Source organism: Daphnia magna, linkage group LG2 (assembly GCF_020631705.1).
Source record: "Daphnia magna isolate NIES linkage group LG2, ASM2063170v1.1, whole genome shotgun sequence".
NCBI classification, from domain to species: Eukaryota; Metazoa; Arthropoda; class Branchiopoda; order Diplostraca; family Daphniidae; genus Daphnia; species Daphnia magna.
Window position 1 is genome coordinate 4149336 of NC_059183.1, and position 115974 is coordinate 4265309.

General features: G+C 38.7%; 4 protein-coding genes, 7 long non-coding RNA genes and 4 pseudogenes across 19 annotated transcripts; 7 read left to right on the plus strand and 8 right to left on the minus strand.

Annotated features, from left to right (window-relative positions):
• Window positions 1-491: 491 nt before the first annotated feature.
• Window positions 492-1049, minus strand: LOC116915797. Its single transcript, XR_006643236.1, has 2 exons — window positions 715-1049; window positions 492-639 (listed from the first exon to the last, which is right to left on the minus strand). It is a non-coding gene; the product is annotated as an uncharacterized LOC116915797 (long non-coding RNA).
• A 9222-nt stretch (window positions 1050-10271) lies between these two features.
• LOC116915796 (DNA-directed RNA polymerase III subunit RPC2-like) lies at window positions 10272-10979 on the plus strand. The gene is made up of 3 exons (XM_032920923.2): window positions 10272-10417; window positions 10479-10587; window positions 10642-10979. Exons 1-3 carry the CDS (start codon window positions 10290-10292, stop codon window positions 10960-10962), a joined length of 558 nt encoding a protein of 185 aa, XP_032776814.1. The 5' UTR covers window positions 10272-10289; the 3' UTR covers window positions 10963-10979.
• A 12001-nt stretch (window positions 10980-22980) lies between these two features.
• Window positions 22981-23998, plus strand: LOC116915793 (annotated as a pseudogene).
• LOC123469636 lies at window positions 23996-26931 on the minus strand. The gene is made up of 2 exons (XR_006642920.1): window positions 26696-26931; window positions 23996-24234 (listed from the first exon to the last, which is right to left on the minus strand). It is a non-coding gene; the product is annotated as an uncharacterized LOC123469636 (long non-coding RNA).
• A 4549-nt stretch (window positions 26932-31480) lies between these two features.
• On the plus strand, window positions 31481-32389 carry LOC116916041. 2 transcript variants are annotated; one of them, XR_006642947.1, is made up of 4 exons: window positions 31481-31850; window positions 31911-32045; window positions 32114-32189; window positions 32251-32389. It is a non-coding gene; the product is annotated as an uncharacterized LOC116916041 (long non-coding RNA). The 2 variants fall into 2 exon arrangements; XR_004390401.2 differs by having other exon boundaries at window positions 31481-32045.
• LOC116916042 lies at window positions 32098-32712 on the minus strand. Its single transcript, XR_004390403.2, has 2 exons — window positions 32561-32712; window positions 32098-32488 (listed from the first exon to the last, which is right to left on the minus strand). It is a non-coding gene; the product is annotated as an uncharacterized LOC116916042 (long non-coding RNA).
• Window positions 32713-34847: 2135 nt separating this feature from the next.
• On the minus strand, window positions 34848-42655 carry LOC116917440 (annotated as a pseudogene).
• On the plus strand, window positions 42251-44278 carry LOC123470217. 2 transcript variants are annotated; one of them, XR_006643859.1, is made up of 5 exons: window positions 42251-42445; window positions 42510-43567; window positions 43655-43816; window positions 43892-44090; window positions 44147-44278. It is a non-coding gene; the product is annotated as an uncharacterized LOC123470217 (long non-coding RNA). The 2 variants fall into 2 exon arrangements; XR_006643860.1 differs by having other exon boundaries at window positions 42510-43563.
• A 1978-nt stretch (window positions 44279-46256) lies between these two features.
• On the minus strand, window positions 46257-64048 carry LOC123470216 (hrp65 protein-like). 6 transcript variants are annotated; one of them, XR_006643858.1, is made up of 9 exons: window positions 62574-62734; window positions 62036-62371; window positions 61749-61970; window positions 61518-61688; window positions 61219-61458; window positions 60967-61153; window positions 60596-60900; window positions 56474-59935; window positions 54394-56403 (listed from the first exon to the last, which is right to left on the minus strand). XR_006643858.1 is itself a non-coding variant. In XM_045170211.1 (8 exons), exons 2-8 carry the CDS (start codon window positions 62366-62368, stop codon window positions 47567-47569), a joined length of 1563 nt encoding a protein of 520 aa, XP_045026146.1. In that variant the 5' UTR covers window positions 62369-62371; window positions 62574-62734; the 3' UTR covers window positions 46257-47566. The 6 variants fall into 6 exon arrangements, 5 of the variants coding, with proteins under 5 accessions (XP_045026146.1, XP_045026148.1, XP_045026147.1 ...); XM_045170211.1 differs by lacking the exons at window positions 54394-56403; window positions 56474-59935 and adding an exon at window positions 46257-47671; XM_045170213.1 differs by lacking the exons at window positions 54394-56403; window positions 56474-59935 and adding an exon at window positions 50472-52131.
• Window positions 64049-64192: 144 nt separating this feature from the next.
• LOC123470215 (tyrosine-protein phosphatase non-receptor type 11-like) lies at window positions 64193-67780 on the plus strand. Its single transcript, XM_045170208.1, is given in 15 exon segments — window positions 64193-64497; window positions 64644-64692; window positions 64694-64767; window positions 64827-65021; window positions 65114-65288; window positions 65351-65527; window positions 65590-65737; window positions 65800-65879; window positions 65974-66063; window positions 66127-66186; window positions 66259-66420; window positions 66480-66663; window positions 66733-66884; window positions 66952-67208; window positions 67272-67780. Coding segments are annotated over 15 exon segments (1995 nt in total). The 5' UTR covers window positions 64193-64483; the 3' UTR covers window positions 67450-67780.
• A 9191-nt stretch (window positions 67781-76971) lies between these two features.
• LOC123469805 lies at window positions 76972-77291 on the minus strand. The gene is made up of 2 exons (XR_006643171.1): window positions 77231-77291; window positions 76972-77173 (listed from the first exon to the last, which is right to left on the minus strand). It is a non-coding gene; the product is annotated as an uncharacterized LOC123469805 (long non-coding RNA).
• Window positions 77292-83027: 5736 nt separating this feature from the next.
• Window positions 83028-84020, minus strand: LOC123469648 (annotated as a pseudogene).
• A 716-nt stretch (window positions 84021-84736) lies between these two features.
• LOC123469657 lies at window positions 84737-85892 on the plus strand (annotated as a pseudogene).
• Window positions 85893-86133: 241 nt separating this feature from the next.
• Window positions 86134-87592, plus strand: LOC116917583. Of its 2 annotated transcripts, none has more exons than XM_045169127.1 (5): window positions 86134-86439; window positions 86510-86664; window positions 86733-86813; window positions 86885-87016; window positions 87077-87592. In XM_045169127.1, exons 1-5 carry the CDS (start codon window positions 86241-86243, stop codon window positions 87245-87247), a joined length of 738 nt encoding a protein of 245 aa, XP_045025062.1. In that variant the 5' UTR covers window positions 86134-86240; the 3' UTR covers window positions 87248-87592. The 2 variants fall into 2 exon arrangements, 1 of the variants encoding a protein (XP_045025062.1); XR_006643161.1 differs by having other exon boundaries at window positions 86138-86439; window positions 86904-87016.
• A 4692-nt stretch (window positions 87593-92284) lies between these two features.
• LOC123470084 lies at window positions 92285-92905 on the minus strand. Its single transcript, XR_006643579.1, has 3 exons — window positions 92844-92905; window positions 92506-92776; window positions 92285-92435 (listed from the first exon to the last, which is right to left on the minus strand). It is a non-coding gene; the product is annotated as an uncharacterized LOC123470084 (long non-coding RNA).
• Between the last annotated feature and the right edge of the window lie 23069 nt (window positions 92906-115974).

Here is a 115974-nt window from a genome sequence, read left to right on the forward strand (position 1 = left end):
AATTTGTCACACGTCACACGAGGAAAAAGCAGACGTTATTTAGCACAGTACGTTAGACAAAAACGCCGATATAATTGCCAGATTATTTTATAAATGAGGTGTCCATTGACAAAAATAAAAAAAGGTTAGGCAACGCAGGTATAGGCCTTGTAAACAATTAAACGTCGTCTGTCTATATTTTTAATACCTGAATAAGATTTTTGTGGGCGCTTGAAAGGATTATCCCAAAACCTATATCTTTGAATGAGCAGGAACAATTGGTGACTATGAAGTTGAAATGTAACTCAGGCAAAATCTCCTTGACTTTTCTGATAATTTATTTTTTGTCTTTGCTGATGATGGGAGTAAGTGGCACACTATGTGTACTTACTCCCATCATCTATGTGTACTTAACTTCCCATATAGTTACTGCCGTCCATTTTAAGAGAAACGTAGATTTTGTTTGCTCGAAACAGTGACAACTGAACGTCATCAGGTTTAAGTATGTATTGTTCTTGGACTTTAACGTAGTATTTTTTTCCCCCTCATGTATCGCTCATTAAACGCATAGAAAATAAAGCACTGCACTGAATCGATGAAGTCTTCGGTGGAAAGATAGCCCCTCCGAATAAATACCGAAGAAGTGAAGCTTCTGCAGGCCTAATTCAAGGAAAAAATTAAATTAGCACATTTACTAATGTTCCTAATAACAAATTTAAGAAAACATATTCGTACCTATAGATCATGATGTATTATTGGGACGATGATGCACCCTTTCTCGTATGGCATAACCCAACACTTCGAAGAAAGCTGCAATTTGCTGGTTTCCCATATGTTTGAAGAACGCGCAAGTCCGGTTGATTTGTAAATATTGATGGAATTTGATGGCATAGGCTTCTTGTAAAAACACCTGAGATCCAGGAAAATTCTACCAGTGATGTGCGTTTCGGTAATTCTCATCAATTTTGTTACCAAACCGTTGTTGCATAAATAAAAAGAATCAGATCTTGTATTTGATCTCACCCCTTTCAGACGCAATGTTGAATAGTCTTCAGTGTTGAAGACCGACGCTGAAACGTCTTTCATGGGTCTTTCATTCCCCTTTTCAATTTTCCTAATATTCCAGCAGACAGAGAAAAAGGATGAAAAGACTTGTCACCGACTTTTACTTTTGTGGTTTTCAGAATTGTTCTTTGATCGGTTGGGATGTCGTGGCCCAAATCTTTAACGAGTTTTGCAACGCCACCAAGAGCACTGAGTGACAGACCCTTCTTTGAATATAGCAGAGCCAGTCGTTGTAATATTCCCTCTTTAGTAAGTGCTGGGACATGACTGCTATCATTTACGTTTTCACCAGTTTCAAGAACTAGGTGTTCTTGATCTTCAACTCTCTCCCTACTCTCATTTACGGCATCTGTCGTTAGATCGTTCAATTCGTCGTTATTAACTACGTGTAGGCCTACCTCAGTGGAATGGACTATGAGACCGGTGGAAGATACATCTTTGAAACCGTATTTGGTGCTGATATTTGGAGAAGTGTCTTCAGTCGGCTCGACAGCAGAATTCTCGTCTACGGGTCTTAAGTAGTAGTGGGCCGAACATCTCGTAATGAAATTAAAATTACTATCGGTTTGCATGAAAAAGAAATTTGTCAAATACCTACTATTCAAAGAGCCAACATTGCTACGAACTGACAATTTTCTTTAACTTGACTTGACATTGGCCATGAAGTTCTTCACTGCTTCATTAATAGCATATCTCCTTGCCTGTCTGGACTGTTTGAACATTTTAAACAAGACTAAAAAACGCAACAGATAACAGACTTCAATGGTGCACCTGTCACAAGTAATCAACCAACACACCAAACTGTATTTTGATGAAATAACAATATTGGGGCGTGATACAGCTGTGAGCTGAGCCCGGATGCCAAGTTTAAGATTTTCATAAAAATATAAGAAAACCGGGTTTAAATCAATAATGGGACATGATACAGCTCAGCACGGATGCCAAGTTTGAGATTTTCATAAAAATATAAGAAAACCGGGTTAAATCCAACATTGGAACATGATACAGCTCAGTACGGTTTCCAAGATTAAGCTTTTCTTAAAAATATAAGAAAACCGGGTTGAAACAAATATTGGGACGCGATACAGCTCAGCATGGTTTCCCAGTTTGAGACTTTGTTTAAAATATAAGAAAACCGGGTTGAAACCAATATTGGGACGTGATACAACTCAGCCCGGTTCTAAGTTCGGTATTTTATGGGAAACCGGGTTGAATCCAATGTTGGGACAAGCTCCTTTAAACACACGGATTCCGATTTTTGAGAAGCGCGGAAAAACGGATTCATCCCAATATTTCAGCAACTACGTTTTAACCCCAAAATCCATAGTTGCTAAGACGATGTCAGAGCAATCACATACCAATATCTTTTAACCAAGACTTGAACCCCCGTGACTAAACCAAGATTGGCCCAATGAAAAAAATCGTACATCAAAATACCTTGAAGATTGATGAAGATTGATGAAGATGGAAATAGCCAACAACAAAACGGTAGTCGTTGTTTGTTTTAGGTTTTTCCTGTTCATTACGACTACTTTGCAATTTCCTTTCAGGGAATGTTCAGTGCTCTTCTCCTTATGGCGATCATAATGAGATGCAAAGTATCCCATCTTTGGAATAACTCTAAGATGTACCCCTCTTTATACTTCCCACACACCACACTGACGTCTTTTAAAGGATATTTATTCATCCTAACGGCACTACTAGGATTTCTTTATTCGGTCCTGAAATCCTACAACGATGACTTAAAGATGATTTTAGCAGGTGTTGATGACCGGAAAAAACTGCTCTAATACAAGGATTTTAATGTTCACCAAAGCTCTCATTTTAGCCTTCACTGGGACGACTATAAAAAACCACTAAAAAGATTATTCTGCCATCGGATTCGAACACCATCTACGAATCATTCATTAATATTATAGGTAGGGGAGCGCGGGGTCATACAGAACACGTGCCAAACAGGACAGTAGCAGTTACGTTTCTTGGTGATATTTTACTGGGGAGGGGGGAAGGGGGAAATACTGTGATGTTTTCAATGTCAATTTCTATATGTGGCAAAAAAATCATCGTGAAATTCTTAAAAATACACGAGTTATAGAGGATACAAAAAAGAGCACTTTTTTCATTTTTATTTGCAGCACATTTTTTGGTATTGCCCACGCTATGACTCGTCAAAAATAAATATAATAGTTAAAGAAGCTAGCTAATTCATTTACTTATACAGAGCCGGTATAAAAATTTTTTTACGAATTACGGTTTAAGAGTTGTTAATGAATTAAAAATAGATTCTTATTGGGGGTGATACTGGACACGGTTTTGGGGGTACAATCGGACGAAATCGATTTTTTCTTGGCGGAGCCTAAGTTGGTCCAATCATGGTCCAAAAGCGTTGTCTGCTTCGTAAAATTTGTTTCACTAACAATCGATCAAGAATCGGTCACGAAATATCTAAGATGCCCCTCCCACTTCTCCATATGGTATCAAAATGGTCCAGTCCTCTCCCCCCCCCCAACTTCGTTAATTTTCTTCATGTTAATTTATTTTTTTGAAATTTAATCTACGCTAAAATAGATGTTCTATTGATGAAGTATTTAGGGAATTTTTTTTAAAAATTTATAACTAGAAACTTTTAGTGCAATTACCCGTGTCCAGTATAGGACACCCTCTGTCTAGTTTTACCCCCACATTTTTCCTCAACTACAATTTTACCCCTATTTTTCAAAATTCAATGATTCTTAAACTATATAATGTATAACGATGAAAAAATTCACTAATGTTATTTAAACAACGCTCTTTACACTAATCTAATTTTTTTCAGCGTAACATTGTTACACACTGAATTACTGACAAAAAAAAGTTTTTGTCCTGTTTGACCCCGCTTTCCCCTATCTTTAGACTGGAAAATAAGACAGTGAAATAAGTTTTTAAATAAAATTTAGAATTAAATAAATCGACACTTTGCACTCTTTTAACAAAATACCAAAAGAGAAACATAATTGTTATGAGTTTCGATCATTAGACTCCCGCATCATAGACAGAGCTTCTTCTTCTTAACCAATCACTACGTATTAAAAAAAGCAATTGCAGATTGTTATTTGATGTGGCTTACGTAATTCTTACGAAGTTGAGATCCAACGCTTCACTGTTAATTGTGGAATGATGGCTTTTAAAGAAATTGATCAAAATAAGACGTCTTCTGAGGGACATGATTTATTTAAAAAAAACCGTGGCTTAAACCGTCCTTATAACGTCCTTTGGCGGTCCAGTACTGCACGTCCTAGTAAGACAGATATAGGATGAGTTGCTGCATTAAATTGTTATGTGGGTTCCGATCTATCGCCATCACCCGGACCATATGAGCAGTCGTACACAGCTTTCTTGAGGAAATGTTAATAATGCTACACATTTTGTGTATTTTAACAGATTCACTGGGTTAAAGGATGTATTCAGTCATAGACAGCTTACACGACACACACACACAGCATTACACAGTGACAGCACTAACAGCACTAATAACTAGTCTGAAACACTACATTGGACGGCCCCTCTGGCCGGCCATAGACGGACTTTTGAGTCCACTGACATCCGGCCAGAGTGGCAAAGTCCATTGACATTACACATTTGCATCTCTTAGCATCCGGTGCTAAGTGACAAAGTACATTGGCGCTACATCCCCCCCTCCAACTTACTGACATGGGTTCCCTAAACTGGATAACAAACCCCACAAGGCATAACAAAAAGAGTCCCCCATGTTTTCTACTTTAACATTTGGTAAAACTAATCCGGGTAAAACGAAGATATTCACGCGGCATTCGGGCCGGGCTGACCTTGATCCTCTTCTCCTGGCTCTCGCACCTCAACAAGACGAGCCAACAGTAGGGGGTCCACGTGACTACCCAGCCTCCGATACTCGAACCACAGGTATACCAACAGTGGAAACGGGAACAGGATTCCGGTCAACCATTCAAAAGGATAACGCTTTGCATTTTACTCTTCTTCTCATTGGCGTCGAAGGCGTTCGACCGCTTTCAGGTGTGAACTCGTCCCCGCTAGGTCTATACGCGTAGGCGTTCTTAGGGCGGCTGGTGCTTCTTCCATGATGGGGCTCTTTGTCACCGGTAGCGATTGCTCGACCACCGGTGCCAATAGACCGCTCAGCATTCCTGCAGCTTCCTCGTCGATGACGCTTGTTACATTCACTGGCATTATCTGTCGGAAGCTCGCTTGCAAAACCCATTCGTCCGAGGTTGCCAAACACAACCGTGGGATTTTTATGACCCCCGCTGCTGGCAGAACTTGCGGTAGGCCAATTTCGCCGATCGTTTTCCCAGGGTACTAGAGCACTATGGTTACGTTGTCTTTACCAGCGTAACCCCACTTCCTTCCTCCAATGTAGAACAGGTCAATGCCGGTCCACTTCTTACTGTCTAGGTGACAGTTCCTCTGGATTCCTTCCTGCTCCTGCAGAAAGACCGCCGCCGCGCAGCTCTTCATCTTTTCGGTCAATCGGCCTCAAGAATGGATTTACACTGCCTATGTATGGAGCTTATTTCCGGACTTCATCAACGTTGAACTCGACGAATAGCTGCTGATCAGGCGATACCCACCAGGTATGGAGCCAATCCCGCGTTCGAATGGGATACCGACTCCTCTTTACTGGTGGCTACCGGCATAGGAAACGCACTGTAGATCTGCAAGGCATGATTAAACTCAAATACCGGCAGATGAATGAACAAACGAACGTTGCCGTTCGCCAGCGCCGCCTCCACCCTGGCCTACTGGTACGCTCTCCAGCCATTTTCTCCTTGTAATGCTGGTGTCAGTCCCCAGTCTTGGAACAAGGCTTGTCGAACTGAATTCAGCGCTTTAGTCAGTAGATTTGGAGGACAAAGGAGTGGTGACCGTCTCCCTATAGCTGGATCTGCAAAGCCGGTTTGCCAGCCGTGCAAGACGTCGGCCGTCCAATCCAGTGCCCTATTTGCCTTTTTCACAGACATCGTTACCTTCTCTAGGAAGAGTAATTCTCTGGCAAGGTGGGTCCAGCTTTCATTGAAGACTTTCCTCAGCTGCGCCTGCTCTCGCCGCATCTGACCCGCCGCCGCCATGAGAGCACTGATTTCGGACTCATGCTCCGCCAGGTGCCCCATGGTCACATTTAACAGGGTCGCCTACTCCTGGAAAAGGTGTAACACCTCCAGACCTTTCTTGACAAATTACTCGAGCCTCGATTGCACTGATTCCAGGTCCTTTATCTTAGCGGTCTCAAAGAGCCAGTTAAGCAGCTGGCTACCTATGTCGAACAGCCCGCGCTTCCACCTGGTTTCGTCGCCTTTCAGAGCTCGTTCCAACTACCAAAATTCCTGCCCCCGGTGCTCCGCTCTTGCCTTGATTTCAACCAAGTCACGTGCCGGACCTTTCAAAAACGGGGGTGACTTTCATAGGGAAATTCCCGTGATTGCTTTGTCAAAGGAACGTGCCATATCGTTTACCCAAGCAGTGACAAGTTTAATTACTTGTTCTGCTCGCTTAGTGGGCACTTCATAGATGACTACCCATTCCAAATCACCCAGGGCCAAAGTACCTTGTGGATGAAACATCGCTTCTTCGGTCGCGACGTACTTCCCTCTCATTTCATTTGCTTAAACCATTTGGCCTACGACACAGACCAATGTGAAGAACAGCATATTCTTCATCCAACCGCCGGTGATTCCGTTGCAGCTGAGACCACGGAATCCTTTCCGTCTTGTAGGCCTTCGTCCATTTCGGCAATCGGCTCCAATGGCCGGCGCCTCATTCTCCCCTTTTCTCTCCTGGCTGGCGGCTCCACAGCTGCTGCAGCCGTGCTGGTGTCGGTTGTCACTCCAGTGTCGGCTTCAGGCGTCTCACCCGTGTCGGTTTCGACACACGCCATACCCTCTTCAGTTTCGGCGCGTGCTTCTTCCAAACCAGTGTCAGCACGCGCGACATTCGAGTCGGTGTCGGCACGCTCGACATCCAAGTCGCTGTCGGCATGCTCTAGCTTCTCATCTTCTTCGTCGCTATCGGACTCCTCGTCCGATTCAACATCAAACTTCTTCATTTGCGACACATGCACCACTAGAGTTTTTTTTCGCTTGGTTTCCGAAGTTTGTAGTTCAACACAGTGACCTGCCTGATCACTTTGTAGGGCCCCACGTATTGATGCAGTAATTTTTACGCGAGCACCTTCTTCCGCTGCGGGCGAAAGATTAATCTAGAATAATCTAGCTGCGTTTAAAGAGAAAAAAATCTGAGCACTTGAAATTGATCCCAGTGCCCCTGGTGGCGCATGCCTAAATCTTAATTTTCTCTGTAAAACATTTGAGTGTAACAACTTTGGGGTATAGGGAAGCACTTTTTTAGTTCAAATAATTCAAAAACATACACTATATTCTAATAGAATAAAGAAAAACGCGTCGTTCGGCATAACAAAATTAATTTAAGGATGTTTTGAAGTATTTTATTTATATTTTTGGAAACGCCGGTATTAACATGGCGTTTATGGGGAGAAAAGTGGTGTAACTAATCATGTGAACGATACTTTAGCGCCCTGGGTGTAACTCCTACAATTTTCCATGTTAAGATAACTTTTAGAGCACTTTCTCTTCTGATAGAGGAAAAAAGAAAAAAAAATTTATCCTTACCAGTAAAACGATATTTAAGTTTTCCTGAGACACGTAGCGCCATAAGAATGCACTCAAAAACAGGGGTGTACCTAATCGTTTGGTGGGTACTGTATGTATTTAAAAAAAACAATGATAAAGCAACCCACATAACAATTTAATGCAGTAATCCATCCCACATCTGTCTTACTAGGACGTGCAGTGCTGGACCGCTAAAGGACGGTATAAGAACGCGCTTAAGCCACGGTCATTTTTTTTAAAATAAATCCTCCTCAGAAGATGTATTATTTTGATCTCTTTCTTTAAAAGCCACGTTTCCACAATTAACATTCGAGCATTGGCGTTCAACTTTGTAAGAACTACGTACACCACATCAAATAATAATCTAGAATTATTTTTTTCAGTACTTAGTGGTTGGTTAAGAAGAAGAAGCTCTGTCTATGATGCGGGAGGCCAATGGTCGACACTCGTAACAATTATGATTCTTTTCTGGTATTTTGGTTAAAAAGCGTTTAGTGTCGATTTATTAAATTCAAAATTTTATTCAAAAATGAATTTCTTAGTGATGGAAGCCAAAATAATTTCACTGTATAATTTGTCAGTCTAAAGTTACCATCAACAGTATTCAATGTTGCGTATATGGTAGACTACTCAACAGTCATGCGGGAGACTTCTGTTCGAATCCAATGACAGAATAATATTTTTAGCGTTTTTTTTTTGGTAGAGCAAAAAGTCGTCCCAGTGAACGCCAAAATGAGAGCTTTGGTGACCATAAAAATCCGTGTATTAGAGCAGTTTTGGCCGGTCATCAACACCTGCTAAAATCATCTTTAAGTCATCGTTGTAGGATTTCAGGACCGAATAAAGAAATCCTAGTAGTGCCGTTAGGATGAATAAATATCCTTTAAAAGACGTCAGTGTGCTGTGTGGGAAGCAATTAACGACCCTGTATATCAATTTACGAAGACCATAAATTGTCTTTTCTTCCAGTCACAAACCTAGAGGAGTTTGAGATATTCGAAAGAGATATAAAAAGATTTTATGCAATTTATAATAAAGTGTTAAGTTTTTACAATGATCTCTTATTAGTAATCATTGAGCAATGTTCTCATTAATATAAGGATATATAAGGAGGTTATATCAGAAGGGCATAGAGTGTGCTTATTAAGTATTCAGTAGCAAAAGATTTGAATGGACTTGGGAGACCAATCAAAAGAATAAAAAATAGATTGGGAGAGCGAGGCATAAAAAAGCCCTGGATCACGAAGGCTGTTCGAAGTACATTTCTTTTTTGTGTTAAGAAAGCATAGTTTGTAAGTTTTTGTTTTCTTTTGTAGTAGGGATTGAAAGTCATAGGTTCTTTAAGTCTATGGAAAAAATTTCATTCGAAGAAGAGGCAAAAGCATTTCTAAAGAATACGAAAACTAATTACGATCGAAAAGCTAAAGTTCCTAACCAAATGCAGAGCAATATAGATGCCTCCGATTGATACCTGGATCTTCATCAACCTCGAATCAAGAGAAAAGACATCAGGAAAAACCTAGATCTCAACATCAAATAAAGAATACCTTAATTTTTACTCTCGTTTCTTGTGATACAAATATGTTTCTCAGAAGTTTTGCCATTATTGTCTGTTTGAATAAACATTTCTTTTCCAATCAACTATTATTGAAATTCCTATGTTCGCTATTACTGAACCCAATATTAATAAAAATAACTTTGCTGTGTCATCTTTTACATGTTTACCAAAGATGTCTTTTAGACAGCACATAGATATATCCCATACAAGACAACAGAATAATACAAAGAGATATATGAGATATATCTGCTCAGGTGTTTCTATTGCGGATAACTTAAAACTTCCATGCAAACTCTTTAAAAGTCAAACACTTAAAAAATGTTTTTTTTTAGTGCAAAGTAGTAATCACTGGAAATCGTACCAATGTGAAACGTTACTAATTCATTCTACAGTGCAGAGCTGTTGTTTTAGTAAGAAACTGAAGGCTCATGTTACAAAATGAATGTAGAAAGAGAAAAACCAAAGTCGTGGAAAAAATTGCGTGGGTACCATCAAGAATTCAAAAAGAAAACGGTCACGCAAATTAATTATATTGAATGTAAGTGTAAATTAAAAAACTTCGATTCATTTTTTATGGAAACATTTATTTTGCTCCGCCATTACTTTAGTAGAGATTACCACAAAAAAAGACCCTTTTTTATTTTTTTACTTTTTTAAATATTAACCTAGCCTTCCGCCAAAATGCTATAAAAGAGGTAAAAGATACTATCTTTTTAAAAAGATAGGAGACACAACACATAGACAAATTTTTAGGTTGTTCTCTTTCCATTATTATAATACGAACTGGTGTTGTGTACAACCTATAGTTCTTTCTCTCTTCAATTTCGGGCGATCGGGACTTCTGTTTAATCCAGTGGACTATGTGTAAAACAGTAAATTTTTCTAGCTAAAGTATCGATCACACACTCTGTTGTAATGTGAACGTAGCCTTGCTAGTCTTTACATTTCAATTCATCTTCGATTCATCTTCGATTCATACCAAGATGTATTGCTGTCTCAGGTAATCAGTCGCCGTAGTGTTTAAAGCAATGGGGATCGTGTCAGACCAAGAAATAGTACAAATGATCGGTACGGATGACCGTGTGATGACATCTTTTGCACCTTCCCTGGAAGAGTGCGTACGCGCCTCCATTTTCACTCAACAGCAGGCCTTACGGTACAGTTATGAGGAGTGATTCGGGCAATAAGTAAAATCTCAATTCGTTTTTTAAAATCAGACATTTGGGCAACAAATTGCGCCAAAAACGTTTCTTCGGAGGGCCAAAGAAGACAGCCACAGAAGAGGCTAGAGAAACACTTGCCACAACTATACTTGCCCATGTTCCGGTAAATTCGTGTTGTTCATTCAACTTGGGCCTTTCCTTTAATTCCATGTTCTAGGTGGAAAACTTCAATTTCAAAGCGAAAGCTATGTATCTAGCTTTGATGATTAGACGGGTCATACAAGCTGAAAATGATCCAAGCTCCGTTGATGATCGTGATTATTATGGTAACAAGCGTTTCGAATTAGCGGGATCGCTACTGTCGCTTCTGTTCGAGGATTTGTTCAAGTGGATGAATTTCGAGTTGAAACAAATTGCTGATAAGAATATTCCAAAGATTAAAGCGGCCCAGTTCGATGTTATCAAACATATTCGAACAGATCACATCACCATGGGGTTAGAAAATGCTATTTCTACGGTAAAAATCGTGGCTACATGAAGTTTTTTGGGGGGAAAGTAAAACATTCCAGTTTTCTTCAAGCCTTTGTGATTTCATTTTTAACAATAAGGATTCCCATTTGTTTTGTATTAATTATTTCTCTATGTTCGTGTTTAAAATCCGCCTTTGTGATGTTAAAATAAAATAACAACTTAAATGCGTGCTCCCATGGCTTTCTCCAAATCGAACATCACCTTTTCAACACAAAGGTTCACATCTGGGTAAAGACCATCGTAGATGGACTGGATGTTGTCGAGAACAACGTCGTACAGTGCACGGGTCTTTCTCGTCCTCAAGGCAAACGCGAAAGGGTATACCTACGTATGTGTAATATGTTTGGTAAAATTACAATTCGTTAAATCCATTTTTGTATTGCAATTTTACCTGGCCGAAGTGGCTGATATGTAGAGTAAATAGCTTCATTTTTTAAAGCGGCTCTTTAATTCAGCCCTTATAACAATTCTGCATGCGTTTTGAAGAAAGGCATACGCTACCAATCCCATTGGTTATTTGGATCCGTAATTTTAAGAATTAAAATCCCAACAATTTTTTACCATTTACGGCAAGGATTGCTTCCAATTCCGCATTCCGATATGCTGAGAAGGTTGATCAGTGCTATTCCAGGAACGTTTGACCTGAACAAATTTTCAATAGAGTAAATCGGGAAAGAATTTCATGAAAAATTATGGTGTTTTAGAAGGGGATGAAATTAACGATTAAAAGAGCAATTAAGTTCAGCAGACAGGAGATGAATTTTGACGGATTTTCTGACTTCGGTGAGAATGTGTAAGTTTCTCAGATAACAGCTGAAAGCTTGCTGAACACCTCCTTGTGCTTATGTTCAGAACGTATCGGGCCAAATGGGTACAACCCTTGGTGCTTATGCGACTAGGGGAGCTGTTTTTCTACACTCCAAAAATGTTTGATTAGAGCTATTGCGGCCCTTGAAACAGTAGATGCCAACGTCTATGTTCATCTAACAAATACATGGATGTACATGCTCTTTTTGGAATAAGCGTCAAGATAAACGATGTTAATTCGTGGGTCGAACATCTTATGGAGGCAAATGAAAGAAATTCATTGTATGTTTGATATTCGACACATTTGTAATTGTATCAGGAATTACAGAAGGTCACACTAAGATTTCCAAGTAACAGCAACGTTTTTTACGAGCTTAAAGTAATTATATATTTTCATTATTATTGTTCGCTGGAGAAAATATTTCTTTCGAAATGTTTAAGCTTTTGAGAAAGCGGAGGAAGAGATCCCCACAAAAGTTTTCCCTAAACTAGCTTTCTCCCGCATGGATCCTAACAACTTTGACAACTAAACGAAAGTAATAAAATACATTTTTGCTTTTAAAAAAATATTTACCTCATGGTTTATATAGCACCTGTTTCATTTATTGGATAAAATTGACCAAACCTACAAATACGTGGAAGAAGAAAATAAAGCATCTCAAAAACCACAATGAAAGCCCTAAGATTGACAATACATAGCGTATTACATTTAGCTAGGTATCTACTAAACAACGATTTCCATTTTTGGTTGACCGGGAAGTTTAATCAAAACTGTCTTAAGGAGCGTACAGTCCTCACCCACATAAGAATTTAATGCAGTAACTCACCCTAAATCTGTCTTACAAGGACGTGCAGCACTGGACTGCCAAAGGACGGTATAAGGACGTGCTTAAGCCACGGTCTTTTTTTTAAATAAATCACGTCCCTCAGAAGACGTCTTATTTTGATCCATTTCTTTAAAAGCCACGTTGCCACTATTAACAGTGTAGCGTTGGGGTTCAACTTTGTAAGAACTACGTACACCACATCAAATAATAATCTAGAATTGTTTTTTTTCCATACGTAGTGATTGGTTAAGAAGAAGAAGCTCTGTCTATGATGCGGGAGTCCAATGATCGAAACTCATAACAATTACAAGTATTGATTTATTAAATGCTAAATTTTATTCAAAAATTCATTTCTTAATAATGGAAGCCAAAATTATTTCACTTTCTCAGTCTAAAAATGCCTACAAAAGTATTGAAGGTTGGGTATATGGTTGACTAGTCGACTGTCCTGCGAGAGACCCGTGTTCGAATCCGATTACAGAATAATGTTATTAGCGTTTTTTTGTGTGTATTGGATCACTAAACTTGAAGAAATATTAGGCAGTGTCTTGATTCGAGCTCGGGTATACCACACCACAATTGAATCTTATTCCACTGTTCCAATCTACACATATGTTTAATATCATTTTCGAGCAATCAAATCAAAATGTTGTAAAACACTTTAGTTTTTTTATAAAAACGCTAAGTTTTAATAATGAACTTAGCGATCGGCGATCTTTGCCACCCACAGGGTAGTGTGTTTTTTTTAATGACAGTTAGAAGTGTTGGACTGTAATATTCCTTGTCGAAGTAAATGAGCTAGCTGCCTGTTCACAGTTATTTCGTTACCAATGGCATATGTATAGAGCATCTGGTTGCAACACCGGAAGTCAGTGTTCGGTTCACGATAAGGGAATTGAAAATCTATGGTGTATATATAATATTCTGTGTTCGAATCTAATTGAAATGTCTTTATAATGGAGAGAATTATTATTATTAAAATTATTTAATGATCAAAAAAAGAAAAATTGATTGACGAAAATTTGTTTTATATATGACAGAGAACTTCTTATAAAGTTACCATAATAATTCACCACCCTTTCTGGAATCGAACACCAATCTCCAGCATCACAGTCATAAACGCTACATCTGGTGTAGGTGTAGGTATTACATGCGCCTCTGGAGGGACGAAACTGAAATGCAAGCACATGCACCATGTTTTATTTTCAATTGATAAAGATTTATATTATTAGGGATGATCGTGGAGAAATTTCTTCTAAAAATTCCCAAAAACAGGTTGGCCTTCCTGTTTGATCTTGTTCTAACTTACACTGCCGCCCATATAGTACAAGTCAGTTCCACGGACATCCATAGTATATTGAATTCGGAAAGGATGACATCTTACGGACATCTGTGAAACTGCCGAACCTCCGGGTAGGACTGGATATTGTAACAGTATGTTGTATTGACGGTTCACAAGACTAAGACTGCCGCCTGATACACGACCACGGGGGACTATATATGGGGGAAACACTGACGTCACACGTCCGGTAGCATTGCATACCGGATCACATAACGTGGTCATTGACCACGTGACATCCCCCCCTCTAGCTGCATTCGTCCCCGAATGCATTACTAAAAAAACAAACATTACAAAAAAGATATACCGAAAGAAAACCGGGAACATTGGTACATGATATAGGCCACATGACAACCCCCCCCCCAAAAAAAAAACATCATCCTTTTTTTTTCGGCGGTACTCCACCGCCGCGCACGTCGCTTCTTAGCTTCTTCTTCTACGAACTCCTCCACTATCCGTAGGCGTTCCCGAAGGTCGGCCCTATTAACGTCTCCTTTTCTCCCGCGGCACCACTGGATGCTGAACACAGCCACACTGGCCATAAACAACGCTGCTCCCACACCCCATAGCTCGAATGGGTATGTATGATGTTCCGCCGCTTGTTTTTCCCTCTCCGAGTCGTCTACTGAGTCGTCTACCGACCGCAGTTAAGTAGGTGGGAAAAGTTCCCCCATCCGCGGTCCTAGTAGTCCTAGCAGAAGGAGAAGAGCCCCCACTGCAACCTGTGGCATTTGTCCGTATCGTACCGGTGGCATCCGGACTCGTGTCGATCGACGCACCTGATCGTCCACCCTTTCATTTCGAGCTTCTTGCACCTCCTCGTCCAGGGGTATAGTCTCTCTAGTTTCAGCCTCTCGGTCACGGATGTACTTTCCCCTGGCCTCTATTGTCTGCCCTGCTGCCGTACACAGTCCTAGTTGGTCTCCTGGCCACGAAAAATAGTCGCCATATTCCACTAACACTTCTCGGATCTTTTCTCTGTCTGTCGGCATTAATCCTTCTCCAATCCTGCTGTCAAATTTGTGCTCTCGACGCGCTTTCTTCTCTACCCCTGCTGTCGCGACGGCTACTAGCGTATCTCCCTCTTTGATTTCGGTCACTGGCTCGATTATTCCTAACACCGTCCCCTCTTCGATCCATTGTTTGTGGTCCGATAAGTGGGTTATCGCCATCTGTCCGATTGTTCCCACGCCGCTAACTAGGACCTTACCCGTCGACACCCTTTTCGTCCTCTGCAATGCTTGGGATGGTTCCACCAGTGCACCTTCGCCAAATCCATTCAAATCTAGTGGTTGAGTTACGACCACTTTCCTCGATCGGGGTGAGACCCAGCATCCATTCTGGACTACTAGTTTTGGTGCTTCCTCCGTCATCTCTTCCACCGGTGCTCCCATGGCAGTGTCTCCAATGAAGATCTCCGGTAGTGTCCCAATCTTCATCTGCGTTCCAAGTTGTTCCAACATGTCCTTCCCCAGAAGTAAGTTGATGTCGCCGTCCAGAACCAAAGCCTCCCCTCGACGGTCATCCTCCCATCTGATACTGACAGCATTGCGGCTCCTCCCGGTTGAATCTCCTTGCCGTCAACTGATACTAGACGATTTGCGCGCCATGGTGTCACTGTTATCCCTAGTTCTCTTACTAATTTGGGCGAACACACGGACACTCCCGCCCCTGTATCTATCACGGCAGCCACCCGTTTTCCCCTGCACCACACATCCAGTACTACCATCCTCTGGATGTCGATTTTCAGAATTGGCCATGCTAGCACCTCCAGGTCTACATGCTGTGTCCCTACTAGACCAATTACTTGCCTACCCTCTCCAGCGAATCGCACCTGCCGTTGCTGTTATGGTGCCCCTCCTTCTCGCTGGGAGCTCGGGCAGTCGCGACGTATGTGTCCTATCCCTTCACACCCGTAGCATACGACCTGTCCGTCCGGCGTCCGAGCCCTCAGGCCTCCCTGACCGTTTGTTCTTGTTGGACACTCTCTCCCGATGTGTCCCTCCGTCTTACATCTGCTGCAGATAGGTTCCCCATCCGAAGTCCATTTCGGTATCGATCGGTTATCCGACCGATACTGTTGACTCTCCGCTCTTTCTCCTTGCTGTGCGGCTGCCCCTGATGCGTTCCTTAATGCAACGGCTCCCATCAGTCCCTCTAGCAATTTTTCTATTCAATCCATTCTCTCACTTCCCGCCGTTGGTGTTTGTTTTCCGACCACGCCCATCGCCCATTCCTCGTGTCTTGCTCGGGAAGTCATTTCCTGATACCGCTTAATTTCTTGAAGGAATTCGTCACATTAGTTGGGTTTCAAACTCCAGATATATATATGGGGGGGAAACACTGACGTCACACGTCCGGTAGCATTGCATACCGGATCACATAACGTGGTCATTGACCACGTGACAATATTACAAGACCTCCTGGGAAAATGCCATCGGACATTCTAAGGGCATCCGAATGGGCTTCTTCTGGCAGTGAACGGCCGAATCAAGTTTGATTCCAATAAAAATTTGATTCGAATCAGTGATTCAAATCAATTTTGCTTGATTTCCCGATTTTTTATTCTAACCTAGTTTTGGTTTGATTTTTTATTCTGATTTTGTCATTTTTCAATGAAAATGATTCAAATCAATGATTCTTTAAAAAAGAATCAAATTTTTTAGAAAATGCATTATTTTTATCCTTATTTATTTTATACGTCACAACGTCGGCCTTTATTAGCAAGCATTACATTAGCAAACTTACTGTACGTCAAGTCTCAAGTGTCAGACTACAAGCATGCTTCAAGTGAATTTCAGCTTATATCAAGTATAAATATAGATGTTGGAAGGTAAGAAATGTTACATATTTGAAATAATACTTAGATAACTAATGACTCACTGAATATCTGAAATACTATCATCTTTCTCGCAGTAATAAGCTTAACCGAAGCAAATAAGCATTCATATTTTTTCTCGCTCACTAATGAAGAAAAAAATTGACACGGATATTGCTGAAAATGTTACATTAGAAGATGAAAGTGATGAAATTGTGAGGGGAATGAGCGAAGATTCTGATTTTCATATAGATTCAGAAGACGAACCAAATGATCATGATTTGCTACTTGAAGAAGGAGAAAGACATAGGACCAAATCTTCTCAAAGCAGCTTGTCGACCAGCAAATCAAACGAGCAGAAACTGGGGTATGAGCAACTAGTTTTGCAATACTTTGAATTTCCCGAAAGTCTCAAGAAAAAGAAAAGGGATGAAATAAAAGAAAATGAAAACATCAGTGGGAAATGTTTAGTGTAGGAAAAAGTATTCTTGTCGTCCTTTTTCAGCCAGCAACTGGCAAAGGCATCTTAAGGTTAGTTGCACTTTACTGCTAGACTGGCAATATGCGTTTACAACATTTTCATAAATTTTTTTCTATATTCTGTAGACACATTCTACTGTATACCAGGAGTACACCAAGAAGAAAGAGGCTAGAGAAGTTAGGAAGTCTAAATCTAGGTCCACATTCAGCAATTAAAATATCAAGGCAAACGACTAAAAGTTAGACAAGCAAAACTTAATTTCTTCGCAGTCCAACATTAATTTCTTCCCCTATCCGTCTATGACAGATAGGGAGCAAAAAGTTATTAATAGGCTTATCGTGAACTACATTATTGACGAGGCAAGACCACTCCAAGATGTAGAATCAATCCCATTCCAAGCAATGGTAAATGGTTTGAACCCCCATGCAAACATTATGCGTGTCAAAAAGCTAAAGAAACTCATCGAGACGGAGAGAAAATCCTACCATACGGAACTGCTTCAAAAATTCGAGTCAGGGAAATACGTTTGTTTAGCAGTTGACATGCGTGGTTCCCTTAATCGTAGCTTTATGGGAATCACTAGTCATTGGATCGATGAAGCATCCCTCGAAAGAAGATCTTCTGCTCTGGCTTGTAAAAGATTCCAAAGTGGGAAGTTCAAAATTACGACAATCTTTTTCTTTTTCAATCAGTATTTAAAATGAATAAATCCATTTATCTTTTATATTGCTGCTTTCAGGGCGACACACTTCTGATTCTTTTGCCAAAATGATTCAAGAGGTGATGAAACACTTCAAGCTTGGTAATAAAGTAAAATCCATCGTTACTGACAACGGATCAAATATATGCAAGGCGGTTAAGAGTTTCCAAGAAGAAAAGAAGACAGTTGTGAAAAAGAAAAGGCTTGCTGCAGCAACTTTGGCAAAAGAAACCGAAGAAAAGGTTGGCTTTCGTAACGATGGAGATACAGACAGTGACTGGGGAGACGAAGATCTTGAATTTATCGACATTGAACTGGAAATAGTAGATTCGGAGAATGACGGGATCATATCCATTGGTGTTGTATTAGATGCTCTGATTGTCCAAGACAAGGACGAAAACGATAAAATTACCGTTTACAATACCGCTTATATCCCGGAACAAATACGTTGCGCCTCTCATCTCTTGGCCCTACTGGCGTCCGCTAATTTTACAAAGATTTTGCTTACTAATCGCATCTTTAACGAAAATTAAAACCGTTCTATGGGCAAGCTGCCAAAATTGTGGAATAGATACAACCGAAGTACCCTAGCATCAGATACAGTTCATTCCGTTTTCGGTAAGAACTATGCTTGAAATATTTGTGAATGGAATTTAAAAACACATTTATTTGTAAATTTGTTAAGGTTGTCAGCTCAAAACACCAGGTGAAACCCGATGGAATTCTAAATTTGATGCTGTAGAGGACATTCTATCCAAAGATCGAGCTAAATTAGATGAACTTATGTTAAGGCTGCAACTGGAGACTCTGGACGAAGAGGACAGGATTTTACTAAACGAATTTTTATTAGCCATGAAACCGATAGCTGTTTACCTCCCCATGTAGCAAGAAAACAGCCCAAGGATGTCCCTCGGCCATTCTGGTCGGATATTTGGGACATCTTTAGAATATCTCAGAAAGAAACCAGCAAATCCTTAATACGTCCTAAGGATGTCCTTCGGATTGTTCCTTGATTGATTGCTGCCTATTCATATCGTTCTCATGTACCATGGACGTCCAAAATGAAGTATTCCGGGCACTATACGGTCACTCAATTTTTGATAGATCCTCCTGGACTTTACAATATGTTGCTGAGTAATTAAGTTTGTGATTTAACGGAAAATCAAATGTATTCTAAGTTTTTTTACGTCACAGTTATTTTGTTTATCAACTGAACTGACCAATAAACAGAAAATAATCAAATCAAATGAAAAAGTAACGGATTTTTTTTTATTCGGATGATGAATAATTCTTATTCAGATGCGCTGTGCCGGCTTGTCTTCAGTGATCGGCTTCCTGTCCTTTGCGTGGCGCAAGTAGTCACGAATGTGCTTTTCCATTTTTTTTTGTCTGTTGCCCCTTTGGAATCTGGACTGTCTTTGGTAGCACCTGAAGTATTTAAATAATGGGAAATGAATCTATGGAATAGAAGACGTAAGAAAACACCGCAATACTTATAATGGTAGACCACACTTCAGTGTCTTTGAGCTTTCGATTTCCCCTCAATCCATCAACACTAAATTCTCGTTGGAGTGCTTTCGTCATTAGCCTGGAAATGATTCTCCTAATGAGATCTCCCGTATCATTCCCACCTATCATCTTAAGCTCATCTACCTGTAAAAAAATAAATTTTAGTTAAAAGTGATTTACGTGTACAATTTAGAATAAGTATTTAGAACAAAGAGTTCACACCACAAGCGCAAGTTATAGCAAAATAGAAAAATTATTTTGATGAATAGAGTTTCGACACTTACTGTTTGTTGTTTGAACTCTTTGTCCTTCTTTCGACGGTTAAGGGCCATAAACTCGGTGTATGACGTCAGTGTCCATTTGTCGAATTCCTCTGGCTGATGTGATGCTGTATTCTTTTTGCTGAGGGCGTCGATAGATTTTTGCATGGTCCTAAGCCTAATCATCAGCTCGTAGTCAGCCTCCTCTCTATCTCAAGAATCGAAAGCTAGACCAATGAGATTTTTCTTGAGGTCCTGTTCGGAAACTGAAGAAAATCTATTATACTTGCTTACGTAAGAAGCAGGGAAAAATCTGTAAGTCACCTGGCTTACGATTACTCCCGATGTTTCTGTCTTTACCGCAGGCGGATTGAAATGTCTGGGATGATGGACGAGAACACAGTTTTCTAGAAGGACTTCCGTTAGCTGTATTGAAGGTAGACAAAAAATTGAAATATTATCACGATTGTTTGAACCAATGTTTCGAATACCTGAAGAAGTCGGTTTAGGTAACAGGTAATCCTCCCCAAGAACAAAACATGAATTTTCCTGCTCCTCTTCGTAAGAAGATAAAAAGTTTTTGCCCGATTTAAGAGAAATAGCCATTTAACTATCTTGATTGTTTGAATAACGAATTCTGGTTACATTTCGTGCTTTTCTTCCCACAAAGCTAGTCCTTGCAACCTAAAATACAGTAATAAATAACAAATTAAGAAATTACTTCAAATTGCTACAATAGTTGGTTTGAAATGTGAAGGGAACCTGATGATTCAATTGTGGCGAGCTTTGTATAGATGAAATACGATAATTTCCCTCATTTGAGTCTTGTTCATGCTCACCTGTTTAAAATTTGATTGAATGAACAATTTTAGCTGCTCTTTAAAATCTACATTAATAAGAAAGCTACCTTTTTCTGCGTCAAAACCAAAGGATATCGAATCCTGTGTTTGCTCAAAGTCGTCGTTTTCACGATGAGCGTTCCTTTCCGTGGGCCTAATCACAGACCGCTTCCCTTTTGTCTCTAAACAGCTCGGACGACTCATGTTGAACTCGCCACGGGATTTCGAAGTATTTTCGTGTCCTAACAATAAAAAAGAAAATGATCTCTTCTAGATCAAAACATAGTGCAAACTATATATAATGGTTTACTACCTTTTGTATTGGGAACCGGTGGCGCCAATTTGACTTTCGCTGAATTTCTGATTTTCTGAATTTAAATCGTTGGAGGAATCACTACCATCAGAGGACCAGCTTTCACATCGATTCCTCCTTTTAGAGGATGTCGAACGTCTCAGCTGGCTTTTGCTACGTTAACCTGGAGAATAATCACAACAAAGAAGTCGTTTCGATGCGATTTTTGCCCGTTTGCCTCTGCCCAAGCCCTCTGGATCAGGGACAATTAAGTCCTTCTTCTTCATACATCGAATTCCGTCCTCAAGAAAACCTAAAAATGAACAAATTTACAGTATATTAACATGTGTATCTAATGAATTCAATAATGTTTTTTAATTGAAATATTACAGTACGATTTAAAAATTTTTATTTCGATCAGCTGCCACGTAACTACATTTGGCTCAACTCTTTTGTTCAGCAGTTTGTCGAATCTTTCCGATTTAATCCTCTCATCTGGCGGCCAAAAGCAGCGATGCCCGTCATCAACGACCCAATAGACCACGAAAGGATGCTGAGTTGCCAGGTCTGGAAAAGGTCGAAAATCTCGATTAGGGACAACATGCCTGAAATTATCACAGCCCTGTTATGGAGCTTCATTTTCTATTAAATAATACAAAGTGAAAGAACGGGTTATTTTAGTGTTTAATATTTTTAAAGGATTTGTCATCATTCTGGCCTTTTAAAAAGGTAGTATATACCCATTTTTCAATTTCTCATAATTGGTAATTAATATTAGTTGGCCCTTGTTTTCATTTGTAGCAGTCATGGCTGGCTTGGCTACGAACCAAACCATTGAGCTATACCGTCTGTCACCCTATGTCAAAGAATTAGTCCCTAAAGAGCAAAAGAAGTACATAGAAAAACTTGTTACTTTAGATTGTGACGATCCTTACTTATTCCCATCAGAGCTTTGAAAAAGTAACGAGCTTCCAAATATAAACGAGCATGACGTTTTCCAATACTGCGTAGCAAAACATAGCAAAAATTCTCGATTGCAATTATCTGCATATAAAGCAATTAGAGATGCAGAACAATATGTCAGTTATGGATGGGTCAAGGATGGTTTTAGTGCAAAATTACCCAATTCTGTGGTCATTGTTACTTGTAGAGTGCATCATTCACAATCAATTCGAAAGTCACTACTTAACCCCTGGGCTGCCATCGCAAGAGATTTGTCCATAATATGTTCGAGCTGTGACTGTGAAGCTGAGTATGTGTTTTTACTATTGATTTTATTGTTTTTAATACTAAGAATTTGTGCATATTTAGACTTGGTGAAACTTGTTCCCATGTAGGGGCAATGTTGTACAAGATCATTGCAGTTAATAGCATGCATGTACATCGAAGATGGGTTGATACATCTAATGTCAATGATTTGGTATTCTAAAGACTATCACTTAATATTCTGTGTTTTTTATTTGCCTTTGTTATTTACAGAAACTCTTCAAACGACTTAGTGGAATGAACGAAACAATTTACAAATCAAAAGGACGCATCACTAAAAGCCGGAACAAAGTTTACGACTCTGCTGAGATACCATTAATGTCCTAAGAAGAGCAAAATGAGTTTGAAAAGGTCCTGTTGAATAACAAGGCAGTTCAACTACAAGTGGTGAATAAAAACGAGGTCTTCAAACATTTCAAACCTCCTGATCTCCCAGTGGCCTTTGGCATCCTGTTAAAAGTTCGCTAGTAGGGAAGTCTTATGAAGAAGTAATAGAAGAATGTGAGCGGTTGCAAGCAAGTTCTATACTAAGTTTCACTGAATTGCAGTCTAATAATCTGAACAAATGCACCATTGGACAAAAGAAAACTCCCCTGTGGCAAATATATCGCAGTGGAAGAGTTACAGCATCAAATGCTTATGCAATTTACAATGCCAATCTAAATGTACCTGCACTTTGGTTACAAAAATATCTTGCTACCCAACAGAAAAACCCTTCGCAACAGAAGCAACTAGGTAACCATCAAAGAACGTCTTTCTTTAGAAGTAATGCTGATTTAATTTCTATTTAATGTTAGGTACGGAATTGACAATGAGAGTAGGTGTATTACTAAGGGATGCAAATTGATAGAAAAAAAGAACCTACATAAACAATTCAGTGTTACAAAATGTGGGCTGATAATCTCAACCGAGTTTCCTGAAATAGCTGCTTCTCCAGATTCGTTATTTACTTGCAAATACCATGGATTAGGTGTTATTGAAGCTAAATGTTCCTGGAAACATAGGTATTTTCAAAGTGTCCCTTGCTGCTTTCCAACATTATTTTACATATATAACTTAAGGAATGTTTTGCATAAAATTCTAGGTATGCTAGCAGTTTGAGGGAAGTCTGTGCTTCAAATAAAGACTTTTATTTAAGCTACAATGAACAAACTTAACAGTTCCATCTAAAAACTAATCATCCGTACTATTTTCAAGTGCAGCAACAACTACTTGTAACGAAGAGAACATTCGCATTCATGGTTTATATTGAAAAGGACGTGGCAGTTGTGTACGTTCCCGAAAACAAGGAGTTGTGCAACGAAATTAGAATAAGGTCCAAGTTCTACTTTAATCAAGTCTTACTACCTCAACTTGTCAGCGATCATTTCTATGCCAGTCACCATCTTAAAAGTGTGATAGAAGACAACATGTGTCATCTCCAGTTAGTCAACATCACTCTGTACATCATGTTCCTGTTATTGTGATGCCAAATGTGATCTCAGGTCCTGTAACTATCCCACAGAGTAACCTTTTAGAAGATAACAGATTAGTCAACAGAGAAAATGAGAGGTCTTCAAATTCATTTTATTGCATCTGTCAACAAAATCGACCTGGTGAGGATATTGTTGTTTGCAGAAACGTCAACTGTATTGTTAAAGTCTTTCACAAATCTTGTATCGTACCTAAGAGAGTTCGCTTTGGTCAAAAGTGGTTATGCAAACAATGTGTGTCTGATGAAAAGAAGGAAAAGAAAAGTATCGGAAAAGAAAACCAACAGCGTAGCACGGTGAATGCAAAAAGATTGCCAAACAGTAATACTAATCCTGTACCCAGTAAAACACGCAAACCATTACAATCTATAAATGTTCCATGATAAATTAACGCATTAATGTAATGTCACGAAAAATAAAAATCCAGATGTAGTTTTCATCACCATGACTTCATTTATTCGTTGGTATTTAAGTAGGAGGTACAACACTTGGCATTGCATTAAGTAAACAACAACAAACAGTAACTACTTTATCAACAAAGGTTTCGTCATGTGGGTCTGTGCACAAATCACGAATCTTTATTGGGCCGCGTAATATAGTATACTTCTTGCGCACGTTTCCAATAACGCGCCAAGGATTATTTTGCGACATCGTTTGAAGTACATCTGCCTGAAAATAGAAAGAGTTAGTTTGTTCCACTGAAATGCACGTAGTTATTTTTTAAATTATACATTTTTATTGTTCCATCTAAAATCCAGGTTAATGATAAATTAAATCTCTCTACGCAACATGAGGTTGCATCAGGAGAGGAAACACCGCATATGAATTTAAGTGTTTTGTTTGTAGCGGTAGTTTTACCCCTTTACATTTAATTCTATCTACTGGCTAGGCTTTCGAAGGACCAAATTTTTGTACTAAAAAAATATGAATAAACGATGAGGCGACAGGGTACGTAAAGAGATCTTTTTTACAAGTAAATTCTTGGCCAATTGCCAAAATAGACTGATTAAGCAATTGTACGATGTTTCTTATTAAGATAACTGTGAGGTCGTTAAGGAAACCACAGTTATTTGGCTTCAAACACGACAAAAACCATGGGCCGAACTTCATCTGATAAAATTGTTTGCAAGAATTCAAATTCATAGGCAAAGGTCCCCAGTACGTACATTAGTACAATTTCTCTTGAATCTAAATTTTTGAGTAAAATGCCCTTGTTCATACACGACTCTTGTTCTTTTATTCATTTTACAACCTGTTGCAATGGACGATTGGCGTACCTGAGATATTTTTTGATTGACTTCCAGGAGTGTTCAAACGGAAATGCACTGAAATTTTCTAAAAGGCCGTACTTTCTGACATCAGCTGGTAAATTAATAAGGTTGTGAACCGTGTATGAAATGTAGTGGCATCCTTAGAAATCTTTGAATTCTTTAACAAACAATTTAAAAAGCTGATCTGCATAAGAGTTGTGTTCTCTGAACCATTTGTCGGTGGCTAAATTCTAACAGCAACATGCCGTACTAAGAAATTGGCAGAATTCTTTTAGACACGCAACCTTTCAGGACAACGGGTCCCGTGTATAAAAGAAATTGGCGAAATTCAGTCGCTTTAAAACGCGGAATTTCCTTCGACGTTCTAGATTTTCTCGCAAATTCTTTGGGAATTGCTTCTTTGAGAGAAACAAGATGATCAGACAACGAGTTTCACTTGCAATTAGAAAGGCGGACTGATAGTGGACCCCCCTTCCAAAGGAGAAAAAGCTTTTTAACAACACCCTGATAGATTGTGTGCATAGGATCAACAGGAAAATCCTCCACCATATCAATATTAAGAACTTCCAGTGCGGATATACTGGTGTGATGATCTTCATCTAATTTCGATCGGAAAGAATGATCGGTTCTTAAATTTGCGTTTGTTTCCAGAAAACCCATTCTATGTTCAATATAATCACCATCTACGTCACATTTGGTACAAGCAGAAAAGCCCGAGTGTCCTTTTGTTTACTTTTAAACGCAAGGGCTGTCGCAAATAAAACCGTAAATAGAAAAGAAAATAGTATGACTCTTGAAAGTAACACCAAATTGATGTAAATTGTTAAGTTCATCAATCAGATCAGAAAGATATTCGTTCAAATTAGCCGGCTTTTGAGTTCCATGATAAATGGCGACAGGAAAGACTTTAATGTCGGGTAGGTTGGCAATTAAACCGGATACAACCCAAAATTGACTCGAGATACTTTTTGGCAATTGACATACCATCAACGTGAAAAAAACGTCAATTCGATGGGGAAGTGAAAATTCCGGTAGGAAAGAAAGAACATTAACAATCCCAGTGAAAACACCAACATAATAATGCTTCCCCTTATCAACGTCTTTTAACGCAACATTTCGAGGGGTTTTAAGCAAGGTTCGAGCGGTTTTTGGCAAATCTGTTCCCCATGTCTCTGATCGGCAAATGGCAAGCAAATCGTCGATATCTTTTAGCTGCAAACTTGATCTGGCTGCCCAGGAAGCCAATTTGCTCTTAAATGTGGGTCGCTCAGCAGGTTCGTCTACAGATACAGTATCAGACGATGATTGGTGTAAATCACAATCGCTAAATTCAAATGTATCTGCATCAGTATCTCCTTAAGATGACTCAGAATTATATCCAGGACCAACATTGATTTCCAATTCTTCCATGTTTCTGTTTGGAGCACCATTTCCAGAACTATCAAATGGTGCATCGTTATGCAAACCATTATCAGAAACAATAACCCTGTAATCTTCACCTCTTTCGTCATGTAAAACGTATTGGGCTTCTAACACTCTTTGAACTCTCAAACGTTTAGCTCGATCAGAAAGTGGCCTTGATCTAACCCTACCCCCTTTTGACAAAGACTCTGGAATTGAATTTGAGTCGGAACTTGAATGCGATGGGTTCCCTGACGCCATTGCCTGAATAAGAAGAAGTTTTAGTAACAATAGTGTTTAAAAAAAGGCCATGCATGAAAAACGTGGCATTTCTCTAACTAAGAAATGAATTGGGAAAAAGAGCAAGACAAAAAAAAGCCTTCGTAAATTACGAATAATAGGCCAAAGTGTGCAACATAAATGTAAGGGAATTTATATGAAACAAAATATACACTTACCATTACCAAGAACGATGAATAAGTAGAAAGTGAATCAAGTTCACAAAATGAGACGAGAAATCACAAAACGAGAATGGGGGATAAAGTGGTAAGCAGCGACTATCCACGTTCAACCCGAACACGCGATTGGCTAATGGGACAAGGGCGACTATGCGACGAGAGGAAAACAAGCGGGATTGCCAAAGTAGTATTATAAAAAGCTAAATCATAGCTGAATCATAACTTATAGAATATTTAAACATTTGCCTAATTTTTATGGTTAATATTTTAAAGATAAATTAAAAATTGTTCGATTAGTAATAGAACATTAAAAGTAAGCTAGTGATTGAAAATTACACTTAAAATTTTTTTTTTAAGAATATGATTCGGTTTTAAGAAGCATTTTTCTGCATCTGGGGATTGCTGAATTTGTCTATCATCACAACATTTTTGGTTTCTCAGTCTGATAAAAAAAAATGTGGAAAATTTCATATGATCAAAAATGTAAAATGCAAAGAATCAACGCCAGGTGGAAATGTTTACGCCACAAACCCGATTAGGATTTTAAATCGGAGTTGGTAATCGGGAATCCAACCATAGATCACAATCAATTGATTTACATAACAATATAATCGATCGAGTCGATACCGATAATTATGATAAAATTTGGTGAACTTGCCCCCATCACCCCGATAACTAACCCGACCCAACTTTGAAGTTTGAACTCTGATGACAACTACATTGATACTTGTAGGCCGATCACGCCCGTTTTTAATGTTTCATCTTACTCCACCATTTTTGCAAATGGTGTCGGGGCAATCGGGGTAAGTTCAAATTTTCCCCCTCGGCAACCTGACTGGCGAAATACTCTCTTGCAAAGCACGACATTTCGTTCACGGAAAGGCTACTAACCCTTTGGTTTTATAATGATTTTGTTTAACTCTTTGTAAACCAAAAAGCAGACATGAGATATTAGTCAGGTATTTTTATGTCTTTCAGGGACGTCCGATGGAATTCACTATTCCATATACTATAACTATGTCCACTTTCAAGTTAGAACCGGACTTCAAATGGATGTCCGGTAAATATCCATGATGGATGGAACAAGTTGGATTTAAAATGGACATCCCCAGGATATCCTGTGCCACATAGGTCGACAAATTGCAAGGAGAAAAAAACAATTTCGTCGGCTGCGTTTTACCTTGCGTATTGAAAATAAGGCACGACATTGGGACGATTGCTAGTAAAAAAATCCAACCCAATGGATTTGGGTATTTCATCAGAAGAGGAATTCTGAATCATATTGAAAAAGGTTTCCTATATACTAAACATATTAAAACATCCTGTGTACCTAATCATAATCAATTCTTATTGTCAATTGAATAGATTTGAGACTGGGTTCCAAGATGACGAATTGGTGATTGCCACTTGCGTTCATCCGAAGTTCAAGCTCGATTGGATTCAAGATGAAACTGATGTGAGATCTTACAGGTAGTTAATAGCTAGCAAGATGGCTGTTATTCAGGAAATGGAAAACAATGAAGTGTCTGCTACTTGTGACCGTGACCCCTTGGATTTCCCTTCCAAGAATACTGCCACTCTAGACGAGCTTGAGTTGTTTTTCATTGACAAGGATAAATGTCTAGCTATGCTTGACAAATATCCAAGAGTAAAAAGTTTATTCTTAGAATATAACACAATTTTACCATCAAGTGCGTCAGTCGAGAGGCTGTTCAGTGCTGGGGCACTTGCACTAACCGCACGACGAAACCGTGTTGCCGAAGACATTTTTGAGACTTTGTTGCTGCTCAAAGTTAACTCAAATAACAAAAATTTATATTCCTTGTCAACTTCTTAATATTAGATGTACTTTGAGACTGTCATTTAATCTAGTTTGAAACGTTGATCTCTGCACACTACAGAAGAATAAGCATCTGAAATTCTGAATAAACTAGACCACACTGAAAACTGTTGATTCTGATTTTTGATTTTTGATTCTTGATTCTAATTTTGATTGTGATTCTTGATTCGTGATTCTGAATAAAAAATCATTTAATTATTCTGATTTTTGATTATCTGATTCTTTGATTGTGGGATTCTATTGAGATTTGATTCGAATCACATTTCATTTTGATTCAGATGATAACTGTCTTCTGGCTATAAACAAGAAATCATTTGCGAAAACAATTAATCCTCTTTCAAACCAGGCGTCACATTCATGTTAATTGGAGAAATCTTTTGATACTACTTCTTAATATTGTAAAATACTTATGAAATATTTATCGGTTATTCTTCATGTAGGTTATTTCGTATTTCTCATTCTTATTAACTATAATTAAATGTTTGCTGCTGGAGATGCCCAGCAGCTGTCTTATAAAATTATCTGCTTATTATAATTTTTTACACTTATTGTTACAGATTCACTGGGTGTATTACTCGTAGGCAGGTTGCACGATACACAGCAGTACACGACAGCACTAAACAGTACTAACAACACTACAGCTACACAGAATCACTACACTGGACTGCCCCTCTGGCCAGCCATAGACGGGCTTTTAAGGCCTCTGACATCCGGCCAGAGCGGCAGAGTCCGTTGACCATTGCAGATTTAGGCCACTTAGCATCCGGGGCTGAGCGACAAAGTACATTTGCGCTACATCCCCCCTCCTACCTACTGACATGGGTTCTTAGGGAATGACATACAGAGTGCCCATGTTTAATTAATAAATTCTAAACGGCCAAAACATAAAGGACCCTGCTTACTACTTTAATATGGGATGACCTAACTGAAATTTAACTGAGACATTTACGCCGCTGCATTTGGGCCGGGCTGGCGTTGATCATTCTCCCCTGGCTCCCGCATCTCCCTCAGACGAACCAACAGTAGGGTGTCTACATGGCCACTCAGCCTCCGGTACTCGAACCAGAGGTAAACCAGTGGCGGCACCGGGAGCAGGCATCCGAGTTACCATTTGAACGGATACCTCTTGGCATTCTCTTCCTCCTCCCATTGGCGTTGTAGGCGTTCCACCGCCTTTAGATGGCCGTTCGTCCCCTCTAGGTCTATCCGGGACGGCTTACGAAGGGCAGTGGGTGTTTCTTCCACGATGGGGCTCTTTGCCAGCGATGATTGTTCCACCACCAGCGCAAGCAAGCCACTCAGCATTCAAGTGGCTTCTTCATCGATGACATTTGTCACATTCACGGGTAGCGTTTGCCTAAAGCTTGCTTGTTGGATTGGAATTTTTATTACTTTTGCCGCTGGCAACACTTGCGGTAAGCCAATTCCCCCAATTCTTTTCCCAGGACACTGGAGTACTATGATAACGTTGTCCTTGCCCTCGTAACCCCATCTTTTTCCACCGATGTAAAACAAGTCTATGCCAGTCCACTTTTACTGTCTAAGCGACAGTTCCTTTGGATTCCTTCCTGCTCCTGCAGAAAGACTGCCGCCGCACAGCTCTTCATTCTTTCTTTCCACATCTGGCAACTTTTGCAGCTTTGGACATAGCGGGTAACCGCTCTGTCCATTTGGGGCCAATAAAATATTTGTCGTGCTTTCTCCAGGGTCTTTCTTTGCCCCAGATGTCCTGCCGTGGGTTCATCATGAACGCATGACAATGCTTCCTTACGCCGCTCCGGTGGTACAAATAGGCGGTCAAATTCTTGACCGAACCTGATTGTCCTTAGATACAGTAAGCCCTCCTTCATCATGAAATTCCCGTACTGCGTGGTGCCGTTCTTGCTCATCACCTGCTTGATCCATCACCACTGCTTCACCTGGTCTTGACCCTCAGCCCAAGACCGCGTATCCAGGCCTATGGTAGTGACTGGGATGGCCACCGCTTGTGCCCCCTCACCCCCTTCTTGTATAGGGTAACGCGATAGGGCATCCGCGTCTTCGTGTAAACTTCCTTTCTTGTAGCAGATGGTAATGTCGTACTCTTGCAACGACAAACCCCACCTCTCCAATCGCCCACTTAGCTCTTACCTGGTCATCAGCCAATATAAGGCATAGTGATCGGTTTTCACCACGATTTTTGTACCCCAAATGTACGGCCGAAACTTCTTTACACCCCATACAATGCCAAGGCACACTTTTTCCGTTATGGTGTACTTTCACTCCGACTTGTTCAACACTCTACTGACGAAACAAATCGTCGGGGGGTTCCCGTTTCTTTCTTGCATCAGCACCGCCCCTATACCATAATCACAGGCGTCAGGATGCACTTCAAAATTCTTGGAATAGTCCAGATGAGCCAGGCCTCTGACAACCGGCCAGAGCGGCAAAGTCAATTGACCATTGCACATTTAGGCCTCCCAGCATCCGGGGCTGAGCGACAAAGTACATTTGCGCTACATTATATATTTTTTATTCTATTATCTTTTTTTCTGTTCTCGTTACATTAGAAATGTTTCACATAAGTTATCGAGTAGATCGGATGTTTCAAAAAAAAGCCAAATTAAATCTATAACTTAACTTATCATAATAAATAATAACTCTCAACTAATGTAACAATCTCTCAACTATAATATCTAATAACTCATAACTTCAAACTGCCGACTAATTTTCAAAAGCGAAGAACTTTTCTTAAACCCTTAATTCACAAGCTAGACCATGGTCTAGGAGGAGATGGTATGGCCACACTGTTGGATTTGGCCGTAAGGCCTTGTCATAGCTTTTTGAGGGGGGGTTTCAAAGTGAGATCACCCAGCGGGTGGGAGAGGGGGAGAGGGAAAGTGCGGACGTGCCAGAAAACGGTAACAGTGCAGCAACTGCCACCACGCGTAGCGTTGCTGAACTAGGCAAACGTTTGGGAGGTTTTTCCCAGCCCTTCGTTGTCTTAAAGTTTGGGTTTCCTTAGTCGTTGTGTTTGTTTACTCGTCCTTTTTTTGTGAATGTTTTATTTGAAAGCAAAATTAGGAAAGAAATTAACCTGTGCTATTTGTGGAAATGTATATGAAGACGGCAGCAGAAAAATTGGTGTTTTTTCAGTACCAAAGAATATGTTTTCTCGGTGGAAATCGATCATACCTGAACTGAAAGAAACAGCGAGACTGTGCGACATTCATTTTGAAGAATCAGATATAGTGAAGGGTTTCTAAAACGGGCAGAATTTTCATCCCCTACAAAACTGGAGATTACTTAAGTCAGCTATTCCAAAATTTGTCTTGGGTACATTACAAATGTACTACTCTCAATTTACGATGAAACAACTTAAAGTTTTTAAAACAGTTAAAACAAATGCAGAATCCCCATCTGCTCGTAAACCTTTAAAGCAGCTGTTAAATGTCACTGGCCATAACAACCGCTTGCCAACAAAAAGACAAAATAATTGTCATTCTACTGCACAAGCAAATGCCAGAAAACGTAACTACATATCAAGCAGTAATTCAAATTTGAAACCGCTTGTAATATTTTCCCCCTCCATTTCACAGGCTGCAGGAAAGAAGTAAACAATAAGCCCATTGCTGGAGAGAGTATGGTTCAGGAAATAATTTCGTCACAACAGAGGTAATCGAAATAATTGGATTTCATTTGTATTGCAATTCTTATTTTTTTTCCTTTACTTTAGTCCACAGAAAGTATTGATTGTTTCTTTCAATGAATGTGCAAGCCAGGGGCCGTAGTCTGAACTTGGATTGAGTATCAATCCAGATTGGCGTCCATTGACTTGACATGGCCATCCAGATTGGCTTGACGCTCAAGCCAAGTTCAGACTACGGCCCCAGGATGACCTGATTTCCAATCCATCACAAGATCAGGATAGCTATTGCGAGCATGGGCAACTTATGCCAAACCACTGCCTACAACTGTCAATACAAATGTTTAAAAAGAGACTCGCACATAACTTTTTTCCAAAATTTTAATTTGGCTAACGTTACCTATTTTATCGTGAATTTTCCAGTAAAAAGTACAGCAAAACAAAAATAAATATAAATAAACACAAGTGAAACCAGAGTCCAGAGTGACACTGCCAAAGAGAGTAACAGCTGACAGGTAGTGATAGCAAACCTCCCAAACGCTTGCCTAGTACAGCAACGCTACGCGTGGTGGCAGTTGCTTCACTGTTACCGTTTTCTGGCACGTCCGCACTTTCCCTCTCCCCCTCTCCCACCCACCGGGTGATCTCACTTTGAAACACCCCCTCAAAAAGCTATGACAAGGGCTTACGGCCAAATCCAACAGTGTGGCCATACCATCTCCTCCTAGACCATGGCTAGACCTTTCATGTGCCAAGCCAAAGACATTGTGGTGGAAAATTTAAACACGGTGAAGTCCCCCAACCCTTTTATTTTTGAAAAAATAATAATTTTAACAATCAGAAACCAAACCATTTAAAATCTTCTTTGCTGTTGGAAAGATGTCCGTAGAATGTAATATTTTGATCCATTGCACTTCAAATGTGACTAGCCGGCGGACGTCGCTGAACGACCCATAGAGGACATGGATGTCTAACGGACATTCGGCCATGAATCGGACATTCGATGGAAGAAATGTGCTATGTTGGCGTCTATACGGATCTCTAATTTTTCCTTTTCTAGCAGGTGGCTTCCAATCTTTTTTCTAACATTCCTTTGATGGGTCTTTGTGCGAGTCAAGATTCGTGAGATGGGTCCTCTATGCCTTCTTTTTCGCTTGGATTATGTGCCTTCTCCTGCGTGCCTCAACTTCCCGTCAATCTTTCCTCCTTTGGTCAGAGAAAGAGGCGTTTCTCTACTCTCTGAAAGCTCTCCTAGTATCGGTCACAATTACATTACATGTTATATCCCACCCGTCCGACGTTTATAATTTAATTTAATTTAATTTAATTCATGACGAGATAAGGGACCATATAGAATTCTGTCGATTGTTAAAGGCTTACCAGTAGATAGGTAAATTCTTGTGCCGAAGTCGATAGGTGTAAGTAGCGATACATCCGGCAATTCCATCGTCACTGTCAAAATCAAGATACCTCCTCTGTTCACGTTTACATGCGATTCCCACAAATCTCGATGAACATTGAAATCTCCACTGCTCACAAATGGACTAGCTCGTGTAAATAAACTAAAAATTTTCTTCTTTTGAGGCAATTGTCTCCTCTCGGTGCGTAAGCGGAAATAATTTCTAGGTTTGCAAAGGTAATTGACGATATAAATATGGCAGCTCCTTCAATAGAACCAAAAGTAGGGTGATGGAGGGAAACTGAATCGATTTGTAAACTAAAAAAGCGACACCACCTCCATTCCTGTCGTCTGGTCCTTCTTCCCGACGGTATAAGAGGTGAACTGATCATTGAAACTATCATTCCAATGAGTTTAACTTTATAACACCAACGTTGGGATAGAATAACTAAGGAAGTGCTTTGACTTAACCAGCCTCAATTTCGTAAGGCCACGTGAGGTTCATTGTAGTATTTTTATTTTTTTTTTTTATCGTTTATCATCTGTTCCGTCCATGGGCGGTCCGACGATTCTGTGAGAGTTGATGGTTACGGCTGACCTGTAGCTTTCGGATTGATTCAGCAGTTTGATTTCTCCGCAATGAACTTTTCATAGCTTGTAAAAAATATATAATTTTTTCCTAAAAAAGATTGCTTTATGTCAAAGCCAAATTAATCAAATCAATGCAAGTTAATGTATGTGAAGTTAAAAAAAACATAAAATAGACAATAAGATATCCAATTTGGGGACCCATACTTAATAGTTAAAAGATTTCCTATAATACTCTATAACGGATATAAAAAGAAACATGTGAAAAACCCAATTGCAAACCAAAACCAGCTGTTCAAGAATTGGTTTATGTTTTGAATATCCAATGCTGTTTCACAGCTCTTCTTCAGGTTAGTAGAGTATTCTAAAACCTTTTAATGTGTCTTCCATGTTATTGAAAAGGGAGGTGCCGTCCGCGTAATCTATTACATCACTATCTAATTGTAAACATTAGGACGTTCCATTCCCGACGATTATAATTTTTTATGACGGTGTTTATGGACCGGGGTTTTTCTACATTCAAAAACCACTGTATTTTTTATTTTGAGGAGAAAAAAATATTTAGGAATCATGCCGCGTGAAAAAGAGTGATAAACCCTAGTTTTTTTTACCTTATTTACCATCGGGTGGGAAAATTGGCAACAAATTCTAAGATGCCACAAAAACGAAAACTAGATAAATAGTTTTTTACTAATTTTATAAATTTCATGAAGATTCAACAACATTTAGACATCATACAATAAATATTTTTTATTCAAATTGTATTTTCTTCGTCACTTTGTACAAACATCCAAAGATTTTCAGGTTCGATTTATTAAATGATTTGAAATGTGCCCTGTAATCTTCGATCAGTTGGAATAGTTATTCCTGATCAAGTAACTTTACCGCGGTATCTATAAAGTCTGAAAATAATTTTAGCGTTCTCTCTGCACAATCATTGGCAACTTCAAATGAACGCACAAACTTCTCAATTTTCTTACAATCGAACATATTTTTTTCCAGTAATTCACAGGAGAATAAATCCAATCAAAGCATTCTTCACCTAACTTCTTCAAAGAGAATAACCAACTACGAGGCCCGAGTAAAGTTTTCAGCTTATTTGGTTTGATTTCCCATGGGCGGATGACATAAGACGAGGAATTAATTCCTCTGACAATTGTCAATAGTTTTTCTACTTAACTCTTTCCCAGTGAAAACTTTTGTTCGTTGTCAAAAACTGATAACATCACTTCTTTTTCGTTCAAGTAGCATGAATGATTATGTACAGACTTTATCGCAACAGTAACAGCTGCCAGATTTTGTGTGCGTGCATTAAAGAAAAGTATTTTAAATTGACCACTGGTAAATTTGTGGACAGCCTGGATTTAAAAAACACTTCGCTATGTAAAATTGCAATGAATATCGACATTTCCTTTACATCTTTTGATTCTTCGTTACTCATTTCAAATTGATGAGATGAAAAGTGCATTTTAAGAAAGTATATCAAAAATGCATAAATCGGGCATGGTGATGTCTTATCGATTCGGAACCAAATACAAAAATATAATTGATAGTGTCGATTTCCCTTTAAAGAAAGAATAATATATGCCGGTTTTCTGAATTGCAACAGCCGCATTGGATCCACCCTACTAACCGTATTTTTGAGTGACAGAAAGCTGTAACTGGCGAGTTAAGTTGAGCGGAACTCGTTCTTTTAAAGTTGAGCGCCGTTCAACTCATTAGGAAAACGAGTTGAGCGCCGCTCAAAATTTTGAGTTTGAGTTTAAGTTCGCTCAAAATTTGAGCGCGCTCACGGCAAGTCTGCTTTTGGGAGAATACAAATTTAAGTCATTAATATTCATTTAAAAAATTTTATTTTTTGGACAATTAAAGACAAATGGTTAAACAATACTCAATATTAATTTTAATTAAAATCATTCATCACTTTGAGGAAGATATAAATATAGTGTTCTGTTTTTTTAACAAAAATTAATCAAACTCTAAAATAAAAACTCCCAAAATATTCCGTTAAACTAACAAATATTTTTGCTTAGCATTTAAACTGTTGTTTTTACACTAAATTTATAACAATAATTTACTAACAAGTTTGTTAGAAAAATTCACTTGCTGGATTTCATTATTATTTTTACAATTTTTATTTTACAAAATAATCTATTTCTGTTCTCTTAGGTTTCATCAAATGTTTTCCGACAACGAGTTGCGATAACAATCTCCAATCCAATGTAAAATCTGTCCTAGATGGAAAGGATAAGGATATCACACGCTAAAGGTCTTTGTTAAAATGTAAATCCTAACGCTTACATAGTGTCATGCAGCAAATGAATTCATCTGAAATTTAGTTTTTTTATTGAAAATGTAACACAAAACCAAACCTCATTTTCAATGCATTTAACAACACAGAGGAAAGTTTTGATGACATATCATCATTTCTTTCTGAACATAGTCCATACAAAAATAACGGAATAATTTTTTCTTCTATAACTGGGAAGATAAAAAATAATAAACCAATGACGAATTGAAAAAATACATAAAATTCTCTCTGAGTCCAGAACAGTTGGACGAGTATTCAACGGTGAAATTCATTTGACAAGTATGTTTTATTTTCTTTTTATTACTTCCAATGGATATTCAGAAGTATCATATTGTCATGGGTGAAAAAGGGAGATTTTTTATATCTTAGCAGAGATGAGTCACCCCCTCCTTCGACAACGGCTGTGATCGTGGTGAAGAAATCATCAGAAGTCCGCTCTAAGGAAGATACGGAGATACGTAGTTTGGAAGGGGAGTAATTCGCGCGACGGTATAAAATGCTGCCACAGATCTTTTAGTTGGATGAGTCTCCATCGAGTGAGCTCCCGGAGCTGGGCTCTGTTAGAGGAGTTCCCTGAGTTATCTAGAGGTCTTCAGACGCTTCTTCGAGTCTGCGTAAATTGTTATTCCGCTTTTTGGTTTTAGTAAAACATTGTTTAGTTTAAGTCATCGCTTGTTGTATTACTTCTTGTTTGTGAGAAATACAACATTCCTGTGACAATATACTAATATCGTAATTATGTATTCCAGACGTTATAATCTGTCCAGTTTTATGCCGTGCTAAACCTCCCCCCAGTAGATATTAAGATTGATCCAAAAGAGGTAGGAATCAATTCAATATCTTCCGTGAATTAATAAGTATACATGCAATATAAGCATAAGGGATATAACAGTAGCGAATTTGCCCATTATTCACCTACAGTTTATGTGCAGATCATAAATGGATTCTTACCCCTTGAACCAAAACATAATAAAGCGTTAAGGTTGGTAGCAAGTAAACATGGATGTATGGAAAATGTCTCAATTCTTATACACTAAAAGATAAATAAATTGAAAGGAGATAGTAAATGCAATCATAAGTAATGAAAACAAATATAATAGGTTATTTCACGTAAAAAAATCGATTTTTGAAGTATTAAAAAGCGATAAAAATTATTTGCAGCGTTGCTTCAACATTAAAATGGAAAAAATCCACCTCTACGAAACGCGTCTCGTACTGCACCAATTTACGAGATATTTTGTCTTTCATCACAATTCTTCCTATTAAGCGAAAAAAAAATTGTGTATCTAAAGACAAATGCAATAAGCATCCCCATATAGCACATTTCTGCCGTCGGATGTCCGAATCATGGCCGAATATCCGTTAGATATCTATGTACTCAATGGGTAGTTCCAGGGATGTCCGTCGGCTAGTCACCTTGGAAGTGCAATGGATGTGCGAAAATTATATTCTACGGACCTCCTTCCAACAGCCAAAAAGATTTTCAATTGTTTCATTTAAGGATCGGCCTCGAGCCAATCGGGGCGCTTTTTTGCAAATCGGGTTTCTCATTTCGGGCCAAGGAGGCGTGGCTCAGGGTGGAAAATTCTTCTCCCCGAATTCAATTGGGGTTTGCAATCAATTGGATTGCAATCAATCGATTCATCAATGCAAAAAACATTATCGATTGACCCCATCTATCCGATAACAACCCCGATAATAGCTCGTTCTACCCGCTTGCCCCGATTTTTACTCTGAAACCGAAAGAACGGCATTTTTTTTATTGCTTCGGGGCAACGGGTTAACCTCAAATTTTTCCCCGCACCGCCCCGGTTGAAAAAGTGGCACCTCATTTCAACCCCGAATGCACTTTATCGGTGCGGGGCGGTTAACTCGATTAGAGCTAATTGGGGCCGATCACTAAGTTTCATTATTAATTGTCAAAATTTCTTGAGAGGGGGAAAACTTAACCGTGTTCAAATTTTTCCCTTGAACGTATTTTTATTTGAAGTCCAGCATTTAAAATGAAAAATTTAAAAAATAAAGGAGTAATGATCTATTTGCCGGATGGTTTATTTTAAAATTTATTACAAAAAATGAATAAAATATATGAAAGTCGTGAGTTTGTTTGCACAAGCTTTCCGTTTAGCTTACGGGAACCAAGCCATTGAAAATTAACTCACAGAAAATAAATATTATTCGGCATCTAATAATATTAAAAGCAAGTATACTTATGATAGGATTATAATTTCAAATAATAAAAAACTACTTTAAACTTAATAAATCATGCTAAAGTTTAAAATTCAAAAAATATTTAGCATAAATTGTTTAATTTCAATTTATATACCTCTGGTTTAACCTAAGTTCGACATCATCTTGACTTCTTAAAAATCCTGTATGTGATTTGTTATCGAAAAAGCTCAAGTGTTTTACAACAATTCGATTGTATTGTTCGAAAATGATACATAATATATCTGTAGATTGGCACAGTGGAATAAGATTCGACTGTGATGCGGGAGACCCGAGTTCGAATCCTGGTATAGCCTAATGTTTTTTCATGAATAGATGTCCAAAACATGTCATATTTATAGCCAAATGAAAGCCCGTTCGGATATCCTTAGAATGTCTGACGGCGCTGTTTAGGGCGGTCAAAACCAAAAAAAAATACATCCGTAGGACATCCAAATCGGATATCGGGCTGTCCGGAGGATATCAAAAAGATGTACTCAACATCCGACCCCGACATCTGTCGGACATCCGACGGACTGCCTTGTGTTATGTGGGTCAGAAGTTGTCACTATTACTCAAATTTCTTACCAGAAAGAGCACTGGGAGTAATTACGAAACAGGATCAGTGACGCTGACTAAACAATTTCCTTAGCGTTCATCCTAAAGAAAACGCAAATCTTATTTTGCTGCGAGAATAAGTAGAAAGTTTTTATTACAAAATAATATATTCTTCGCTGACATACTGTAAAAAATTCAGTCAGTTTTCAAGAATAGTAGTTAGCTGACAAGAGTCATGGCGTCATAAATCAGCTCCATTTTCTTCTATATCTTTGATTCAGTAATTATTTTGTTTATAATCACCTTTTGGTGTAAGCTCACAATGAAAATCCATCCCAATCCAGTTGTTCAGGCTCCACCAGGAATTTCTGCTTTCTTTGCACAAAATGAGCATCGTTTACACATTCATGTGTTTTATGCCCAATTCATCATCTGAAATTTAAAAAAATAAGAAAAGTTCACAATGGGAAGAAAGTGCTCTCTTTGGTAAAGAATTATTTAGGCTTTCCAGTTGCATTGTGGCTACATTATGTCTGATTTGTTAGAATACTTCCCAATCACTTTTGATTATCCAATGGGGTGAAGGTGTATAGACACTATTCTTTTACCCTCCCTCTTCTCATTTTCTATCATTATAGTGTTTTAGACAGATTTTTTTTCAAAAGTACATTACCTCCATAGATTGTGGGAAATGCAGAAGGATAAAATTGCTCAAAATATCATTCATCGTATCAGGAGAAATAAAAATACCAGACATTTCCAATCCTTTGAGTGGTAGTTGAATGTTTAAATTCCAAATAAATAAAACAAAAGTCAAATACTTTAAGAGAAACATTTAGTTTTTTAACATAAACTGTTGCCGTTTTGCCCTTACAATTTTATACGAAAATTAAGAAAGGCTACTTCTCCTGGCATAGCTTATAATTCTTATATTACGTTAGGCCTAAAATACTGCATATTTACTTAGGCAGATCAGTAAGACTGCAAATGGAGTGATTATCTGAATCCGGGCCAGTCTGTATGGACCTTGTTTTATTGTTTGTTTTTTTTTATTCAAGTTGATTACAGATTTGACAAATTACAATGAGGAAAATGAATGTCTTTTGAGTTAAGATGAAGGCAAAAAGCGAGTGCTGAAAAACGAAGTTGGAGTAGAAAAATACTAAATTATTCTAAGAAATTTAAATTTGACATCCCACATTATGTTTCAATCACGCTTTTCTAGATACGGTCAATGACAAATCGGTTAAGGGTAAGTACTAGGCTCCTTAAATATTTTCATAAGAAATTTTTCCAGCAACGTTTTCAATTCAATTTGTTTACAATGCTCATTTTCAGATAACCACGTCATATTTACTAGCATTCTACTCAACAACAATTATTGATAAAAACATACAAGTAAATATAAAAAAATATCTCGTTCTTTTCTTAACGATCGACGAAAGTTTTATGAGCATGAGTCAATATTTTCCATCCCGACTAACCGTCCTCGCAAGACACCCGTCGCTGTAAGAACCCATGTAAAAAGCTCTAAAACAATGGGTGTTCGGACATTAAGGGCGAGTAATGTATATGTATTGTTTAAGCATCGCCCCACTATTTTCCGGTATTAGGTCGGGTTTCGGGACTGACCCCTATCTGTCACTTATTTAATATATCATGATGTCGACTTGTTTCATTCTTGGAGGTGTGAACAGAACAGACAAAAAGGACTCTTGCTCACTCTTTCACCAAAAATAAATAGCTTAGGAGAATATAATCTTTCCTTTTTGCAACAAACGGCGTATTTTACGACCCCTATTTTTAGAGATGAAGTCCCCAATCCCAAAGCGTGGCTTTTAGGATAATATCGATTACTAGTCCGGTTGGAAACAAACAGTTCTAATTTGAAGGGACTGTAAATTTGACATCCTTTGGACGTAAATGTGGGACTGAATTTGAAATGGAAAGCTATGTCTAGGAAATTCGATAAAAGGATATAGTGTGGATATCCCACTAATCCATTTTTGGAACGAAAAATAAACTGACACTATAATGACTCTAACGGGATGTCCTAGGAATGAAGAATTCTTATGAGTTTGGGATAAGACTGTTTTCGTCTTCTATATATCTAAGTGGGACCAATCAAGGAGGTATTGCTCAGCTCGTCCCAGGGATCCCAACGATCCAACGGATGAAGACTGTTACGTCCATGGGACGTCCAATTCAGGACAAAGTGACGTTCAAGGGATATCCCCATATATTGTGAGGATCCGCCACCCAAATCAAATTCAAACGGTGTACGTGCTTCTTTTATTTCCCTTATCTCTCAGTCCAGACTTGCCGTGATTGAAATAAATTTATTATCACGGTCAAACTCAAACTAAAAAAATTAGCGATCGATTAACTCGTTTTGAGATGAGTTTGATCGCAATCAAACTTAAAAATTCTGATCGAACTCAACTTAAATTGGAACTCAACGCTTCTTGTTTCACGCCATCTACTGATAATATATAGAACTATATTCCCATAATTCTACTCCTAAATTCGGCTTAATAATTATACTGTCACAAGTTTTTCAAACTGTTCGTAGTACTTTCTGTGGTATTTTGTCTTTTTACATTTCAGTTTTACTCTTTGACAGGGAATTGAATTAGATTAACGATCACAATTTCCGAGCTATCTGTTCAGGACGATTTTTAAATTGAGAATAGTGATCCCAATTCCAACGTGTCACATGAAAATGCCAGGTAACAATTTGTAATATTACGATAAACTTGATTTTGTTCTTTCACATTTATATTTGTACTTCTATAGCATGAATGCAACCACTGTAAAGAAGCTAGTAATTTCTGAAATATTTTTTTTTATTTGTTGGGAATGTCACTGGCAAACATGCCAGTCTGTATCGGTGTCTGTTTTCTGGCTACGTTCAAAAGAAAAAAAAGGATGGCACTGACAAACTGCTTGTTGTTTCTCATTGTTCTTGACATAATGCGAAAAGGCATTTTTGGTAATATTTTTGGTTGCAATCATAATGCATGTAACATATGATAACTATTTCAGTGTTTCCCTTATTTTCAGAAACATGATCCAACTCAAGAACTTGGCCACGTGAAACTTTGGGATGATGCTTCAAGCATGTAACGTCTGAGAGTAATTACACAGTTACTCTCTCGACTTCTTTGTCAGCAAATAAAGGTATAATAATTATCCAAGAAAACCTTGACAGTTGGGTGGTGGTAAGTTACAACATTACTCGATGTATGTTTTTCTGATTCTGAATTGTTGTATGATTTTTTTCAGAATTACCTCATTGTAGACGTGTCGTCTATAAACACTGTTGAAAAGCCGGGTTTCAAGCAACTGGTGTCTAGTCTCGCACCAAATTTAGTTTTACGTGGACGCACATTCTTCACCAAAAAAATAGAGTTGGAATTCACTGAACGAAGACAACAGTTGATTGATGTGTTAAGCAACTGTACAGACGCAGCAACGACGATTGAGGCATTGACGCAGAAGATCATATATCGGTGAGACTATCCATTGGTTTGTAGACGAATCCTTAAAGCGAAGAAGTGCCTGTCTTCGCATCCGCCGGATAAAAGGTCAACATACTTATGATGTCCTGACAACTATAATAGAAAACCTCCATAAGGAGTACTCAGTTATAGACAAAATGCGTGGAGCCACAACCGATAACGGTTCGAACTTCGTAAAGGCGTTCCATGAGAGTAGTGAGGCATCAAATGTGCCAAAATATGAAGATGATGATTTCGAACAAAGTGATGAAGAAGAAGAATTGTTATATTTCGAAATTGGAGACCTAATCGACGGTCGAATCAGGAAAGACCATCTGTCAAGCAATGTAAATCCCACTCTGCCGCTACATCGCAGATGTGCCTGCCACATTTTAAGGTTAATTGCAAAGGCTGACATATTGAAGATTCCTGATCCAACCTTTCAAGAATTAAGTCAAGTTTTGTTAATTCTGACATTATATCATAATGCACCACATTAGACAACTGTTCATCTTAAAAAACGAGATAAGATGGAAATCTGAATACTCCGCCATACGGTGCATTGTCTGGCTCTTGAAGAAGAATAGATGCATGAAGAAATTTTTTCATGAGCTTAGTTTAACTTTGTTTATCCCTAACCAGGAACAATACTTAAAGGAGTATACCAAAGTAATGTGATATTTTACCGAAGCATTAGATGAATGGCAAGGGGAAAAGAATATTGGTTCGGGTTATCTCCTTCCCACAATTTCTCTTTAAAAAAAATAATCAGCTGCAAGACGATGCATCAATCACACACTGCCAGTCACTAATAACTGGAATTCTTGATGCGATCCATTGTAGGTAACTTAATTTTAATCTCTTGTTACTCCAGTTAGAGTACCACATAGTTCAATGGATAACTAATAATGATTTTGTAAATATGTACAGATTTGAACATATGTTTGCTGACAACGAGCTTCATTTGGCAACACTTACCGATCCTTTCTTTAAATTGTCCTGGTTGGATAATGAAGATGAAATTAGACGCGCCAAAAACTTACTAAAGGGAGAATACGTTCGCTTTCAATGAATATCCAATGAGACCAAATCGTATGCTATTATATCAGTTGCATATTTAAAATTTTGAAGAAAGTAAATTTCATAATATTTATTTGGAAAATTCAGATGAGTTCAGTGACGGAACATGTTCGTCAATTTCAGATCCTAGCCCGGAAAAGAAACCAAAATGTACTAAGGATTTCTTTGCATCAATTACAAAAAAAAATACTAAGACCAAAGTTATTGATGAAGTGGAGACTTTTTAGAAGTTATGTGGGAATTTCGACGATCTAAGGAATTATCCAACGATTATGAAGATGTATAAGTATGTGACAACACGTTACTGTGTGTAACAACATTGTAATCTCATTATTTTTTTAGGCCATATAACGTGACTTTGTCATCTTCGGCCGCAGTCGAGAGGCTGTTTAGTCAAGGGGGATTAATATTTACCCCAAACGACTATAGTTGACAGCAGTGTTTCGGATTTTTTTTTTTAAATCAAATCCAAATCCAATCAAATCCAAATTCTCCCGGATTTTTAAGGGATTTGGATTTGCCTTATTTTTCAATGGCTTGGATTTGGATCGGATTTGATCCCCACAAAAAAAAACCCGGATTTTTTCAAATCAAATCCAAATCCTTTATAAAGATCTGTTTCGGATTTTTTTCCAATTTAGAATTTTTTTCCTGTACCACCCAGCCACTGTTTAGTATTTACCTTTCTTGTCGTCTGCAGACTCTGCACTTGATCCTCTGTAAGACCAGACATTTACTCTTTACCGTTTTATTAGATTGAAAAATTTCGTGATTTCGTCAGCGAAATATGAAACTTATGAGTCCTGTGACTCCTGTCAAACACAAATGATGAATTGTGGCTAACTCTTTTTTTTTTTGCTCTTTTCACCATTGTCAGTCAGAATACTCAGAAATAAAAAGATTTAATCCAACTAGAGAAATCTAAAGGAACCTGTTATTATAGTTTTAAAAAAAATATGGATTTTGTAAGAAATCAAAAGTCGAACAGACTTTTTAGCAAAACTTCTATTAAAAAGTAAACTAATCCAATTAAGTCTTGGATTTTTATTTGATATTAAATTAGGGATTAAAGTAAAAAAAATTTAAAGGAAATTTTAAAAATTTTTACCTTGACACAGAAATATGTAGAAGAACTTGTATGTAACTATGTGTTACATGTTGCAATCATAAAATTAACAATTGATTGTGAATTGGATTGGATTTGGATTGGATTTGGATCGGATTTGGATCGGATTTTCTCTAATTTAAAATGATTTGGATTTGGAGTTGGATTTGGATTTGATTTGGATTTGACGGATTTCAAAACACACGCAATGATTTGGATTTGAGTCAAATCCGGCAAATTTAGAAAATCCGAAACACTGGTTGACAGACAAACATTTTGAAATGTTGTTTTTCTTAAAAATGAACAACAATATGTTAAATAAATGGTAAATAAAAAATTAAAGGTGATTCAAGAACCAAAGTTTTATGTCTCATTGTCTCTTCATTTATCAACGATTTTAAGGTCTAGAAATTTCGGCATGTTTATTTTATTACCCGCTAGATGACGTATTTTTAATAAACGTAAAAATTGATCGCAAATATGAGATTGAGCGAACTCAAAATTATTGTAAGTAGAGTTGATCGTGCGATCAACTCATCCCATGATGAGTTTGAGTTCACTAAAAAAAAATTGATCAAACCGCAAGTTTGTCTCAGTCATTACCCTGTTTTGACCCTAAGTTTCTTGCCCCGAATGACCCCTTTTCTAATTTTTTTACCTTAACGGTAAACCCAGCTGTCTTCCGCCCGACTTTTTATTTTGAAACCGTCTAACCTCATTGGACCTTAAATTCTGTTCTCTGTCTTGCCGTATAAAAAGTGGGACCACCTCCACTTGAAGGAGAGTCAGGAGTGAGGCATCACAGCAAGAAAGAGAAAGGAACAAAAAATCGTCGTGAATTTCGACCACCTCGGTGACTGCGACGACCAGCCCGGGTTGAAACATCTGGACCAAGTGCAGCCTTTACACTCGATCTTATACTAGGCCCTTCAAATGGAATGAGATCAACCTATCTTTGTACATAAAACTACCCGGGTAGAGGGAAACATTCAACTGTGAGTTCTCCCTAAATAAATAAATAACAAAAAATACGCGGCGCTAGGCGACGACCAACGCGCCTCACACGCTGTACACCAAGCCGAAAAAATCACAGAATCTAATCGGCCGCGGCCAAAATTACGAAACGAAGCAGTCTACGCTGCACAAAAGTGCCATTGCTCTTCGTGCAAAGGAGGCGAGTGCTTGTCTTCCCAGCCGCCTAACTATCCATCTCCAAGGCCGCACGGAAACTCGACAAAGCCGACATTGGAAGATCAATATTGCCAATGAAACCTATCCAATTTATTTCACAACTATCTAAGTCCCACCAGCTCTTACAGAATTTTTTTCACCTAAAGCTAGTTCCCTTAGATTTTGACATCCCTGATATTTATATAGACTGTGGCAAAAAGTCAACCAACCTCGCTTCTATCCTTCCCCTACCTCCATTTCAAACTAAACAGAACATCCTAATGATAAACAATTCAATTTTTTTTTACTTAGAACAGCCGACGTTTTATTGAAGCTATTACATCGTTTCTTCCTTTATTGATATTTCTGTTTGCGAAGCGGTGTTCTAGGTTTAAGCACACCTGGTACAGAGGCAATTCTATTTGTACCGAGCCCAGGGCTCGAGGTGGTACGAATTTCTTTCAACGGAACACGCCACACCGAGCTCCGCGATCATAGACGTCCGCGTGACTTCTCCTTTTTCGAATTATTTGTTTTGTTCCTGTAAATCTGTTTTGAAGAGACCGTCTAGGTTTAAACATTTTTCATTCAGATTTGTTTAATCAAGCTCCACGCTTGAAGGTGCACATATTTTCTTCGACGGTACAAGCCACACCGAGCTCCACGCTCTCAGACGTACGCGTCACTACTCGTTTGTAGATGAATTAGTTTTCTTCACCGTATTTCGTTCCAAGTAAAAAAATTATCATTTTATCTGAGTCGATTGTCCTGCGGCGGTCGCTTTATGAACTTGATCCATTGTAACGAAGACCAACGCAATAATGTTCATCAAATATTTCTGTTTAAGTTGTCATCTCCCTTCAACTGGATGATGTACTGTTTTGAGAAAAGAGATTGTGAGATACAATCTATTTGGACATTGGGGAGCCATGTCAGGATCAACCGACTAAATCAAATTTAAATGATCAAATTGAACATGCTTTTTTTATTTCCCTTATCTCTCAGCTATTACCCCGTTTTGACCCTAAGGTTGTTGCCCCGAATGACCCCCCTTCTAATTTTATTATCTCAACGGTAAACCTAGCTATCCTCCGCCTAACTTTTTATTTCGAACACGTCTGATCTCATTTGACCTTAAATTCTGCTCTCTGTCTTACCGTATAAAAAGACGGACAGCCTCCACTTGAAGGAAAGTCAGGAGTCAGGCGTCAGGCAGAGGTGTCGTGTCTAATTAAAGAGCAGGTTTTATGCGGGGACATTACAACCATGACAGTGGTGGGTATAGGATCAGCCATTTATGTTATATCACCAGACTTATTGAAACACACACTTACTTTCCGGAGCAATGGCATGGTCTTATAGTACTTGCCAACGGAACAACATTAGCAAACAATTTTTCAGATCGAATACACCCACTTAAATGTTAGTTACATCGGGTGAACTACCGCTTGAGGAATCACATGACCAATAATCCAACTCCTAAAATATCATAAGATTATAGCTATTACCATATGCATGATTCCAGCTTTGGCAGTGATTCCAGTTTCTACGACGCTTTGTGCTGAACCAACTGCCATGCCCTTGTTCATCCCCTGTAAAAAAATTATTGACTACAAAAACACTATCCGTAGGACATGCTATCCTTTTGGATAACATCCAGTCGATTCCAGTCACGAATTTCTCCTCTGTTCCAGTTTTGTTAGACGAAGGATCGACGCTAAGAACTATACATCCATGTAGAGACGGAGTGGTTCCGTGTAACTTCGATGAAACAACTACTGAAAACATCCCACAGAACGATAGCAAATTGGCAACACCCAGGGAAAAAAACTACTTGACTACTTTGCGGCAAATGACAAACCCATCGGATATTTTTCAACGGTGGAATATCAAACAAATATGAAGGAAGGAGAAGCACTAATTTGTCAAAGACCACATTCCAGCACATGAAAAGCTCGCAAGATTATCCAAAATCTATCGGAATACATGTTCGATACGGGCCTCATGGAACCTTATTATAGTCCTTAAATGCCACCAGCAGTTCTGATTAAGAAAAAGATGGTTTGTAGAAATTCTGTGTTTTCTACTGCGACCTCAACGAAGTGATCATCAGAGACGTGTACCGGTTATCACGACTTATTGGCATTCTAAGCAAATTGGAACGATCAGAATACTTTTCCATAACCGACTTACAATCTGGATATCACCAGATATTTTTACGTAAAAAGTATAAAGAAAAAACATCAATTAGCACGTCAGATAGATTGTATCAATTTAAAGTGCTACCGCATGGGTTAATCAATGGTCCCAGTTCATTCCAACGAGCAATGGACGGGATCTTAGGATGATTACAATGGACGTCATATCTCGTCTATTTAGACGTTGTTGTGGCTTGTGCACCAAATTTCGAAAGTCACGTGCAATGGTTCCACCTGGTGCTGTTTTGCTTGACCCAATCCGGTCTCAAACTAACGGTAATGAAATGCCAGCTCGCCAGCTCGCAATGACTGCATTAAAAGTGCTATACACGAGGCATCTAAACAAAGGATAGCTTTAAACCCAGAAAATCTGTATGCTGTGGCAGATTCCGAGGAATGCAAAACGGGCGTACACACAGTTTGGAGGAATACAGCTACTTTTTTCGCGGGAGGGGGGGATAGAAATGGGGGTGTTGCTACTGAATGAGACTTTGAAGATTTGTAAATCAAGACATTCAACATGCGCCCTAACCTTTTCAGGAGTGAGTCTTTTGAAAAGAAGTTTACTAAATTTGGGTGGCAATGCACGAAAATTTTTTTTTTGAGTCATTACCCAAGCAGATCTTCTGGAACTCAAAAATAAGATCAATGCTATTGAAATCCAGAATTAAGCGGTGGTTCATGTGTTGGACAAACACGCATCCATTGTACACGAAACTTTACAACTAACGCGATCGAATCTAGTTTTACTTCGGGAACTACAACGCTAATCCGTTACTTTAAAGGAGAAAGTGGACGTTCTCGAAATAGGATTGGTTTCACCGCTTTTAAAGCTTGATTGCGTTATTAGTTTTTAGAGCAAATTTAGCTAACGGATGCAATGAAATAAATATTTAATGATATATATTTTATTTAAAATTTATAATAAAATATTTATATGTTTTATGATTGTTTTATTATTAAACAATTACACTATTTTCAGGACCGAAATAATTTTGTAAACAGTTGTGTCATCCAACCTTAGAACGCGGATCTCCCGCGTCGCCGACGGAAACCTATCCCATAAACAACACACAACACAGTGGTTTAACTAACAATTTACTAGCAAATAGCTAGCATACCGATGGAAAGAATTTTGTGTTTCTATTTGCTACCCGATTAACCGACCCGATAATGATAATAACGAGTAGGGGAGAGTGGGGCTAGTTGGCAGGAGGGCAAGTTTGCAATTCTTAATTTAGACGAATTGTGTGAAAGAGGTTTTATTGAAATAATTCATAGTCAAAGATGTTTATCGTGCGCACATTTGTGCAAAGTTTTATGAATTTATCCCAAATAGTTAAGGAAATAGAAAATAACGAAATTTTTTGCGTCAAATCCACAATAGTTGCGTGCTTGGTATTCATCAATTTTATCTTTTCTTGGTATGCATATAATTTTTTAAAAATATTAGTTTTATAGAAAATTGTGTCCTCTATCGAACTGTAACAATGGATTTGTTTTAATCAATTACAAAGGAGTAATAAAAATTTTTATTTTAATAAACCCCGGGTTGGGGAAAGTTGATACATTGCAACATGGGGCATGTCGGCATAGGCATTATACATGCATATGTATAGTACATGGCCTGTCAAAATGTCAGGGAATTGTTAGTCGAATTTTTGCTAGATATGACTTATGGTGAACAGTGGTATGCATTAAGGGCCAAAATTTGGCAAATTTTAAGTGTTTCTCTTTATACGATGTTCACCTGTGAAATGTTTGCCTGAATTATGTATATTATTTTTTATTTTTTGCATTTAAGGCTATTAATCCTTATGTAAGTTATCACAACTTATTTCTGAGTTTCCCACTCTAAAATAACTATAGGATTTTTGTTTATTGTAATGTTATTCTAGTTTGTTTACAACATCAACATTTCACTGAAATCCGTATTTAAAATACATGGGGCCAACTTACCCCACTACCACTGCCAACTTACCCCGTTAGTGGGGCATGTAGGCAAATTTTTTTTAGCTTTTTGAACGTTGATTTCGATAAGAATTCTTCAACGTAGATCAAATTAAAAAATAGCACGAGAAAGCTGGTTATCTGAGCTTTCTTTTACAATTTTTTAGGTGTCAAAATATGAAAAATTAAAGAAACCAGAGAAGAAATTAAAAAAATTGTACCAACTAGCCCCACCCTCCCCTAATGGAAAGACTCTGTTTTGTATTGCAGAAATTTTTCTTGTTAGCCTAGGGGTAAAGGAGTCTAGTGATAATATAGTCTACACTTTTTTAAAGACATTTAATCCCTGGGGCAAAAAGAAAGGGTTTCTGGACTTATATTACCCATTACCCTTAATGATGATTTTGCGCCAAACCCGCCCGAACTCTCTTCAAAAAAGTAAACAATTAATATTTTCTACCCACAGATGGCTTTTTCAAAATAAATCAGTGTACTTCTTTTTCTGCCGGATACTATACAACTTAAAAATATTTTATAATTCATCGATCCTTCTATCATCATACACGCAATTGTTTTTAAGATTTTTTTGCAATTGTTCTGATATTCTGCAATTGAAGATGTTTCTAGAACCACCTGTGCAAGTAGAAAAGCTAACCAAAAAGCAACGAGCAACGGTACACATGGAGTATGTTAAATTAATCTACCGGACTATTTAGCTGTTTGACCAGATCTTGATACCTTTGTTATCGGACCGTGAAATGCTTAATTGCCGCCAATTTGACAAACAGCTTGGCAAATTTTATACAGGGTACTCCAAGAGGGAGAATAAGAAGTCGTGTGACATTGCCCTATTCACTAAGCAGCATGTCCTGAAAACTGGATATTCCCAGCGAGTCTGGAGGGAAGCACCACAGCTACCGCAGTATCGATCCAAATGTCAAATCTTTCAAAATTTCCACCAAATATCACGGAATAAAAAGTAGAAATGGTCATTTAACTCTCCGCACTAAAACTTATACATCTAAATCACATTAGCAATCTTTTACATCAACAAGAAAATATGAAAACGAAAAAATTATATTAAAATCTATAAAAATCTCATATTTAAAAACGATTGCTACAAAAAAAATTCTATATACAGAAGGTGCCAAAATTATCCGAACACCACGGGTTTCCGAACCATTTTAGCATGGGTTCTTATGGCGGCGAGTGGCTTGTGCAGTTTGGGAAAATATGTCCAAAAAATGTCTGTAAGGCTATGAAATTTCATTTTTTAGCTAGGAAATGAATAAGGTACCTGACACAATTTTTTTTTTCAAATTTTTCGGACTTACGGCCACTCGTAGTTATCAGTGCACAATTATCACTACACCAACTTTTCCCATGTGCTTTCTTATTTAAGAAATGTGATTTCTTGTTTAAGAAATGTGCTTTCTTATTCAAGAAAGCACAGGGGAAAGTGGTGCACAAATGTGCACAAATAGGATGGAACTTCCGTTGCTGTGCAGTTCATGTAAAAATTAACTTTTATTTCCTTATATTGTTTAGCTGGGATTCATTTTTGGCTCTTTTTTTGCTTGAAAATCTATATTTTATTAACAGTAGCGTTTGGAATAATGAATAATTGTCTTTTTCATGGGGAGACTAGAAATGGAAACGGAAGGTTACGAATTTTTTTGTTCCGCTGATCGTTTCAAAGCATTAATTTTCACTGATTTTCAAGGTTTTAACTGTCGTGAAAATTGACATTTAGAAGGTTTCTCTACTGGTGAATGTGTCAAACCATTCCTGAAGAATCTGTTTCAATCTAGTGATCTTCCAATGGGTTTGCACCATTTGCACGAAGACGCCAAAACGAAACATCAAAGGCGTTGTCCTTTTGGTCTGGTACCCTTATGATACTACTGAGAGACCGAAAAAATCACGTTGCATTATTACTCCGCATAATTTGTGTTATAAATAGTGGAAAAGAAAAATTGCGCTGGAGTCAGAAGATCAAGCGTAAGGCTTAGTTAACATATTTACCTTTTTGTTTACTTGCCAGCTATACAAACGAATTCAGTTAGATTCACAATAGCAATAAGATTATAGGGAACAATGCACATAGCACTTGCATGGCTTCTGAAAATCGGTGGTCTATAGGCGGAAAAGAGTAATCCTAAAATCAAAAGACCACATGGAAAATCGGTTTATTATTCTAGGTTGTTAACTAAGCTGCGGGGTTCTTCGATCTTAGACGTCGCATTCGCTTGTCAATTATATTTTGTATGATAAGAAATTAAATTAACTAAGGTCAACTACATAGTCATTTGGAGTTTAATAGGGATACATTGATTTTGAACTCGCGCAATTCTGGGGGCACCGGAAAACGCCCCGGTTACTTAGTAGCGCTTAGTAGTATGTTTGGAAGCGTGTATAGACCTGCCTTCTTATGGTGCGTTTTATCGTCAACTTTTTATTAGCTCAACCCGAACCTAAATTGAGCTCAATCAGTATTTTTTCGTTAACCAATTCGTCACAGTTGAGCTCGATTTCCGCTTTATGGTTAACAAAAAGTTCAACCAAAGTTGTGCTCGACCAAATTTTCGAGCTCAACCACCACAAAAGTTCAACCACAGTCCAGACTGTGGTTGAACTAAATTCAAGTTGGTTGACCCTCCCACTTTATAATAATTCTTATTTTATTTAATCTGGCAACCTTTTTTTTGTTCAAGCCATCACAGCAGACGGCTTTCTTTAGATAGGGACGTGGCACGTGGGTCGTGGTACACGTTTGTAATTTTTTTCCTATCACAATGAATACAAAGTGTGAAGGTGTTTTAAGGCCAAGAGGTAAAATATTAAATAAAATAATAAATATATATAAAATAAAAAATATAAAAAAATATTTTAAACTTGGTAATAATTCCTACATTATTACCATTCCAGAAATTTGAGATTAGAGATAAGTAAATAACTACTGAATAGACATTGAAGAAATTGAGTTATCTGCATTTTGTTGCTACAAATTTTTCATGTGGACGTTTTACGTCTGCTACTCCACACTAATCAATATATTAAAACATTTTAGCAAATTTCAATAAACTACGTAATACTATTATAAATATTTTTGAAAAATTTACAGACACCGTTATTTCCTAAAACAACTTTTTTTTTTATTTCTATCAAATTTACAATTAAGCATTTCTGAAAGGGATGGGAAAGGAGGAGGAGCTTTCCATATGTTGAGATCAATTTTCGTTTTATGGTTAACTGCGTAGTTTAACCTAAAAGTTCTACTCAAACAACGTAAAACCCGTTTTATGGTCAACCAAAAAGTTGAGCAGCTCAACTACAGGTTGACGATAAAACGCACCTATTGTGGCCACTTTTCCTGTAAATCTAACGTTACAGTTTTTGCATATGTGTAGCCGCTATTAACTCCGCTATTTTGACCAGCAAGATTTCAACAGAAATTTTTTAAAATTTGCTATTAGCACGTTTAATGGAAATTATAATTCTTCGACAGATTTAAAATGTCGAAATCGTGAGTTGAGTTGTATTCCGTCGATGGAGAAATTTAGCTAGTGATTATCACTATATCCTTTCAAGAAAACAAAAATAATCTTTTTGTCATCATGATCTGGCAGTAAATACAGGTTTAACGCGAGGGTTTGTCAATTCAAAAAAATATTCATACACCCCAATATTTTTAAGCAAAAAATACAAAAAATACAAAAAAATATGATAAAATATGATAAAATATTAAAATATATTAAAATATATTAAAAAATTGAAAAATCGGCAATAGTTATACTTAATATATCGAAATGCTCATACGGGCGCAGTTATGATCCTAACGGAAATAGGTAAAATAGAAGAAGCCTACCAAAAATAAGATTTACACTGAAAAATTTGTTTTTTTTACAAAATTTTGATATGGACCGAACATATGCCTTCCAACTGTAACAGGTAATAGATGGCGCAGGTCAACAATAACATTACATCAAAGTTTATCTGGTATTCAAAAATCAAATTTCGAAAAAATTGTCGGCTCGGGTGGGTCGGTTTGGGTTGTTGGATAAACCAGTGCGCCCCGCAATAATTTTTATTGACGAACCGTCAATGACGGTTTAGGAGGCCAAAATTTTAATTTTCGAAATTTTTATTCATTATTCTTTTTTTTTGTTCTTTTTGTTTTATTTTTTTATTTGTGAAACGACTAACATTTTCTGTTATCCCACTATTAAATTTTATCGAAATCGGTAACTATAGTACTAAGGCAATTAGGATATGGGGTAGAGATTCTACGGTACTGAAGTTCAAGTCCCGGTGCTGATTTGCTTTTCTTTTACAGTTAATTAAATTTTAGGCTTCATTTGCTGAAGAAAATGTTCATTTTTAATTATTTAATGGTAAATAGAGTTGTTTTTGTAAGAAAGCATGAAAAACATGTAAAAAAAAGATCTAAAAAAGTTTCACAAAATTTAGCAAATCTGGAAAATATGAAAAAATGTGAAAAAATATTAAAAAATATGAAAAAATATGAAAAAATACGAAAATATTTGAAAAAATGTAAAAAAAAATATCGAAAATACAAAAAATATGAAAAAAAAGGAAAAATATGAAAAAATACGTAAGCGTTCATTTTTTAATTCGTACACCCAAATGACGAGTCGACAACCCCCCGGTTGAACGTTCTAGTTTAAGAGCAGAAGCGTTTTACTTTATTGAATTAAAATTTTCGATTAATAGGCTACAAGATTTTATGCCCGTCATTGCCTCCAGTGATCGGGTTGCCGAATCATTTAAAATTTTGATTCGAATCAAATGCCGTCAAAATCACGTTGTCGACAGAATTAAAAATCAAAAATCTAATTCCATTTAACCCAATTCATTCTACAACCAAAATTCAAAAATCCGAATCAAAATGAAAATCAAACACAAATTCTAATTTCACTCCGCCCCAACCCGTTGAACGAAGAGGTTCCCCGATCGGCTTTTTCGGGGCGGGGCGGTTCGTTTACCCCGATTAGAGCCAATCTGAGCCCATTCTTACTAAACAATAATTTTCTTTTTTCAAAAATCAATTTTGTAAAAAAAAAATGAGAAATCAAGATCAAAAATCATTATTTTTCAAAAACTAATTCAAATTAAAAATCAAAAATAATGGAAAATTGATTCAAATCATGATTTAAATCAAAATATGCTATAAATCAAAATTGATTCGGCTGATCACTGCATAAAAGTATACTATCTAACTTCGCCATTCCGTAAGCGTTTATATTTCTATAGCATTATGGAAAAATTGATATAGTGTAATGTTTAGGGAAGTATTAAAATAATTGTTTCTGTCGTTCAGCGGACAGCTATAATAATAGGCTGTTTGAACTTCCGCCTCTGTTAAATTTTTTAAGTTTAACCAACAAAGACGACATCGACGACACAAAATTTAAAGACAAACTCCAGCCAACTTTCCGGCTAGTCACTGATTCATAGGTAGAAAATATATAAAAAAAAAAAAAGAGAAAAATAAAAAAAAATTAAAAAAAAATCGAATTCTAAGATCTTCAACATTTTCAAATAACTAATCTCGGATATATCACAACCAAATTTTAAAAATTCTTTGTGTGTTGTGAAAATTGTTTTCTTTAATAGGCTGATAATGCGAAAGTCTTGGCAAATGCAAAAAAACCAACACGTTTTTTAAGTTCCTTTGCTGATGATTAGATGACACAGCAAGATTACACTATTTGCATAATTCGACGTGTTGATAAAATCTGAAGGTAGTGCACACAATTCTGGAACAGGGCGTACAGAAAAGATTTTTGAAACGGCTTCCACTTATTTTGGCTTCCATCATGAAGACCAACATTAATTATAACACCAAAATTCACTAAATGACGCATCTCATACGCACCACAACTAAATTGTTGTGCTAGACTATACAAAAGAACTTTGCCTCGTGAGCAGGCTTCAAAATCTTTCCTGTCCAGGAGTTGGAAAAATGTGCACAGAGCACAATTACGTAGTACATTTCCACAAAATCTATTCTAGAACTGAGAAAGGCAATCGATGTCTCATATATTGATAGTGAAATGATGGTTCTGCTTAATCCAGGTTTTTCCAGTCAACAATCGGATAAAGTTTGCTGAGATGTCAGATTGTGCCCGCTCCTGTCACAGTGAGCCAATGGTCTAACAGAAAAACGTTCTCTAGTAATCAGACGGAAAATAATGTTAGTCAATATAATTTTTCTATACTTACCCGCGGATTGGCAATCGATTCCAACATCGTAGGGGAAAGTTAGGGCATTGAAACAATTAACAATATTGTGTTCTCCCGGAATTAAAATATGACCAAATTTGGCCAAAACGTACAGTTTGGTAGCTAGTGATTTTAGCTACTAAACTACACACGGTTTCTGTATTGTATAAAACTGATTCGAAGTACATTGTGAAAAGAAGAACTACGTTCCATGTTTCTTCCCATTATGATGAGGCCATTGTACTAAAAATTGAAAGCACGCTTTTCCCACAAAAACTTTATGCCTCGTGATCATCAGTAATATTGGAGATTTTTTTAATGAAATTAAAAATTCGTCGTCATGTAAAAATGGTAATTTGTCTTAACTATTATTTCAAATATCGAGCTCTTATTTTACGTGTCCAGAGGTTATGAGATTAAACGGGATTACACGTCAATCAGAATTTCTAGAAAATATTCCACGTCGACAACAGTTTGGCCTTCCTAACACCGTAACACGCCAGTGGCAATGACGCTATAATATTTCCCAGACGACAATATTTCATCTTTTTAAATCTTGTGAATATAAAAGGTCAATGTAATGGGATAACCTGACACTGTTACCAACCTTGCTAACACTACTTTTAAAAAATTATTTATGACGTGAAATTGGTAGCATATTATGGTTAGACCACCCGGTTTATAGGCTACGACTGTTGTGAGAAATTTTGCCTCAAATAAAGACCACTTGTTTTCCTAGTTCACCATTATCTAGTTTGGTGTCTACTGTCAGGATACAAATGAATGCTTTAAGCTACTTTTACGTATCTTTCAATTAATTTAACATCGAGTGAGGCAAACTGGCTATCAGTTAAGCGTACTATTACCATACTATAATTAGTTGAAGAATTTCGTATTTTATGAAGATTTATTATTACTATTATTATTTTATTAAATCTGAATGTTTACGTAGTACAAAGAAAATTACTCGTTTAACATAAAAACACCGTAATTTCTTTCCCACGGTTAAACATAAGCCGTTTTTCAAGTTTCCTAAAGGATTTCATAATCATTTTGAATTTTGGCTAGAATACTGACATTAAGCCAAAACTGTAGATCACGTACACTTAGGGCTCGAGTTGCCATTCCACCAATACTTACTATTCATTCCGACCGATTCCGACTTACATTTCGCTTTGTTACGTTAATTGCACGAACCACAGAAAATTAGCAGAATAAACTCTAAATTATTTTACTCTCTATCAATGTTCTTTAAATGCACGTACAGAATTATTCGTAGTCCTCTACCTTATCAAAACACGCCAACTTACACGATTCGTGCAGATTCCACGCAATAAGGTCGTCGTAGTGGTTACTGTTTCACAGGTTAATAGATTCCATGTCAGATATTGTCTGAAAATTCAATGTTTAAAAAGTTCCACAGACAAACAACAAGCTTTGAAACATTTCTGCTAAATCAAAACAGCGGCAAAAACTGCAGGAGGAATATGCATTTTTTAAATCCTGCTGCATGGACCTGATCCAAGCATTTTCCTCAAATCAGGGCAAATAGAAAATCCAGCAAGAAAAACATATTCCTTTTTTAATTGTTCGTTAAGCAAAATCGAGTTGCGTTCTGTACGTACAGGAAATTTTGTACTGGAGAACCCAGGTGCAGCTCTTTTTTTCTACATCATAGGTAAAACAAAGCAAAAAAAAAAACTCCAGCCTTCTGAAAGAAGCCAGTTTCGTTCCTGAGAATGAATGATAATGTTCACCATACAACGCCTTATTTGAGAAACAAATACTGTCTTATGGCTTGCAAGAAACTTTAGCGTTCAACATAAGTAATGGCAATCATCTGGGGTCGGCAACTGTTGCAAAAATCAGTCAGTTTTGAAAATGCCAATCTCTCAAGAATTCAGAATCTTAAATTAGACTTTTTTTTGTTGAAAAGATGACATTTTTACATGTCTCAAATGACCAGATTTCTATTTTTTTTTTTTATGGCGTTGAATAAGTAAAACATTTTTTCACTAGCACACATCAAGTGCTTTGATTAGCACTGAAGTGTCTTTCCATCCAATGCCAACAAATGGATATAGCTACCCCCAACACAAAATTCAGGGGTGTGAAGTAAACAGAAAAATGCCCAAAGACTGACAAGCGGGAGTGAAATAAAAGGGAAGAAAAAAAAAACGGAGACCGATAAACAGGTTAGAAGTAATTAAAAAACCTCAAATGACATTCCAATAGGATACAGTTCATCTGCAAGCTGATGTGCAACTGACGTCATTTGAGGAAGACATGAGCATTCAGTGCTTTTCTTCACTGTGAAGCTTTAAATCCTATGGTGTGATCAAGGTAACCTACGTATAAAATCAAGGAGTGGCGATATCTGGTCGAAGCCAAAGTACGAGCAGGACAAAAAGATTTTTAAAAGCAGCTTAGCCACTTGCAAACACATTTTTTTTAGAAGGGCTTCTGATATTTGCTAAAAAGAACAATTTCTGCGCATAGACATTAGTCATACACAAATGTCTAATACATGAAGCCATGGGGTTGGCAACCGTTACAAGATGTTGGAAATATCAATCATAAGAGGTTTAATCTCGTACGCTTGATGAAATCACCATAGGTGAGGAAAAATTTTAAGTGTCGTAATTTTCGTCTTTGAGTTGTCAATCCCCCGTATAACACCTTTATGCCATTGGCGTAAAAATTTGTTTGTAAAAAGATTTTTTTCTTTTTTTTTTATATTTTTGAAAGAAGAAGCACACAAGAAAGATGATCTTCGACAGGTCATCGATTTTGTGTGTAGTACACATTTTACCAACAAAACCAATCAAAGTCATGTTTTAAAAATTAGTTTGGATTGGTTGGGATGGCAGATATAAGTGAGGACAATTAAGAAATCAAAACACCAAGAGTCGAACGACTTACAAAAAAGGCAATAATCAAACAAAAAAAGAAAAAAACAGAAAAAAAGGAGGGAAAACGAGAAAGAGAGAGGGAGAGAAAAAAGAAAAGAAAAAGACAATAGCTTGTCTCAGATTTAACCTGAGAAACGGAACTAATTCAAGCAGAGATTTAATGTCGTAAAAAATAAAGAAAAAGGAACACAATGATTTTTAAAAATGTTTGTTTTCGTGGTTTTTTTTTCTTGTCTTTTTTTTTTTTTTTTTTAAGGTTTGCACGAGATTTGTTTTGATGCCTTTCAAGAATAGGCTGAAAGTAAGTCAGAGAGAGTATAGTATAACCAATCTCTCAGAAACGGCGACGTTTTACCAGAAAATCCTCACGATCGCGTTCGTTGGGTCGGCCCCACCTCGGAGCAGAAACTCCGTGAGGTGGCCCGCGGGGTGGCATGTTTCCCATGTTGTTGTTGGGACCATCCATACGACCCCCAATGGGCATGTTGTTAAACATCGGTGGCGGCTCCAAAGGCCGCTGTTCAAAGGAGTTGTGGAACGGCTTATTTTCCTTAATTAGATAACAACATAGGGACGTCCCGATAAGTCTTATGATAAAAAATTGTGAGCCACACAGCTGTGTTCTCCACCCCCTCCCAATAAGAATCAAAGATTATGAGTGGTAATAAAAAATATATATATATGACAACGATCAGTCATCGAAAAAACAAAAGGAAGACTTCTAAGGATACCAAGATGTTTCGTCAAAATAATGGCTGTTCTTTCACCGAATGTGATTCCCTACACTGACAACCATAATAAACCGATGCGCATAATACCCTTGACCCCATGGGATACTGGGTAGAATTTCAATTTCAAGACAAATCTTCAGAAGAAAATTCTCGAAGTTTCAATCATTCATGTTGGTCATTACCTTTCCTATTTCAAACAAGTAGTAGTGCTCTCTCTATCTAGGTAAACCCTACTGTCCTAAATTAGAACTTTGGTCTAGATTGCAATAGAGGCCTACAAAACAATGGAAGTCTTATCAAAAGGGTTTTCAATAAACCCTAACCTTCGTTGGTTCATTCCCTATTCCACAATTTCATCAAATGAACCTTGACCCACACAGAAAACAGAAACGATCTTTGAGGCTGATCGGAAGTATTACATTAAAACAGGATTGCAAGCGGCCTGTTGGCTTGGTAAAAATTGAAAAGTATTGACATACCATTTGCAGATCCATGAGATTATGAGGTCCATTACCACCCATCATTGGCCGATCAAATGTGGGAGGTTGGAGAGGTCGACGAAAATCTGGAGGAGTTCCATCTGTGTTTTGCTCTTGCATGAACATGTTGTTTTCTTGTTGACGCCGACGCATTTCGTCTTCCTGCTGGCGCAATCGATGCTGCATTTCATCCTGTTGTCGACGAAGAGTTTCCTCCTCTCGTAACCTGGATTCTTCGTGTTGGCGTTCTTTCAATTCCCAGTCACGTTTTTGTCTCTCGCGATCCTGCTCACGTAGTCTGAGTTCTACGAATAATTTGATAGCGTTGTGAGTTGTCATGTTATCGATAAAAGAAAGTAACCATTGTTTACGTTCACGAAGCAGTTCGGTTTCATGTTCATATCGAGCATATTCCATCTGGGACACCAACTTATCTTCTTCGATTTTCAATTCCCGCTCAACAGCATCCATTTTTTGCTTATACAGTTCCAACAATTGCTTCCAGCGTTGACCGTAAGTAAACTGGAAGCTATTAGGTTCAGCAAACCTTGGCCCCGTCTATAATTGTCAATAAATCTTTGTGTTAAAAACTAAAATTGAAAAGAATACATTATTTGAAGTACTTCGCGTTCTTTAGTAAACTCCGGAGTTTTTTTAGCAAATGCGCGTTCTGAAAATCCATCTTCATCGTCTAATTGTTCCATTGGTTCTACTACAACGGGACGTAATGACGAAGTTAGGAAAAAACAGCCATCGGTGCAACGCCGAATTGCAGCCTGGGCTCCTGGTTTGCGCACAAATTCAACAACACCTTCGTTCGTTGATTGTCCACGCTCATTAGCAACCACTATAGCTCTTTCAATCTGTAATTGAAAAATGTAAAAATTGATGACATACACTAAAATGGAAAGCACATAATTACATCTCCGAATATGGAAAAGGCTTTTTCCAATAATTCATTTGTTACGAAGGGAGACAAATTTTTCACACGAATAGCGGCGCTATGTGGAGCAGAGCGAACGCGCAACGTACGACCTTTCAAAACTTTCCCATCCAATTCTCGTTTTGCCTTTTCTGAATTGGAACGGTAATCCTGTGAATTTTTTAAATTATTTCAAACCACCGTGTAATGAACAAAAAAATATGCACTTGCCAGCCTGACAAAAGCAAATCCCTTTTCCTTATTGAGGAAGACTTCTGCAATTTCTCCATATGCAGAAAAGTGTTCCTTTAAATCCTGCTCCACTATATCATTTCCAAGGTTTCCAACATACAGACGGCTGCGGCCTGAAAATTTAGTTTCTGTAAAGGATCTGATTGGTAGATCAGCAGTAGAATTGGACAGTGATGCAAGTTTCTCTAGTAATTGGCGATCCTTTCAATTTTGAAAACAGTGTTCATGTGTTAACTTAAAGATTGGAACTTTTAAATTTAACTAACCTCTGACAGTTTTTGATGCCCATTACCATGTGAATTATCTTCCCATTTTTTCTCACCATGGCTTTGACCAACTTGATTTGTATTACGCTGAAACCGGCCAACGTTGTTACCATTTTTCCCATTTCCTTGATTGTTTCTCCCTGATTGTCCCCCTCTTCCTATGCCACCCCTACCACTTCCACGTTTTCCTCTTCCACTGTTATTTCCCACAGAGGCAGCAGTACCATTGACAGAATTTTGGGGTGTAGATATGGAAGGCGTAGAGACAGCATTTGAAACAGGAGAACTCTCCTTAGTTAGTTTTTCCGAACTCGCCGTTTCTAGTTTCTGCATGTTCTAAATACGCAAAAGAAAAAAGAAAAAGATGCTTCAGTTACAATGGTTCAGTCTACAAATTATTCTTGAATCTTAAGTAGGGAAACAGCAGATAGTGACACTTCTACCAAACCCTGCGACTTATTAGAGCTGTATTTGGGGAAACGTTTAGAACACGCAACATCCACTTGTGATTCTTAATCAATAAATTTATAAATCTCACATTTGACTTGAGAAACCCAGAATTTGTTGCTTTTAATATTCCTTCAAACACACGAACGACAAAACGCAGTCAACACATCAAGAAATGGCGACGAATGCTTGCAACGTTGTCTAATCCACAATAGCTGGAATTTAGCTATCGGATCGCCGGTCGGCGATAGGGATCGGCCCCAACCCTAATCGGGGCGCATTTTGCCAATCGGGTTTTCAAATTCGGTGGGTGGGGCGGGGCGTTCGGGGCTCGGGGTGAAAATTTTTGAACCCCTATCAGGGATCGGCCCTGATTGGCTGTAATTGGAAAAGCTTAAATCTATTGCCACGAAAGATGTCGTGGCAATAGACATTGATCGTCATGCAACGACATCTTTCGTGGCAATAGATTTAAGCATTTCCAAAAATTGCATTTAAATGCTAGAAATCAGACGGTACCAGAATCCTTACCAAAGAATTGTACCGTTGTGCGTATGCTCAGCCTCGTTTACCTGAGACCCAGCTTACTACCGGAATGTACTGGCGTTCAACTGAAAGAAAAAGCTAAAAAAAAAATAATTTTTACGTGTGTCGCGCCAGTTTCTTTAGTAAGCTAAGTTTCAGGTAATCGGGGCAGAGCCCTAGTTGTGCGAGGTAAGCCCATCAAAATCTGGCTTTCAAAATTGGACAGGGGTGTAGCTTTTTTACAGGGTTTTAACATGGAGTAGTTAGATCAGGTTATACCGTCCAACAATATCTATTACTTTGCCTCAAGTTTGTAAGAAAGGGAAGGGCAGAGTCATAGATTAGGTGGTTCAAGTATTCCATGTTAAACGCCTATAAATAAGCCACGCCCCACGTCACTTTTCGCAGCCCAGATTTTTCAATCTCGCTCCCTCCGATCTACCTGCACCACGCGGAGATCTCATGCACTAGAATGCAAAAAGGCTATCTCTTGTTAGTGCAATCCGACATCCGTGTGAAGCACAGTCGGAAGGAGCGAGATCGGAAAAATTTGGCTTGTGAAAAGTGACGTGAGGCAGGACTTACAGGAGTAGTTTGGCCGGAGTCATAGATTACATGGTTTGAGTACTCCATGGTAAACGCCTTTAAATAAGCCACGCCCCACGTCACTTTTCGCGGACCCGATTGTTAAGGCTTTTTCGGGTTCGCTCCCTCCGAAAGCAGAGTCATAGATTAGATCTATCTAATGGTGATATTAGATTCCAGATTAGATTCTAATCTTAGACCATGCCGAAAGTGCTGCATCATGCGGAGATCTCTTGCACTACAAATGCAACTCTCTAGACATCCGCTTGGTGCAAGTATTCGAAAACTCTATCTCTCTTGTTAGTGCAATCAGATCTCCGCTTGGTGCAGCACTTTCCGAGGGAGCAAGATCAGAAATCGGGTTCGCGAAAAAAGCCGCCGTAAACCAGGGGCGCGTCAAGTGGCAAATTAACAACAATACGCTAGAAACGCTATATACCTGATCTCAGCAGCCTCCTGGCGGTAATCAACTTGTACTACACTTTGTACAGAGCCTTATGGAAAATCAGGATTCGTCTGATTTTCCACTTGACGCGCCCCAGGAGTAGTCAGACCATGTAATCTATGACTCTGCTCTGGGGAGGGTTTGACAAGTAAGGGGACCAGTTTGGCAACATGGGCTAGACAGTATCCCTCTGGCTTCTTATTATCTAGAAGGCTATGCCGTAACATAGGTATCCCCAGGTATCCCTAAGGCTAAATATTTGTTTTGTTTAGTATTTTTGTGAAGCTTGCCGATTCTTCTATTCATACTGATTGTTTCGAAGCCAAAGAACCTTTGACTCATATCGCTAAAATTTAATAGAGCGTTGGACATCAAAGTGGTAATATTTCCCCGATCTCAGATAAGCTTCGACATTTTTCGCTGGTCTCCAATTTGCGTCTCCATCCATGGGCTCTAGAAGGTAAACAATTGTTTACTCAACAAAGTTTTTTTATTGCAACAATTTGAAATTTGTTGTTAATCAAATCTCCAAAACCTGGAATACTTATGTGTTATAGATATTAATTGGGTAGTTGCAAACAATTTAACTGAAAGTATACTTTCTAGGTGGTTTCATCCAAATGTATCAGGGATTGATGCAGAACTACTTCTCTTAAACACGACTAATAGATGGCAGTTTTTTAGCACGTCCCAGTAAGAGCAACCCAGGAGATTTCACCCTGTCTGTTAGGTAACATTAAAGTGTAATAATTTTTGTTAAGGCTTTTGATTTTGATTTTTATTTTAAAGGAGAAATGGTGAAGTTACTCACATAAAAATTCAAAATACTGGAGACTTCTACGATCTGTATGGGGGTGAAAAATTTGCAACTCTGTCTGAACTGGTGCAGTTCTATATGGAAAATCCTGGACAGTTGCGTGAGAAGAATGGTGAAGCCATAGAGCTAAAATTTCCTGTCCATTGTTCTGACCCAACTACTGAACGGTAATTAATTGTGTGAGAGAACAAAAGCGTTTACAATGCCATTTTCTGTATAACCGTCAGTTGCTGATTTCATTAATTTTTTTCTTTTCCAGTTTGTCTTTCAGGTGGTTTCATGGACATCTTTCAGGAAAAGAAGCAGAAAAAATTCTACTTGATAAAGGGAAGAATGGAAGTTTTTTAGTGAGAGAATCCCAGAGTAAGCCCGGAGATTACGTTTTATCTGTTAGAACTGAAGACAAAGTGACACATGTCATGATAAGATACCAGGTTATTTTACACTAATTTAATAATATTGGTAAAATTTTGACAAGGCTTTTCATGATTATTAGGAGCAAAAGTATGATGTGGGTGGTGGTGAAAAATTTGATTCACTGTCTGAACTAATTGAGCATTACAAAAAAAATCCAATGGTTGAAACCACAGGAACTGTGGTCCATCTTAAACAGCCTTACAATGCTACTAGAATTCATGCGAGTGGAATAGAAAGTCGCGTCAAAGAATTGCAGGTACTTAATGCGAAATATATTTGCTTACTTTTTCATATTATTTTTCATTATATCCTCTGCAGAAGGAGCATAGCGTGAGTACAGGGAAAGGAGGATTTTGGGAAGAATTTGAAAGTTTACAGCAACAAGAATGTAAACATCTATATAGCCGTAAAGAGGGACAAAAACCAGAAAATCGGAATAAAAATCGATATAAAAATATTTTACCATGTATACTCATTTTATTTGATCAAAATTAGAAAAAAGTTTACATACCTTAATTTTATCCCTAGTTGATCACACCCGTGTTCTACTTAAGGATGTGGATGCGAGTACAGCTGGTGCCGACTATATAAATGCCAACCACATACGGGTAAATAAACACGTTAGTAACTTTACCGTAGCTATGATTTTTTAGCATCTCACAAATATTTAAAATACATCGTTTTCTAACACGTATCTCGCAGCCAGAAGATGATGGAAATGGGGACCAGTTCCCACAATACATTGCTACCCAAGGCTGTCTGCCACACACAGTCAACGATTTCTGGCATATGGTGAGACAAAGACGCTAATGTAGTTATGTTTTCAGTTATGTCACTAATAAGTCGACATTTTAGGTCTGGCAGGAAAATAGTCGCGTAATTGTAATGACAACGAAAGAAATCGAGAGAGGAAAGGTAGAAACGCAAATGTCCTCTCGTTTGGTTATTTTTTTAGATTTATTCATTTTTCTCTATGTGATATACCAGTCGAAATGTGCACGCTACTGGCCAGAGGAAAATCAAACAAAAGAGTTTGGAAAAGTTGTTTTAAGGTGTGTTAGCGACTCGCTTCGTGCTGATTATACTCTTCGAGAGTTCTTAGCAACAAAGGACAACGAAGAGAGGCTGATACATCAGTATCATTTCCAGGTAAGCTTTATATTGGAATTTTCCCTTGAATTTCTTTAGACGTATTCTTCGCCTGAAAGGCATGGCCTGATCATGGAGTACCAGGAGATCCTGGATGTGTGTTAAACTTTCTTCATGATGTGAATACAAGGCAGAATTCAGTTGCGAATGCAGGTCCTGTCGTAGTGCATTGTAGTGCAGGAATCGGTCGCACTGGAACATTCATTGTAATTGATATGATCATCGGTCAAATAGAAAGACGAGGTATCTGTGAAATAAAAAAGTGCGAGAAGAGAACCAAAGTATTTAATTTAAAAAAAACTTCTTGTATAGGATTGGATTGCGAAATTGACATTCAGCGCATGATTCAAACTATTCGTGCCCAAAGATCTGGTATGGTGCAAACTGAAGCGCAGTACAAATTTGTTTATATGGCAGTTCAGTACTATATAGAAACTTTATCACAGCGCATGCAAGCCCAGCAGGTAAATGAGTGGACACGTTATGCTCAATAGATAATCGTTATGTGATAAAAAATTCTTGATTATTTAGAAAAGCCTACAAGCCGGCAGAGAATATACTAACATCCGTTATTCAACCGAAGGCGGTCTGACTCCTGCTGCTTGCAACCAATCCCAATCTTTGGAGTCGCCGACGGGCAAGAGTTTGTCAAAATCAACCCTTTCACTCGCCAGTGTGTCCACTCCTTTGTTAAATTCTTTTCATGTAACATTATCTAAGTCGGAGAAACCTCCAAAGGAAACAAAAGGGGTTGCCAATAGAACTGTAGCTGAACATCCAATACCGATGTAAGCTAGATTGCCATTTGTTAATAATGTTTAAAACACATTTGTATATATTATTATTTTAAGGCCTCCGAAAGATTTCCCAAAAATGCTTTACGAAAATGTCCCTCTGAACGAGCGAAAAGCAGCTGGAAACCAAGGACCGCCACTTTTCCCCCACCACCTACCCCACCAAGAAAAATGTAAACCACAAAAAGGAAAAGGTTTCTCATCAGAGTGCGGACGTGAATTGGTGTGGAATTGACCAAATTTGGGATGTCGGGAGAAAACAGTTATCCTGCAACCACATTAGCGACCTGCAGTCGAATAAGATCTTCGTCGATTTAACAGACAATTTTGCTTCTTTTTTCCGACATTCCTATTATGTTTGCATTCCTTCGATTTCTTGCTTAATTTTTGCCTTTTTCGCTCGTGGCTTTATTTCCAACATTGGCAAAATCTTCATGCCTTTCGATTCGCTTAAGTCACACCATACTTAATCGTTGATGTAAAATGACTGCTTTATTTATCGGTCTCACTACTACAATTCTCCTGCAAAACCTTTACAGTGTTCGCTATAAATCAGTTGAAACTCATCCGAATCGTCAGTTGACTACTGTTGCTCTAAATTCACAGTTCTAAAGTATGTTGCGCTGTATACGACCCGAAGGCTACCAAGAGCCGCAAATAGCATAGAAAAGATATGCGACCGAAAGTGCTACGCGAGCAGGTGGGTTTACAACTTTACAGGGATGCGGACGGTAGAACTCCACGTTGAATAGAACCCTACCGATAGTGGTCCTGTTTTAAGAAATTCAAAATAAATAACTACAGAAGAATAACGCTTACATTCAACTCCACAGACATCAGAACCCTAGTTTTAAAAATATAAATATACATGATATCAAATGCAACAATGTACGAGGCAGTGTTTCGGATTTTTTTTTCAAATCAAATCCAAATCCAATCAAATCCAAATCCTCCCGGATTTTGAAGGGATTTGGATTTGCCTTATTTTTCAATGGCTTGGATTTGGATCGGATTTGATCCCCCAACAAAAACCCGGATTTTTTCAAATCCAAATCCAAATCCTTTATAAAGAAGAAGGATTCAGTCATCTGGTCTTGTTGAGAACGATGTCTTGCAGTCCATTAGATCCGAACTGGAATACCGATACAAACATTTGCGTACGGACCATTTTTAACCGAAAAACGAATTCACAATATTGTCACGTGGTCAATGACCACGTTATGTGATCCGGTATGCAATGCTACCGGACGTGTGACGTCAGTGTTTTCCCCCATATATAGTCCCCCGTGGTCGTGTATCAGGAGGCAGTCTTAGTCTTGTGAACCGTCAATACAACATACTGTTACATGGTGGAGATGCAGAACCTCCGGTAAGTCTCTTTTGTGGTTGTGTTTCTCTTCGATTCTGTGCTGCGGAGGCGGTGGCTGTCAGGGACCCCTGAGAGTCGACGACCCAACTGGTTTTAGCACCTTAAATTGTTGGGGTACGGGGTCACGGCTCCGACCGTAGGGCAATCGGGGGAAGCATAACGAAGGAGAGACGCCGGGGGGAAAACGGTGAAAAGGGCTGACGGAACGGAAGGAAAGAATCGGAGAAGTGAACCGTGAGCCAAAGTTGTTGGCAAGAAGCGGAGAAGTGAACCGGGAGCCGAAGAGTTCGGCAAGAAACAGGCGGTGCGAGGATTGCGGGAAGTAGATGATAGGAGAGGAGGACGTAAGGAGCGGGGAGAGAATCCGAGACGCTCGGGGACGGTTCGTGGCACGGGGTAGTTGGGGGATACCCGAGATCGGGAGTGCATCCCAGGGGCGGGCGAGGACGCGCAGTCGACCGTTGAGGGAGAGCGGAACGGAAGAGCGAGGAGAAATAGAGGACGGGGCTAACGAACCCCAACAGGAGCAGCGACCGGCATCCGTTCGGCAGGAGTATCATCTCACATTCAGTGAGGAGGAAACTGAGCGGTGGGAGGACGCGGAAGAGGAAGAAGGATCGGGAGAACACGGAGAAGAGCAGCCAGAGTGGGATTTCACGGATTTGAGAAGAAGATCATCGAATATCAGTAGCTATATCCGGGGATTCAGAGCAGCTCAACAGTAAGTGGGCGCAAGGCACGCGATGGCCGCACAGATAAAATTCCAATCCCCACCCACCTTCGGGGGAAGGACGGGGAAGACGTCCTGCAGTGAATGCATCGATACGAAAGAATCGGGAGATATAATCGATGGGGAGATGAAGAACTTCACGACCACGTGGAGCTGTCGCTGTCCGGGGCAGCGCAGAAGTGGTACTCATAGAAAGAGGCCGCGGGACAACTAGCAGCCGAATGGGAGGATGTTGCAGGACCGCCAATTGTAACCGGAGTAAAAACACAGCTGTTGGAGGAATTCAAGCCAGTCAATCAGAATCGATTCAATGAAGCGAAACTGAGAGAACGCAAACAACGAATCGAGGAATCCACGATCGAGTATTTTTACGACATCCTGGATTTATGCCGCAGAGTAGACCCGAATATGTCCGAAGCTACGAGATTGGCGCACCTATGGAGAGGACTCAAGCCAAGTTTACCAGAGAAACTCTGGAGTTTGAAACCCAACTCATGTGACGAATTCCTTCAAGAAATTAAGCGGTATCAGGAAATGACTTCCTGAGCAAGACACGAGGAATGGGCGATGGGCGTGGTCGGAAAACAAACACCAACGGCGGGAAGTGAGAGAATGGATCGAATAGAAAAATTGCTAGAGGGACTGATGGGAGCCGTTGCATTAAGGAACGCATCAGGGGCAGCCGCACAGCAAGGAGAAAGAGCGGAGAGTCAACAGTATCGGTCGGATAACCGATCGATACTGAAATGGACTTCGGATGGGGAACCTATCTGCAGCAGATGTAAGACGGAGGGACACATCGGGAGAGAGTGTCCAACAAGAACAAACGGTCAGGGAGGCCTGAGGGGTCGGACACCGGACGGACAGGTCGTATGCTACGGGTGTGAAGGGATAGGACACATACGTCGTGACTGCCCGAGCTCCCAGCGAGAAGGAGGGGGCACCACAACAGCAACGGCAGGTGCGATTCGCTGGAGAGGGTAGGCAAGTAATTGGTCTAGTAGGGACACAGCATGTAGACCCGGAGGTGCTAGCATGGCCAATTCTGAAAATCGACATCCAGAGGATGGTAGTACTGGATGTGTGGTGCTGGGGAAAACGGGTGGCTGCCGTGATAGATACAGGGGCGGGAGTGTCCGTGTGTTCGCCCAAATTAGTAAGAGAACTAGGGATAACAGTGACACCATGGCGCGCAAATCGTCTAGTATCAGTTGACGGCAAGGAGATTCAACCGGGAGGAGCCGCAATGCTGTCAGTATCAGATGGGAGGATGACCGTCAAGGGGGAGGCTTTGGTTCTGGACGGCGACATCGACTTACTTCTGGGGAAAGACATGTTGGAAAAACTTGGAACGCGGATGAAGATTGGGGCGCTACCGGAGATCTTCATTGGAGACACTGCCATGGGAGCACCGGTGGAAGAGATGACGGAGAAAGCACCGAAACTAGTAGTCCAGAATGAATGCGAGGTCCCACCCCGATCGAGGAAAGTGGTCGCAACTCAACCACTAGATTTGAATGGGTTTGGCGAAGGTGCACTGATGGAACCATCCCAAGCATTGCAGACGACGAAAAGGGTGTCGACGGGTAAGGTCCTAGTTAGCGGCGTGGGAACAATCGGACAGATGGCGATAACCCACTTATCGGACCACAAACAATGGATCGAAGAGGGGACGGTGTTAGGAATAATCGAGCCAGTGACCGAAATCAAGGAGGGAGACACGCCAGTAGCCGTCGCGACAGCAGAGGCAGAGAAGAAAGCGCGTCGGGAGCACAAATTTGACAGCAGGATTGGAGAAGGATTAATGCCGACAGACAGAGAAAAGATCCGAGAAGTGTTAGTGGAATATGGTGACTATTTTTCGTGGCCCGGAGACCAACTAGGACTGAGTACGGCAGCAGGGCAGACAATAGAGGCCAGGGGAAAGGACATCCGTGACCGAGAGGCTGAAACTAGAGAGACTATACCCCTGGACGAGGAGGTGCAAGAAGCTCGAAATGAAAGTGTGGACGATCAGGTGCGTCGATCAACACGAGTCCGGATGCCACCGGTACGGTACGGACAAATGCCGCAGGTGGCAGTGGGATCTTCTCCTTCTGCTAGGACTACTAGGACCGCGGATGGGGGAACTTTTCCCACCTACTCAACTGCGGTCGGTAGACGACTCAGTAGACGACTCGGAGAGGGAAAAACGAGCGGCGGAACATCATACATACCCATTCGACCTATGGGGTGTGGGAGCAGCGTTGTTTATGGCCAGTGTGGCTGTGTTCAGCATCCAGTGGTGCCGCGGGAGAAAAGGAGACGTTAATAGGGCTGACCTTCGGGAACGCCTACGGATAGTGGAGGAGTTCGTAGAAGAAGAAGCTAAGAAGCGACGTGCGCGGCGGTGGAGTACCGCCGAAAAAAAAACGAAGTTTTTGTTTTTTTGGGTGGTGTCATGTGGTCTATATCATGTACCAATGTTCCCGTTTTTCTTTCGGTATATCTTTTTTTGTAATGTTTGTTTTTTTAGTAATGCATTCGGGGACGAATGCAGCTAGAGGGGGGGGGGGATGTCACGTGGTCAATGACCACGTTATGTGATCCGGTATGCAATGCTACCGGACGTGTGACGTCAGTGTTTTCCCCCCATATATAGTCCCCCGTGGTCGTGTATCAGGAGGCAGTCTTAGTCTTGTGAACCGTCAATACAACATACTGTTACAATATTAAACATTTGGTTTTTATAATTTAGGAGACTCCCAAGAAATTCAAGAGGGCACGGCAGGTAGGGCAATGAATTCACCTCCGTCTAAGCGCCAAACCTTGACTCGGGCTCTATTTTCAACGGTCATCCAGAAAAGGGCTCAATCTGCTAGCGCATCAAAGGTCCTTGATGAATTTGAACTCTACCTCTCAGAACCAGTGTACCAGTCAAGTGGTCCAGATTCTCCTGACAATGATTGTCCTTCTGACTTGCGCTTTAGTCCCTTGGGTTATTGGAAAGTAAACGCCCATCGATTCCCGTTGTTGGCTTTGATAGCAAGGGAGCTCTTCGGGGTGCCCGCTTCGGGAGGAGAGATCGAACGGGTCTTTAGCACCGCCACGGACATTGCAACGGCTAAAAGAAATCGCATTAAGCCTCCTCTCTTCGCGAAAATGCTTTTCATAAAGCGAAATATGAAACTTATGAGTCCTGTGACTCCTGTCAAACAAAAATGATGAATTGTGGCTAAATCTTTTTTTTTTGCTGTTTTCACCATTGTCAGTCAGAATACTCAGAAATAAAAAGATTTAATCCAACTTAAGAAATCTAAAGGAACCTGTTATTATAGTTTTTTTTAAATATGGATTTTGTAAGAAATCAAAAGTCGAACAGACTTTCCCTGGTGAAAATCGCTAGTAATTTATTACGAATTAATTACCAATATTCATGATTAATTATGTAATTATTGTCTATTGTTGTGATTAATCATGTAATAAAAGTTTATCATGAAATTTATTATATTTATTACTTGATAATATTGCCATATAGTATGTAATTAATTACACAATGAATAAATTTTGTAATTAATGCTACTCATAGTAATTAATTACTTAATGAAATTTGGAAATTGTGCCCAACAATAAATTTTGTTGTAATAATCCTAAGCAGCAAGTAAATTATTATAATAAAAAAAACGCGCGCGATAGCATTTAATCATTTATACAAGAAATTTTTATACGCGTATGTTTTGTTATAGCATTATTTCAATATTCGAGATTAAAAAACAGTTTTTTGCTTGAATAAAGACACATTTTGTATATTCTGGTGGAATTTAGTTTACAGAGCAAAGCAAACATAATAAACCATGCAGTTATATTAACACATTTTGTATCAATTAATCCAATTCAAATCTTATATTGTTAACGAGAAAGATTTCTTCATTGTTCATACAACGTACGATTAAACCTTTATAAGTTATTTCGTTTGGGGAAATAGCTATTGTTGAGCCATCTTCACTTCGCTGCACGACCTTGAGAAAAGCATTCAAATTCACACGGCTGTATCTTTCAATAGATGGAGCAATGGGGTTTAGACTTAAATTATCACAAAGAATTATGAATGTATGTGCTGCTGGAGAAGTTTTTAATACACAGCCAGTGCCCAAATTCAGCATGCATTTACAATTAACTTGTAACTGAACAACGTTTTTGATTTCCAACCCATTTCCTTCTACATCAGAAATAACACAGTTTTGGCGTTTAAATTGGGTGCTATAAGATTTTGTACTGTACATTTTTCCATTCAAACCGAAACGTTGATAGCTAAAGGCGTTTACGCAATTGAGAATTATTTCATACTTTGTTTCTATAGCTAAGACTTCTGAAACAGTCAATTTTATGAGTATTTTTTTCCCAAGTGGAGTGGGAGTAGAATTAGCAGAATACGAAGAATAATCACTTCCGACCTGTGAATCTAGTTTACCGTACAAATCACGGACACCCTCTTCCGCTAGAGGAATAAATGATCGCGCATACTCTCTCAACTGTTGCTTAGCTAAAAAGGAATTAAATATTTGCTCTCCAAGATAAGTGGTACCATGAAAAAATGATTTTAATATCCTACCCAAATCTTCATACAAAAATGACGATGACGCCCACGGAGCCCCCCAATTATTTACTGAGTCAGGAATATGTTGCAATACATGAACGTTGTATGTACATTGCTCTTCCCCATACAGATGTGGTATTTCCGAAATAAACTTATGTATCAGAATCTTTGCGCTTTGGATTTCTGATTGGGAAATTTCCTTTTTAATAGGATCCTAAATGCATTTACTAATAACAACCAATGTTGATAGTATTTGCAGGGAAGCAGAAAGTATAATACAACTGGGGAATAGAATAATAGCCAATTTCGTAACTCACTTGCCTTCCACAAAGATATTTGTTCTACCGATCTGGGTGTTCGTCGAATTTCGTTTGGTGGAAAAATGTTTAGTAAGATTTCGTCAATAAATGATGCTTTTTTTATATAATAAGCGAAAAAATATTGGGAAATGAAAAGATGAATAGGGTACCCACTGGGCCACTGCTAGGAAGAAAAGGGGGAAATCTAAATTATAGTTATAAAAACTTAATTTTTAACGTGAAGAAGATGGTTTCTCCATAAGACGCTGCAGCCGCAGCAGACCAACTTGGACACAAATGAGATTTTCGCATTTGTGGAAAACGCGCAACGCAGGATGTTTTACTGCTCTATTAAGTCTTGGGTTTTTATTTGATGTTAAATTAGGGATTAAAGTCAAAAAAATTAAAAGGAAATTTTAAACATTTTTACCTTGACACAGAAATATGTAGAAGAATTTGTATGTAACTATGTGTTACATGTTGCAATCATAAAATTAACAATAGATTGTGAATTGGATTGGATTTGGATCGGATTTGGATCGGATTTGGAACGGATTTTCTCAAATTTAAAATGATTTGGATTTGGATTTGGATTTGATTTGGATTGGATTTTGCTGATTTTTTCGAGCTTAGGATTTGGAACGGATTTCAAAACACACGCAATGATTTGGATTTGAGTCAAATCCGGCAAATTTAGAAAATCCGAAACACTGGTACGAGGGTGTCTAGAGTTCGGCCCCCGTCGCCGTATAATTTAACGATTGCTCGAGGTCGCTAACTAGCGACCGATGAGCAATCAGGATTATTTACAAGTGGTGAGACCTGGATCTATACGGTGTTGACCTTGTATTGCATCAGCTGATTTTGCAAAGAACAAAAAAGGGAAGACCACCTCAGGCCATAGGGGACCAACGCCCCTTCAGACCAACAAGGCTTTCAATAAAATAAACATAACAGGATGTAATCCGCTGGAGTTCGGTCTCTACTTTTCGAATGATTTCGCCTACTGCTCAGTAGTGTTGGGGATACCGATACCACAGACTACGAAGTAAAAACCGATAACCCCTATCTCATTGTGTAGGCGATGCTCGGTCTTAACCGCTAGGGGCATGGCGTACGTATTGGACAAATTTTTCAGCTTTTTCACATTTTAGTACTGAATACGTGCTTCACACACACGTATTAGCGGGAATTGTGGTTAACTTTATTTCTTCAATTGTACACCTTAATTTTCTAGATCCCCTTCCGATATCCCGTGAATTATTTCAGAATTTAATTCTGATTTTCGGTTGCGTTTCTTAAAATTCTTATTTACCCCATTTTTTTCACGATATTTTGGTAGTATACAGCTCATCATGAAACGCTGCATTTCAGACAGCATTTTTTTATCGCTCTGAAATGAGCGCGAAGTTTGTTGTTACCGTTGCTACTCTGTTTTCTTATGTTGACATTTATCAAGATCAAATTCTTATTAAGTCAATAGTGTTTGAATTTGATGTATTTTTGGGACTTGAACTTTGAAAATAATTTTTTTTTGTATTACTATTCTTAGAAATAATTAGCTCACAGCTTACTTTTTTACTATTATCCTCGGTCCTTGAATCTTATTTTACTACTGTGTAATTTGTCATTGGATACCGTATAACTTTAAATGACTGCTACTTGAGAATGATTCCTTCCAAACATTATTCGGTGTATTTTTCTGACTTGCTAATGAAGTGAATACTACTTAATGTCTAACAAAGATGTTAAAATACCTTTTTCTTTGTGCTTATGGTCCCAAAAATACATCAAATTCAAACACTATTGACTTAATAAGAATTTGATCTTGATAAATGTCAACATCAAGTTAACAGAGTAGCAACGGTAACAACAGAACTTCGCGCTCATTTCAGAACGATAAAAAATGCTGTCTGAAATGCAGCGTTTCATGATTAGCTGTATACTACCAAAAGATGGTGAAAAAGATGGGGTAAATAAGAATTTTAAGAAACGCACCCGAAAATTAGTGTTGGCGATTATCTAATTTGGTTAGATACAAATTATCTACGCCCACTTTTAGATAACGATACGATTATCGATAAAGTATCTAATAGACCATTTTCACGTTGCGAAAAGCAGTATTCATGTAGTCCGGCAACCCTGCAAGCTGCCATTTGTAGTCTTACTTAGCCTTGTTTAGGTGGATTTAACATAGGCTAACAACTTTGATGACTGATTTCTCCCATTAATTTTGCTACCAGGAGCAAAATTATTGTGGCACGTTGTACATCAGGATATTGCCAACGTTTCAAGTGCCAAATTTTCAAGAATTCGCTACAACTAGTACTTGAAATCGTCGTTACAGTGAAGGGCTATCAACATTTGAAACAATAACAAACAGTCAACAGCAAATGGTAACTTTAAAAAATGTGCAATTTTCTTATAAAACTTAAATTTCTTGGTATAATTAGGAATGTAAATGTCTTCTGAGGATGCAGAAGATCTTTTACATGATTCAGTTATTGAATTATTTTACTTATCTGATTATTCTTCAACTTTGCCAAACGATGCTAAAGAAAGATATGTTGCTAAGCTCAATGAAGTACATTGTGACTGTCCTTACATCATAGAAAATGAGTATTATTTGTAAGTTTTAAGGCCTTGAACTCAAAAAACAGCCCATCTCCAAAAATTATCTCATAAGACTTGCAGCTCTTATAATTATTCATATCGTTAGCTGTATAAAACTGTTTTCTGTAGACTAGATAGTTCTAAACATCTCCAAATTCAACTGATGGTAATATTGTTTCTAGCTCTTGTGTACTGGAAGTCCAATACTCATTTTCTATGACGTAAGGACAGTCACACTGTACTTCATTAAGCTTAGCAACATATCTTTCTTAGCATCGTTTGGCAAAGTTGAAGAATAATCAGATAAGTCAAATAATTCAATAACTGAATCATGTAAAAGATCTTCTGCATCCTCAGAAGACATTTACATTCCTAATTATACCAAGAAATTTAAGTTTTATAAGAAAATTACACATTTTTTAAAGTTACCATTTGCTGTTGACTGTTTGTTATTGTTTCAAATGTTGACAGCCCTTCACTGTAACGACGATTTCAAGTACTAGTTGTAGCGAATTCTTGAAAATTTGGCACTTGAAATGTTGGCAATATCCTGACGTACAACGTGCCACAATAATTTTGCTCCTGGTAGCAAAATTAATGGGAAAAATCAGTCCTCAAAGTCGTTAGCCTATGTTAAATCCACCTAAACAAGGCTGAGTAAGACTACAAATGGCGGCTTGCAGGGTTGCCGGACTACATAAATACTGCTTTTCGCAACGTGAAAATGGTCTATTATCCCCATCTACTGGCCAAAAAATATACTGCGTACATGATTGTATCAATATAAAAAACACGGTTAACATAATATTTAAAAATTATATGCAAAAGGGACTGTGAGTTGTGGTAACCACGGTACTACTAACAAGCCTCAAACAGTAAAACAAAAAAATAGCAGTTTTTTCTCATTTGCATCGATAGTCGTCAACAAGATTTTTATGGCGGCGAGACATTGTAAAAATGTAGTTTGTAGTAGCGCTAAGGTTAACGACTTAGGCTGTGACCATAAAGTTCGGAGTTCAAATCCAGAAGCGACTGTATATTTTTTCTTGATGAGTGGCTCTTTTAACGCTGATAATGATTTTTCTTTTTTTTTTTTTTTGAAGTTAGGTGCCACTGGCCATGGCTGTTTGCCACTGGTTACAGTTTACGGGCCGCCATAGTAGGGGCCCTTATACACCGTGAGCAGTGTAAATGTTGTAGTGTGTAGTTTGTGTGGAAGAGGGCGATGGAAGTACCATCATTTTTCGTTAGGAAGAGGTGTGAACTGTCCGTGTAGTGGTGCGTGCCCGGATGTGGGAGCAACTATGCTCACCAGGGGAGTTGAACTCGGATCACAAGGTGCCCCGATCACCAAGTGACGCCTTATCCAACTCACCCATCCGCCCCCCTAATGATTTTTCTCATTTTAACGCATTTGAAAGCTAGCAGACGACGGAAAGATTAGATTTTTGTTTACAATTTGTATCGATACTACCCAACAGCAATTAATATTTTTTATGCTGAAAGTTCTGAATAGATTACTGGCGCAGTGGTATAATACCAGTCTAGTGATAATAACGTAGTGGGTTCAAACCTAGTCGAAGAAACTTTTTCAGCGGTTTTATTGTAGGGAAAAGCTTGCCTAAATTATTTTTGACGGATTTTATAAATCGGTTGCATAACAGACCTATTTTTTTTGAATTCTAATGTTTCTTATTGTACTTTGAATTAGTAATTAATTTAATTTTAAAATAATTATTAATTGCGATGGCAACCCTGATATCTATCAATATTAAACAAATTTGCTATCCAGCCAAATATAGTGTTACAGACGACGATAATTTTCGATTTTCGTCTGCAATTTGTATCGATACTACCCAACAACAACAAACTCATTGTTGTGCTGTAAAATTTTACAGAGTATTGGCACAGTGGTATAATACAAGGCTACCGATGTAGAGGTATTGGGTTCAAACCTGAACGAAGAATGTTTTTCAGCGATTTTATTGTTGGGAAAAGCTTGCTTAAAAGATTTTTTACGGGATTTTCTAAATCAATTGCATAACAGATTTATATTTTTTGAATTCTAATGTTTCTTATTGTAATTTGAATTAGTAATTAATTTAATTTTAAAAGAATTAGTCATTGCTGTGGCAACCCTGATATCAATAGTGTCACGTTCCGTCTGTTCTCTAATGCTTTAGTTCTTTAGTTGAGCGCTAGATGGCTTCGTGGCGACCTCACTTTCCTCTTTAACCCTTTTTCCCCTAGCAGATTCTGTCTACTTGTTGCGTCGGTCGGTCGCATCTGTTCTCTCGTCCGAGTTTGCTCTTTTTGTCTGTATGTTGCTTGTGTGTTAGCGTGTGAGAGTGCGTGTGTGTAAGTTGGTTGTAGACCCATTAGGGGCATCATCGGCGTAGTGCTAGTGTAGAATAGTGTAGAGCCGATGGTGAAGACCACCGCCTTGTCCTGTGCCGTGTCGATTGGCCAGCATTGCGGTGCCTTTTGCAAGTGGTTTCTCAACAACGAGTGTGCTAATTTGATTGCCCGTGACAATAGTAAACAATTTTACTATCCAGCCAAATATAGTGTTACAGACGACGATAATTTTAGATTTTCGTCTGCATTTTGTATCGATACTAACCAACAATAGTCAATATTTTTTAACTTACTTATCAGTTACCAACTTGATTGGCATAGTGGTATAAGACAACGCTCATGGCAACAAGGATCTGTGTTCGATATCAATAAATAACATAACTTTTTTATTGCACATTAGTCTGGGAAAATGGTGATTTTACAGTGAAATCGTTGATAATTTGAAGGTTTGACTTTTACTTTTTTCTAGTTGATTTTCTATTTGTAAAATTATATCGATTGTCGTTCATATAGTTTATTTTAACTACAGCATAAACTGAATAATATTGCAGGCAACTATAGCTCTGTGGTATCATACAGTATTTGGGATTCAGAGTATCGAAGTTCAAATCTCACTCGATCCACATCTTTTATTTCGTATAGGGTATTAACATTTATTTTTCGTGTTCCTTGCGTGTTCTTTGCGACTATTTTGCAATTAGAAATCGTCTTAATTTTTTCGTTTAGCATGAAAATTACAAAAAAATTGATGTAAAATTCGATAAAAATATAGATAAAACTAGCTTTGTAACATACTGTTTAGTCTTAAGAAAAGCAGACGATGATCAGTTCAGATTTGTATTGTGCAATTTATATCGATATTCGGTAACAAAATAATTTTTCTTTGCATGGCACACTTGTTTATCTTCTCAATGGCTCTGTGGATGAAGACAGCAATTGCATGACAATGGTTCAGAGTTCAACTCCAGCGATGGGTATGAATCTATTCTTAATGTTTTGTTTTTCACAATACGCCATCTATTGAGTATCGGAAAAACTATTTGGAAAGTATCGATACAACGATATATCTAAAAATATCGACTATCTAACATTTATCTAAAAATATCGATATATCGTTAAAAAAATTAGATAGTCGCCAACACTACCGAAAATCAGAATTAAATTCTGAAATAATTCACGGGATATCGGAAGGGGATCTAGAAAATTAAGGTGTACAATTGAAGAAATAAAGCTAACCACAATTCCCGCTAATACGTGTGTGTGAAGCACGTATTCAGTACTAAAATGTGAAAAAGCTGAAAAATTTGTCCAATACGTACGCCATGCCCCTAGCGATTAAGACCGAGCATCGCCTACTAGATTTCTCTCAGCCTTATGGCGATGATATCGGTCTTTACTTCGTAGTCTGTGCCGATAGCGATACAGCGATGTATCTATAATTTTAGATATTCGATATCGATACGATCCGATTCCGATGTATCTGAATATCGGATCAGCGCCATCTAGCGGTGGAAATAAAAACTCGATAAGCGGCAATATATACTATAATAGATATACTTATATTGCCGATTTATGACGAATCCTCCTCTTCATCCTCCAGTACAGATATCTTTAACAAAACAACCTAGCAGAAATATTACACGTCCGTTTCCTCTAAAATCTTGGGACTTGAACCGTCGACTCCCGGGTTACAATCCGCTACCATACCACTATGCCACCGCTACATGTTCAAAAAGTGGGAAGTAGGACGAGATGAAGTTCAATATATCGATACGTATCGATACGAGGACCAAAAGGAAAATATTGAAAACAAAGAAAATCAAAAATAAACCAATCTTTGGATTAATAAACTAGGGATGATTAATTATTTATAAAGACTGGAGAAGACGTAGAATGTCTTAAAGTGTAGTATTCTACAACATTTTCTGAATTGGAAAACTATTACTAGGGTAAATAAATCAAAAACCCCCTTTTTTCCTATCTCCCCCTGCAATCGAAACCCCCCTGGATTTTTTTAAATTTTGCAACGCAGCATCCGAAACTGGTCTATTAGTATATATTTAGTAGTATAGAGTTGGCTAACGTCCGAAGTTGCCAGTTCGATGAAATTGTGAAAAAAAAATTGGACACGAACTAGTAAAGGTTCTTGCATGGCGGCTTACGGAGTTTCTCCCGTTGTAGTTTTAGTTTTAATTTTTTCCATTGGAATTATCTTCCGTTCCATTCATAATTGGATTACGAAATTCCTTCGTTATCAGGTAATCTTGTAATTTTTATTTGACCTTGATATAGACTGTACTTTATTTATTATTAATTTTTTTGTAGACGTTTTACTTTCTGTAGCAGACAAATGGATGTTGTAGAGGAAACTGGCGGGCTGATAAGGGAGCCCATAATAACAATCTGTGAATTAAGTGACTATGCACAGAGACTTGATGAAAAAGACAAATGACAGTATGTAGAAAAACTAGTTAAATGTGAAATAGATTATCCATTTTTTATTCCACAACAAATGTGGGTAGTAGAAGCCGTTGTTATCGAAAAACTGTGCCCTTCGTTATAATAATTAATTAATTAATTATAATGGGCAATCTATTTCACATTTGACTAGTTTTTCTTCATACTGTCGTTTGTCTTTTTCATCAAGTCCCTGTGCATAGTCACTTAATTCACAGATTGTTATTATGGGCTCCCTGTGAAATATTAGCTGAGTCTATCTTTCACGGTTTAGAATTTTATTCACTGTGTCTTCTTACTTTGCTGGATTGTTACATAAACGACATACACGGTATTAAACACTTCAAGTTATATGGAGAACTGAGAACAAGAGAGAGTGGAGAGTAAGAGGGAAAAGTAGAGGAGGCAGGGGAGGAGTTGCCAGATTTCCACAGTTTGACAAAAGAATAAACCAACATCCCCACTCAAACAGAAATAGGGTAAACTCCAATCTTCTTTCTGAAATCCTGGAAAGCTGGACCAGCAAGCGCCTTCGTTAGGAGATCCGCTAGTTGTCCTTTTGTCCCGACGTGATGAACTGCAAGACTTCCATCCATTTGCTGATCGCGAACGTAGTGGTATCGTACGTCGTTATGTTTAGTGCGGCGATGGAATTCGGGATTGGATACCAATTTGAGCGCTCCTTGATTGTCGCAAAACAGTTCAGTTGGTTCCTTCTGGTCACATCCAATTCCATTCAACAGTCGGCGAGTCCAAACGATATCTTTTGCGGGGTTAAAGTCTATTTTAACCGACCAAAGTAACTGTAAGTTAAGTTTAGTTAAGTTAAGTTAAGTTTAAACAGTACTTAACTTTCATTAACTTCAAATATACTGAATTGTATATACTGTATCGTTTTCTTTTTATTGTCAAACGTCTAAAAGTTGCTTTAGACTGACAATGTTGCCAAACGTATTAGTTAGGCGATGTTGCTGTCATCAAAGTGTAGTATTTACTAAATTGTTCGTTTAACATGAATATAATTATACTGAATAAGTATGCTAGGTAGCTGTGTGGTAGAGCATTGGATTACTATGCTATATGTCATAGGTTCAAATCTTTCGTTTTCATTAAATTTTAATTTGGTTTACTGAACTAGTTTATATGAAGTAAATATTTAAATATTCGACATTCTGCTATGGGTTTTCTATATATTTTTACTGTTGTTTTGTTATATGTATCACTAAATTTATTTAGTATTGTAAACTATACTGTACTGGTTTACTATACTTTAGTATAGAGTTGGCTAACGTCCGAAGTTGCCAGGGAGCAGCGGTAAAATGCGAGTTTTACAAGATGTTACCTCGTTTAGTTTAACTTTGATGAATTCTTAAATGTACACCAAAAGAGTACACAGAAGTACATTTTTATCAAAATGAGATTGAGATTTATTTTGCTTATCAAAATTTAAAAGTCAACTGAGTACAATGTTTCACCATGATCAATCATCATTTGCGTTAGATTTACTACAGAATGGAAATAAAGGGGATGCAAATACAGATCATGGCGGAATCTTTGTTGTAAGCAGTCAAATTGCTTTAATCGTCGGTTCAAGGTTTCGTGCCTTGCTAAAACCTGTTTTTTCTTCCCATCATTGTTTCCGTTAGGGCAATCAAAAAAGTTTGGGTCGTTGTAACCGCGATCGGCAATGGCTTTCTCTCCTTCTATAAGACCGAAAATAAGACATCTCGGGCTAGCCTAAGATCTGACCATTCGCCACAGGGAAGTCCGCCGTAAGCCCAAACAATGTCTCCGGTTCGGATACAAATGGCTAGTTCGTATCTAAGACCGGGACCATAAAATTTATGGGAGTACCATTTGGGGTTGAATGGCGATGGCTCCATGATTCTGAAATCTACTCCATCAATAGATACCAGAATGTTGGAGCCTCTAAGGGCTCTATGGAAACGATTCTCCCATTCAATCTATGAATGAAAACAAATTAGCATTATATATAAACCCCAAAGAAATTATTGTTGTCTCCTACCACTGGCATTTTTTCGAGAAGGCGAATGAAAATATGGCACCACTTCCGAAATGTTTTTTCCGACACTCCAACTAGAGCAGAACTTATGTGTTCAGTAGCATAATGCTTCAAATGCAATAATGTCCATAAAAGATGCTCTGGGCGCGATTTAATGGGACGGACATGAGATAAATTGTCATAAGCAGCAGCACACACACTCGGGGAAGTCCCAAAAAAGGATCTGAATTTCCGATAGCCTAAAGCAATACTACCGTCAACGTCATGTTTAGTAATATTATGGCCAAGCCGCCAGAAAGTTTCAGCTGATGCCATTTTTTTTTAAGTATGAAAAAGTATAAAAAAAACAAGACCGAAAACCCAGTAAATCACTAAGTCCAATAGATTTTCGTCTGCTTGACAGGGTTGAACTGTTTGTGTAATTAGAGAATTTGTAAAATATTTAAAAACAGGTGTCAAGAAATTCTTTTAGGAATGATTAAATTGCCTTGACGAGTTTTGCCTTAAATTAAGCGTTCATATGGAATAACTTTAAAAAAAGTAACTTATGCGGAACATTTGCAAAAGTCTAAAAGATTTAAAAAGTCGAGATTTTAAGGATCTTTAAGATGCTAATTTGTCTTCAATATTGTTTAAATAATGGAAATTTCTTTTTAAAGCTGTTGTAGACATGAATCTGCGGCTATGGGCAGTGAAAAAACTAATAAACCTTCCTTGTGGTGAAAAAATTAGTGGATTGAATGTTCAAATATTTGAAGAAAACCTCAAATTTTTTAACATTCAATTGAATTTAACATTCGATTGAATGTTCAAATATTTGAAGAAAACCTCAAATTTTTTAACATTCAATCCACTAATTTTTTCACCGCAAGGCAGGTTTATTAGTTTTTTCACTGCACATAGCCGCAGATTCATGTCTACAACAGCTTTAAAAAGAAATTTCCATTATTTAAACAATATTGAAGACAAATTAGCATCTTAAAGATCCCGAAAATCTCGACTTTTTAAATCTTTTAAACTTTTGAAATGTTCCGCATAAGTTACTTTTTTTAAAAGTTATTCCATATGAACGCTTAATTTAAGGCAAAACTCGTCAAGGCAATTACATGTTGCATAAAACAACTTTTCGACAACTATTATTAATTAATTTAACCGTTTTAAAACATTTTGCAAATTTTCCAATAATAGAAATCGTTCAACCTTGTCACAACAAAGCAGACAATAATTTTTGCTTAAGAAAGTCACGTCTTTTGCCACACTCAGTGTTTATTTCTTTAATAGCTAATTTCAAGCTTAGAATGAGCAAAAAATGCCGCAGTGGAAACACAATCCTCCGTGTAAAGCCCACACTATTCTTAGTCAAATGTTCGCAGACGGAAAAATTGATCCAGCAACCACTGCAAAAGCTGCATTCTCGTTTCACCCAGAATTTGCCAAGTTTACCATGCCGGTCTTTTACAACAACTTCAGGCAGCTTAAGCAATTGCATGGCCTCGAATGTATACCACATTTTATTATTCTCTATTTGTTTAGCAATTATTATATTTTCAGATATTTTTTATAGTAAAAAATTCCGAAAAAAGCTCATCGTCTGCCCTGAGTTGTTTGGAGGACTCGGCCAACTCTAGTAGTGCCCGTTCTCTTGTCATTTCTCGCAAACGCCTCCGTGACGATCAAGAGTCTGACTTAAACGAGGAAATAGAAGATTTGCATAGCAGGATAATTCACCAGAACCAGCCGGTCCTGATGGCAGTTTATAAGGATCACTCATTAGCCGAGATAGTCTCTATCTGTGTTACGCTTCCTAGTGGTGTCACTGATATCCGCTTCACTCTTGATGGCACTGGGCCCGCAACGACGTTTGCTACCATTACGTACACCTGGCCTCAAGTTATGTTCGACATTGAAGGTTTATTTGCATCTGCCATTAAAAAAAAACTATGACAGTCGAACACCCCAAGATCATAGCCCTTAAATTGGAACTAGAGAACAATAGACAACACATAGATAGAAAACCTCAGGGCTCTATGGAGATCTCTCTGCCTATTCCTGTCAAAACCGATCCGAACACTGTTAACTATAAGTTGGCTTAAGGAACAGATGGCGTAATAGTATTAATGGCTGATTTATGTGCATTCCACAGATCATAAACAGCAATCAAACCTGAATTCAAATGTGATTTTGAAGAATTCTAGACTTCTAGTCGTTTTGGTTTATGTTTTTATTTAAAACAAATAAACTGACACTCGCAAACCCTATTCGTACCTATTCGAATTTCTCTCATTTTACCGCAGCTTCCAGTTCAATGAAATTGTGAAAAAAAAATTGGACACGAACTAGTAACAGTTCTTGCATGGCAGCTTACGGAGTTTCGCCCGTTGTAGTTTTAGTTTAAATTTTTTCCATTGAAATTTTCTTCCGTTCCATTCATAATTGGATTACGAAATTCCTTCGTTATCAGGTAATCTTCTAATTTTTATTTGACCTCGAAATAGACTGTACTTTATTTATTATTAATGTTTTTGTAGTCCTATATTTTGTTTGAGTGATCTCTTTCATCTGTCGTCCGCATCTGACAAAGTGTTTTTGTTCTTCTTCGACATGTCTTGGAGGTGCTGTGTTTCTGGTTGTGGTTCCGAAGGAGTACCTATATTTCGTATTCCAAAATTGAATGAAAGTTTAAAAACTGCTTTGAAAGAAAAAAAAAAGGAACGAAGAATTGTTTGGCTTCAAAAGCTAAACGTGAAGGAATGTGACTTAAACAACAACACTCGTGTTTGCTCTCATCATTTTGCATCTGGTTTGTAAATCAATGTAGTTTATAATCATTTGCATCAATCACAGTGTTTTAAATATCATTTTCATAACAGGCAGGCCATGTAAGAATTCTTTCGATAACTCTCACCCGGACTGGGCACCTTCACTACACGTCAGAAATTCTATTTTTGACAGGGTTGTACAGAGAAACATTAGTCGACATTCCAGAAGGCTTGAAAGGGAATCAAGAACATTGGAACAGATCAATGTGACATTCATCCTATTATTTAAAGTTTGTGATAACAGTCATTAATGCTTTTGTTCATGTATTATTAGGCTGTCGTAAACAATGGAAAGAGTGCCGCCAATAGACAAGATAATGATGTGCCCAATGCAGTGGTAAACAACGAACATGATGTACAGTATATTAATGAAACATTTTATTGCTTTGTCGAAAATCATAACTAAAACTTTATCTTTATTTCTAGCATAATGAAATACCTCTAGTGTCTGATATGTTGGAAAGTGGAAGCAATGATTTTGCATCTGAACAAGTTCCTAATTTTTTCGGTGTAGAAATCAGCGATGAATGTAACAACGGTGTTGAAAACCAACATGAAGTACGTTTAAAACATAAAAAATTTAGTCTTTTCATTTTTATATAATGTATTTCATTTTAGGCTACTGGAGTCTACAAAATATTGGAACTGATGACAACCCTAGCGGAGTTTTGTCGGGTCGGATCCCGTGTTGAACCAGTGTGCTTCACCCGTGTGAAGTGTGACACTGGTGAAACACACTGGTGTTACACCTCTTGTTCGCGTGATAGGGCGGGTTTAACACCGGTGTAAATTATAAAGCTTTACCCGCAAATTTTATAGTTATTTTGCACCGGTATTGTTCTAGTTAAATATACCCGTATAAAGCTCAAATTTGTCCCAGTGTACTTCTCTGATTATCCCTACTATATTAACCGGTGTAATACACTAATATGTAACTGGTGCACTTCTCCAGCTGAAATTTTTGTATAATGGGTGCATAAACCCGTATCAAACCCTTTACATGTACTGGTGATTTTCTCCAGTTTTAATCTCATGCAATTTGTTGGTAGATCACACTAGTGTTACCCTATTGCATTTTTTTGGTGCATCGCACTGGTTTTGAACCCTTCAAACATACCAGTTTTCACAGTTACAATCTTGGTCCGTCTCTTTCACGAGTGCAAACACGCTAGACATTTTCAGTAAACAGACAAGTGATTTTTACTGCAACGTATTTTATTTCTATTGTACTGCTGAATGAAAAAGCATGACATTAGGGCAAAAAACAAGTAATTGATTCACTGATGCAGTCCAGAAGGTCTAATAACCATGAAATGTTAAATAAAAATTGTCACAATGTAAAAACCTAACATTGGAATCTCTTAGTATACCAACGACAAAACACATTAAAGACTAAAACAGTTAACTAATGCTTGAAGTAACAAATTCACACAAACTCGCCAACAGGAATTCCCAACTGACATGCACGAGGAATAATTAAACATTAGTCGGGAAATATTAAATTAATAAGCTTAGTTTTACCATTGGCGTTATTCACCACTAAATGCGATCACCACGCGATATGTCTTTTTTCCAAGTTCGTCTGCTCTTTTGCAGCTTGGAGAATTCTAAAGGTATGGAAAGTCAAATAACAAAAGACGATTGATAAGCGACAGCAAATAAAGCATTCTTACTGCTGGTATCCATGGCTACCACAGTATGTCGTCGTCTGCATTCCCACTTGTGTTTTACAATATTGTAAATAGACCGAGAGCCTGCGACGGTTAGGGGTAATTTTTGTAACAAAAGGCAGACCGCCAAAAATATTTAAGTTAAGGTATTTTATCGGCAGCAATGCAAGTCTGCCGTGCCGCAGAGGGTTCCCCTGGGCGGTACCGACTCCCGAAGTCGGCGGGAAATGCCCAAGTTGGGCAAAATTTCAAGAGGGATAAGATTTTCACTAAAAAAAGAGTGTGAAAAGTTATACCTAAACCGCTCAGACCAAACGAAAAAATCGGGTTCCCAATACCGACCAGACGCAGGTGTGTAACGGTTTTCCCCCTGTCAAATTCCTTTATGAATAATGGCAACGTCGCATTGACGGCAGAAAATTCAAAAATTTCCTTTTATTTTTTTAGTACTCGAATGATTTCTGTAATATAACATTTATTTTGGTTGTAATTATTATATTCTGAAATTGAATGAATACATAATAGCAACTTGCAACACATTACTGTCATCTAAAGCTTCGTCTGCTTGGTAAAAGATTTTTTTTTACAAGAAGGAAATGTGATGATACGAGAAGTTAAGAATGGAAAATAATGCAAGTGAACCTAACAGAAAGTGTATTCTTCACCTAGACTTTTTGTGCCTCCCCTAAACTCTTGAGGCTTTTGATTGTCGTCAAACGAGTGTTTGCCACCACTTCATCACAATAGCGAATTTGAAAGCAGCCTCACCGCTTTTGCGTCCCCTATTTCTTTTCGTGCATTTCTTTATTGCAGTCACCGGCACTTCAATTTCGTTTTATTTTATTTAACACATTTATTCCCCAACTCAATTCTAGCCACGAATTAAGTGCTCTTTTGTTTCTTCTAGCGTCTACTTTTTGATCCTCTCTTCCCTCAAATTTACAAACGAATCAAGGACGAAAATTATTCAACAATAATTCGACGCATTTTTATTGTTGAACGATTTTTAATTTCTAAAATTCCGAACAATCGACTCAAAATGGATGGGCTTGCATCCGCTTGGCTTTTTTATCGACAGATGTGCGTGATTCTATATGCGATCAATGCTAGTTGTTTTGAAAAAAAAAATAATTCATTGATACGGCATCTGTAATTGCTATCTTCCTTGAAATGATGTATAGTTTCTAGATGAAGAGCACTCGCCAGTAAATATGGTAATTGCCGTGCCCTTCATTGATGAATTCTTAGTTTTTCGTTAAAGGCATCCGTTGTTCCGTGCCAATTGCTGTCTTCATTCTGCCATCCCACTTCCCCGACTCTTTCTAGAAGTCAACGACATTTGAGTAACTTTGTTTTTAACGTTGCCCCATTTTGGCAAAGCGTTCTGTTAGTTTGCCATATCCAATAAGCAGCCGTCAAAGGGAGCCCGAATCTAATGTTTTCTCGGATCGTTGTAGGTGTGAAACCATAACGTCCTATTGCCTTTGTGTTATTATTTACGATCCGTATAAACGTTCTCTTTGGAAAAATTAGATTTCCCCTTGTAATTCTGATTGTTGGATTGCAACAGAGAACCTTGAATTGAAAAACAAATTAAGGTGTTTGACTTGTCTCCACTGCGCTCAGGTAACACTAGTTCACCATACAAAAGCTATAAACTGTATCTAATCGATAAAGAGCTACGAACGGCTGCAACTATCATTTATAAACAATTCCCTGGTTTAAAAGGAAAATGATTGCAATAGCTCCCTTACGGTTTCGTTCATCCAATTTTCCCATTCCATGAAATCCATTTTTGGCTACCTTTATCACCCGCTGGCGTGAGAACAAAATTACAGCTTTACCTTTGTCTCACCTTATAATGCAGATCGTCATTTCAGTGTGATTCTCTCGCTTGTTAAAAAAAAAATCCTTTTGATGTCGATGCATCACAAGAAACGACACGTTTGAAACCGATAAAAATTGATGTGGTAGTTAGATATTTGATCGTCACGTCTCTGCATTTCAAACGGTTAACGAAACTTTTGGAGGATGCACTTAGTTTCAAGATAAACGTGGACGGTGAGAAAAGAACCACTCGGCCAAGGTTTGGTACGAGTCGAATCTTTTAAACGGCGACCACCTAACTGCAAATCCCTCCAAAAATTTCGTTCAACACTTTGAAAGTTTGGCCGTGAATACGTTGAATGGCAAACAAGTCACGTTGTTCCTTTACAACGGACTCGATCCTCTCGAAAGTCTCAAAAGCTGTGAGTCGTCACTCGTCAGTGTGTCGAGGAATGAAAGGATGGAAAGGAGCGGATTAATCGGAAAAAGGGAATCACGTGCTATTAATCTGGAGATGAGGAAACAACTCAGAAAGAGCTTAATGTTCGTTTGACATTTAGGCCATATCATTTTGACGACAACCTTTGAAGTTGCCCAGTGCTCGAACGTTGTTCCATTTAAAGCAGAAGAGATCAGCCTGTTTTTAGAATTTCAAATAGTACAGTCGTCATAAAGCTGCGATCTCTTTGAATGTCGTATAATCACATCGTCAAATAAAAAGACTTAACCGTGTCGTTTTTTTTTTTTGGGGGGATTTTTGTATTACCATATAGCAACGAACGAATGCTAATTTCTACTAACATCCGGCCGGAAATCAATGGGTGAAAGAAAAAAAGTGTAAGTTGGAACTTCTTGTCAAAAAAAAATCTTTTACCAAGCAGACGAAGCTTTAGATGACAGTAATGTGTTGCAAGTTGCTATTATGTATTCATTCAATTTCAGAATATAATTATTACAACCAAAATAAATGTTATATTACAGAAATCATTCGAGTACTAAAAAAATAAAAGGAAATTTTTGAATTTGCTGCCGTCAATGCGACGTTGCCATTATTCATAAAGGAATTTGACAGGGGGAAAACCGTTACACACCTGCGTCTGGTCGGTATTGGGAACCCGATTTTTTCGTTTGGTCTGAGCGGCTTAGGTATAACTTTTCACACTCTTTTTTTTAGTGAAAATCTTATCCCTCTTGAAATTTTGCCCAACTTGGGCATTTCCCGCCGACTTCGGGAGTCGGTATCGCCCAGGGGAACCCTCTGCGGCACGGCAGACTTGCATTTCTGCCGATAAAATACCTTAACTTAAATATTTTTGGCGGTCTGCCTTTTGTTAAAAAAATTACCCCTAACCGTCGCAGGCTCTCGGTCTAAAAGTGAACGTTTGAAACGCAGTAAACATTGGATGGAAAACTATATTTATGAAACAAGATGTAGACGCATTTCAATGCAGTGTCAAACCAATATGTTCCTTACAAACTGTGGTAATAAATTGAAATAAAAAATATGAGTGTGGCAAACCAATATGAAATGCATATAGATGTAATTTTAAAAGCTACATGTCAACCACTTTGATGAATATTTCTAAGTCCTTATCGCAGAAGAAGTAAACCAATATGCTGTTTCGTTAACTAGCCTACCCACGGTTTCAAACTGGTGTCACACACACTTAAAAAGGCGCAGAAACCACAAAAAAATGTAAGTGTGTGACACTATTATGAAACCAATATTCCCCGAATAAATCCTCAACACCAACTAGATGAATTTTTATGGTGCTTAAATCTAGTTCTACCTAAAGTTCATATTGGTGTCAGACACCCTCCGAAAAATGCCATCAACTATAGGGGAAAATATCATTAAGGAGTGTCCTGCACCCGTTAGGAATGCTCTTGAATCTGGTTTACAAAAATTACCTTTACTCTAAGTAAAAATGAGGCAAAACTGTTTCGTAACACGAGGATCCGAAGAGTATCAAATGCAGCTTTCACATCGCAAATTCAGAAATACGTTAAACGAGGCTTTTCATTTGAAATTCCTCGGTTGCGTGAAGCACACCCAATTTGAACCATAAATGAAGGGTTTGAAATAAGTGTTTTACACCACACCAGATCCACACCAAAAACTCCACTAGGGAAGGGAAAGGGACTGTCTACTTGTTGAAAATGAGAAATTACGTAGAATGAATGAGCAGTTAACTGCATCTGAAAAAACCCTTCAACAACAAGTGAATAATTTGAATGAAAGAGGAAAATGCCAGTTGTTTACTGAAATTAGTGTTGATGAAAAAAGTGCCTGTTTTTCACAGGGCTGAATACCTTTACCCTATTTATGATCTGTTCCAATGTTCTTGATTCCCTTTCAAGCCTTCTGGAATGTCGACTTATGTTTCTCTGTACAACCCTGTCAAAAATGGAATTGCTGATGTGTAGTGAAGGTGCCCAGTCTGGGTGAGAGTTATCGAAAGAATTCTTACATGGCCTACCTGTTATGAAAATGATATTTAAAACACTGTGATTGATGCAAATGATTATAAACTACATTGATTTACAAACCAGATGCAAAATGACGAGAGCAAACACGAGTGTTGTTGTTTAAGTCACATTCCTTCACGTTAAGCTTTTGAAGCCAAACAATTCTACGACCCCTTTTTTTTTTCTTGCAAAGCAGTTTTTAAACTTTCATTAAATTTTGGAATATGAAATAAAGGTACTCCTTCGGAACCACAACCGGAAACACAACACCTCCAAGACATGTCGAAGAAGAACAAAAACACTGTCAGATGCGGACGATAGATGAAAGAGATCACTCAAACAAAATGTAGGACTACAAAAAAATTAATAATAAATAAAGTACAGTCTATATCGAGATCAAATAAAAATTACAAGATTACCTGATAACGAAGGAATTTCGTAATCCAATTATGAATGGAATGGAAGATAATTTCAATGGAAAAAATTAAAACTAAAACTATAACGGGCGAAACTCCGTAAGCCACCATCAGAGTTGCCGCGATCGATTTAATGATCGAGATCGATTGATCGATCGATCGAGATTTTTGCGATCGAGATCAATCGATTGATCAAACCGATTTATCAGGATCGAGATCGAGATCGAAAGGGGTTGAACGAAATTGATCTCGACTGTGGCGACACCTAGTGGCGGATACAGAAAGTTTTTTAAACATTCATTAATCATACGACATAAAACTTTTTTCAAATAGTAGACGAACTTCGCGTCTTGTTTTTTTTTCTATAGGGCAGTAAAACATCCTGCGTTGCGCGTTTTCCACAAATGCGAAGATCTCATTTGTGTCCAAGTTGGTCTTCTGCGGCTGCAGCGTCTTATGGAGAAACCATCTTCTTCACGTTAAAAATTAAGTTTTCATAACTATAATTTAGATTTCCCCCTTTTCTTCCTAGAAGTGGGTACCCTATTCATCTTTTCATTTCCTAATTTTTTTTTCTGGCTCCAGTTCTATCTACTTTATTTTTATTTTATTTTTTTTGTAAGTTGCTCGTCTCTTTTAGCCGAAGAATTTCGTTTGCTGCCAGAAATTCGTCTGCTACAAGGGGATGAACAACAAACCATTCACAAACTATAGCTAAATAAAAATAAACCAGATAGAACTATGGCTAGAAAAAAAAATTGGGAAATGAAAAATAAATAGGGTCCCCCTGCTAGGAAGAAAAGGGGGAAATCTTATTATATTTATGAAAACTTATTTTAACATGAAGAAGTTGAATAGAGAATTTCTCGTAAGGTATCCACAATTATTTAACACCTCATCTGGAATCGAACACCGATCCCCAGCATCACACTCAGAAACGCTACACCTACGCCATTGACAACGACGTAAATGTTCACAGGCAGCTGAAACATACGCTAAATTGTTTCGGTAAGAAACATTACTAAGCCCAAGCCCTAAATTTCCAACTGTCGTTTAAAAAAACACCACCCTGGGGGTTGCAAAAATGTCCCGACCTGTAACTTGCCTTAAAGCGTAATACCTTAAGGCACTTTTTTTAAATATCTAGACTTACCCAACCCTGCCCTGACGTGTCCATCACCCCGTCTACCCTCCCCCTTAAAGAAAAACAAACAAAAAACCCACTACCTTGCCAATAGGTGGCTTTAAAAAATTAAATCGGTGTTCGGATTTTTGTGCAGGATACTGTACAAAAAGATCTTCTCAACGAAGAGAATCAGATGCTGCTCGATGAGTCTTCTGGTCAGGCCTCACAAGCCAATGAGATTCATACTTTAGATGAGCCCCCGGATCAACTTCTCACTGCAGATGGTACAGAATGGCTGGTAGTGGATTCAGGAAATGAGGACGAAGAAATAATTCCATCAAGTTCGAAGGTTCCAGATCCACCACCCAAAACGCAGCCAATTCCAGCTTTCAAGCAATATACTTTTCTTCAATAAACGGAACAAGAACTTTATGTAGTTCATTTACTAGTTTGAATGGAAAAAATGTGGAGCAATAGAAGTCAATACAGAAAAAAGTATTTTGTATTTGTATTTGTATTTGTATTTTATTTTATTTGGTATTTGATGTTTTGGGAGGAAAAATGTATTTTGAAGGACGAGTATTTTAAAATACAGTATTTGTATTTATAAAATACTCGTTTTTTTTCAAATACGCTGCACTGATCCAAATTCGGAAAAAGTATTTAATTACGGTATATTTGTAGTCGAGTTATTTATTGGAATAGAAAATTTTATAGGGAAATACAATCGAGGAAAACGAGTAGATGGTGTATGGGTATTTGGTGGGGTTGAAAGAATATCAGGAAAATGCTTCCTCGTTGCTGTCCCAGATAGATCTGCTGATACCCTACTGGATATAATCAAAGAATGGATATTGCCTGGATCTATAATAATATCGGATTGCTGGAAAGCATATGATAAGATAGAGTAATTAATCATAATCATTTTTTTTCATTTTTACCATTTCTGTTTAAAAAATTATTTTACGTAGGGAACATAATGAATATATCCATTTAAAAGTTAACCATAGTTTACATTTTAAAGATCCCGAAACTGGAGCGCATACTAATCAAATAGAGGGTAAATCACCTTGGTATATAATATTATTATTTTACTTAACTGCTTTTGTGTTAGGATTTTGATTGTTAGGATAGGAGAATTTTTATTTCAGCTGGTATTGTAAATGGTGCTATGTTTGGAAACTTCTAAACAAAAAAATATTATAAGTATTTTATGAAATTTAAATTGTTATAAAGTTGTGTAATATGTTCATATATATTTTAATCGTGCAGCGTATAGTTTTAACTTAATGTATATAGTTTTTAGATAGTTGATATAAAGAATTATTCACATGTTATCTACTTCTTAGAACTTAAAAATAATTTGTGTATAGTATTTAACTCTTGGAGTTTTTGTTTTTATATAGATATTCCTTTAAGTCATTGTTAACCATATTCATGTCTTGTTCGTCCTCTAAATCCTCATTGTGTTCTTCTTCTGTTTCAACTATCACATTGTTATTAATCTCTATATCAGAAATTATAATATTATCTATTTGTAGTTGTCTTTCTTTTAATTCTTTTATTTCTATAAAGTCCAAAATAATTGTAAAAACTTTAGAAATTTATGTCGTTCAAATTTTTTTACCTTTTTCCATTTTTTCAAATTATTCGAGTAGGACATTTTTTTCATTTTGTAACATTGTTATTTGTTCTATCTGTATTAAATATTATTAATTAAATAAATAATTGTAATATTGTATATGAACTAAAATAATAAGACTTGCCAAATTAGTTTCACTTTCCTCATATAGAGTTTTATACCGTTCACTCTCATTCTATAATCAGATGAATACATATAAATATATTGTCATGCAACTATAGTAATAAATTACCTTATATTCTTCCTTGTACCCATTAGATTCGTTTAATTCATTTTGTAACTGAATTATTTTGTCTACAAGGGTAGTTTTTAATTCAGTCATTAATTGTTTTTTTGGACCGATGTCATTTTGAATTTTTAAATGTACTATTACTATACTTTTCTTATATGACTGAAATATAATTAGCAGAAGTAATTGAAATCAGCATTGTCATTTTTGTAAATAATTTATAAAAAAAATCGTAATATATATAAGAAGGATTTTCTACTCCGTGGGACTGCCATCTTGCGATTTACAAGCATGGAGGAAAACTACACACCCGCAAGAGGCTCTCCCATCGGGTGGGAAAAAAACATAATGAATATAACGCCCTGTCATTTGGTTGTTAGACTTTATGGTGTGAAGTTTTCATTTTTTAATACGGATAACTTAGATTGGTAAATATTTTATTTTTACGGTACTTAATATACCTATCCAAATTTCCTGACTTCTTCGCTTCGCTTAGTTTCTTTAGTAGTTTAATTATAAATTTAGTATTTTCAGTTTAAGTTAAGTTAAGTTAGTAAAGTAAAATTATTAAGTAAACTATATATACTTTCATTCACTGTACTTTACTAATATAGTATATTACTATACTATGATATACTTTACTTTACCAACCAAAATCTCTTATTTTTCTCGATTTATTCGGGCTTCGTCCTCTTTTAGTATCTTTTCTAGTAAAATTATAAGTTAAGTTTATTAAGTTTAAGTTAACATAGGTTAGTTAAATAAATTTATTATGTATAATTTATAGATTTTCATTCACTGTACTTTACTAATTTATTTAATTACTTTATTATACTATACTTTACTTTACCCACCCAAATCCCCTATTTTTCTCGCTTTGCTCGGGCTCCGTCCCGTTTAGTTTCTTCAGTAGTATAATTATAAGTTAAGTTAATTAAGATTAGGTTAAGTTAAGTTAGTTAAGTTAAAATATTAAGTATACTTTGGTCGGTTAAAATAGACTTTAACCTTTTGCGGCTTCGCACATAGCTATATATTCCGCTTCCGTGGTGGAAAGTGACACACAGGACTGACGCCTGCTTCCCCAGGCCACCGGACCTCCGTTGTAGATTAACAAATATCCAGTAGTTGACCGTCGAGTGTCAGAGTCTCCAGCATAATCCGAATCGGAAAAAGCAGTGAGAACGTGGCGTTGTTCTGTTCCTCCATAGGTTACTCCATACATTGATGTTCCCTTTAAATATGCTAGGATTCTCTGAACGGCGATCCAATGAGTCTGTTTCGGGTTGTGGCTGAATTGTGCTACCTGTCCGACTAAGAAGGCAATGTCCGGGCGCGTACACACCATTAGAAACATCAAGCTGCCAACCGCTTCTCGGTATGTGGAGTCATCTATGGTTGGCGAAGAAGATCCACCTTCGATTACATCGATTGTTAATCTCACATATGGATCTGCAGGCTGCATTTTTCGATTGCACTCCAACATCTTGAAACGGCGAAGAATCCGATTGGTGTATTGTTCTTGAGAGAGATGGATGGTGTGGCGTATGCGATCCCTGTCAATTTTTATTCCAATAAAAAAATCTGCATCTCGCGCTGTGATGTCTAGGTGTGCTGATAGTTGAGTGATGAGCTCCAATAATTTATTTTTGTCTGGTCCGCAGAGTAATCCCTCGTCCACCCAGATTGCTAAGATGACAATACCATTCTCCTCACTTCGACGATAAACACATGGGTCAGCCACACTGCGAACAAATCCAAGACCAACTAGATAGCCGTCAAACTTGACATTCCACGATCGAGAGGCTTGTTTGAGGCCATAGAGACTCTTTAGAATACGGCATACATGAGTAGGAGAGTCACTAGAGATGAAGCCTGGTGGTTGATCCATAAAAATTTCTTCGTGAAGGTCTCCATGCAAGAAAGCAGTCTTGACGTCCAGTTGGATGATTTCGAGGTTGTGAGCTGCTGCTGTTGATAATATAACTCTGACTGACTCATGACGCACAACAGGGGCAAATGTTTCATTAAAATCTATCCCTTCCTTTTGAGAAAAACCTTTCGCTACGAGGCGTGCTTTGAATCTAGTCGGATGATTAGCAGAATCATATTTTACTTTGAAAATCCACTTGTTCTTTATTGTGCGACGACCTTCAGGTAGTGGTTGGAGCTGCCATGTGTTATTTGCTTGTAGCGATTCCATTTCCTCTCCCATCGCTGAAATCCATTGAACAGATTCTGGCGATGAGATCACTTCTTGGTAAGTCTGCGGTTCAAAAATTTCGTCGTGAATAGCGTCCATATCAGCGTGGCTTAGAAAAGCCAGGTCTTCAATAAGTCGAAGTGGCTTCTTCCGAGTGCGCGAAGGTCTTTGATGGGATTCCCCACTGGTTTCAAGTAGGTGATTTCCATGAAATGGTTCCTCTTGCTGTTCAAATCCATGAAACGGCTCTGTAATACTGTCAGAGTTAGTCCCTGATGAATCACGTTGATCGTTGGAACTGTCGAAATGAGACACGGTGGCACGTCCATCGGATGCCTGAGCATCCCCACCCACTCCATTTTCTGAGACAGTTTCCAGTTGGATCAGATCAGTACGGGGAGCAGCTACCGGAAGTAATAATGTAGCCTGGATGTTTTCATTGAATATCACATCTCTGGAGATTTTAATTTTTCCAGATGAAGGATCCCATAAACGGAACGCCTTTTGCGTTTCGGAGTATCCAACGAATTTACATTTGACTCCTTTTCGATCCAGCTTTGTGCGCTCATCCTTTGGGATGTGTGCATATGCATCACAGCCGAAAACATGAAGATGTGAGACATTCGGCTTTCTCCCATACCATGCTTGATATGGTGTCATGGATGGAACGGCTTTGCAGGTAACTCGATTTAATAAGTACACAGCGGCTGCTGACGCTTCAGCCCAAAGGTTAATGGGAAGTGTTGACGAATGTAACATACTCTTCATCGATTCCAAGATGGTACGGTTGTAACGTTCTGCTACACCGTTCTGCTCAGGAGTTTTTGGCGTGCTGGTTTGAGGAATAATTCCGCGTTTAGCCAACCACTGGATCAAATCTTTACTCATAAACTCACCACCATTGTCAGAACGAAAAATGACTATGGTTTTTCCTGTTTCAGTCTCAAAGCGCGTTATTAGATCTTGAATGTGCTCGTTGGCATCTGATTTCTTCTTTTGAAAACGAATGAAGCTGTAACCAGAATAATCGTCACGAAAAGTAAGGAAATAAAGCGAACCATTTGGAGATGGTGTAGGCATGGGTCCACAGAGATCACTATGAATGAGTCGACCAATTTTTGTTGCTCGAGTTCATCCACTGGTAGGGAAGGGAAGTCGGTGTGGTTTCCCAAACACACAGCCTTTGCAGAACGGGGGTCGACTAGATGATTTTTCAATGTTAAGGCCGTCAACCAAGTTAGACGAGTGCATATGATGCACTGTAGAGTGGCTTGCATCACCTAAACGTTCGTGTTAAAGCTGCAATGAGTTTGGGACACGATTGGCGAATAGTGCCGCAGTAACAGCAGATGATGAGGAGTTTGAAAAATGCATAAGCTAGAGCTTTTTCTGAATTCTCGAGCCTGTGGCGACTACTTTCCCCTTTTTTCTGAGCTCCATGCCGTTTTTATCAAATGTAGCTGTAGCTCCGCGCTCTGTTGTGGCTCCAATTGAGAACAGGTTGGCTCCTAGATCTGGGACAAACAAAACATTGTGTAACACTTCATCATTCCATTCTCCATTTACTTTAGTCTTAATGGCGACAGTTCCAATTCCAGCTGCATATAATGCTTCGTTGTTCTTTCCTACGCCTTTTATTGCTCGGTCACCATGCTTGATAGGAGTGATTGTTTGAAAGATGGATTTCTGATCACTCATGTGTTCACTGGCACCCGAATCTGCGTACCAGCATTCGGTGTTGAGTTGTGAATCTGCTGACTTGAAGGCATAGTCATCATCAAAAGCAGGTGCAGTTGGTTTCTCTGTTCTTGGTTGAGCCAGCATTGCTTCATCTCTTCCAGCATCACGTTTTCCTTTGAGATAGGCTTCTTTTATCGAGCAATCCTCTTCACGATGAGATGCTCTTCGATTAAGGTTACGGCAGTGGCCACAAGTAGGTTTAGGACGACCATGTGAAGGAAAATCACTTGATTTGGACTCGGAAAAAACAACTTTACCTTTCTTTTTGCTTGCAAAGAATGCGCCATCTGAAGTTTCGACACTCATGTCGGCCAGTTTTAGCATGTTTTCTTCAACTTGAAGTCTGGACGCAAGTAAAGGAAGTGTCTTGATAGCATCATCAGTACTGTTCCATGCTGACATGAAGGATCTATAGTTGCGGTTACCATTTAATGGTAGAGAAAATGTGATTTTCGCTATGATTTGATCTTCTGAGATTGTTGAGTTCACATCACTTAGTTGTGATGCAAGAGATTCAACAGCTGAAACATGAGACATTATGTCGAGTGTTGAATCATATTGATAAGCCATGAACTTGCCCATTAGCAAATGTTTGTTTTCAATAGAGGCCAATTCATATTGATTTAGTAGCCGAGTCCACATTGAGTTTGCAGTCTTACAATTCATAATAGTCCTCATTACCTTCTCCTCCAGAGTAGCTACAATGTAGTTTTGTGCAGCAGTGTCTTTCTTTTCCCAATTGTCGATCTCGCCATTTCTGGTGGTGACTGCAGCATTGTTCGAGTTGTCAGCAAGTAGAGCAACGGCTGTTGGTTTGGTTTCAGCACCTTCAACAATACCAAGTAGTGCATGATTCTTGAGCACTAGTTTTAGTTGAAATTTGTAGAAGCTGAATTGGTCTCCCTTGAATTTCGTGATGTGCGACACATCTTTAGCAGAGAAAGTTCCAGCGGCAATCTTGGCTCTGTTCTAGAAACAACGTGAGTACTCTTAGCCTATTTTGCAGTTATTACAGAAAGTGGGTAGCAATTGCGAACCTGGGCCCATAACCTGTTGAATATTAGCTGAGTCTTTCTTTCACGGTTTAGAATTTTATTCACTGTGTCTTCTTACTTTGCTGGATTGTTACATAAACGACATACACGGTATTAAACACTTCAAGTTATATGGAGAACTGAGAACAAGAGAGAGTGGAGAGTAAGAGGGAAAAGTAGAGGAGGCAGGGGAGGAGTTGCCAGATTTCCACAGTTTGACAAAAGAATAAATCAACATTCCCTTATCAGCCCGCCAGTTTCCTCTACAACATCCATTTGTCTGCTACAGAAAGTAAACACGCCTACAAAAATATTAATAATAAATAAAGTACAGTCAATATCGAGGTCAAATAAAAATTACAAGATTACCTGATAACGAAGGAATTTTGTAATCCAATTATGAATGGAACGGAAGATAATTTCAATGGAAAAAATTAAAACTAAAACTACAACGGGTGAAACTCCATAAGCCGCCATGCAAGAACTGTTACTAGTTCGTGTCCAATTTTTTCACTATTTCATCGAACTGGCAACTTCGGACGTTAGCCAACTCTATTGGTATTCTCTTCAAGAATTGAGCCCCGGACCACAAATCCACTCTCCGCTTACAAACAGATATGCCATTTTTACTAAAATTAATTTTACAAACTAAAAAGACATGATTTTAGGTTTGTCGATAATTACGATACGGAAAACCAAAACAAAATTCAGAAAGCAAAAAAATCAAAGTGTACATTCCCGGATTTAAACAACGGGAATATGCACCTACAGCCCAAGATTATGCCAACTAACCATGATAACGTTAAACAATTTACAATAAGGCAGATCAAAATTTCATGAAGAATACCGATACCGATGATTCGAAATATATTTCTCAATTGCAATATTCATTTCAAAAAAGATTTTCCTTATGTTTCCTACTGACATCTCAAAATAAGCATGTTTATAGAATCGAACATCATACCACGATATAATAGGAAAGGTACACTCTCGCGCTATCCCAGTCTCTTGGAAGAAACGGTGGGTGTTCAGTAAAGGGTCTCAAGATTCCTCACCAGGTTCGCTAGTATAGGAGGCCCCTCGCCTCTCGGGGGGTGTAGTAAAAATTGGGGTTTTCGTTCGTTATCTATAAAATTACCAATCAATGTGTCCAGAAATTGATTACATTTAAGCTTAATTTAATTCCCTATCCTTAAATACCTAATTCATCCAGATTAGGCAATTATTTATATGTTAAATTTGTGATTGAAATTCAAAATTTTTTGGAATTTGCGCCTTTCGTAACATTGCCTATTTCATTATATTAAACACGTTTGTCTTCTCTCTAGTGCAGCAACTTTAACACCTTTGTTAAAAATGGATATATTTAATAAATATTGACGAATTCTATTTATAATGAACTCTGCACTAGAGAGAAGACAAACATGTTTAATATAATGAAATAGGCAATGTTACGAAAGGCGCAAATTTCAAAAAATTGTGAATTGCAATCATAAATTTAACATATAAATAATTGCCTAATCTAGATGGATTAGATATTTAAGGATAGGGAATTAAATTAAGCTTAAATGAAATAAATTTCTGGACACATTGATTGGTAATTTTATAGATAACGAACGAAAAACCCCAATTTTACTATACCCCGAGAGGCGAGGGGCCTCTTATACTAGCGAACCTGGCGGGAATCTTGGGACCCATTACTGAACACCCGCCGGTCTTGGGGATAGCCGAGTGTACCTTTCCTATTATATCGTGATCATACTACCAGTTCACTGGGCACTACTGTACCACAGAGCCATTCTCTACAAAAAACCATGCGGTAAACTACGAAAGACATGAATTGAGGTTTATCGATACATTCCGATACACGCAAAAAAAAAGAAAAAGCACAAAAAAAAACCACAAGTAAAAATTACTCCGTGTGAATAGAACCTACTACTCTCAACGTTACAATTCGCAATCACAGATTATACCAACCACCCACATCGACTGCGTTATACTTTGTTATAGAATATAAAAGCGAAGAAAATTATCTATACCGATATCTAAGAAATAATTAGATCGAAAGATTGGTGTTTCTGTGAAGAGAAACTCTATGGAAAAATTCAATTACTTTATCAAAAGAAAATTTAGTATTTGTATGCATTCTACTGTGAGACTAGAACACTGGACTAAGAATGACAGATTTACAGAGTTAAGAAGCGCTAGACCATACCATTGAGCTAAACGGATATTGAAATAGGAACAATCTAAACGCACCATTCAAACCATCTACGATACCGATACACCGACACATCGACGAAACGCCAATACTCCGATACGACATATCTAGTATCCATAGAATTTCGATGTAGCCCCAACACTACTAGACACCCTTTATTTCCCAACCTCCTTTTCCGTTTTTCGTTTTTTTGAAGTTGCAATATACGTCTGAAATACTTGACATAAATTAACACCGTAAACAGGGAAACGTGGGCGTTCAAATTCTTAAAAAGTTAATATTTTTTTGCCATTTTAAAAATCCCTAAATAGCGTTCACGGGAGTAGTTTATGTGGGAAAGGGGCGGAGCTTGACGAGTCGTTTTTGGGTATTTGGGACGATACCGTCCAAACAGCTCAAAAAAAGCGTGACCGTGCCCCCAGGTGATGACCGCCTATCAAATCTCTATCTAAATTATTTATCAAAATATTTTTTTGTCCCGGAAAGAATGCGTGTTTTGAAAATAAGGCGAAAAAGAGGCGTGTTTCAAGGGCGGTGAGTGGAAAGCATCAATTGTCTTGATCGATACGATTGTTAACATCTTCCGCAATGAAATTTCCCAAATTATCATTGAACGCAAAAGATCGAAATGTTTATAGTGTTTTCAATTTTCCCTTTTTTGAATTTAAAACTTTAGAACTTAATTTTTGAGTGCTATGTTTGGGACTTAATTTGTGGAGCAAGATTTAAGTCTATTTTTATTGGTTGTTTTTTTAATGGTTAATAAATAGTTGTGTTCATTGTTAGTTTTGAGATGGAAACTTAAGAAATCGATTTTTCCCCCATTTTCCGACAGTTTCGATTAGCCCACTTTAGCGTTAAACCAAGTGGGACCTGCAGCTGGCTGCACCTTTATTTAGCAAGTGCTTTGTGATGTAGGGTGGGAAAACCTGATAGATCCAGGTCTCACCACTTGTAAAACAATCCTGATTGCTCATCGATTGCTAGTTAGCGACCTCGAGAAATCGTTAAATTGTTGTACAAGTAGCTCGACCTGGATCTATACGGTGACTTTGAAGCATAAATCATAAATAAACCCAAGTAGAGTCATTTACGTAGAGCGCTAGTCACCAAAGCGCCCTTCTCAGTGGGTCGGTAAAAACGGGTAAATGTCGATTCCGAATTCCAGTTTCCTGCCGCAAGGATCGCTTCCGTCGGCACACCAGAATTAGCCGCAATGGACGTGGAAGCGCCTCTTGTAGAATGGGCCGAATAAACCGACGTGTCAATGCCCACGTCATTCAAAACAAGTTTGAGCCACCGAGCCACTGTTGAGGCCCCTACCGAGTTATGAGGGGGTCTTAGTCCAATAAACAGCGATCTTGGCCTGTCTTTTTTTACGCCGTTGATCCACCGCCGTGACGAAGTCTCTCAAAGTTTTGACCGGGCTTGCTAGTGAAGGGGGCAGTAATTTCTCTACGGTAATAACTTGAAGAGCAGAGTTCCGCTGAGACTTCCTCGGTTTCTGAAGAGCAATCTTGCCTGATTATTTAGGAAAATTACCAAATCTCTGTCGATGCTGGCGAGCTCCGACACCCTACAAAGTGAAGAAAGAGCCAGCAAAATGGCTAATTTCATTGAGAGGTTCTTGAAAGTAAGATCACTATTTGGACCTAGGTAAATCAAGAATTCTATTACTGAATCCACTTCCCAGAAACGTGAATATTTAGGGGTGGAGGGTTTCTTGTTGTACACCCCTCGCATTAATTTCACTACCAGTGGGTGTTTGCCCAAATCGAAGCCGTCCAACTTGCCTAAGGTTGACAAAAGCATAGAGCGGTGGACGTTTACCGTTCTATACGCTTTTCCGCCACTAACCAGCAACGAAAGAAAATCTTCGCTATAGAAGGTAACATGGAATTGATCTCCTCTCTAACACACCAATCACTCCAACTACTCCACGCGGATTGGTAAGCAATTGATGTGGTGTTGCGTGACCCTCCCATGAGGAGTTCGACAACTCGGCTCGAAAGGCCGCTGCTTTCGAATTGTCTCCGGACAATCTCCAGGCGACCAGCAGGAGCGATTCTGACAGCGGGTGTGGTTGGCCTGCTAGGCCCAGCAACAACCGTCTCTCTCGGGAGAACTAGGGCCGGTTCGCCCGCTAGCTCTAGTAGCAGTGGGAACCAGGTCTGCGCCCGCCAAAAGGGGATCACCAACGTGAGCTCTACTCGTCTCTCAACGCTTTCATCAGACATTTCTGAATCAGGCAAAATGGGAGAAATGCGTAGCCATTTATCTCCGCCCATCCCAGGCTGAAGGCGTCAACCGCCAGTGCGTCTGGTTGCCGGCCCCAACTGACGAACTGGTCCAGTTGTCTGTTCCAGGCCGATGCGAACAATTCTACCCTTAGGCTTCAACGAGCTCTCAGGTGACTGAAGACGGACGGGTTGAGTCTCCAATCGCTCGAGTCCTGGCCTGCTCTTGATAGACGATCTGCAACGACATTTTGCGTCCCCCTCAGATATTCAGCATTAATTGTGATTAAGCGTTGTTCGCACCATGCCACTATTTCTTCGCTAATCCAACACAGCCTCTGGAACCTGGAGCCTCCTGAATTATTCACGTAATGGACTGCCGTTGCATTATCCATCATGGGCCTCACTGACAACTGAGATGTCATGCTTGTGAATGATTTTAATGCGAATAGAGCCGCCATCAGCTCTAGCTCGCTTATGTGGCGCAAATGATCTTGATCCACCCTTTGGCACTGGCGTCATTCAAGGAGGCACCCCAACCCGAAAAGGAGGCGTCAGAAAAAATGATTAAATCGGGATCACGCACCGAAAGCGGTGCGTGATCGGAGCGATGGATAAATTCCCGTCGGCCGCGCTGACTGCAGGATGTACAGCCGCTGGAAGTTTCTATAATGCACCTGGGCAAACGGAATAGCTTGGATCGTCCAAGCTAAATTCCATAAATTTTCGCCACCTCCCTTAATGAGATGTCGACGGTCGAACGTGCCTTGCGACAAATTTCAATGATTTGTTCTATTTTCTTGGGGAGGAGAGAGACGGATAACTCCTTGGAGTTGATCAAAAGTCACAGAAATTCCCTTTCCTGCGCGGCCATGCCCACAGATTTCTCCCATTTCATAAAAACCCACATTTCTCTAGTATTTCTACTACAAGTAAGAAATCGCGCTCTGCCCCCTCCTTGGTTTGGTTAAGGATGAGAAAATCATCCAAGAAGATTAGAATTCGGATCCCCCTCCTTCTTAGCGAGGCCACTATGGGTTTAAGGATCTTTGTGACGGTCCAGGGAGCGGATGATAAACCGAAACAAAGGCATGACAATTAGAAAAGCGACCCTTCCCACATGAACTGGAGAAATTTCCTATCGTTCGAATGGATGGGAATGGTAAGGTAGGCGTCTTGAAGGTCTATTTTCGTAAAATAATCCTCCTTCCTTACCATTCCCTTCATTACGCTGACACCCTTTATTTTCAAATGTAACTTTTCTACAAACTTATTTAACCCTTGTAGATAAACTATTGGCCTAAAACCACCGGAACTTTTTGGGATCACAAAAATGCCGCTGACAAAGCATCTGTCTTCGAGCGGGATTCTCCCCACTGCCCCTTTTTCTTGTAACGAATTGACTTCCACCTGACAAATCACTGTTAGCTTCGGGCTAAAGGACATATTCTTCCCGGGGCGGCCTTGAAACGGGACTCCGGTAAAGGGAATTCTAACCCCCACTGAAATGGCGTTTAAAATCCATTCAGCAGCCGTCAGCGACGGCCAAAAGGAAGTAAATTGGCGCACTATTCTCCCCAACATTAATGTTTACCACGGGTGGGCGCACAAAAAATGGCGTAGCAAGTAAATTCGAAGAAACTGAACTTGAATTCCTGTTAAAAGAGGCCCTGCTTGGCCTCGTTTGTTAAAGCTGCCGTGCAGGTTAAAGCCGAAACCGGACCCTGATCTCCCGCTTTCACGCCACGCGATGCCGCCGCCCTTGCCGTGTCTACCAGATGTGGAAGCGGACGGTTGACCTCCCGGGCATCCTAAGGCCGGGAGGAAGTCCTTAACCATGCCTCTGAGAAAGGTACGGCCGAAGAGAGGGCACATTCCTTCGGCTTGAATCGGGTGGATTCCGCTAACAGCGACTCAAAACGGCGGTCCGTCTGCCGCCAGATGTTTTCCCGCCTCTGAATGGTGATGTTGTGGAAGGCGTGGCCCAAAAGCTGCAAGGCTGATTCGGCCACGCTAACCATAAGGGGTCGACTACGGCTGCTACCACTGCACTTTCCAATACGTACAGGAATGGTTTGCCGATTTCCAAAATCTTGTATTGGTCCGCAGAGAGGGACTTCTTTTTCACCTCCGCTTTGCTAGCTTCCCTTTCTCTTACTTCTTTTAGCCTTCGAGCCATGGATGGGTCCAGCTTTGGAACTTGCAAGTCAAACGAGCTCTTTTCAAAAGTGGGAATAAAATTCTCTCTTAGCTGTTTTGACTCCTCCGGTTTCTGAGGTGTAGTCATCCAGGTCCTGAGCTCCTTCGAGCAATATTTGTCCAGCTGGAAACTCTTCGGGAGAAGTGGCTCCTGCTCAATAGGTAGAGGGATAGCAGCAGCATCACTTGCCTCTTGATCCGACTCGGCCCTTTCAGGGAGCGCAGGATCCTCTCGCTGACCACGACCGCGGACTGGTGAATGGCTTCGAGTGCTGTCCACTGAACGGCTGCGGTTCCGGTAGCGACTGTGGTTAGTCTCCAAGCCTACTGAATTTTTCTCGGCCACGTGACGGTGAAACGCTACGCGTGTCGCTACGGCCTCTGCTTCGACTTTGGCGCCTTCCTCGGCGGTCCAAATCACGTTTTGCCCTCTTCCTCTCTCTTGGGGGTAGCTACGAAGACTGCGGCGACGAAGAGTAGCTGCCCTTGAATCTGAATCTGAACTTGAAGAGCTAGAAGAAGACGATCTTGAAGAATTAGACGACGACATGTGGTCACTTTGAAAGCTGAAAAAGGTCTAAAGGGGCTCTTATGGCTTGAGGTGGTCTTCCCTTTTTTGTTCTTTGAAAAATCAGCTGTTGCAATACAAGGGCAACACCGTATAGATCCAGGTCGAGCCACTTGTACAACAATCGGGGACATTCGCTGTGAGGATTTCTTAAACGATTCGGTACGTCTGGTTTTCAGCTGGGGCTCGGCCTCGTATTACCCATGACCGGTTACCTACCGGAAGGTGATGGTGCGACACACGTAAAATCATCTTAGAAAAAAGCGCTAATGCTGACTCTAAGTAACAATGACAGTTACTTTAACTTTTGTGACGGAATGATTTTGTAAAAAATCGAACTCTTATTTCTTTGATTTTTTTTCCTGTTGGCTCGCTGACTTCAACAGTTTAGAGAATACCGAACGTCCAAGCTGATTCACATCGGTATCGCATTTTCAATTGCCGTACAAGTGGCTCGACCTGGATCTATAAGGTGTTGACCTTGTATTCCACAACTGACTAGGATGATCTGAGGGGACTAACGCCCCCTCAGATCTTTTTCAGCATTCAAAGTGGCAGCATGTCTTCGACATTGTCTAGTGTTTCGTCAAGTTCGTCATTTCCTAGCCCATCGTGTTTCGATTCTGACTCGAGGGCAACCAGCTTCCTTTGCTGTGACATAAGCAGCTGTTCGCGTACGGAAAGAGAAAGGAGAGAGATGGAGCGTGACTTGGATCGTCGTGGGAGCCGCCGGGTACGAGGCAGGAGTCGCAGCAGCTCGTGTGGTCTTTCGAGATCACGTGGCAGAGATAGTTCAGCAGGCTTAGAGAGCACCTGAATTTCTTACCCTCCTTTGAGAAAAGTTCGTTCGACTTACAGTTTCGAGGCTGGACTCTTCCATGGCTCGTTGGCTCAAGGAGGTAAGAGGAGTGGAGGCAAGTAAGGTGGAGGCAAGTATGGTGGAGGCCAAGGGAAGACCCTCATGGCTTCGCAGTTTAAAATTTTGGACATTGCCAGACCGCTCTTGTATTGGTGGGGTAGCACCACGTATAATACTAAACTATCGACCCCCTTTTTGTCAGCGCGGCCGAGTCAGCCCTGCAGTGATGGGGCCACGCCCTCTACAATATCACAATTGAGAGGAGGCTTCAAGTCCTTGCTAGCTGAATTTGGCCGATTCAGACCCAAAAAGTGTGCACTTCTGTTCTTTCGCACATTCCTCTGGAGTATGGTCAGAGACGCGTCGGATGGCCGGAAGCTGAAGTCACTCAGGAGGACGGCCATCTACTGCAGCGTCGTCAAGTTGGCCCAGCAGAAGCAGTGGCAGCACGACTGGATCTAAAAGTGGGAGGTCAGGATCCGGTTTCAACCTTCACGGCAGCTTCAATAAGCGAGGCTCAAAACCAGCTCCTACAATCGCGGCCTTAGGTTAGTCTCTCCGGTTCTGTGTAATCCGCCAGTTGCTATGTGTCCGTTGTTATTGCGTAACGTTATTGGGGAAGAGTACATGAATTCACTTCCTTTTGGCCTTCACTTACGGCCGATGGACGGGTCCTGGAGTCAATTTCCTCTGAAGTGAAAATTCTTTTTGTCGATGTGCCGGCTCAGATTAGCCCCGTTGCTAATATGCGGTTCAATGCAGAGACAGAGTGATCTGCAGCGCTGAACGAGTGGCCCTAGTAGCAAAAGGTGTCGTTGAAAAAATCCTGACCGAAGACATGTGCTTTGTAAGCGGTGTTTTCGGTATACCTAAGAGCTCTGGTGGGTTTAGGCCGATCATTAATTTGAAAGGCCTCAATAGTTTTGACCAGCATTTTCGTTTTTAAATTGAGGATGTCAGTGTGTTGAAGGGAATGGTAAGAAAAGGCGATTTTAAAAAATTGACCTTCAAGACGCGTAACTCACCATTCCCATCTACCCTGAACATAAAATATATCTACAATTTTTGTGGGAAGGGTCACTTTTCCAGTTTTCATGCCTTTGTTTCGGGCTTTCATCCGCCCATTGGACTTTTAGATTTTAAGACCACTAGTGGCCTTTTTGAGGATAAAATGGATTAGAATTATTGTTTATTCGGACGAATTTTTGATTCTGAATCAGTCCAAGAAGGGGTCAGAGAGCGATTTTGCCTTTGCGGTAGATGGTTTACAAAACTTCTATTTTTAGTAATTGGAACAAATCGCGGGCGATAACCGAAGAAATGAGAGAGTTTTGGGCCTATTAGTGTGGACTCTACTAGTTAGCCCTCTCACTCTTGCCCCAAAAGTTGCGACAAATTGTCGATATGTTCCGCTGGGCACGAGCCGCCAGCTCCGTCTCGTTAAGATGGCAAGGATTTTGGGTAATTTGGCCTGGGCGATACAGGCGACCCCCTTCGCACAGGGACACTATCGCTGCGTCCAAAGACAATTTTTGAGAGAATCGAAACAGGTTGGTGGGGACCAATAAGAAAAGATTCCATTAGACGGAGAATCGATTTCCAATCTAGATTGGAGGGCGTCCAATGTGGAGATAGTAAATGGCAGACCGCTGTCGACTTAGGAACCAAACTTAGCCATTTTTTCTGACGCATCCCTATCAGAGTGGGTGCAGTCTTGAACGATGTCACGGCAAAGGGACCCTGGGCAGAGCGTGATCGACCCAGCCACATCAACGAGTTAGAGCTGATTGCGACTCTTTTTCCCTAAAATCATTCCAAAACCTAGCTTCGCGGGTCTCACTGCGGTTGATGATGAACAAAATCACGTCGGTTCACTATGTAAACAAATTGGGTGGCTCGAGATCAGAACATCTATATCAGATAAGTGCGGTGATCGTGATGTGGTGTGAGCCACGGGCTATCACTATTAACGCTGTAATATCTTCCGGGTGTGCAAAATGTAATTGCAGATCAGCTCTCCAAGGGCGTCTCCGGACTCCAGCGACTAGAAGCTCAATCCAGTAATATTCAATCACCTGAGAGCTCGCTGGAGCCTAAGAATGAACTTGCTTCGCTTCGACGGGGAACAGACAGCTGGACCAGTTTGCCAGTTAGGGCCGTCAACCAGGCACAATAGTGGTAGACGCGTTCAGCATCGGCTGGTCAGGCTTAGACGCCTACGCATTCCCGCTATTTCGTCTAGTTCAGAGGTGTTTGATGAAGATAATGAAGTAGAAAACGGAGCTGACGTTAGTGACTCCATATTGGCCAGCCTAGCCGTGGTTCCCATTCCTTCTCGAACTGACATGCGAGCCGGCCGTGATCCTGCCAAGGGAAAGGTTTCTGTTGGGTCCGGCAGGCCAGCAGCACCCGCTGTCAGAGTCGCTTCTACTAATCGCCTGGAGATTGTCAGGGGACAATACGAAGACAGCGGCCTTTCGAACGGAGTGGTCGATCTTCTCCTGGGAGGAGCACAACACATCGGCTTCTTACCAGTCTGCATGGGGTGGTTGGCATAGTTGGTGTGTTTAATGCTATTCCTATTTCTCTTTCTTTGCAACCCGCGAAAAAAGTGCAAAATTAAAAGTAGGAAAATTGACTGAAACGTAGAGGAAGAGAAGAATGGAAAGAAAACGAGGGTATGGTAGGCACCATAGTATCCCTTCCGTCCAAACAAAATGAAAGGATATAGACCCATTTGCCTGCTAAAGAAACTTGCACGCATGACTGTATATATTTCGGCATTTAATAGTATTCGAAGCAAGCATACTTATGATAGGATTTTAATTTCAAATAATGAAAAACTACTTTAAACTTAATAAATCAGGCTGAAGTTAAAATTTAAAAATATTTAACATTACTTGTTCAATTGCAGTTTATACACTTGGATTAACCTACACTGGATTAACCTTAAGTTTGACATTATCTTGAATTTTAAAAATCCTGTTGGTGATTTGTTATCGAAAAACTAATATGATTTACAACTATTCGATTGGATTGTTGGAAAATAATGGTCAAGATATGTGTATAGGGGCGCGTTGTTTTTACTTGAAAATCATGCAAATTTAGGTTGCATTTGTCTCCAAATACACGAAATCTCACAAAAAATGGCGCATACCCACACCCCTAGTTGCCGCATGTAAAACTATTTTTCTGACGGGAAAAAATAAGAAAATGACACATAGCCGGTCACGGAAAAATGCATTGCCAAAAAGGGATTTAAGTTTAAGCATAACAAGTGGCCGGAATGAGTAGATTACATATTTTTTCACATAACAGCCTAGTTAGCCTTAAATAGTCTTATATTTGGTAAATTTTAAAAAATAGTAAAGAAGACACGTAGTGCCATAAGGAAGCACGACGGAAAAACTTGCGTTCGGATAATTGTGCACTGATATGCCGGCTAGCGGCTACAAGTAATAAAAAAAAAAAAAAATTGTTTAGATACTTTAGTTTATTATTTGGTCACACAATTTTTTCATACACTTAGGTGGATTTTTTAACCCTGTTTTCTCAAACGCGCTAGCGCACTCCGTCATTTCCATTCTCCGAACCCATGCTAAAATGGTCCGATTACGCGAAGTGTTCGGATACTTTTGGCACCTACTGTACGTTTATCGATTCGTCTTTAATTCCTAGACTAGTCGAGGACTTTAAACTAGTCGATGGTTATCGACTAGTCAAAGGTTCTCCACTTGTTTTGGATCATCTTTTAGCACGAAGGACGTGTGTGAACTGGCGTAGTCGACGCTTACTAGTCATTAATGACAGTGAATGGTACGTTATTTTTTACTTAAGTCATTTTTCCGCAAAAAATGACGTGTTGGTGACTTTTGACGTTAACCTAAAATCCCCGACTTTGTTGTTGACGATTGACGTTTCGGGATTGAAAAAAACCATAATTTTCCATCAAAGTCAATAGTTTTGCATCTCCTTTAACAGTACACAATTGTGTACTGTTGGTTAAAGAGTACACTCAACATACGAGAGTCCCGAGTTAGAATCTCGGGGAAGGTGAGTATGAAGTCAGGATCAATGCACGTTGGTCTCCATATACGGAAGGTGGTCCTCGATGTAAAAGTCGTGACCTCCCACTCCCGTTCTTGTTTATAGTCCGCGTACTCTTCACAGTAATAAAACCGAAGCCGTGTAACTCTTGCTGGTGGACAAAAGTGTATAGTGTATTACTTGAGATGTTAATATTGCCTTAAAATGTCTTTCAAATAGTATCGGACAACTTCCGATCTAATTTAAATAAATGCAAAATGGAAATTTGACGTTTTTATGACTTAAGTCATGACTTTTGACGTAAGGAAATTGTTTGATGACGTTTGACGTTTTGACGTTGACTCTTTACGGAGGAAACTTCCGTGACGTATGACTTTGACGTTTTTTATAAAACATCATTTTTTTGTTGACGTACCATTCACTGATTAATGATAGAATAGTCGACCATTTGACTAGTCAAGCAAACTTACGTGCAGAGGTGTGTGTTTTTCAAAAATCCTTCCTTCGCGTTACAACTTATTTTTATCTTGGAGTAACGCGTTAACACCATTTTTCTCGGCAGTTGACTACAGTTAACGGAAATCAACTAGTTGAAGGAAATTAACTGAGTTAAAACATTTAACCCGTTAACGCGGTTTTTTCTGTTATTTTTATGCATTTTAACGCGCTTACGATGGTATTCCTGAAAGGCGGAAGCGGAATTTCGGATTGGCGGAAGCTAATCGAGGCAAAATGAAGCATCAAAATATGATGACGGAATTTGTGGTGGCAACACTAGGTAGTAATACCTAGTATTACCTAGTTACCTAGTAATACCTAGATTTTTTCAGCTACTTTTACCTAGTTTTCGGAAAATATCTATTACTAGGTATACCTAGTAATAGTAATACCTAGTTTTTGAAAAATTATTTCCTAGGTAATTACTTAGGTAATTTCCATTTTTTGCAGCATTGTCAAATAAATGACTATCTTTTTATTTCATTGGAATTTAACAAAGACAGGATTTTCGTTTGCTAGCCACGCTAAGCTTCTCTGCTTTGTGGTAGACAGGCCCGGCACCGGCAAGCTGCCGGCAGCAGCAATATTTCTCAAACTCAAAGTCAAACTATATGCAGTTAATAACTTAATTATTTATCATTGAGAAGTGACTGCAAGTAAGGTACTGAACTATACTTAATGAAAACACTAAGATTGTTTTGATTTTTATTCTAATTCTGAAATTGATGTTCTCTGTGTGTATTCTATAAAGCTACGTAGTTCGTACTTCAGCAGAGACTTCCGACTTGTAAGCCTGCGAGTAAAGTACTTGAGTGAAAACACTGTTTGTCTGGATTGTAATTCGAATTCTCAAATTCATGTTCTGTAGGCTGTATCTGGCTACGTTCCCAATTCCTACTTCAGACTTTTAAGCCACAGCACATTTTCATTGGGAAGTGACTGCGAGTAAGGTACTTAAATTAAGTACCTTACTGAAAATACTATGTTTGGCTGGATTGTAATTCTAATTCTCAAATTCATGTTCTGTAGGCTGTATCTAGCTACGTTCTCAAATTTTCCTACTTCAGAGTTTAGACTTCTAACTTTCCAAGTTCCAAACTTCCAAGTTCCAACTCTGCAAAAATTCTACTTTTCAAATTATATAGTCACCTCTCACCTCATCTCACCTCATCTCCTCACCGCGTGCAATGGCAGAAAACTCTCACTCTTCTACAGCTACACATACAATTGTGGAACAAGAATCTGAAAATGAAGAAACTGAAGAAGTACTTCAAACATGAACTCCGGAAGCGTACAAGAAACACATCAAGTGTGACTTCAGCTGACATTCACGACGAAGATGGATATGAAGAAGCTGAGTCCTCCTCACACAACAATTCAGAATCAGAACCATCATCGTCTGATTCTCGTCCAAACACTCCAAAAGCAAGCCTATTTGGCAATATTTTCGATGTGAAGGATCGAGAAAAGCTATTTAAACATTTTGTCTGGTCAAGATAGAAGATAAAGATTGCAAATATGTCAACAAAGGAAGAAATACAACAAATATGAGACTTTACCTAGAGAACCACCACCACAAGAAGAAATGGAAAAACTGCAAGATTATGAAAAGACAGCAGCTGAAAATAAAAGTAAGAAACCTTCAGGAATGTCACGATCTTCTGGAGGACTCGTCGACTTCTTCAACAAACCATCTAATTCATCTAAACCGCGCGTCAAAAATCCGTATCCTCAAAAATTTTAGCCTACAAAACGTTTAAAGAGGATCTCACTCGCCTGGCAGGATGCACCTCCTTTCCACTTAGCAAGGTAGATAGTAGTCATTTCCATGCATTGCTTTTTCATGCAAACAGTCGCATTGCCGACTGTCCTCCAAGCCGAAACACCCTCAAAAAAGGGGTTGTGGATTATTCAACAAAAGTGAAGAAAAATGTCATCGCATCGTTTGGAGCAGCGAAGAATTTTTCGTCACAATGGAATATTTGGAGCCAGCCAGGACTCAAAAAAATTTATCTTGGTATTGTCAGCTGTATTCTACAATCCGAAATCCTCGAAAATCGAAGTAGCTGCATTGGCCTGTAGAATTTTCCTCATCCACGTAATGGATTGCGTATTAGGCAGCTTTTTGAACAAATTTTCGTCGAATATGATTTAGATGTGAAGAAAGTTATCCGTTTCACAACTGATAAAGGAGCTGACGTTGTTAATGCTTTACACATAGGCGTAGAGTAAAGAAGGGGCTCGGGGCTCGAGACCCCCTCACCCCAGACCAATGACAGGGGGGGCAGGGCCTCCCCCGGAATCGGAAGCAATTTAATTTTTTAATCCTATTTTTTTGCAATAAAATTAATATAAAATTACACGTGAAGTTTCATGTTCATCACGTGACAAGTGTTAGGCAAGTAATTAGCCGATGACCCGCTGTTGGCGCTAGTAAGTCGTTACATGTTAGGTCAGCTCAGCTAATTGGTCCGGCCTTTCAACTTGAACGTTCAAGGTCAGTCTCGGTCTTCAGTTACTACGTTAAATTA

What these genes read in the sequence shown, in the direction of transcription:
- LOC116915796 (XM_032920923.2), top strand. Translation starts at nt 10,290, where the DNA reads ATGGGGATCGTGTCAGACCAAGAAATAGTACAAATGATCGGTACGGAT. An exon ending in ACTCAACAGCAGGCCTTACG is followed by an intron (nt 10,418 to 10,478) that starts GTACAGTTATGA and finishes TTTTAAAATCAG; the next exon opens with ACATTTGGGCAACAAATTGC. An exon ending in CTATACTTGCCCATGTTCCG is followed by an intron (nt 10,588 to 10,641) that starts GTAAATTCGTGT and finishes TCCATGTTCTAG; the next exon opens with GTGGAAAACTTCAATTTCAA.
- LOC123470216 (XM_045170210.1), bottom strand. Translation starts at nt 62,368, where the DNA reads ATGCAGAAACTAGAAACGGCGAGTTCGGAAAAACTAACTAAGGAGAGT. An exon ending in GATTTGCTTTTGTCAGGCTG is followed by an intron (nt 61,689 to 61,748) that starts GCAAGTGCATAT and finishes AAAAATTCACAG; the next exon opens with GATTACCGTTCCAATTCAGA. An exon ending in ATCTCATGGATCTGCAAATG is followed by an intron (nt 59,936 to 60,595) that starts GTATGTCAATAC and finishes TATCTAATTAAG; the next exon opens with GAAAATAAGCCGTTCCACAA.
- LOC116917583 (XM_045169127.1), top strand. Translation starts at nt 86,241, where the DNA reads ATGTCTTGGAGGTGCTGTGTTTCTGGTTGTGGTTCCGAAGGAGTACCT. An exon ending in GAACATTGGAACAGATCAAT is followed by an intron (nt 86,665 to 86,732) that starts GTGACATTCATC and finishes ATGTATTATTAG; the next exon opens with GCTGTCGTAAACAATGGAAA. An exon ending in GTGTTGAAAACCAACATGAA is followed by an intron (nt 87,017 to 87,076) that starts GTACGTTTAAAA and finishes ATTTCATTTTAG; the next exon opens with GCTACTGGAGTCTACAAAAT.